General features: G+C 31.7%; 3 protein-coding genes across 8 annotated transcripts; 2 read left to right on the top strand and 1 right to left on the bottom strand.

The window, feature by feature from the left end:
* The first annotated feature begins 57321 nt into the window (after positions 1-57321).
* LOC143064167 (glycerol-3-phosphate dehydrogenase [NAD(+)], cytoplasmic-like) lies at positions 57322-76092 on the top strand. Of its 2 annotated transcripts, XM_076236801.1 has the most exons (9): positions 57329-57488; positions 59537-59717; positions 60898-61038; positions 62142-62280; positions 62685-62797; positions 67256-67376; positions 69243-69352; positions 70930-71036; positions 72334-76092. In XM_076236801.1, exons 1-9 carry the CDS (start codon positions 57448-57450, stop codon positions 72428-72430), a joined length of 1050 nt encoding a protein of 349 aa, XP_076092916.1. In that variant the 5' UTR covers positions 57329-57447; the 3' UTR covers positions 72431-76092. The 2 variants fall into 2 exon arrangements, with proteins under 2 accessions (XP_076092917.1, XP_076092916.1); XM_076236802.1 differs by lacking the exons at positions 67256-67376; positions 69243-69352; positions 70930-71036; positions 72334-76092 and adding an exon at positions 67012-67196 and having other exon boundaries at positions 57322-57488.
* Positions 76093-78104: 2012 nt separating this feature from the next.
* LOC143064166 (protein disulfide-isomerase A5-like) lies at positions 78105-109093 on the bottom strand. The gene is made up of 25 exons (XM_076236800.1): positions 108964-109093; positions 106135-106261; positions 101757-101844; positions 100776-100841; positions 100197-100242; positions 99649-99741; positions 98524-98581; positions 98145-98212; positions 97591-97682; positions 95053-95121; positions 94333-94469; positions 92290-92357; positions 91532-91613; positions 90937-90949; positions 90079-90144; positions 88880-89019; positions 87897-87967; positions 87034-87162; positions 86473-86665; positions 84850-84917; positions 84142-84223; positions 83331-83343; positions 82797-82865; positions 79935-80179; positions 78105-78288 (listed from the first exon to the last, which is right to left on the bottom strand). The coding sequence occupies exons 1-25, from the start codon at positions 108997-108999 to the stop codon at positions 78137-78139; spliced, it is 2271 nt and encodes a 756-aa protein (XP_076092915.1). The 5' UTR covers positions 109000-109093; the 3' UTR covers positions 78105-78136.
* A 151-nt stretch (positions 109094-109244) lies between these two features.
* On the top strand, positions 109245-140693 carry LOC143064165 (BBSome complex member BBS7-like). 5 transcript variants are annotated; one of them, XM_076236797.1, is made up of 20 exons: positions 109245-109390; positions 112231-112293; positions 112665-112727; positions 113889-114064; positions 115291-115477; positions 116286-116358; positions 117841-117855; positions 119113-119179; positions 120178-120227; positions 121366-121496; positions 122207-122291; positions 122579-122678; positions 127982-128174; positions 128838-128912; positions 134347-134549; positions 135110-135274; positions 136271-136380; positions 139073-139176; positions 139650-139773; positions 140187-140693. In XM_076236797.1, the coding sequence occupies exons 1-20, from the start codon at positions 109352-109354 to the stop codon at positions 140321-140323; spliced, it is 2160 nt and encodes a 719-aa protein (XP_076092912.1). In that variant the 5' UTR covers positions 109245-109351; the 3' UTR covers positions 140324-140693. The 5 variants fall into 5 exon arrangements, with proteins under 5 accessions (XP_076092912.1, XP_076092911.1, XP_076092910.1 ...); XM_076236796.1 differs by lacking the exons at positions 117841-117855; positions 122579-122678 and adding exons at positions 116784-116852; positions 124108-124207; XM_076236795.1 differs by lacking the exon at positions 117841-117855 and adding an exon at positions 116784-116852.
* The last annotated feature ends 3486 nt before the right edge of the window (positions 140694-144179 follow it).

Raw genomic sequence — 144179 nt, 5'->3', positions numbered from 1 at the left:
TTGTAATCAGACGGCTTGGGTGACCCTGATTAACCCGAACGACGTAGGAGTTCGGATTAAAGGGTCACACGAGCCGTGCAGATTAAATCCAATATACCGATTTGATTGGCCAACAACTGTTTTAACACATGACGCCATCAAAGAGGGACGAAAGATACCAAAGGGACAGTCAAACTCATAAATCTAAAACAAACTGACAACGCCATGGCTAAAAATGAAAAAGACAAACAGAAAAACAATAGTACACATGACACAACATAGAAAACTAAAGAATAAACAACACGAACCCCACCAAAAACTAGGGGTGATCTCAGGTGCTCCGGAAGGGTAAGCAGATCCTGCTCCACATGTGGCACCCGTCGTGTTGCTTATATGATTACAAATCCGGTAAATAGTCTAATTCGGTAGGTCACATTCATGAAAGGGAAGGGGATTGTAGTTACGACGTAAGGAACATATCCGATATCATTTGTGAAACGGTTATTCCATAACGGTCAACCAACTCGTGATGGCGTCCGTAAAATTTACGAAGGGATGATTTCAACTTCACCATTTGGAACTCTTGGTTTAATAGCTTCCTTGTGAGCAGTAACCCTCTATCAATTTTCATCAATTTACGTGAACGTTTTAGAAATATACAAACGATATTCCGCGATCCACGGTTCCTAGTAAAGTTTCTTGTAGAGTAAAGAAAGGTGAAAACACGCCTTGATGTAGTAAGAGGTTGGTAAGTTTTGAATATTTTTTTTTTATATTTAGGCTTCTTCCTAAATTGTTACATTATTTGCGATTTAATTGTAATTTTTTTCTATCGTTTCTGTTAAATATATTCATATTTTTTTTTGGCAATCAGTGACGATTAATACGAAGAGATATTGTACTTTCAAATCGGTGTTATTGAGTAAAGATAAATTGCTTTTCTTTCCTTAATAATATGCTTAGAGGAAGATGAACCGAGGAAGATGTTAGTACATAAATTTAAAATGTTAAATAAACAGACACAACGATTCTCTTTCCAATCTTTAACCCTGACCCCAAATTTAAATTCGATACCCAAATAGTCCCTTTATAGGAATAAATATGCCAAAAAATCGTAATGAATTTCATTGAGTCTAAAACTTATTCAAATCAGATTTCATTTATTTGAATATTCTTAAGTACATGATTTCTTTTTGGCAATTACAGAAAATCGTTATTATCTGTTCTGACTTTAAAACACTGATTTAAGAATTACATTGTGTACACAAAATAAAATAAAATATTTTATTACATTGGTTGCAATGAATTACATTGATTTCCCAGTTAAATAAAAACCGATAATTTCACATGTGAAATAAATAGAGATTAATACATGGCCTTTTCCATATCAGCCTGGGTATCACCCCGAGACCCCCATATCAGCCCGAGACGGAGTCGAGGTGCTGATATGGGTCGAGGGATGATACCCAGGCTGATATGGAAAAGGCCATGTATTAATCACTTTATCATATACTTCCGACAATAGATTTATGTAAGGCAAATAAGCAAATGCAATAACTAAAACAGTCAAAAACTTTATAAAGAAAATAAATTATGAATCAAATATACTATAATTGTCCAACAACAGCATCACTACCTCCTTATATATGTATGGTAACATTTCCTATAGAGGCATTTTGAAACATTGAAAATTTGGAAAGTTTTATGATCATTACTAATCCATGTTTGTTGTACTATAAAATGATTCATAATTGTCAATGGCATTTGTTAGCAAGTACTAAACTATCCCCATAAAAGTTCCCGTAAATTTTGACGTCGTCATAAAAAACATCTGACGTCACAATGGAAAAGTAAACAACCGATACCGGAAACACCGGAAGTAACTTGCACGACAGGCACTATTATGGGTTTTGTGCACGAGATACACATGAAATGGGTTATCAGCCCGGGTGGGAAATTATGGCTTGTGTACTTCCGCTCATTACACATATGCAAAAGCTATCATATCAATGCTAAGTATATGATAAACGTGGTTATTTCACTCTCTGACGTCATACAACAATAGGCGTTGTCAAGACGTCGATAACGTCGGATCAAAACAAATTGTCAATGCGTAGGAAAAAGATATAGTTCCTTACATTTTCTATATTAATTTCATAAAAAAAAGCCATTTGCCAATGTAATAAAAAGAATAACTAATCGCCGTATTTGAATATCAAAAATAAGACAACTTGTGACCGAACGACGCATGGATTAAACGAGTGCGCAGCACGAGTTTAACCCTCTTAGTGCGTAGCTAAATTTCAAAACATTGTCCAGAAACGGGTCAATTTCAGTAAAAAATACCAAAAACAGTAAATTGTTATTTAGTCTTGTATAACAGCATGTTAACTCAAATAATTGAAGAATTACCAAACATAAAGTATAGATGTTTATTTTTTTTCAAAAAATAACGTTATTTATATGACATGACGTAACGTCATAATGATGATCACGTCACGTCCTAAGGAAGTTTCGCGCTATTCAATTAGTCAAGCACTTTGCAGTGTTTTGAAGAAAACGTTCAGTTTTTGCAAAACAGCACTATACTTTACAAAATTTCAAGTCAGATTTACAGCTGTACTTATTTTCGGTTGGTCATCTTAGATCAAATAAAATATTTCATTGGATAAAGCACCTATAAAAAAAGATGGCATTGCGTATTCCAAGTGTACTTCAACAAACATGACATATATACAACATGACAAATAATGTAAATAAAACATAATGCAAAATAAGAGAAAATTCATTATATGCTGTATCTACAACTATACAAGTCTATTTTTTGTATAGTTCTTCCATTATTTATGGTAGACTAACTGACACTAAGCATTGTTTTGAACTTTAAATTGTGGTTTTCTCATTGTTAATGACCGTACGGTTGCCTGTAATTACAATGTACTTACATCCACTTCATTTGAACTTTGGTGGATAGTTGTCTTATTGCCAATCATACCACATCTGACATCTCCTTTTTTTATATTCAAATGCTTATCTCATATATTTACAAATTTGGTTGGCATCAGCAATTTTTTTTTTTTGATTAATTAAATATGATACTGATTTGATAACATTAACTTTAACTTTAACCAATTTTTGAAAACTTAAACGTAAATTCTCCCGAAGGTTTTTATATTGGGGACATTATAAAAGGAAATGCGCACAATATTCTACGTTATCTCCGCAAAATTTACAGAAACTTTCAGTTGCTAGTGCTTTATGTAAACTGTGTATCACCCCGTTTCAATAGCAAGTGATTGTGCACTTATTTTTGATTCGTAAGAAGTAAGCTCTCATACTTTGGTATAACAAAGCATAGGTAAGCTTTTTAAAGTCAAACGATTAGCAAGTTATACAAAAACAATCTGAGTTAAATAGTGATGTGTTATTATGTTAACTATGCTCAAGTTGATATAATGTTATAAAGGATGTATGTGCCCCAACATAAATATCGCCACACCTAAAAACAAAACCATTTTATTGGCTTAATATTTTGATATGAGCGTCACTAATGAGTCTTATGTAGACGAAACGCGCGTCTGGCAAACTAGCTAAATTATATTCCTGGTACCTTTGATAACTATACTATGACGCAATTAATTTTCAGCCTTAATTTTTCAAGAAAGACACATGATTAATGGTGTTTACACATGCACACTTTATATCCTTTTTTTTAATAGAAATGTTTAAAAATGCCAAAAATATGTCAATGCTGTGAAATGTTTTGCTATGTATACTGTAAAATGTATCTGTCTTCGTAAATATTCTCCATCAGTGATACACTGTAATCGTTTTGTTCCCTTTTCTGTGTAGATGATGGTTGCACCGACGCTAATGTCATCACTTGAAATATTTCTTGTGTTTACTACAGACTATTTTGTTAACTGTTATTCTTTTCTATGATATGCTGATGTTCAGTAGTTGTCGTGTGTTGGTGTGGTTCATAAGTGTTTCTCGTTTCTCGTTTTTTATATATATTATACCGTTGTTTTTTCCGGTTTTTTTTTTTTACATTAGAATTGTTTGGGGCCCTTTATAACTTCCTATTCGGTGTCAGCCTAGGCTCCGTGTTGAAGCATGTACTTTGATCTACCGTGCTTTACTTTTATATAAATTGTGACTCGGATGGAGAGTTGTCTCATTGGCACTCATACCACATTTCTCATATCTATTCATATCATATTTTATTTGTCATATTCTTTTTTATAACACATTGATGCTTAACGAATGACAAATCCAAATCAAACACACATTTTACCTGGTGCATGGTTACTAATTACCACCATAAAATTCCTTCTTAACTGTAATATATCTTTGCATACCTGTATTTTTCATTCAGGTGTTGTAATCTGTGGATGGTGTGCGCTATTAGCTATATTTTTACATGTTTGTTTTTTCTGTTTCTTATTTTTTTAGGTTCGGTTATAATATTTTCGTTAATAACTGCTTAATTTCTGTGATTACTATTGTTCAATGGTATATTTATACTATTTGTAAACATCAATATGTATATATTTATAGAATAAATAATTAGAGGGCCCTTCCGAATTTATATGCGTACTTCAATCTTATATTTACACATATTTAGAAAAGATATTTTATTACATCTTTCGACCACCCCTCCCCCAACTTATATAGCACGTGAAGCATACTAAGGAAAACATAGGTTTTTGTTTAAAGCCATGATAGATCATTAAATGAGTTTTAAAAATGTTTACTGGTCTCAAATTTAAACATCGTAAGGTGTTACTTCATTGAATAAATGTAAAGGAATTAAAACTTTGTCGTTAAAAATGTGAAACTCTGATCTTTTATTGGTATAAATACAGTTCCAATGTGGTGTAACTTCGAGTCATCACAAGCCACGCGTTATAAAAGTATATATATATATAATAAGAACACTTGTTCTGAAAGGTTGCAATTGAAAGGCAGGATACAAAAAACTATAACACAAAATAGATTAAGTTACACATAAGTTTTCAGCAGCAAATATTTCAAAAGGTAACAACACTCGTCAAACAAAAAATGACCGGAAAAATAAAGATAACACACTCTTTTGTTTACGTCCCAAGTCATGAGTCTGTAATTCAGTGGTTGTCGTTGGATCATGTCTGTCACATATGTTTTTAATAAATTAAATTGTTATAAATTATGCCGTTAGTTTTCATGTCAGTTTTACATTTTTTCATGTTGGGGCCTTCTTTAGCTGACTTTACGCTAAAGGCTTTTCTCATTATTTTGCTGATTCCTGCTCCTAACGGGTTTTCAATAACTCCATAGTATCTATACATTTTTGCACATAAACTAAAACTAAAGTTTATAATAGCTAATAGTGCATAAAAAAATACATTAAAATGCAGAATGCTATTTTATGCCAATTTTACAATTCGTGTCAGTAAATCAATTGTAGACTTATTTAACTATTAAATACCAACGTAGTGTTACGGCCAGAAATCGCCTTTAAATTGTAGCCAACAAAAGACACAAATCAATAATAAAATTGAACAATATTTATTATACAAAAGTTTACAAGAAGTATTACACAAATATTACTGTCAACTTAACTGTCAAAATATGAGTCCAATCTTTTATCTTTATCTGTATCCGGATATCTTTCGGAATCCAATCTGAATATTACGGTCACAATCCAGTATGATGTTGTTTGTAGAATAAAAGTGTCAATCCAAAGGCTATGAATATTAATGTCTATCGATGTCTAAGTCCAAATCCAAGAGTAAGTCCAAGAGTAAGTGTGAGGTTAACATCCTAGAAAGTTACAACAGAAGTTTCTAGTAAAATGTAGAAGTTTATATAATGCATCTTTTATTAGGATCATTCTGGAAAGTTCCAATCATTCTGTAATTGTTCCAGAGATTTCTAAACTGCACAATTCTAAAATTATTCTGTAAACAACTATCAGGCCACACAATACAAATCAGGCCAACATAAATAAATACAATAATTACAATATCATAACACCTCCCCCTTAAAAGAAGTTTTAGTGTAACAAAAACTTATCATGAATAAAATGAACAAAAATACATAGTATATACAAAGTGTTTTAATAAGCTCTAGATAAAGCATCTGCTATTACATTATCTTTACCCTTAATATGTTTTACAATTACATCATATTCCTGTAACAATAAACTCCACCTAGTCAACCTCTGATTCTTGTTTCTCATTTTATGTATGAAGGTGAGAGGATTATGATCAGTACAAACAAGAATAGGATATACAGTGGGATTCAAGTATACATCAAAATGTTGAAGTGCTGACAACATTGCAAAACACTCTTTTTCGATAGTTGAATAATTTTTCTGATGTTTATCTAATTTCTTAGAAAAATATGATATAGGTTTCTCAACATTATCATCTGTCTCTTGATATAAAACAGCTCCAATTCCTACATCGCTTGCATCAACGGCAAGTTTAAATTGTTTTTCAAAGTCTGGAGTAATCAGAACTGGACTATTAATTAAAAGTGATTTGCTATTTTCAAAAGCGTTTTGACAATTTTCACTCCAGATAAATTTAGAATCTTTTCGTAAAAGATGAGTCAGTGGTTGAACCACAGTAGCAAAATTTGAACAAAATTTTCTGTAAAATCCAATCATGCCTAAATATCTCATAAGTTGTTTTCTATTTGTAGGAGGAGGAAATTTGGAAATAGCTTCCACTTTAGCCATAATAGGTTTCACTTGACCTTGGCCAACTGTATGCCCTAAATAATCAACAGTGGCCTGACAAAATTCACTTTTACCAAGATTAACAGTCAAATTTGATTGTGACAATCTATCAAAAGTATCATACAAATGTGTTAAATGCTGTTCCCAGCTATCACTACATACAATTAGATCATCAATATAAGCATAACAACAGTTTAAATCTTTTATAACATTATTGATCATTCTTTGAAATGTAGCTGGTGCATTTTTCATGCCAAACGGCATTACAGTATATTGAAATAAGCCATCTGGTGTAACAAAAGCTGATATTTCACGAGCTTTCTGTGTCAGTGGAACTTGCCAATAACCTTTCAACAAATCAAATTTGCTCACAAATTTTGCTTAACCAATGTTGTCAATACAATCGTCTATCCTTGGAATCGGATAGGAATCAGATTTTGAGACTGAATTTACTTTTCTGAAATCAGTCACGAAACGAAAGGTTTTATCTGGTTTTGGCACAAGGAGACAAGGAGAGCTCCATTCACTGCTACTCGGCTCAATAATATCATTGTCAAGCATATATTTAATTTCTTTTCTCATAGCTTCAAGTTTGAGTGGATTAAGCCGATAAGGATGTTGCTTAATTGGAGAAGCATCTCCTACATCAACATCATGACAAACAGCAGTGGTTTTGTTTGGCACATCTGGAAAAAGATTTTTAAAAGAAAATACCAAAGTTTTTATTTCTTCTCTACGATCAAAAGACAGATGTGCAAGTTTTGAGTCTAAATTTGACAAAATTTCTGAATTTTTCAATCTAACTGTCTCTTCCAAAGTTTTAGAACTAAAAGGTGGTTCAATTACATCTGGTTTGTCATGATTGTTCTCAAATTTAACCATGCCTAAAGTGGCAACTGGTTTACTATCACATTCATTAGTACGCTCAAAATATGGTTTTAACATATTAATATGACACACTCTGTTTTGTTTACGCCGACCTGGAGTTTTTACAATATAATTCAAATCATTGATTTTATTCTCTATTGTATAAGGACCACAATATTTAGCCTGTAAAGGATGTCCAGGGACTGGCAAAAATACAAGTACCTTATCACCAGGCTCAAAAACTCTATCCCTGGCATCTTTATCATACCAAATTTTCATCTTGTTCTGTACATTTTTTAAGTTTTTCTGAGCAATTTGACAAGCAGTATACAATTTTTCTTTAAATCTAGATACATAGTCTAAAAGATTCAAGTCAGTATGTTCAGTAAGCCACTTTTCCTTAATCAATTTTAACGGTCCCCTTACAGTATGGCCAAATACCAACTCAAAGGGACTAAATCCAAGGGATTCTTGAACAGCCTCTCGGACTGCAAAAAGTAGCAAGTGAACTCCATCATCCCAGTCTCTGTCAAATTGAAGACAAAAAGTTCTAATCATGTTCTTCAATGTTTGATGAAAACGTTCTAAGGCACCTTGAGATTCTGGATGGTACGCACTTGATCTATACTGAGCAATCCCTAACTGGTACACGACTTGCTGAAATAAACCTGACATGAAATTTGATCCCTGGTCGGACTGTATAGACTTAGGAAGTCCTACTAATGTGAAAAATTTGATAAGTGCTTTGACAATAGTAGGTGTCTTGATATTTCTTAGCGGAATAGCCTCAGGAAAGCGAGTGGATGTACACATGATTGTCAGTAAATACGCATTTCCAGTTTTGGTCTTTGGTAAAGGTCCAACGCAGTCAATTAGAACTCTGCTGAAAGGTTCGTCAAAGGCTGGAATAGGCAGAAGTGGTGCTGGTGGTATTTTCTGGTTAGGCTTACCAACAACCTGGCATATATGGCATGATTTGCAGTATTCTGTGACATCATTTCGAAGTCTGGGCCAGTAGAAATGCTGCAAGATCTTAAGGCAAGTCTTCCTTATACCTAAGTGTCCAGCCAAGGGGGTGTCATGGGCAAGACCAATAATTTCTTGCCTATAAACTTTAGGCACCACCACTTGGTATACCACTCTCCATTCCTCCTCTGGGGTAGCATCAGGAGGCCTCCACTTCCTCATTAAAATGCCGTCCTGATGGTAATAGCATTCGGCCACTTTGTCCGCTTCCTCCTGTGGTTGAGCCCGCTGGTTGAGCTGAAGAACCTCAGGGTCTTTATGTTGTTCTTCGAATAAATTCTTTCGGTCTAATGAATGGCTGTTTACATTTGGCCATGGCATAATAACATTCTTGGTAACACTAGGTGGTCTTATTATGGCCTTTTCTGAGCTACAAGGACCTTCAATGTCAGCTAGGAAAGTGTCAGAAAGGTCCATGTAATCAAACTGGTCTTCTTGCAAATTCTCATCTTGTTGTTTTCTAGCCATCCCCCTAGTAACAACACAAGCTGGATACAATTCAGCATCATCTTCAGGTGATTTAACATCCACCACTGGTTCACTGGTAACAATTGGTTCAGCAACCACTTTGTTCCTAGCTAGATCATTTCCTAGCAATAATGTAACATCCTCTACAGGGAGATTAGGACGAACACCTACAATAACTGGTCCAGTTATCAAATCTGACTTCAGATAAATACGGTGGAGAGGAACATCTATACAACCCAACTCTACACCTTGTAACAAAACGGAGGCACCAACAGAAGTCTTCTCGGACAAAGGCAACACACCTTCTAACAATAAAGACTGAGAAGCTCCAGTGTCCCGTAAAATCTTAATAGGCTGAAGAGTGGTATCATCAACAATAGAAATAAACCCATCAGACATAAAGGGTTTATATTCCTCCATGTAATCACAAAAACTGGACTTAAAAGCCTGACTCGCAGGACATTCCAACGTACTGATAATATAAGGTGTCGTACAAGCACTGGACTTCGGCTTATTATCTCGTTCATTCTTCTTCTGGAGTCTAAAACAATAAGCCATCAGGTGACCATTTTTCTTACAATAAGCACAAATCAGTGACTTCTTCTCAAAAGTATCAAATTTTGGACTAGACATATTATAACTGGACTGACTCTTATTCTGTGCAACAGGCTTACTATCAGTACGCTCAGTGCTTTGATTTTTGTAATTTTCACTTGAAGTATTAACATTTTGACCCTTGAAACTTCTTTTATGTGAAAGAGTATAATTATCTGAAATTACAGCTGCATCATGTATTGTCCCAACAGTTTTGTCGTCTAAATGTGTTTTTAAGTCTAAATGAACACATTGTTTGAACTCTTCTAATAACATCAATTGTCTTAGGTTATCAAAATTGTTATCTGTTTTCTTTGAAGTAAGCCATTTATCAAATAGATCTTCTTTTTCCCGAGCAAATTCCACATAGGTTTGCGAATCAAACTTTTTATAAGATCTAAATTTTTGTCTATATGCTTCTGGTACTAGCTCATAAGCTTTCAAAACTTCCTGTTTCACCGTGTCATAATCGGAACTTTTTTCTGATGGAAGTGCGGAGTATATTTCAGCGGCCTTACCCTCTAAAACACTTTGTAGCATCGTAGTCCAATACGGCATTGGCCATTTCAAATTATTAGCAATTTTCTCAAACTGTGGAAAATATTTATCGACTGTTTTTTCACAAAATTTGGGAACCAAACGTATATTTTTTGCTGCATCAAAATATTCTGATTTCGACTGGACTTTAGTGTTGCTTTCTTCTTTAACCATTTCAGTTTTTATTTTCTCCATCTCTAGCCTTTCCCTCATTTCAAGTTCTGCCTGTTTTAATTTAAGTTCATCTTGTTTTTTCTCCATCTCCAACCTTTCCTTCATTTCCAGTTCTTTTAGTTTAAATTCATCTTCTTTTTCTTTTTTTTTTCATTTCTAATCTTTCCTTCATTTCCAGTTCTGCTTGTTTTAATTTAAATTCATCTTCTTTTCTTTTCTCCATCTCCTTCATTTCCAATTCATTTAATTTGAGTTCATGTTCTAATTCAAGCTGTTTTAATTTAAAGGCGTCAATATTTTCGACCTTAAGTTCAAGAGCCTCTTCACCTAAAATTTCTGCGTCAACTAATTTGTCTATAACCAAATTTTTTATAATTTGTTTTCTCATAGATACTTTAAAATCTAATTTCAGATGTTTAGCAAGCAACACTAATTCCTCTTTCTTTAAATTATCAAACCCCTCCAGGTCTGGCGTTTTCAAAAATTTACCGGCTTCAAATGCCATTTTGTAGAATTTTGTTGGCTAGTTATAATAAAAATATTGAATAAATTTTGAATAAGATATTTTCGTACTCCCGGACGAGCCCCCAATTTCTGTTACGGCCAGAAATCGCCTTTAAATTGTAGCCAACAAAAGACACAAATCAATAATAAAATTGAACAATATTTATTATACAAAAGTTTACAAGAAGTATTACACAAATATTACTGTCAACTTAACTGTCAAAATATGAGTCCAATCTTTTATCTTTATCTGTATCCGGATATCTTTCGGAATCCAATCTGAATATTACGGTCACAATCCAGTATGATGTTGTTTGTAGAATAAAAGTGTCAATCCAAAGGCTATGAATATTAATGTCTATCGATGTCTAAGTCCAAATCCAAGAGTAAGTCCAAGAGTAAGTGTGAGTTTAACTTTAGTGTCTGTATATATATATTTGTCATGGAAGATTCTAGAACAGTCTATAATGGAACATCCTAGAAAGTTACAACAGAAGTTTCTAGTAAAATGTAGAAGTTTATATAATGTATCTTTTATTAGGATCATTCTGGAAAGTTCCAATCATTCTGTAATTGTTCCAGAGATTTCTAAACTGCACAATTCTAAGATTATTCTGTAAACAACTATCAGGCCACACAATACAAATCAGGCCAACATAAATAAATACAATAATTACAATATCATAACAGCAGACTTTTTCGTTGTTTAATTAATTTGTTTTTAAAGAAGTAAGAAAACAAAGGCAAGCATCAAGTACAAGACTAAGAATATATGTGTTCCTCCAAATCTAAAAGAATTAAGGACATTTGTTTAAAATATTCATTTATTGTTGGGTTTTGTTTGTATTGCTTAATGATCATTTGTTGAGGTTGGGTTCTTTCTTCCTTCTGTTTCATACTATGATTCTTTTTAATTTTATCAATAACAGCATAAAAATTGATCATTCTAAAATTTGATAGCGCTATCATGCAGTCAAATCAATTACGACGTCGAATGACGTCAAATAATATATGACGTAATGATGACGTTTTATGAAACAGATAGAAAAAAAGAAAACAACAACAAAAATAATAATCACATGATGAATAAAATATATAAAATGTATTCAATAACTGAAGGAAAGGTGTTTTTTTTTTCAGAAATATTACGAAAGGGAAAAAAATAATCATTTTTTTTTACACAAAGGACATATATGTCCTTCCCGCAGTAAGCCAGGGGAGGACACATATGTCCTTCCCGCAGTAAGAGGGTTAAACACAAACAATCGATCCATCAATTTAATTTTTTTTCTTATTTTAAAACTACGATGTTTGTACAAGGTGTTTCATTAATCAACTTTTTTGTAACTTCGAGTCAGATGGCGGATTCGGGTTTTTTTTTTTTAAATTGGGGGGGGGGGGGGGGGGGGTGAGGGGGGCAATTAGATTGTTCATCCTTGAATTGTACAACTCAACATTTTTAATCTCGCCACAATCGTTGATATTTTTTTTATTTTATAGAATACATTTAACAACCCCTTCAGAATCCAGGAAACGCCCCTAAAGGTAAGAATAGATTTGAACTGTGCAGTTCTGAGGTAGTTAATGCACACCTTAGCTGTGCATTATTCAGATAATAGCACAGAAAGAACAAAGATATTTTACCCATGTCATGTAAATGGTGAAATAAAGACTGCAATACAAATAAAGGATTTGCAAATGATCATGACTTTTGTTTGAGGTAAAATGAGCAAACCCCACAATCCATCAATCAACCAACCAATTAATCAATCAATCAAACAATAAAATTGAGAATGGAAATAAAGAATGTGTCAAAGAGACAACAACCCAACCAAAAAGCAGAAAACAGAAAACAGTCGAAGGCCACCAATGGGTCTTCAAAATATCAAAAATATTTCCTCACTTGAAGATCTTTTTTTCGCGACTTCTGCAATATTGTATTTATCAATAATAATGTAATAGAAATTGTATGCATGTAAATAAAAACGATCAGGACAAACTTAGCAATCCTTTAAATAAACTTATTTTAAAAGATTAACTACCAATCGTCTCTGTTAAAATATCTTTGAATATTGTTCTCATTGGTATAAATGCTAATTTTGTTATCAGTGATTTTAAACCATACTAAATATTATTGATATACACATCAGGGGACTACAATCTGTTGATACCTATGGCATTGCACAAGGTCGTGTCTTTCTCTTACTGTAAATAACGTCTTTATACTAAATCCATTGGATGTTGGATGTGCACTGATTGATATTTTTGTCTTAGATCCATGATTTTTGTATTAGCTTTCATTGTCTATGAACTAGCTGTGAGTAACTGCAATTACTTTTTGTCCATTTTTACTGCGGATGACCGTGAAGTCATCTTATGCGTTAAGCCCTTTTCCACTGGTTTGTATAGTTTGTTCTTATGTTGTGCTGTAGCAAAACTGTCCTAGATTCAGGGGAGGATTGAGCGCTATCAAACATGTTAAACCCCGCCACCTATTGCATGTGCCTGCCCCAACTCAGGAGCATGTAGTTCAGTGGTTGTCGGTTGTTAATGTCTGTCATATTTTTTTTTCGTAATTTATGTTGTTAAAAATTAGGCAGTTATTTTCTCAATTGAACTGTTTTATATTTTTCATTTCCATGACTATTGTAGCCGACTATACCGTATGTTTTTTTCTCATTGTTGAAGGTAATATGGTTGCCTAAATATAATTGCTTACATCCACTACGTTTAAACTTTGGGGGATAGTTGACTCATTTGCAATCATACCACATCTCCATATTAAAAAGTTGAGAGGGGAGGGGACTTGTATTTCTTTGGAAAGTTTAAATGTTTTCCTCCCAGGTCACCCAGTTTGAATTGGATATATTGACATTTTGCTGTGCTCTTGGATTTGTGTTAAGAGCCCCCCAGAGCTCCTGGTCTGTAGGTGGGTAAGCTTTGGATGTCTTTTTGAATATTGCATACGGTGATTTGGTTATGTCTTCATACCATGCATTGTCCCATTACTTTATATAGACAGCTTATCAGTCATCCTGTTCAATCAAAATAGCTCTCCTGGCCTTTTGTAAAGTCAGACGAGAAACAAGATATGTATATTTAATATACTCATATAAATTCAAGTCAAATTAATATTTTAAAACAACATAAAAATAATAAGCTTTTTTGTTTTGTTCTGCGGCGACGTTAACGGAACACCAATTAAGTAATCGATCTTTATGACTATGGCTTTAATATTCAAAGATCATGTTCCTCTTGTCTTAGACTTAATAAGACTTCAAGTTGGAATAGATCTACGAAGACTAAAGAACGGTCATGTAAGGTTTGGTAATTGTACATGCCCACCGATGTCCAAATATTGTTCGAAACATGTTTTAAGAAGTTACGATGCTACCGGAGATAGAAAAAAATGTTCTTTTTTCATGGAAAATTAAACTGTTACAATGTATTACAGAACACAAAACTGGCTAACATTGCTGTAAATACAAGTTAAAAAGCTGACATTGGTTATGTTAAAGCTAGAAATCCCAATCCCCCGGCATCAAATAATTAAAAAAAAGTATATATATGACCTTTAACATTGGAAGGCTAAACTTGCATTGAGCCGTGGTTAGGTCCTAAATAGCAAATAAAGAGATGTGGAGTAAATGTACACGGGACAAAATCGCACACAATACATAGAAAAAATACAAATTATTAATGAACAGGGCTTTTATTCCTGTTCTTCATCTTGAAAGTAGCTGAAGGGTCTTCAACGAGGAACCAGACCATTCATACCCATTATACAATAGCCACATAGGCATAGTGCATCGGACTACAAAAACAAAGGTTCCTGGTTCGATCCCCGATTCGGGGAGAAAATTTCCAATCCACTATAAATAAATATGTTTAAGGGCATACGATACAGTTACAGGGAAGGTAATGACGTTGCTAACGTAAAATGTTATTTTCGCGACGTCAAACTATGACATATCGGGAAAAGATGCATTTTTCTACTGATTTTTATCATTCAAACTGATTTAATTTGAAAACGAGTACATGGACCCCTATTTTTTAAAACAGCAATTTGTTTCATTTTGCAAGGAGATTATGTGACCCAAATTTTATAAAACTGTAAATAGCGCATTTTTTTTATTTTGATAAACATGCAGCAAAAAATGACGTTTTTTCCTCTATTCATGAACATTTGATAAATATAGAGTTATTTCGGAATAAAAATTGCATAATTTTTAATGATGCTTATAAAATACAGAAATTACCGATTATTTAACAAAAAACAATTTGTGTTTATCTTTTAAAACAAAAAAGTTATGTCTTTCTTTTGAAAAAGAAAATACGGACACAAATCTGAATTTTAAGCAAATATACACAATTTCGACCTCATTTTACTCAAAAAGAAGCACATGAAGGTATATGTTTTATAACATATTTAATTTAATCAGGTAAAAAATAGCCTATATGCAAATTTTCATCAACTTGTAAATACAGGTTCAAAACTGTATCGTATGCCCTTAAAATAACAATAGCCACACACTTGACTATGTGGATTCCAATGTTTTTTTCTTTATCCTGCATATGTCTTTTGATATTGTTCCTACATGTAAATACTAAAAGTCTTACACTGTATCTATATATTTTGCTCCGAGACCAGAATATAATAAAATAAATAAAACAAAACTTGCGCTTTAGATTAAGAAAGGGTCCTAAAGAAACGTTCAGAATGCAAGATTTTGCGTCATTTTTTTCCAGTTCTGGGGTCCTTGAGCCCTACCCTCGCCGCATATAGTTTGCTTTATTTGTACTAGAGGCTAGTTACCAGGTTACGGTTCTATCTTATCATCTTAGATCAACCTCTTCAAACTTAAAAGATCACGCACCATTATTGTTTAGATTGATTAATACTTTTGCATCTGTCGATATTTTCTTTGATTAAAATAATATTGATCTGACAACCGCTGTGCATGTATACTTTAACGACCGGGCTAGTTTTCTTGTCAGTTTTAAAAGTAGTTGCCTCCCTTGTCTGTGTGATGTTGTCATCAATCTATTTATTTGTACCACCTTTATATAATATTATATACTGCAGCTGTGCTATTTGAGCAGTCAAATTGCATTGACCGTATATTCATATGTGATATACAGTCACTGACCGTATATCACCTTGTTTATGACGTTGACAATGTGTTTCCGTAGAGTTTTATTTATGACGTCAATAAAACATACAGGTTCGCGGAAATTTATCGTCGTCCGCTTCAAATTAAGAAATGATGTTTTTTACCCATAATACTTCATTTAGAACAGTTTTAAGAGTTGCAGTATATAAAGAATAACCATACATTGTCTCGAAATATCAATGCTATTTGTACTCGGCTCGAAACAGGTAGAAATGCTCGGCAGAGCCTCGCTTTCTACCTGTTTCTAAGCCTTGTACAAATAACATTGATATTTCGAGACAATGTATGGTTATTCTATATATATTGTACAATTTAAATTTGTGATTTGTTCAATATTTAAATACAATAATGTATTCTTTATCAAAGATATAAACAAGGTAATTTGAAAGTCTTTGATTACTTTATCACCGTAGTTCATGCGGTCTATTTTGTTTACATTATGTTGAAAGAACACTGGGGTGGTGACATTGGCAATATTTACTATCAATGACTGCAAAACATGAAAGGAAAACATTTTACATTATAAATCGATAAATAATTAAAATTTAATACCAAACTCTTTTTTTTAGTAAAATCAAAAACGAAAAACGAATACACTTTTGATTTTCATTTTGGTTTTAGAGAAATTAAAAACAAAAAATGAAAACACTTTCGTTTTCCGTTTTTGTTTTAGAGAAATCAAAAACAAAAAATGAAAACACTTTTGTTTTTCATTTTGGTTTTCGAGAAATCAAAACGAAAAATGAAAACACTCTCGTTTTTCATTTTGGTTTTCAAGAAATCAAAAACGAAAAATGAAAACACTCTCGTTTTTTGTTTTTTGTTTTTGATATTTCAAAATGAAAAACGAATGGACGCAAATATACACGGACCGACCTCCTTTGTTTTCTGCTTTCTTGCTTTTTTGGATGGATACCTTGCCCTTTTCTTTCCCCTTCTTGAGGCCTTGGAACGAGCACGTTTTGCTGCCTTTCCGGGGGAGGCGGATGCTGACCTGCTCCTGCTCCTGTACCTGGACTTGGATGAACGACGAGTTGGGCTTGGCATCCTTCTTGCTGGGTGATACAAGACTGATTCCATCATTTTCATAGCCTCTTTATCCTCTATAGACCAGCCATTCTTGTCTTCTCGTGCTCTATCATCAAAATCAGAGGTCCACATCCGTTCTAATTGTCGCTGCAACAAAACATCTCTTGCCTCCTCAAAATGTACATTTATAACATTTGACGCATGCGTATCTTCAATAGGACCACGAATAGCCCATCCGAGGCGTGAGCGAATTGCATATGGTTGGTTTTTGTTACCGGACCTTACTTCTAGCGGAATGTGAGCGTTAGGTGAATCTGTACCAATTAACAACATGACCTCGGTTAAATCAGTAGAGGGTATCTGTATATCGGCTAAATACGGCAATTTTCTTATATCTACATTTTCTGCGGCAGATCGAGCTGAAATTGGAAGCTTCTTTACTGACCAGACCTTTTCTAAAGACACGTTATCATTTCCGTCAATAGCCTCTACTTGTAAGTCAACTTCTTGACCGTGAATTGTACTACCAGAAGAGCTAACAGTAGACATCTCGAAAGTGACCGGCTTGCTGGCTATATTTAATTTCTGAAGTAATCGTTTATCACATAAAGTTTTATCTGCTCCGTCATCTAGCAAGGCAAATGTTTTGCAAGAGTGACCGTTCCGACCCTTAACGAGGACAGGAATAATCCCTAAACAGTTCTTAATCATAGAACCTTTAGTAGCTGCGCAATTAACAGAAGGCTGGGTAGCTGCATGATCAAAACCAAGCTTAGACCAACTATGCAATAAAATATTATGCTTAACATTACAGTCAGATACAGTGCATGCTTTTGGTTTTCTACAATTGTTAGCAAAATGCTTCCCTTTTAAACAATTATAACACAATTTTAACATGCGTACTAATTTATACCTATCATCTAAACTCATTGACTTAAATTTGCTACAAGATGTCAAATCTACACATGTACCTGTACAACAGTTACATTTGTGCTCATACCTTGCTGTGTTATTTAAACTTTGAGTACTTAACATAGTCACCTTACTCTTAACTGTATCATTATTATGATGTTTACTTGTAAAAACTCTATTATCAGTCTTGTTCTGATTGTTTTCTCTACAAAGATCGTAACCATACATAGAACTAGCAATGCGTGATTTTTCGTCTACAAATTTAGCTTAATCAGAAAAACGGGGTTCTCTACCAGACTCGCTAATTGAATGAGCAATATCGACCCATCTTGTTCTCATATGCATTGGAAGGCGTTTAACAATACACCTTAAATTTTCAGAATTATCAATATCTGAATTAAAGCCTAACTGAGACAATGTGATTTCACATTTTTGCATTTCTTATGCCAATTTAGATAAACCTTCAATATCTGACGCTTTAATCTGAGCGCCGTACACTAATTTTTCAATAAATGATCTAGCAATTACATGTGGCCTACCGTATCGGAAGTACAATATTGCCCTAGCACGTTTGTAACCCTCATCAGAATCTAATAATACCCAATCTTCTATACAACACTTTGCTTCACCTCTACAGTACTGAACTAAATAACTCAGTTTCAAACTATTATCACTTATTCTACCTTCAATGTTTGTCTCAAAGTTCCTTATAAACTTACTATAGTCTAACGGAGTTCCATTAAAAGTTAATAATTCTGGTTTTGGCAAATTAAACCCTTCGTGAAGTGTAGATGCTAGGCGTTGAAAAGCCGAATCTATGCTAGAAACACTTACATCCGAAACTCCAGATTGAGCACTGATTCTCTGTGTACTGTTATTAATGTTCATCGTTGGTTTATCAGTTGCTGCAGTTTGTCCACAAATAGAGTTCATATTAATACATTCCTTTTCACTTTCATGAATAGAGCTCTTTAATGTTTGCGAGACTGTTTGCGAAATGTTCCGAATGTTCATGATTCCACTGTTATTATCTGTGTCTTCTTCCACTGCTTCTTGCCACACTGATTCTTCGAGATTGGCCTCTTCCATCTCGGATCGTTGATTAAATATCTGTTGTCTGAATTTAATTTCTATTTGTGCACGCTCTAGTTCATGCTGTTCTGATAATTTCCTGAGTTTAAGTTCTGCGATGAGCCGCTTAGCTTTGGCACTGCGAAATCTAGATTGTGATGAAACTGAAGATCGTGAACTCAAACTGCTTTCAATTGAAACTGTATCACTTTCTTCGGGTATTTCCTCTTCATGCGATTTTTCACTCGCGATATACTGGGAAAATCTATCCCGGAATTCTACAAAGTTCTCATGACAACGTTCATAGTTCACTTCCAAATTTGCTATAACTTCTGATTGTGTACACAAATCTAAACACTGTAAGTGTGCTAACTTAAATTGTTCAAACCTTTCACATAACTTTAAATATAACTGTTTTGCATGTTCCACGTTCTCATATGAAATTAAATTCTTCTCCAATTCTTTGTACAATTTAGTAAGCTGCGCTAAATTCGTACTACGAGTCCGTTTTACATCACCGAAGTCCAGAAAGTCTTCATTCCGTCTATCGGTAGCCATTTTCCACCAAAATAGTCAAAAATTGGCACAATTGTAGAATTTCCTCCAGAACTTGATAATTGTCTCCAGAGTTGAGAATTGTACGAATCACATAAAGTTTAACTTAAGGGCGAAGAGATGAGTATGCGAGTTAATTTGCACCATGTATCTATCTTTTATTCATGAAATCATATGGTCGCTAACAATCGATTCTCTACAAATAAAGAATAATTTCACATAAGTAAAAATACATAAATTATAATAAGATACATGTTTAAGTGTTCACATTAAACTAAACAAACAATAAAAACCATTTCATTCATGTATCATATTATAATATGATAAGTTCTCTCATAAGTTGAATCACGTTTAAAATAATAATTAAAAGTTACGCATATTTCTAATAAATAGTATACAATGTTTTCTCTCTTTAAATAAGTTTTGATGTAATAAAAAGATAGTATCCATAAAAAGTTTCTTACCAACTATAATCTGTCTAATAAAAAACAATGTGCATCCGTATGTAATCAAATAAAGTCTAGACGACGAAGCGCACGTCAAAGGCGTAACGTCATAAAACAGAAACGGGAAAATGTGTTGTTCAAAAGAGCGCAACGTTACATTAGCGGTTTCATAAATAAATAGTAAAAACTGTGTTTCGTATTCTTGCAAGAATAAATGAATATGTTAGTTAAACATTTAATAAATAATAAACTTATATTTAAAATTTGAATATTTCAAATCTTACACTTGGTTTAATAGCTTACTTGTGAGCAGCAACCCTCTATCAAGAAAATCATGATAGGAAATGCAAGCACGGGAATATCGTATCAATTGGGAGATATATACCTCGTATGCAGATGCTGCTGGAATGTTTCTTCTTAGAAACGGAAAGTTGAAATCATCTCTTTTGTCGTAATGTTTTGTTATCAACCGACCCTCATTGTCAATTTCTAGATGTAAGTCAAGATATGAGGCAGACTTAATTGTATCTGTTGTATACTTTATCTCTAGTTCGATGGGATAGATGCGTTCAACATAGTCACCAAATTTTGAATTATTTAGTGAAAGAACGTCATCTATATAGCGGAAAGTAGAGTTAAAGGATATTGCTAACTTCTTATCTTTCTTCCTAAGAAGTTCCTGTAGGAAGTCAACCTCATAATAATAAAGAAACAAGTCGGCAAGAAGAGGGCACCATTAGTTCCCATTGGAATGCCGACAGTCTGTTGAAAAACACGTCCTCCGAACGTAACAAATATCTTGTCAATCAAAAATCAAGCATCTTGATAATGTCAGTTTCAGAGAATTTTTTGTTTGAAACAGAGTATACCTTTACAAAGTAGGATTTATCCCTCCCCAAGACAAGATACTTGTATCTACGTTGGCCATTCTTTTTATGAAACAAAGCAATACCAACTCTTTCAATTTGTCTTTTAATTTGGAATGTGGAATACTTGTGTAAAGTGTAGAAAAGTTAAAAGTTTAAATACTATTGCAAGATGAAAGAGAGTTAGATTGTATGTACTCTAAAATATCTTTGGAATTTTTAAGTATCCACATCTGATTCACGCCACCTCTAGAATAGGTAGTTTCACAATAACTTTGAAGCCCGTCTTTGATTGCTGATAAAATAGATGTTAATAATTTAGAAAGATGTTTTGTGGAGCACTTGGAAGACCCAGCAATATACCGTTGTTTGTAAGGACACTTATGTAGTTTAGGTATCCAATACAGTGATGGAAGATCCAGTTCTTCATCTTTGGTTGAAATTCCAAAGGAACATAGAACAGACCTATGATTATCCAGGATTTCCTCTTTGGTATGTGTCGTGAGGGTATATGTTCAGTTGAGTTTCCAAGTGAAGTGTCAATACCTAATTCGTTTATGAAGCAGTTAATGTAATGAGTTTTTCACACAAAAACGATGTTGTTTGGGGCTTTATCTGCGGGGACTACAACATATTTGTCATGGAGGTAGGATAAGTGTTCTGCAACCTTTGGGTCTTTAAAGATTGACGTAGCATGGGCATTGATAGACCCATTCAGTTTCTTAATTCCGATTTGTATCAGCGACCTCACCGCCTTAATCCATTCGAAAAGAGTGTCTACGTCTTCCTTCTCGCGCTTAGCCCATTGCCTGGCATAATCCTCGACTGAATCCATCAGCATTTTAAAGTTGTATTTCCAATTGATGGATTTTGGCTCACGATATTTCGGACCTTTCGATAACACATTTCGCAGGGAAGTGTTATTTACAACTGTTTCGCCTCTTACGTTTTCATTCAAAGATAATGATGTTATCCAATTTGCATTTTTGAGAGTAAGTTAGAGTTCAAAATCATTCTTCGATTTGAAGATTCTGACGGAAGTTTTAATTATCTACCTCCGCAATAAATGGTTAAGTACTAAGTGAATAGTTTGGACGATATATATATATATATATATATATATATATATATAGAGAGAGAGAGAGAGAGAGAGAGAGAGAGAGAGAGAGAGTGTGTGTGTGTACCTGTTGTTCCGTTGTTTTCCTGTTACTAGTAATATAGTTAATGTGTTTCCCTCGGTTGAAAAAATAAAAATAGGAAAATGTACGTTATAATATAAATATAATTATATTCATCCTAACCTGGGACTATTATATTTTAATTAATGTTACAAATAAGTTATTTTGTAGAAAATATCTTTATCTATTTTAATATAGTACATATAAATGTGCTAACCTTTGTTGCGTTCAATGATCTTAATTTTAACCTTTACAGTTTTGTCATCTCTAAATCTGTTAACGTTTAATGCCAAAGAACCAGCTGTGTCATTTAAAATTCTACTGGACCACGGAGGACCAAATTAAATTAGTACTTTCTTCTGAAAATAGTATATATATTCTTTTTATCATTTTTTTTTATACAGTGACACAGTTTCTTCATAGATTTAATACTGAAACTATTCAAATATATAGCAGCTGTCGTTATAGTAAGACCGTATAATTTATAACTGATAACATATCATAATAGTCTCAGTGTATTGCGTGTATTATTTCATTTTATCATATACTTAGCATTGATATGATAGCTTTTGCATATGTGTAATGAGCGGAAGTACACAAGCCATAATTTCCCACCCAGGCTGATAACCCATATCAGGTGCATCTCGTGCACAAAACCCATAATAGTGCCTCTCGTGCAAGTTACTTCCGGTGTTTCCGGTATCGGTTGTTTACTTTTCCATTGTGACGTCAGATATTTTTTATGACGACGTCAAAATTTACGGGAACTTTTGTGGGGAATGCCATTGACAATTATGAATCATTTTATAGTACAACAAACCTGGAGTAATAATGATCATAAAACTCTTCCAAATTTTCAATGTTTCAAAATGCCTCTATAGGAAATGTTACCATACATATATATGGAGGTAGTGATGCTGTTGTTGGACAATTATAGTATATTTGATTCATAATTTAACTTCTTTATAAAGTTTTTGACTGTTTTGGTTATTGCATTTGTTTATTTGCCTTACATAAAACTATTGTCGGAAGTATATATGATAAAGCGATTAATACATGGCCTTTTCCATATCAGCCTGGGTATCATCCCTCGACCCATATCAGCACCTCGACTCCGTCTCGGGCTGATATGGGGGTCTCGGGATGATACCCAGGCTGATATGGAAAAGGCCATGTATTAATCTCTATGTATTGTTCAGATGGTTCCAAACATTTGACTTATCAACCCTTTACATTTGTATTTTTTCATTATAAACTGAGAGTCTCATTATATCTTGTTCCGCGTGAAGGGATATCATAATGTTTAGCTTTTTCTGGCCGTCTGTCACATGAAATTCCACCGCAATTTTCTAATGGCTTCTAATGAACTACTTCTCTGATCTTCCTGGAACCTTATGTCACTCCTCATATTAACATGATTTACCTTGAGATGCGGTTTCAGATTCACCTGTCTTTAACTTCCTGCATCTTTACCGAATACTTAGGACGCTGTGGACGATATTTGTACGGTGTCTTCCTCGAATGCCAACATTTTATATGTGACCTTTTCCTTGAATGCTAACAAAATATTTTAATGGATGTTTATATAAAGATCTATAATAACAGTAGGTGTTTTTATAAGTATTTTTAAACTGTTCAAAATTGTTAGTGAACTTGATAAAATTGAAAAATAGCAAAATTTAAGGGTTAAAATTATTATGAATTTAAAGAAATAAAGAAAATGAAAACATTTTATTACTTCTTGGAAAAAAAGATATTTTGGGAATGGAAATGTTTATTAACATAAGACATATTAAAAATATTAATGACATTTAAGTGAAATACAATTATTTCCAACTAAAAAAAGGATATTAGAGATTTATCTAATTTCATATCATTTTAAATATTAAATAGTTACATGCAAATGTAAGTTTATACATTCGAGAACTATATGAAGATTTCAATTGAACAGTTAATTAAACTTTAAAACTCATCAGAAATAATTAGGTAAATTTGATAACTTCCAAGCTGACATTCTACAAAGTTTGAAGAAAATCCATGAAATAGGGTAACAAGAATTTAGTCTTGGAGGCATGATATCTTATTAGTATTCAGTGGCTTTGAACTAGCTGTCAGTAACTGCGAGTACTCTCAATTCTGTAATTGGTGTCTTTTTGTTGTTCTGCTAACAAGTACCCGGCCACTCTGTGTAGTATAATATCTGTATCCATCTGATGAGTTAAGCCTTTTTCAACTGATTTTTTATTGTTCGTTCTTTATATGTTGCACTGTCCCAGGATAAAGGTAGGGTTGGGATCCCGCTTACATGTTTAACCCCGCCACATTTTGTATGTATGCGCCTGTCCTAAGTCAGGAGCCTGTAATTCAGTGGTTGTCGTTTGTTTATATTTGTTACATATATGTATGTGTTACATTGTTTTTCGTTCATACATGTGTTACAAAACTTTTACATTGTTTTTTGTTCATATTTGTATGTGTAACATTGTTTTTCGTTAATTTTTATGCCCCACCTACGATAGTAGAGGGGCATTATGTTTTTTGGTCTGTGCATTCGTCCGTCCGTTCGTTCGGTCGTCTGTTCGTCCGTCCATCCGTTCGTCCCACTTCAGGTTAAAGTTTTTGATCAAGGTAGTTTGGGATGAAGTTGAAGTCCAATCAAATTGAAACTTATAGACGCAGTCATGGTCATCGTCATTATACATCACCTACTATGCATGATGTCTCTTTTAATGACTTGCTGCTATTTATACAAAAGCCGTTAGGTATTCATCACATTCGCACGAAACTTTATTCATTACCTTTTTCAAAACTTCATTCTCTGTTCAATTTATGTTTGAAAAACCAATGTTACAAACCCTCATTTCAAACCAGTCCGCATTGGAAAAGATGAAAAAGAGAAAAGATCTTTCCTTAATCTTTCCTTTGCCAACAAAGGTCTCGATGGCGTCAACTTAGGCAATAGCCTTCATCATAAAATAGTTCAATCGAAAATACCTCCTATTTCAAAGACCAGTCTGTACCAATCCTTTCTTATACTTCTACCAAACATATTGCAACTAAAATTTTCAATTGCAAACACGTTTTGCAGGATCTCAGTATTGACGACTTTAAATCTAAACCTCCTGATTGCAATTGTGCTAGTTCCCAATTCACATATAAACTGGCTGTCCACGTAATTACCGAAGACCTCAGTATTGTTAATAACACTTCCCTACGAAATGTATTATCGAAAGGTCCAAAATATCTTGAGCCGAAATCCATCAATTGGAAATATATCTTTAAAATTTTGATGGATTCAGTCGAGGATTATGCCAGGCAATGGGCTAAGCCTGAGAAGGAAGTCGTAGACACTCTTTCCGAATGGATTAAAGCAGTGAGGTCGTTGATACAAATCAGAATTAAGAAACTGAATGGGTCTATCAATGCCCATGCTACGTCAATCTTTAAAGACCCTAATGTTGCGAAACACTTATCCTACCTTCATGAAAAATATGTTGTTGTCCCCGCAGATAAAACCCCAAACAACATCGTTTTTGTGTGTAAAACTCATTACATTAACTGCTTGATAAACGAATAAGGTATTGAAAATTCACTTGGAAACCCAACATATACCCTCACGACACTTACCAAAGAGGAAATCCTGGATAATCATAGGTCTGTTCTATGTTCCTTTGGAATTTCAACCAAAGATGAAGAACTGGATCTTCCATGACTGTATTGGATACCTAAACTGCTTGATTTCTTGATTGACAACATATTTGATACGTTCGGAGGACGTGTTTTTCAACAGACTATCGGCATTCCAATGGGAACGAATTGTGCCCCTCTTCTTGCCGACTTGTTTTTTATTATTATGAGGCTGACTTCATACAGGAACTTCTTTAAAGTTGAAATATATTGTTTGTCTGTTTGTCCTTTTCATTTTTAGCCATGGCGTTGTCAATTTATTTTCGATTTATGAGTTTGACTGTCCCTCTGGTATCTTTCGTCCCTCTTTTAGTATATATGTTCCCTATGATATGATCTTTATAATTTTAATGCCAAATTAGAGTTTTTACCCCAATTTCATGGTCCACTAAACATAGAAAATTATAGTGCGAGTAGGGCATCAGTGTACTATGGACACATTCTTGTTTGTACATAAATTAGGCTGTTAGTTTTCTTGTTGTTGAAGGCCGTACAGTGACCTATTGTTGTTAATTTCTGTGTCATTTGGTCATTTGTTGACAGTTGTCTCATTGGCAATCATACATTTGTACTACAGCTTCTCTTTTATAAGAACTCCGATGAGTTGCGAACATAATTTACCCCTTACCAATATCATTTAATGAATCACCTATAGAATTTGTGTCAACTGGAATTTCCTGCCCATATGCACATGTTGAGTTTGTGATGCAACACTTTTCAAAGTTTCATTTTAAGAGAATCCATATTTGTTCAAGCATTGTGGCACCGTTAAAGTCCACAATTCCTCTAAAGTCCACAACACCGCTAAAGTCCACAACAATTTTCCGCTAAAGTCCACAACGCCGCTAAAGTCCACAAAATTTCCGCTAAAGTCCACAAAATGACCTCCGCTAAAGTCCACAAGAAAACACCGTTAAAGTCCACAACAACAAGTTCCGCTATAGTCCACAAAAAAGCACCGTTAAAGTCCAAACATTTTTTTTTCATTATCAAAAGAAAATTTTCTGTTTTTTACACCCGATATTATAGATCTAATTAAAAGCACGGACTTTTGTTCTTAGAAAGTATTTCTTGTCAGCATAAATTCTATTTTGATGAATGAAAAAATTATAGTATTTGCTTTATCGATTTTTATGCGATTTTCTATCAATCAAACAAACAACATTTCTGAAAAGTTATCTAACTATTATACTCTTTTTATTCTTTAGTAAATATTTGTTCATCCACAAGAAACTCCAACATAGCGTTCTCTTTATGTATATGCTGGAGACATAATTTGGAGCCTATATTTGATATTTAAATTTCCTTTGCAAATATCTATAAAACATAAGTAAGATTTCCATTCAGTGTCTGTTAGGTTCCACAGCAGTCAAAACGGTCCGTAAATCTCAAAAATAGACTTGGATCCATCATGTTCTTTTTTGAAATCAAAATAAAGATAAAGAATACCACACATTCATGCATTTTGTGGTGCTCAGCAGATTTCCATCACTCTTTGGTTTGCATATAAAAAAGAAGATATGGTATGATTGCCAATGAGACAACTGTCCACAAGAGACCAAAATGACACAGACATTATAAACAACTGTTTGTTTTGTTTTCAAAAACGAAAATGATAAAATTGAGAATGGAAATGGGGAATGTGTCAAAGAGACAACAACCCGACCAAATAAAAAACAACAGCAGAAGGTCACCAACAGGTCTTCAATGTAGCGAGAAATTCCCGCACCCGGAGGCGTCCTTCAGCTGGCCCCTAAACAAATATATACTAGTTCAGTGATAATGAACGCCATACTAATTTCCAAATTGTACACAAGAAACTAAAATTAAAATAATACAAGACTAACAAAGGCCAGAGGCTCCTGACTTGGGACAGGCGCAAAAATGCGGCGGGGTTAAACATGTTTGTGAGATCTCAACCCTCCCCCTATACCTCTAACCAATGTAGAAAAGTTAACGCATAACAATACGTACATTAAAATTCAGTTCAAGAGAAGTCCGAGTCTGATGTCAGAAGATGTAACCAAAGAAAATAAACAAAATGACAATAATACATAAATAACAACAGACTACTAGCAGTTAACTGACATGCCAGCTCCAGACTTCAATTAAACTGACTGAAAGATTATGATTTCATCATGAATTTGTTTCAGAATGAAAGATGAATTGAATAAATTATACGCGGATGTGGTTCTGTATTGTGTATTATCCATGATGAGTACAAGTATAAGGTTTTTTTTCTACAATGCTACATGTATATATATAAAAATCTGTTCCAGACAATATGAGTGTATCTGATTTGAACCCTTACGCGTACAATGTGGACCATATACGTATACCTAAACGTATACTCGTACCGTATGAGTATACTCGTATGGTTTAGTATGAGGTCGACCATACATGTGCATTTGTGAAATTTATCAAGAGTCAGAAAATGAAATAAAAACTTTAACCAAATAAACTAGTCTCTAAAGAGCCTGTGTCGCTCACCTGTATTTACTGATCCTTTGGAAATCATGTAAAATAAGGTTAAAATCATAATTTATAGTATAAGATATCATTTATATTTAGATACTATAATAATATCTAAGATAATAGCAAAGAACTCAGGGACAGCAACCCAACAACTGGTTGTCTGAAAATTTCAGGGCAGATATATCTAAATCTAATGAACATTTTTGCCACCGTCAGATTTGCTCTAAATGCTTCAGTTTCAGAGATATAAACCAAAAACTGATTTTACCCTATGTACTATTTTTAGCCATGTCTGCCATCTTCGTTCGCGGGCAGGGTCATCGGACACATTTTTTAAACTATATACTCTTATGATGATTGTGGATAAGTTTAGTTACACTTTGTTTAAGTAATTTCAGAGGAGAAGATTTTTGTAAAAGTTAACGACGACAACGACGACGCCGGACGACGCCGAACGCAAAGTGATGAGAAAAGCTCACTTGGCCCTTCGGGCCAGGTGAGCTAAAAAGTGACGCTACAATTTTTAGTATGAAATTAAGTTCAAATGCTCAAATTGCAATTGAAGTTATGAAAGTACATACATGTATATTTTGGAAGATAAGTTTTTAGAACATTTAGGAACGTTGTACTTCAAATACCGATAAGCCAGTAAAGTAAAATGGTCAGAAGTATTTGTCACCTATAATTAGTTGTTATATATATCATGAAATCTACGGATATTTTTCATAACAAATATTTAGAAACTATTTCATGTAAGATTTTAATCAAAAATTAGTACCAATAGAAGCAGACCTCTCATAGGTTTATTTGTTTATTTGATAATTTATCTATTTTGAAGCGTTTATTCTCAATTTCTGATGATATAACACAAAGTTTATATCTTATCCAAAAATTTGATAAAACAAAACTAACCGAAGAAAAGTATGACCAAATAAAAAAAAACTTCCCGACGTATTTGTGTGTTGAGAAATCCAGAACTAATAAAAAATAAGTGTCTATGAGCATTGGAGGGTGTGAATATAGGATAAAGACAGGATGTGGATATAGAATAAAGGCGATAGGAACGTTCATCTCGTATTGAGCTCGAACACCAACAATTGTTGAACTATCCTATAGTCATATTGATTGATAAAATGTACGTCACATCAAAGTTCACGGTATCGCTTTCAGAGTTAATTTCGTTTTTTTATTCTCTTTTAAAGATACTTTTTTTAGTATTTTGAAAAGGCTGAATGGAAGACTAGTTTGCAGTTTTAAGCTGAATCTTTTACGAATTATATAATATCAAAGAATGTTTCTGTTCTTTTCAATACAATTTTATTGGTTTGATACTGTAGAACAGATTTAGCGTTTTGTGAGTTTATAGAAATTAATCTTGTGAGTAATTTTACATGTGATTAAAACACTTTACCAAGATAAACAACTAGTGTATGTATATTTTCTTAAGCCCCATTTATGGGCATTGGTTTTTCCTTTTGAATGGTTTTACACTTGTAATTGTTGGGGACTTTGATAGCTGGCTGTTCCGTGTGAGCCAAGGTTCCGTGTTGAAGGCCGTACCTTGACCTATAATGGTCTTTTATAAATTTTAACTTGGATAGAGAGTTGTCTTATTGGCACTGTGACTCATATCACATCTTCCTATATCGATCAAATTAGGTTTTGTTGTGACATTTTGGTAGAAACCCATTCAACGCATCGATATCTGATACTAATCGATAAAAATATAACTTAAAGCATAGAATATTTTCTTTTTTATTTGGAATTTATCATACTGGCTTCATTTTTCCGTTCTGAAAAATCATAACAGAAATTAATAACGTTAAACGTTGGTTAAAAGTTTTGCGACAGGAGACCTTTGGGAATTCATAAACTTAGTATTTTTTTTTTGTTTAATGATATAATCAAGATTGTTGCATGCCGTTCAAATGTTATAGATTAGGAGGCACATTTGCTTTGTACATTAATTATGTCAAAAAGTGATTATATATGCAAAGAATAAGAGAAAACAATTACTTGTTGAATGCAGTAATAATAAATAACGAATTTACAAACTTTTTAGAAATGATGTCCAAATTGGCCATCAAGATCAAAATTGATAAATTGATAAAACAAAATCATATACCGATACTGTACTTTTTTCATGTATCAAACTGATAAAAAAAAATACTACCGAGAAGAAAGGCCAATGCTTTGTATTGTACTAACGGGATAAAAATAACGAATAATATGTTTTTAACAATAAAAAAATTGGTGTGGACTTTAACGGTGCTTTTTTGTGGACTTTAGCGGAACTTGTTATTGTGGACTTTAACGGCGTTTTCTTGTGGACTTTAGCGGAGGTAATTTTGTGGACTTTAGCGGAAAGTTTGTGGACTTTAGCGGCGTTGTGGACTTTAGCGGAAATTTGTTGTGGACTTTAGCGGTGTTGTGGACTTTAGAGAAATTGTGGACTTTAACGGTGCCACAAAGCATTTACAGCAAATAATGATTTTCAATAATTTGACAAACATGTATTATATTTTACCTATCTGTATTTGACAAACATGTATTAGATTTTACCTATCTGTTTAATTAGTATGATTGTTTTGAGTAAGCACTTTTGTTGTGATAACTACTTGGCAGCAGTCCTTTTGCGCCAATTACTGTTTTCAGGGGTATCATTTGCGCCAAATATTATTTTCCAAATGTATCATTTGCGCCAATAATCGGAACTTATTTGCGCCAATTTACCTGTACACATATCTATCATAAATATTAATATTTATTCTTATAATATGTTTGGCTTAAAAAGTATTATACGATCGGAGATATTTCACCATGAAGATGAGCATCTGGAGAAAAATGACTTGAAATGCAGTAGACAGTCCATTTACAGAGAGAAAAGAAAAAATATTGCTTTGCTGAATGTTTAATACAAGATATGCCAAAAGAGAAGAAAATATAAGCTTTTGTTGATTATGTTTTAGCCACAAACGTTGATGACACAGTGCTTTGTTCCCACCATCCGTATGGGCTGAAATTCTATCTACCGCAAGACGTACTAGTAATGGAGCAGAAGCATTCCACGGGGAATTATAATGAACTGTTTTATGTATTTCATCCTTCAATGTTTGTCTTTTTGGACAATAAAGTGAAGTTACAATCTACTACATACATTAAATTAGGAAGTACCCATGCAGCAGCAGTAAGAAGAAAGTATGTTTCAGAAAAGGAAACATTTGCCGTGTAAACTGCCGGTTCCAGGTCCGAATAAAGGTTTAGGGAAGTCATTTTTCTTCTAATTGGCGCAATCGTATGTTTTATTTTTGGCGCAAATGATACCATGTAATTTTAAAACAGGTGGCGCAAACGTAGCATTGGAGAAAAAAGTTGTGGCGCAAAAAGACGCATTTTTGGCGCAAACGGATCTCTCCCAACTACTTGCACCTATTCCTCGAACGCCAACATTATTTTATAGGTAAATTGTCGGTAGATCAAAGGATGTTGGCATTCAAGGAATAAACCGTTTGTACAAATTCAATTTTGCTAATCTATATTTATAATATTTAGTATTACATATGAAGTAATCATCATTTAGAGCAATGCGTAGACTGATCAGCATGAAAAAGTAATCGCGATTTTTGGTTAATTGCGTATAATAGTACCATTAGAAATAAAGACAAATAAGAATTTGAAATACAATGCAAAATTGACAAAATATTGATCTGCTATAGTTTTTGACATGTTGAAATAAAATCAACATCCCTGAACTTTGACAGGAGACTGGTTTGTTTGAAGACGGTCTGAAAAATGTCCAAGTATATGCAAAGTGAGGGTTACACTAAAGACCTGAAAGTGGACATGAAAAGACCTGAAAAGACCTGAAAATATACGACTAAAATTATTCAAATTGCAAGAACTTTTTTTATTATTGGATGGAATTTCTTCAAGTTGGAATTTTACTAATTGTAAATTTCCATCTTTCTTTAAAATTTAAATGTTTTAAATTAAAAACAAATTTTTGATGCCAAAAGTTGGACCTGAAGGGAGAAATGAAAAGACCTGAAGGGACCTGAAAATCTATGGTCAGACTAATTCTAACTTCAATAACTTTTTTAATATTCGATGGTTATCTTTCAACTTTAGATTTTGTGAAACTAAAAGTTCAGTATAATGATAAAATTTGAAAAAATGATATGAAAAATATCGTTGGGTGTGAAAACTCGGACCTGAACGGAAAATTAAATAACATTTTGCTTGAAAAGACTGCGGTCAGATTTTTTCAAGATCTTTAACTGTTTTCAATCAATCTCCTTGAAATATGAATTTTGTTATAAAAGTAGGAAAGGTATAACATATCATAGAAATAATAAAGAATTTTATCGAAATATAATGGTTGAGCTACAAAATTCAGACCTTGTCTGGGAAAATAAAAGACATGAATGGGTCATACTAGGGGTAGATGTATTTAAACTCGCACAACATTGTTTTTCTATTTGTTTTTATTTTAGACAAAAAGTCTATTGAAGAGAACGAATGAATTTATGCCGGTAATTCACACCTTGTGTTGATATTAGGTGATTATTGGATCATTTGTCTAAATAAACATTTCACTTTAATCTTTTAATTGGGTTATCGTTAAAATTATATATTTTTATCACAAGTTGCTTTTGACTCTCCTTGAATGAAAATGCAAATGTTTTATAAGCTATGTTGCATTAACTATATATATATCCAGGTTCATTCAGGACTTCATTTTTCATTTAGCAGGTCCGACGTTTGTCACAAAGTGCAGGTTCCAGACTTGGGACACGCACACAAAGATTGTGACGGGGTTATCATAGTTTAAAGGCACTAAACCTTTTTCTGAATTATTTATTTCTATGGTATATCATGTCTCTTTGATTTATAAGTTTTGACATGCGAGTTCTGGTTATTCTTTGGTATCTCTCGTCTTTTTTACTTGTATCAGTTTTGCGTATCATATTAGTATCTTCCGTCAATAAAAATAAGAAAAAGATGTGGTGTGATCCCAATGAGACAGATCTCCACGAGAGACCAAATGACATCGAACATGAAAAGTTAAAAACCATATTTTTCGTCTATGTTTATTATTTTCGTTTATAAAAAAAAAATAGCGGAATTTTAGGCTCATTCAGATTTTTAATTTTCCGTTCAGGCCCGAGTTTTGACACCCCAACGATATTTTTCATATATATTTTTTTATATTATCATTATATTGAACCTTTTGTTTCACAACATCAAAAGTTGAAAGATATCCACCGAATATTAAAAAAGTTATTGAAGTTAGAATTAGTCCGACCATATAGATTTTCAGGTCCCTTCAGGTCTTTTCATTTCTCCCTTCAGGTCCAAATTTGGCATCAAAAATTTGTTTTTAATTTAAAACATTTAAATTTTAATGAAATATGGATATATACAATTAATAAAATTCCAACTTGAAGAAATTCCATCCAATAATAAAAAAGTTCATGCAATTTGAATAATTTTAGTCGTATATTTTCAGGTCCACTTTCAGGTCTTTAGTGTAACCCGCAAAGTGAGCATAATATACCAGGTGTTTTCGTTTATTTTCATTGGTACCAATTTTCGTGAATAAAGGAAAACTTGTATGTTCGTGGATATTTAACTTCTTGTTTTTCGAGGTCTGCATACAAGCCTAGCTATAGACAATTTGTCATTTGTTGAACATTTCGTTGTTAACCTGTGTCCACGAAATCAACGAAGAAAGCAATATAATTAAACTATTATTGATCTCTGATTACGTTATACTCATATGTAGTATAACGTAATCAGAGATCAATATTTTAATTAGATTGCGAAGATAGGTATCTGAGAGGAATAATATTTATAGTATAATATATCAAATTAAAATAAGAATCTAAATGGAGAATGTGTCAAAGAGAAAACAACCCGACAAAAGAGCATAAAACAGACAAAGGCCATGCACCTATGAGTCTTCGCAACCGAAAGCGGGCTTCAGCTGGCCCCTTAACAAAACTACATGTACTCGTTAAGTGAGAATGGACGTCACACTGAATTCCGAAACATATACATGAACTAGAATTAAAAGTAAAACATCCAAGAGCAAAGGCCAACAGGCGCAAACATGTGGCGGCGATAAACATTTTTTATGAGATCTCAACCCTCTCCCTCTATCTCTAGCCAATGAAGAATGAACAAACACACAGCATTACGCACAATGAAACTTTACTAAAAAGAAGGCCAAGTCAGATGTCAGAATATGTTGAACAGAAGAACCTAAGAAAAATGACGTGCCAGCTCATATGAAAATCAAACACAATCCCTGTAATTTAAGTATTTAGTATACGTACCATCATGAAATATATGAGAAGAAGATAACCCGTTTTCTGAAATTGTGGTCAAGATAAATACAAAAATATTCAGAAAAATATAGGCGTTTTCTTAATATAATAAAAATACAAAAATATTCTGAAAGTATTAGCGTTTTCTTACAGAAAGAAAAATAATCTCATGACTGACTTATCGCCGGTCTGAGGCCACTTGTCCTGTGGCCTTCTGTCCCACATTCATAAGATGTATAACTTTTAAAACAATTGTTTATTAATCAATACTGTCAGCTTGCAATTTTATATTACATTTGAAAATATTCATTTGAAAAAGATGATATTAAAGGTATAAACATATCGGTTGTCAATCATAACATCCAACCAATGAAATAAGACTTGATATGGACATTGAAATTATAAAATTTTGAGTAAAATTGTAATCCATGAAGATCATTACATATGTTTACTATGTTAATCGTCAGGATATACCAAACGTTACAAGGTGCAAGTATCACACGTTAACGCTATGAGGATGAAAACAAAACAAACTATTATTCTTGCAATTGTGTGTGCATTATCATTACTGACATTTAAGTTATATTGCAATACCAACTTTGTTTTTATGGAGGACACACAACATCGCTACATGAAGGGCCTAAGTTTTCATAATTCAGAAGACGAAGAAACACCAGAACCCGAAAGAATTGTACATAAGACAATAACAAAAGCTACAGGTATAAATAATAAAACCGTATTTAAAGAAATGAATATTTCTACAGAGTTTGAATACTTTTATCTTAACGTATCACAAGAAAGACTAAACGATGCGTTGCTCCACAAACATCAGTACAGAACATTATTGAACAACGATCTGAAATGTATTGGAAAAAATGTATTTCTTCTGGTATTTGTTCATGTTGCATCGCACAAGTTTTTGAGACGACATCTGATTCGGTCAACTTACGGATCAATTTCAGAATTTGAAGATCACCATATAGAATATATTTTTGTACTCGGACAAACATCCAACATAACTGTTCAAAGAGAAATAAATGACGAAAGTAGGAACTATAAGGATATTGTACAAGGTAAATAAACTCGTATTTAGTATGTTTTGGGTTAACAGTTATTGTAGCAGAGCCAAATATGTAGTTAAAGTCGACGATGATCTCATTATCAACATTCCATTTGTAATGAGACATCTTCAACAAAAAGCTAAAATCAATGTGTTTACAAATGTTCTTGAATGTATTACACATTTGGCATCTGCACCCAAAAGAAAAGGATATAAGCAGAATATATCTATATTGGAGTATCCTTTTCAAACATTTCCACCATACTGTGCTGGAGCCTCATCCATAATGTCAATGGATGTCATTAGAAAAATGTATGATGCAACTAAACAAGTACCTTTCATTTGGTTGGAAGATGTTTATGGAGGTGGATTTCTTCCTTGGGTTACTAATATTGAAATGCAATGGCCTAGGTGTTTTCTGGAATTCGTGGGTGACCAGTACAATGATATATCGTGTTCACTTGTTTATTTAACAGACAGCATGAGAATTCAAAGAATTGTGTGGGAAATAATATCAAAACGGACCAAATTCCAATGCAAGTGTTGAAATTAACAATGAGTAAACAAAAATAAGGATATTTTGTCTGTTTGGCTTTTTCTTTTTTAGCCATGGCGTTGTCAGTTTATTTTCGATTCATGAGTATCTCTCGCCCTTCTTTTTAAGATGAAATATAGTATGGATAAAAACACAAGTGGAAACAATCTTAAACCTTAAGCATATGGTACTTACAATAAATAATTCAATACCCCAACAACAAACATGTCAAAGAAGAAAAATAAAAAAGGTCCATAAACTCATTATAGATACCAGGATTTATTTTTTTTCTCGCCAGACGCGTATGTTGTCTACAAAAGACTCATCAGTGACGCTCGAATAAAACAAAACGTTGAAAAAGTTAAACAGCATTGAGGACCAAAAGTACATGTGCTTGTGGTCAAAATTATAAGAGCTGAGATTGGAAGTTAACACCAACAATCAAACATTAAAAAAAAAAAATGGTTTATTTATATGTTTCGAATTTTAGTGTGCCGTCCATTTTGCTGAACTAGTATACTTTTTAGTTAAGAGGCCAGCTGAAGTCCGCCTCCGGTTGCAAGATTTTCTCGCTACTGATGTTGAAAACCCATTGGTGACCTGATATTTGGGTCGGGTTGTTGTCTCTGACATATTCCCCATTTCTATTTTTCATTTTAGCTCATCTGGCGCAAAAGTCCAAGTGAACTTTAATCAATACTTGGCGTCCGTCGTCGTCCGTTAACTTTTACGAATATCTTCTCCTCAGAAACTACTAGGCCAAATATAAATAAACTCGACCTAAATCATCCTTAGGGTATCTAGTTGAAAAGTGTATCCGATGATCCCACCCTGTTCATCAATCAAGATGGCCAAGATGGCTAAAATTATAACAAGTGGTAAAATGCAGATTTTGGCTTATATCTCTAGCTAAAGCATTAAGAGAAATTTGACATAGAATATAATGTTCATCAGGTCAAAATCTATCTGTCCATAAATTTCCGACGCATCATGCAACCCGTTGTTGTGTTGCAACCCCTGAATTGGTAATTTTAAAGAAATTTTGCACAATTTTGGGGGTATTATTTGAATATTATAATAGATAGAGATAAACTGTAAACAACAAAGTAGGCTCTACAAATTAATGATTGATCAAAATTGTCAATTCACCCCTTCAAGAGTTATTGTAAATTTTTAACAATTTTTGTACATTTTTGTAATCTTTTACAAAAATCTTCTCAACTTAATCTATCGGACCAAATAGATTTAAACTAAGCCACACGTTTCAATAGTATATCTTCATTAAAACAGATGTTACCGATGACCCTATCATCAATGCACGAATTCTATTTTACAATGCGTATATTCCTCCCCGTTTAGATTACTGTTGTTCAGTATGGGGAAACTGTAACAAGTTTTCAGTTGACAGTTTACTAAAATTGCAAAAAAGGGCAACTAGAAATATTTTACGAACACGATATTCGTAAACCATCTATTAAACTATTTAAGCAATCTGGAATTATTCCTGTTACTAAGAGAATACTTTACTAGACTCAAGCTGGCAGCCACTTTTAGAAGCCAATCAAGATAGCAGCCACTTTTTTCCAGCAGCCAATTTTGATGAAATGTATAAAAACCAAAAACCTCTATAAGACTCAAACGTTCCAAAAATCTCAATTTCTTAGTTAAACATAATTTAACAGATGAATTCAACAAATTCACGGCTTATTATGATTCTCTAAGGATTTCAGTACGTGTTAGATACCAATAATGATAGCAGCCACTTTTTTCGGAGGAAAATGTTTTCTGAATAAAAAATTGTAAAATTTTCGTTTTTATTTCTCGTTTCTTATTCCTTATGACGAGGAGGTACAGAAACAATGTAGGAACAGAAAATAAAAACAAAATTGAAAGTACAACTTCAGTGGCGGATCCAGAATTTTTCGTAAGTGGGGGCCCACTGACTGACATAAGAGGGGGCCCGCTCCAGTCACGCTTCAGTGATTCCCTATATAAGCAACCAAATTTTTTCCCAAAAAGGGGGGCCCGGGCCCCCTGGGCCCTCCTAAATCCGCCACTGAACTTTCACTGTATATAATTGATTTAAGTAAGTTGTGTGGAATCGTGTGATGTATATATATATAACTGTGTATAATTTCAATCAATTTGGACTGAATAAAAACTTGAAGATGCAATGCACAATAGAAAAATTTCATACACGTCATGTTTTCCATATACTCGGCATCCTCAAATATTACGTATTCTAGCTGATACCATATTTAATATCTATTTCTGTATGTATCAAATGAAAATATTTCGATAGACATATAATACTTATCTATTTTTTTTTTTAAAGTGAATAAGTATATTCACGAAGATCCTAAGTGGACTATTTTGTACCCCATGCATCATTACCAATTTTAAACTGAAATCTTCCATGTCAAATGTGCCAATACAAATAATTCAAAGTACTACTAAAACTGTGGTGGCTAGACGGGCCCGGATCCCAGAAAAATATTTAAGTGGCGAATAGCCTGGGTCAATACCTCTGAAATGAGCTAGGTCCAGTTTGGAACTTTGCCGTAGAGATATGCCGAGGAGTACCGAATGTGTGGTTCATATGCAAAATACATAAATGGGCAACTTTGAACCCCTGTGGTGGCTAGACGGGCATGGATCCCAGAAAAATATTTACAGCCCGTAACAGAGTAGTGATCGAATTCGCGTTTCTTTACCGTCAGAATAAGTAACGTTATCGACAAACTTATTTCAGAAGTGACATAATTTAATTTTCTTCATCGACAAAATATTTCATGTCCAACGTGTAAGTTTTCATTGTTTAAGTCGAAGTTTTTTAAACACAGTAAAACATTTTTTATAATCAACCTCTGTCATTTGCATTTTCATTTTAACGGTAAAGGATCAAATACGGGATCTCCGAAATTTCTATCATTTGTTACGAGGAAATCATTATTCAATCGAACATATGTCTTTGTTCATGACACATATTATGAAATACAAAGAATTTTATGCCAGTTTATTCGCCTGATCTCAGCGCTGCAGACTGCCAGTTTTCATGAAGTCGAAAATAGTTTTGAAACAAGAACGATTTCAAACTATCATTAAGGAAAATCTGAAATTTGCTGTTTCTCTAAGTTTTGGGGAAGTAACCACATCAGACGCGAGAGAGTTCTTCAATGGGACAGGAATGTTCAATGTTTGATTTATTGGTAATTGTCACAGTGACTAAAAAGAAAATAAAAGCGTTCATATATTCTTTATATCGTCTATAATCTCTGTACTTTCGTTTCCATGAAAAGGCAAATATAGCTTACGTTTACATACAACAAGAACGAATTGCACTGTACATGCTGTAGTTTATACATTGTTTCTTTGAAAGTTGTTATAAAGAATTATTTGCATCACTGTATCCAGGTTCATTTAATTTTAGAAATCACCGATTATTGCCAGTGCGAATCGATTTTATGTTTACTACCACAAAAACAATGACTGCGACTCAGATAAATTCATTATGAATAGCATAGATAAATACTCAGTGATTGAATGACATTGACCATGACTTTATCGGGGTAGCATCCATCGTTTCTACAATAAACATGACCTCATCGATTTGCTCAATGTAGATATTATATACTGCTTGCATTGTGATTATTTATAGGATTCAACACTGTAATAGTTTTTCTTTCGTCTGATACAGAATACCCCATATCTTTTCTTTTTCATACCTATCTGTTTATCATGTCCCCGGGATTATGTCAATCATACATTGTTGCAATACCGACATGCTTGTACTTTGTCACAGAAAAAACTGAAATAAATGTCCTTCAAATCGAAGTAAAAAATACAAATGTACCCTTTAACATTTGAAATGTTGAAGACAAAATTGCTCTATATCTTAAGTTATTGACGAATATTTGAAATTTAAACCTCTATAAGATGTGATGTACGGCATTTCATTTTATCATTGGTAATGATCCATATCTGACAGAGAGGAAATATTCATAATTCTCAGAAAGTTTTCGTAAATATTGTTAGATACCACTAATCGTTCCAACAATCAAGACAACAGAGACAAACAGGGGAAAAAATATGAAAATGAAAAGATATGACTTAAGTATTAGCATGTTCAGGGAGACGGCACTCAATTTACAAAAAAATAATTGATGTTTTAAGGAACTGTAGAGGTCTCCATAGGTTTTCAACAAGGGTAGAATTCAAAACCTTGAATATGAAAGCCTCGAAATTCATGATACTTTTTCTGTGCGGTAGTTATATCTACAAAATCCAATCATGTACACGACATATAATACATGTATATTCATACATGTATAATATTTATATATTGGGAGTTTATTTTTGTTTCCAAACAGAATTATAAGGTTATGTATAAGTGCATCCGTTCACTGCACAATTGTAAATTGTCTTCCTAAAGACCAGCAAAAATAAATGGCACAAGTTCACGTAGTCATAAAAAAAGTCATATAATTTACGTTATCGAACAAAAAATCAGAAATACGGAATATTATATGTGAATGGCTAGGAAATAGTAATTGAGAACCTATGTTGTTTATGGGTAATAGGTGAAATGTCGCATGATCCCTCAAAATGACAGCAAGCGCAGTTTTCCGGACGATTTTCATTTGTACACTGCTAAAAACTGTCCGGTCCTGGCCATGGTCTATTTTGGAGAATTTTTTTTTACTGATTTTTACTTTAAAAAAATATTCTCTGTGTGTGCCATTGCAAGAAATAGTTTTGCTCGTTATTTTGTCATATTAAAAAAAATTCTCAACAAAATTTTCCCGTTTAAACTGTACTAGAAAAAAGTTTGGCATGTGAAACGGACGAAGACATATTCTAACAGAAGTACAAATACCAGTCCTCCCTTTTGTGTATACATATGAGAAAACATTTCAAAGTCAGTATTGATTGAATTCAAATCCATCACACATACGGTACACATTAATGTAGTCCGAAAAAATAAAGGACTTCATTCCTATCAAACACCTTTTTAATTGTTTACCAGTATATTTCTTTTAGTTTTTGGTAAAATTGTAAAGGAAATAATACTATCAAGACGTCCTTCCATAAATCTTTTTTTTCTGTTCTGACTTTGAAGAAATGACTACTTTTCGCCCAATCGAAATGGTGCATGGACATATTTTGTTTCATATTATTAGAATTATTTTCAATATTAATATCGGTATTAAACTTGATTATCGACACATGAAAGTTTGTCAGCATTGTCAATCTAACGTAGCTAATTTTGACGGTAAAGAAACATCAATTCGATCACTTCTCTGTTACGGGCTGTAAGTGGGGAGTAGCCTGGGTCAATACCTTTGAAATGAGTTAGGTCCAGTCCGGAACTTTGCCGTAGGTATATGCCGAAAAGTACATATTTTGCATATGAACCACACATTCGGTACTCCTCGGCATATCTCTACGGCAAAGTTCCAAACTGGACCTAGCTCATTTCAGAGGTATTGACCCAGGCTATTCGCCACTTAAATATTTTTCTGGGATCCGGGCCCGTCTGGCCACCACAGAGGTTTAAAGTCGCCCATTTACGTATTTTCCATACCAACCACACATTCGGTACTTTTCGGCATATCCCCACGGCAAAGTTCCGAACCGGACCTAGCTCATTTCAATGGTAACGACCCAGGCTATTCCCCACTTAAATATTTTTTTGGGATCCGGGCCCGTCTAGCCACCACAGAGGTTCAAAGTCGCCAGTGGGTGACCCGTCAAACCGTCATTTAAGCAGTCTCCGGTAGGTTTTCACTATACAATTCTGTTTTTCTTTTTTCTGGCTTTCCATAAATATTTTTCGATTTATATTTTTGAATGTTTCTGGAGTGATGGTTTTTGTTTTTGTCTTATATATTACTAGTATATATTGAATTACATCTTTTTGAATCTTTCGTGCCGTTTTATTGATAAAAATCTTTATTACATGAAGACAAATATGCACGTTATATATTAAGGGTTTATATTCGAAGGGTAACGAAAGTTTACGACAGCTTGAAAGGGTTATAAAACGATTTCCGGTCGACGTATCTTTCCCCTAATGCTTTTTAATGATTTTCAACTAAATTTGAATATTGAATCGACTGCTTACAGCCTGTTGGATATTGAATATCAATTATCGAATATCAAATAACGAACAGACCTCTAGCTTCACATACATATTTAAAACGGAATGAAATGCTTTTAAAATAAGTACAAGCAGAGAAATTGTCGATTTCCGCTGATAAATTGCATTTAACTAAGATTGGACGATTTTCGGAACGTTTGGGTCTTTGGTTTTTAGACATATCATATTGAGTCTGGTGAATACTTTACCACAAATCGTTATCAATGTATAAATCAAAACACCAACTGGCACCAAAATATTTATCCAATCTTATTTGTGCCTACAAGTAGCAAACAATCGTACAATATTCGACTTTCATCATCGGATAATTTTATTGTCCATAAATCAAATACAGAATTATACAAATCGAGTTTTTCTTTTAGTGGTCCAAAAGTGTGGAATGCATTGTCCAGTGAAATTAAAAAATCAAAAAGTATATCTGCATTCAAAGACTCCTACAAGTCATTATATTTTTAAAAATGTAGAAAAGTAAACGCATAACAATACGCACATTAAAATTCAGTTCAAGAGAAATCCGAGTCTGATGTCAGAAGATGTAACCAAAGAAAATAAACAAAATGACAACAATAAATGAATAACAACAGCTAGCTAGACTACTAGCAGTTAACTGACATGCAAGCTCATGACTTCAATTAAACCGTCTGATTGAAAGATTATATGTCTCCATCATACGAATATCAGGCACAATCCCCCCCCCGGTTAGTACGGGGCGCCGAATGGGACTCTTGTGATTTTGTACTCGAAATTCAATTTTGTACGGACAAAAGTGAGTTTTGTTCAACAAAACTGAGTTCAGTTTAATAAAATTTGTAGCATACTACAAATTTAAAATTTTGTCATACAAAATTATCTTTCAGTGGACAAAAGTTACTTTTGTCATGACAAAATTCATTTTTGTAACACAGACTTTACTTTTGTTACCTAATTTAAAAATTGGGCGACAAAAGTCAATTTTGTAGGCAAATTTCTTTAGTTTGGATTCTGTGAACTAATTTGCATACAAAATCGACTTTTGTGACACAAAATTGACTTTTGTGACACAAAATTGACTTTTGTGAGACAAAATTGACTTTTGTGAGACAAAATTGACTTTGCTCACAAAATTGAGTTTTGTCTCACAAATGTCAATTTTGTCTTCACAAAATTGAATTTTGTCGTCACAAAGTTGACTTTTGTGAGACAAAATTGACTTTTTGTGAGACAAAATAATTTTGTCTCACAAAAGTCAATTTTGTCTCACACAATTGACTTTTGTGTTTTAATTTCCATATCAGGTAACAAAAGTCAATTTTGTATGCAAATAAGTTTATATTTGCATACCTTTTTGACAAAATTGACTTTTGTCATGACAAAAACGAATTTTTTCTACAAAAATGAATTTTGTAATCACAAAATTGAAGTTCTCATAAAACAAGTCTGTATCTCATAGTTTTGTAAGACAAAAATGATTTTGTTATGACAGAATTGAATTTTGTACAAAACCACAAGAGTCCCATTCGGCGCCCCGTAGTTAGGGGTTTAGTATTATAACATAACCCGTGTCATGCCAACAACTGGTTTTTAAATAAATATGTTTAGTTCCGATGCAAAGACCCTATAAGTGAATCAATATTAACGCCAAAAAATGCAATACCTGACAACAGTATCATAACTATATATCTCTTCTTAATAAGTCTATTTAAAGGTTTTGTTAGCTTCTGAGATGAATACTGACATGTTTGTGCTTTATAAAGAATATTTCCATAAAAAATTGGATGTGAAATACCTGAACATATAAGAAGTCTGCATATTGAGCTATATTTACGAATGATGTCCTTATACCGATGATAAAATTTAGTAAATGTTTTGACTAGTTTGTGATATCGAAAACCCTGGTGTAATAATTTTTCAGTAATACATAAATTTCTCTCGTTAAAATCTAAAACATTGTTACATACACGAGCGAATCGTACAAGTTGAGATATATAAACACCGTAAGATGGTGACAAGGGGACGTCACCATCTAAAAATGGTTAATTAACGATAGGAAATGAAAAATCATCTCTTTTATCATAAATTGTAGTATAAAAGCTTTCCGTTAATGATATAGATATCAAAGATCGAGGAAAGGTCAGTGGTAATTGTTAGTATTAGCTTTTAATAACTCAAACAAATGTTTTATCTATGACATTTTTCGGAATGATCATTAACGAAGCTACAGCCCGTAACAGAGTAGTGATCGAATTCGCGTTTCTTTACCGTCAGAATAAGTAACGTTATCGACAAACTTATTTCAGAAGTGACATAATTTAATTTTCTTCATCGACAAAATATTTCATGTCCAACGTGTAAGTTTTCATTGTTTAAGTCGAAGTTTTTTAAACACAGTAAAACATTTTTTATAATCAACCTCTGTCATTTGCATTTTCATTTTAACGGTAAAGGATCAAATACGGGATCTCCGAAATTTCTATCATTTGTTACGAGGAAATCATTATTCAATCGAACATATGTCTTTGTTCATGACACATATTATGAAATACAAAGAATTTTATGCCAGTTTATTCGCCTGATCTCAGCGCTGCAGACTGCCAGTTTTCATGAAGTCGAAAATAGTTTTGAAACAAGAACGATTTCAAACTATCATTAAGGAAAATCTGAAATTTGCTGTTTCTCTAAGTTTTGGGGAAGTAACCACATCAGACGCGAGAGAGTTCTTCAATGGGACAGGAATGTTCAATGTTTGATTTATTGGTAATTGTCACAGTGACTAAAAAGAAAATAAAAGCGTTCATATATTCTTTATATCGTCTATAATCTCTGTACTTTCGTTTCCATGAAAAGGCAAATATAGCTTACGTTTACATACAACAAGAACGAATTGCACTGTACATGCTGTAGTTTATACATTGTTTCTTTGAAAGTTGTTATAAAGAATTATTTGCATCACTGTATCCAGGTTCATTTAATTTTAGAAATCACCGATTATTGCCAGTGCGAATCGATTTTATGTTTACTACCACAAAAACAATGACTGCGACTCAGATAAATTCATTATGAATAGCATAGATAAATACTCAGTGATTGAATGACATTGACCATGACTTTATCGGGGTAGCATCCATCGTTTCTACAATAAACATGACCTCATCGATTTGCTCAATGTAGATATTATATACTGCTTGCATTGTGATTATTTATAGGATTCAACACTGTAATAGTTTTTCTTTCGTCTGATACAGAATACCCCATATCTTTTCTTTTTCATACCTATCTGTTTATCATGTCCCCGGGATTATGTCAATCATACATTGTTGCAATACCGACATGCTTGTACTTTGTCACAGAAAAAACTGAAATAAATGTCCTTCAAATCGAAGTAAAAAATACAAATGTACCCTTTAACATTTGAAATGTTGAAGACAAAATTGCTCTATATCTTAAGTTATTGACGAATATTTGAAATTTAAACCTCTATAAGATGTGATGTACGGCATTTCATTTTATCATTGGTAATGATCCATATCTGACAGAGAGGAAATATTCATAATTCTCAGAAAGTTTTCGTAAATATTGTTAGATACCACTAATCGTTCCAACAATCAAGACAACAGAGACAAACAGGGGAAAAAATATGAAAATGAAAAGATATGACTTAAGTATTAGCATGTTCAGGGAGACGGCACTCAATTTACAAAAAAATAATTGATGTTTTAAGGAACTGTAGAGGTCTCCATAGGTTTTCAACAAGGGTAGAATTCAAAACCTTGAATATGAAAGCCTCGAAATTCATGATACTTTTTCTGTGCGGTAGTTATATCTACAAAATCCAATCATGTACACGACATATAATACATGTATATTCATACATGTATAATATTTATATATTGGGAGTTTATTTTTGTTTCCAAACAGAATTATAAGGTTATGTATAAGTGCATCCGTTCACTGCACAATTGTAAATTGTCTTCCTAAAGACCAGCAAAAATAAATGGCACAAGTTCACGTAGTCATAAAAAAAGTCATATAATTTACGTTATCGAACAAAAAATCAGAAATACGGAATATTATATGTGAATGGCTAGGAAATAGTAATTGAGAACCTATGTTGTTTATGGGTAATAGGTGAAATGTCGCATGATCCCTCAAAATGACAGCAAGCGCAGTTTTCCGGACGATTTTCATTTGTACACTGCTAAAAACTGTCCGGTCCTGGCCATGGTCTATTTTGGAGAATTTTTTTTTACTGATTTTTACTTTAAAAAAATATTCTCTGTGTGTGCCATTGCAAGAAATAGTTTTGCTCGTTATTTTGTCATATTAAAAAAAATTCTCAACAAAATTTTCCCGTTTAAACTGTACTAGAAAAAAGTTTGGCATGTGAAACGGACGAAGACATATTCTAACAGAAGTACAAATACCAGTCCTCCCTTTTGTGTATACATATGAGAAAACATTTCAAAGTCAGTATTGATTGAATTCAAATCCATCACACATACGGTACACATTAATGTAGTCCGAAAAAATAAAGGACTTCATTCCTATCAAACACCTTTTTAATTGTTTACCAGTATATTTCTTTTAGTTTTTGGTAAAATTGTAAAGGAAATAATACTATCAAGACGTCCTTCCATAAATCTTTTTTTTCTGTTCTGACTTTGAAGAAATGACTACTTTTCGCCCAATCGAAATGGTGCATGGACATATTTTGTTTCATATTATTAGAATTATTTTCAATATTAATATCGGTATTAAACTTGATTATCGACACATGAAAGTTTGTCAGCATTGTCAATCTAACGTAGCTAATTTTGACGGTAAAGAAACATCAATTCGATCACTTCTCTGTTACGGGCTGTATGACCATCCGCTGAGACTAATGAAGAACTGCCTTTATCAATATTTTGTTCAATGGCTTCTTTGTGGTCACCACCTGTTTCATTTGGAAATGTCAACTTCGCGTAACTTGACTTTCATTTCTAGCTTGGAAAACGATTTGAGGTTTCAGATTCGAAACCTCAGCGCGGTTCGAAGACTGCGGTGCAAATAATAGTTGTATAACGGCATCGCAAAAGAGTTATATTTAAAGATCCGTCTAACAGAGATTTAACTGATGAATTTAAAACATTAACCGTTTCTTGTTGATATATTTGCTTTAAATAACCACGAATTTTCTAATTTCATTGCGGAAAATTACTCATATCAGAGGAGGCCGGAATTTCAATAATTGTTCTTTAGTAGATTTGGATATTGCAGTTTCAAAATCTATCCCCCCCCCCCAAAAAAAAAATAAGACAAAAGAACCGATTTTTTTTAGATGAGACATACATTTTACATAACAAAAGAAAACACGTAAGTGTATTTGTAAATGTACATATCATATCCACTTTTCAACAAGAAATCTATATGAGAGTTGCAGAGCTATTCAATAACATTTTTAATCCAAATCATATTATACAGGATTATCATATGAAAGGATTTGCTATGTGCATTATTTAAAATATCAAACCAGTATCAATTCTTTTAATTCAATTTTCACATAGGGCTCTTTATAGACTACTTAAATATACATGACTTTTGTATTAACATAGATATAGGAAGATGTGGTATGAGTGCCAATGAGACAACTCTCCATCCAAGAAACAATTTATAAAAGTAAACCATTATAGATCATACGGCCTACAACACAGAGCCTTGGCTCACACCTAACATGCACATTTTTTAAAATTACATTTAACTTAGGTCATTAGTGTGTTAAAACTTTTTGTCATGACGAAATAAGCGAGGCTGGTAAATGTCACTAATTTCAGCCTTTATTGCAACGACATGCAAAGTGGGCGTAATCACTGAAGAACTTACTTGTCACCTAATACACCAAAAAGTAAAAGAAATTGGATAACTCAAAGACAGAAGAGTAAAACTTATAGATTATTACATGGCATTTTCCATATTGGCCCAGGTATCGGCCCAAGACTCCCATATCAAGCCAAAGGTCTTAAAATAAGAAATGTATACTAGATTGATTTGAGAATATTTTTAAAGTAAAAAAACATAAACAACTTGTGTAAAATTGTCCATCAAGGGCAATAACTCCTTAAGGGGTCAATTGACAATTTTGGACGTTAAACTTTTTTTTGTAGATGTTACTTTGCTGAACACTTTTGCTGTTTACAATTACAGTTTATCTTTATCTTCAAAAATAATTCAGATAATAACCAAAAACAGCAAAATTTCCTGAAAATAACCAATTAAGTGGCAGCAACCCAACACTGGGTTGTTCGGTTTGTCTGAATTTTTCAGGGCTGATAGATTTTGACCTTTATAACATTTTTATCCCATTTCAGATTTGCTCTAAATGCTAAAATTAGTTTCTGAGATACAAGCCAAAATCTGCGTTTAACCCCTATGTTCTATGTTTAGACATGGCGATCGTGTTTGTTGATGGATAATAAAATTCGGATACAATTCATAAACTAATTTCCTAAAGGAACATTCACTTACAGTTAAGAAGTATTAGGAACAATAGTAACAGAGGAGAACATTTTTAAATGTTAGCAAACTTGCTGAACAAATTGTGTGAAATTGTCTTTTAAGGACAATAACTCCTTAATTGACAATTTTAAGATTTTACTTTGTTGAACATTATTTCTGTTTACAGTTTATATCTATCTATGATAATATTCAAGACAATAACAAAAAAAACTGCAAAATTTCCTTAAAACTGCCAATTTAGTGGTAGCAACCCAACAATGGGATGTTCGATTCGTCTGAAAATATCAGGGCTGTTAAATCCTGACCACTTGAACAAATTTACCCCGAGTCAGATTTGCTCTAAAAGCTTTAGTTTTCGAGATATACTAGAAAGCCAAAAACTGCATTTGACCCCTATATTCTATTTTTAGCCATGGCGGCCATGTTTCTCGATGGATCAAAACTTCGATTACAATTTATAAACTAAATACCTTAAGGAACATTTAGATAAAGTTTGAAGATATTTGGCCAACTAGTTTCAGAGAAATTTTTTTGAAATAGTTTACGACAGACGACGACGGTCGACAGACGAATACGGACACCAATTGATGACATAAGCTCACATGGGACCATATAGGGCCCCGGTGAGCTAAAAAGAAAGACCAAAAGATAAAGAACAGTATACAAAACACAACAGTTGACAACTATAAAGAATCAATCTCTCTAAAAAAATGGTGTGATCTGAGTTGCTCCAGAAGGGTAAGCAGATCCTGCTCCACATACCGTACACGACTCGTGTTGCTTATGTAAGTACAAACCAGTCAATGAGTATACTAGTATATAGTTAGGTATGTCATATTCAGGAAAAGGCAGATGGGATTGTGGTTACGACATTATTTGAAGAGATATTCAATAATGGTAAACAAACTCGTGATGGCGGCCGTTTATTAAAGTATCCTTCAGTCTTCAGTCTCAGTGTCCTCTGTCTTGTTATATAACCACTTAATTGGGTCGTCAATAGCCACAAACCAGTACGTGGTTCATGAAACGTTTTATATATATGTGTCTTGATGTAAACTGTATACTCTTCTTTTCTTATAAATTTCAGTGTTCACTTGAGTCACTTGTTACAAAACTATTAATTTTTCGAAAAACTAAGGATTTTCTCATCCCAGGAATAGATTACCTTAGCCGTATTTGGCACAACTTTTTGGAATTTTGGGTCCTCAATGCTCTTCAACTTTGTACTTGTTTGGCTTTATAACTGTTTTGAATTGAGCGTCACTGATGAGTTTTATGTAGACGAAACGCTCGTCTGGCGTACTAAATTATAATCCTGGTACCTTTGATAACTATTAAAATTATTAAAACAGAAGGTCAACTATATTTGGTGAATGGCAGGCGCGTAGCAAACCGTACGCAAAAACGCAGTTGCGTACACATCGAAAATCTCACAAAAATAAAAATATGGTAAATCTAGTAAGAATTAAACTAAAGTAATGAAGTTAATAAAAAAAATATGTTAATGATCACTTTGTAGCTATATTCCGTTCCGATAACTAGTCTTCCCTTTTCATTTACGAAATCAGCATCGTGATTCTGCTGCTGATACAAACAATTTAAAATGGCTTAGTCCTCCGGGTGTCAAAACACAATTGTCACGTCTTCTATGCCTCCTTACCCTGACATCTTTTCTGAAGATTCCAAAATAACTAATGAAATAAAATATGACATTCTTAAGAGACCATGGACATCAATTCATTCTTATGAAACTGAACATGTATCTACCTTTCGTCGATCATTTGAAAGCAGAGTTGAATACAAGACTTCTGACAGCAAAGCCACGTTATGTCGCACAAAAGTTAATCCCAAAAAACATTGACCAACTTACTTTAGCTGTTGGGGACATAATCTTTAATGAAATGCAGATGATGCCCATGTTACAAAAGACGAATTTCAAGATCGAAATTCGGAGATGGTTAACAAAATGGACTGGATATTTTGATAACATTCTAACAAGCTGCAGGAAACATTAAATGTTATAAACCAAAGATACCCGGGAATTTTTCAGATACTTAATGTATTTGCATGTATGCCGGTCTCGACGGCAACGCGGGCAGAACGGTTCTTTAGTACCATGAGAAGAGTGAAGACCTAGTTGAGAAAATCAAATGCAATGAAAACGAATCGTTTATCTGGACTCAGTCTATTGAACATATACTAAGAAAAAAAAATTAAAACAGACACGGTTTTGGAAATCTTTAGTAGAAAAAAGAAAGGAAATGAGCACTGATTTTTCAGAATTAACTTTGAGAGAAAAAAGAAGAAGCTGAAAAACACTGCTTGTTCACTCATAAAATAAAACATAAAGATATGTGTCTGATTCGAATTTTTATTTATGTAATATCTCAATAAGAAAAATACCATTTAAGTTGCACAGTGTTGGGTTAGAAATTAGTTTGTTTTCTAATGTAAAGTGGGTTCAGCATGATTAGATAACAAATAAAATATACCTAACAAACTAATAAGAAAAATACCATTTCAGTTGCACAGTGTTGGGTTAGAAATTAGTTTGTTTTCTAACACTGTGCAACTTAAATGGTATTTTTCTTATTGAGATAATACATAAATAAAAATTCGAAGTCCATTTTGTTAACCATCTCCGAATTTCGATCTTGAACGGTGGCGGATCCAGAACTTTTCCTAAGGGGGGGCACTCCAGTCATGCATCAGTGATTCCCTATATAATCAACCAAATTTTTCCCACGAAAGGGGGGGGGCCGGGCCCCCAGGGCCCCCCTGGATCCGCCTATGTTGAAATTCGTCTTTTGTAACATGGGCATCATCTGCATTTCATTAAAGATTATGTCCCCAACAGCTAAAGTAAGTTGGTCAATGTTTTTTGGGATTAATTTTTGTGCGACATAACGTGGCTCTGCTGTCAGAAGTCTTGTATTCAACTCTGCTATCAAATGATCGACGAAAGGTAGATACATGTTCAGTTTCATAAGAATGAATTGATGTCCATGGTCTCTTAAGAATGTCATATTTTATTTAACAAACATTTGGGTAAACTTTCCACAAATGCAAAGATTCCCATCACCAACATACATTCTTAAACCTCAAGACTGTCAACAATACTTACAAAAATCTTAGACAAATTTCAATTTAAAAATAGCATTAGTATGACTTGTCAATATCGTGACGATGGTTTCATGATTACAGAGTGCAACAAATCACAAATTGATGAGTTCTTTGCAATTGCAAACAACATTGACCCTCTACTTAAGTTTACGTATAATTTCTCCAATACAGAAGTGACGTACTTAGATACTGAGGTGTACAAAGGGGAGCGTTTTAAATCGAGTGGTGTCCTTGACATCAGGTTACATGTCAAACCAACTGAAACGTATCAGTACCTCCCAATTACAAGTGCACATCCTAAACATACTTTTAGAAGTATTATTACAGGTGAAACAATTCGTCACATAAGTAATAATAGCAACGAAACTGATCTCAACAAACATCTTCTGACTTTGGAGAATAAACTTATAGATAGAGGCTATGATAAGTTGGAAACTGCAAAAAACATTAAAGATGTGAAATACAAGATTAAACGATGCAGTACTCTGTCAGATAATTTTAGACAAAGGGAAATTCCACTTACACTAGTAACTAGATATAACCCTACAGTTATAAATCTTAACAGAGCTATTAAGAAGCATTGGCAAATTTTGCAAAGAGATGAACATTGTAAAACAATATTTAAACAGATGCCTATCATTGCATATAAACGCAGTAAAAATTTAAAAGAGCACCTAGCAAAAACAAGACTTTTAAATAGGGAGACTTTTGAGAAGGGACCCTTGCTAAAATAAAACTTAGCTAAAAAATCCCGAAACACCGTTAATTAATTATATATTTCTAGTAAAAAAAAGGCAATAAGTCATTACGACTCTATAAAAACGGTGTCAAGTCTTGAGGTTTAAGAATGTATGTTGGTGATGGGAATCTTTGCATTTGTGGAAAGTTTACCCAAATGTTTGTTAACCAAACAGTCTTACCAATTTACTATTACTGTTAGGATGGTTTGCAGAAGATTTAAGAGTTCCTGTAGATATAGGAACAAAAGAAAACGGGAAAAACTTAAAACCCGTAAACAAAATAACAAGTACAAATCAAGAAAGATTCGAGAAGAATCTTGCAAAAAGTTTGTGTTGAACTTGTCAAGTAGACTACTGACAAATGAGGAATATCTCCTCTTGGGAAAGGGATGAAGTTTATTCCTACCCCTAAAGTTTCAAGTACTTACATACGTAAACAAATCATGAAGGATTTTCTTGAACTAGCTAGAAAATTGAGATGTAGATTTCACTACTCTACAAACACAATTAAAGAAATCCATCCTTTATACTTACAAACAGGGCATATTCCTCCTAACGGAAATAATGCCCTTGAAGGTTACATAACTGATACAAAACTTGAAATTTCTAGATTAAAGGTTAAACAGTTCAAACACAACCTTACACTAGCAGAGCGCACAGCTTTCAATTATCTCATAAAAGATGACAGCATCTATATATCTATTAAAGGCAGATAAAAACAACACAACTGTGGTCGTAAACACACTTGATTATATTAATGCAGGAACTAATCACTTAAACAGTGAAGTGATCATTACAAGAAAATAAATCATACAAACACAGAGCTTATCGCTAGATCTATTTCAAAGATTGTAAATAAACTATTTACAAACAAAGAAATTGATGAGCACACTTATAACTTCTTACGTGACTGCAAAAATCCTAAACATGGATACATGTACCTTCTTCCAAAGATACATAAAATTCGGCAAGACTCATTAGAAACTATCAAAATAGATGGGTATAAAATTGGAGAATTAGATGTGCCTTTTAGGCCTATAATCAATAAATGCAACTCTCCAACAAGAAGAATTGAAAAGTTTTTGGTTTTAATATTAAAACCTTTATTGATGAAACTAGAGTTTTACATTCAAGACACAAAAGATTTTATCAATAGGATAGAGTCAAAGACCTGTGTACGTAGCTGTACACTAATTGCCTATGATGTAACTTCAATGTACACAAACATGAACATCGACAATTTACTAGATACAACCAAGAATTTCTTAGATCAAATTGATCGAACAAAGTATAAGTTTAAAGTACCAAACAAATCAGATCTAATATCTTTTGCAAAAATTATATTGGAAAATAATGAGTTCATATTTAATGGGACTTTATATAAACAAGTTATAGGGGCACCACAAGGTGGAATATTATCACCCACTGCCACCGATCTGCATCTGTCAACAATACTTACAAAAATCTTAGACAAATTTTTAAAAATAGCATTAGTATGATTTGTCAATATCGTGACGATGGTTTCATGATTACAGAGTGCAACAAATCACAAATTGATGAGTTCTTTGCAATTGCAAACAACATTGACCCTCTACTTAAGTTTACGTATAATTTCTCCAATACAGAAGTGACGTACTTAGATACTGAGGTGTACAAAGGGGAGCGTTTTAAATCGAGTGGTGTCCTTGACATCAGGTTACATGTCAAACCAACTGAAACGTATCAGTAAATAGGGAGACTTTTGAGAAGGGACCCTTGCTAAAATAAAACTTAGCTAAAAAATCCCGAAACACCGTTAATTAATTATATATTTCTAGTAAAAAAAAGGCAATAAGTCATTACGACTCTATAAAAACGGTGTCAAGTCTTGAGGTTTAAGAATGTATGTTGGTGATGGGAATCTTTGCATTTGTGGAAAGTTTACCCAAATGTTTGTTAATAAGACGTGACAATTGTGTTTTGACACCCGGAGGACTAAGCCATTTTAAATTGTTTGTATCAGCAACAGAATCACGATGCTGATTTCGTAAATGAAAAGGGAAGACAAGTTATCGGAACGGAATATAGCTACAAAGTGATCATTAACATATTTTTTTTATTAACTTCATTAATTACTTTAGTTTAATTCTTACTAGATTTACCATATTTTTATTTTTGTGAGATTTTCGATGTGTACGCAACTGCGTTTTTGCGTACGGGTTGCTACGCGCCTGTTTTTTTTTTAAAGAGTTCTAATTGTTATACGACCGCAAAATTTGAAAAAATTTTCGTCGTATATTGAGCTATCACGTTGGCGTCGTCGTCGTCGTCGTCGTCGTCCGAATACTTTTAGTTTTCGCACTCTAACTTTAGTAAAAGTGAATAGAAATCTATGAAATTTTAACATAAGGTTTATGACCACAAAAGGAAGGTTGGGATTGATTTTGGGAGTTTTGGTCCCAACATTTTAGGAATAAGGGGCCAAAAAGGGCCCAAATAAGCATTTTCTTGGTTTTCGCACTATAACTTTAGTTTAAGTTAATAGAAATCTATGAAATTTTGACACAAGGTTTATGACCACAAAAGAAAGGTTGGGATTGATTTTGTGAGTTTTGGTTCCAACAGTTAAGGAATTAGGGGCAAAAAAGGGCCCAAATAAGCATTATTCTTGGTTTTTGCACAATAACTTTAGTTTAAGTAAATAGAAATCTATGAAATTTAAACACAAGGTTTATGACCATAAAAGGAAGGTTGGTATTGATTTTGGGAGTTTTGGTCCCAACAGTTTAGGAATAAAGGGCCCAAAGGGTCCAAATTAAACTTTGTTTGATTTCATCAAAAAATGAATAATTGGGGTTCTTTGGTATGCCGAATCTAACTGTGTATGCAGATTCTTAATTTTTGGTCCCGTTTTCAAATTGGTCTACATTAAGGTCCAAAGGGTCCAAAATTAAACTTAGTTTGATTTTAACAAAAATTGAATCCTGGGGGTTGTTTGATGTGCTGAATTTAGAAATGTACTTAGATTTTTAATTATTGGCCTAGTTTTCAAGTTGGTCCAAATGGGGGTCCAAAATAAAACTTTGTTCATCAAAAATTGAATAAATGGGTTCTTTGATATGCCAAATCTAACTGTGTATGTAGATTCTTAATTTTTGGTCCAGTTTTCAAATGGTTTACATTAAGGTCCAAAGGGTCCAAAATTAAACTAAGTTTGATTTTAACAAAAATTAAATTCTTGGGCTTATTTGATATGCTTTATCTAAATATGTACTTTGATTTTTGATTATGGGCCCAGTTTTCAAGTTGGTCCAAATCAGGATTCCATATCAAGTATTGTGCAATAGCAAGAAATTTTCAATTGCACAGTATTGCACAATAGCAAGAAATATCTAATTGCACAATATTGTGCAATAGCAATTAATTTTCAATTGGAGTTATCTTTCTTTGTATAGAATAGAAGTTGATAATATATGTTGGAAATTTGCCAGACATGACTATGATGTCATTTTCTATTTTTATTTGCCAATAACTTTATCTAAATAACTTCATTGGAAATTTGCCAATATAAAATGTTGCTGATGAAGCTTTTTTTCCTTATCTTATCTAAAATGTTTTTAGATAATGTATGTTGGACATTTGCCAGACATGACTATGATGTCATTTTCTATTTTTATTTGCCAATAACTTTATGTAAATAACTTCATTGGAAATTTGCCAATATAAAATGTTGCTGATGAAGTTTTTTTTATTGTTTTATACAATAAACAATGTATATTCACTTTTACTACCAACCAATCTTTACCATTCAGTGATAACAAGCACTTTATTTTACATTTTAATATTTTATGATGTATTTAAAAGAGTAGTTATTGTTGCAAACTCCATTAGAAATTTGAATTGATATCAGTTTTGGAAAAAGGGAAACGGGGATGTGAAAAAAAAGGGGGGGTTTAAATTTTTCTCATTTCAGATTTCATAAATAAAAAGAAAATTTCTTCAAACATTTTTTTGAGAGGATTAATATTCAACAGCATAGTGAATTTCTCAAAGGCAAAAAAAATATTTTAAGTTCATTAGACCACATTCATTCTGTGTCAGAAACCTATGCTGTGTCAACTATTTAATTTTAGATTTACAAAGTTTGAAGAAGAAATCTTTAATTGATTTGTAAAATCTTGACATTTGTTTTGTGTAAAAAAAAACCATGTAATGTCAAAAATTTGATCACAATCCAAATTCAGAGCTGTATCACGCTTGAATGTTTTGTCCATACTTGCCCCAACTGTTCAGGGTTCGACCTCTGCGGTCGTATAAAGCTGCGCCCTGCGGAGCACCTGGTTCTAAAAATGAAATAGTAATAAATTGATAATAATAATAATAATATTAATAAAGATATGATAGTATTAAATGGATAGTGAAACGACAAGCCTACCAATTATATGTACTCTTTAGGATTTTTTAAGCAGTATTTAATATTAAAATCCGGATTGACTTAATTCACGCTTCACAAGATGAAGTTTTTCATACCTGAACAGTTTTGAATAACTTTTCTTAACCAATATATTTCCATAACTAATCAATGAAAATCAATGGTTTAAAGTTACCTTTCATTTACAAGTATGTAAAGTAATTTATGACATGTTAAATATAAGATGCATTTGTTCTTGGCTTCGAAATTGAGATGCATACATTTATTTTCACATCAAGTACGAGTACATCGGCTTCTCCGTAACCGATTCGACTTTTTCTATCGTGTACTTTTTCCGGTCCGGCTAACGATGTCCAAAAAATCTGTCTGCATCGTTGGCTCTGGTAACTGGTGAGTATTAATGTTTATGTAGATATACTTTAATGATTTGAGTTATTTCTCAATAAAATACTTGATTGTTTGTTCTAAAAAAGATGTCCTTGATCGTTTGTCCTCCATACATCCTGCAATGTCAATGTGACAACCTCGTCTAAAACATTTTGGCACACACGGTAACATAGTCCGAGATTAATCTAACGTCCAAAGGCTGTTTTGCCAGATAAGCTAGGGCCATCTCAGAAAAGTGTCAAAGCAAAAAAGTACAGTAGCCTTTCAAGACGTCATTATTATTTGGACTAGGCCCTGGACTTTAATAAGAAACCGATATGCCTGTGGTTTCTCCATCTGTACTTATGCACAGAAATCAGCCAGCTACTAAGTCCCAAAGTGTAATGTTGAAAATCACAAAAAATGATAAAGAGAGAGATTGATATGGATGACAATATTTCTTTATCCTTGTCGTAATTTGAATCAAACTTCCTTGTAGCTGGGAACAGTATATCTATATGTTCCTGCTTGTAGTATGTGTCTTCTGAATCCATGACAAATCGGCCCACACCTAATCATGATTTTTTTTTCACACTACTTTTTTACCAACTCCCCCCCCCCCCCCCCCCACATTTCTAAAAGTCGTCCCACTCTTGTATATCAACTCACCCCACTTATGAAAAAGGGTAAAATCCTATTGAAAATAGGTTGGATAACTTGCCCCACTTATCATGCTTATGAAAAGGTTTAAAATTTCGCTAGAATAAGGTCTGACAAAGCGCCCCAATCATGAAAAATAGATAAACCAAGATGAATTTAGTAATGCCAACTCCCCCCACTTATGAAAAAAGATGCAATCCTGTTGTACATGTATATCTATGGGCAAATATACTGTTTACACATGTACATGTACCTTGATTTTATTTGAAATGTTGTGCGTCTTAGGGAAGTTTCTTAATGAGGTCCTAGAAGGCTGGCTTTTCATCAATGGATTGTCTGGGACTGGCATTAGTGTCCCACACAGCACTAAAAAGCATGACAATAGTTATCAAAGATACCAGGCTTGTAATTTGATAAGCCAGAAACGTGTTTCGCCTACATTAAATCATCAGTGACACTCACATCAAAATAGTAAGAAAGCCAAACAAGTATGAAATTTAAGAGCATTTAATTTGACATGATTGATGATCCAGAATCCCAAAAAATGTGCCAAATACTTTAAAATTATATATTCATCTAGCATGTCTAGATTTTACTTTTTTTCATAAAGTTAGTGGGGTGGATTGGTAGGGGTAAATTAAAGGGATATTACAAGTGGGGAGATACATGTAAGCCAGTGTGGTGATTTATCCTGCTTCCTGTATTCGTACATGTATGTGTGTGAACCAGATTGCTGTCAGTCTCTCTGATAGAGTAATGCCACAGTTACCAGTTGATGTCATTTCAAAGTAATTGTTCGTAAGACAATACATGATTGGCCAATCAACAAGTTTTTTTGTTTAACTTGACTACAATTGCTTATTTTAGCATATCATGTCAAAATGTAAACACTATCATGACATAACCCAATGAGCACAAAAAGCACAGAAGCAAGGTGTCTTAGGTGACTAATATGTACAATAAAAATTTATCTTATAAAATTTACTTAGACAGTCCTATCTTGGTTTGTATTAATTTAAATACAGAAAATTTCAAAAGCTTTGTTAGCAAAATTTAGAATTATTATAGGATTCCAAAAGGCAGTAATTAATGAACAATAGAAACAAGCTTGGTTTATGGTAATTCTTACTGAATACCAGTCTGTAAAATCTGGTAGAGTCTGATGTCTTAAAATTGGTTGATAATATTTGTGTTAATAACTAAATTATTGTTTATAATTTGTACCATTATTGATATTAAACTTGAAACATGTAAAAAATCAATCATGACAGTAAAAGTGGTTTTGACATAAATGTATAAATGCAAGATAAATGCATCAACTGGTTAAATATCATTTAATCATGGAAACATTATCAAGTGCTGATGTATAAATCTTTTGTACCATGAATTTATTTATAAATTGCCTTTTAAAGGGGCTCAGCCATAGCTAAGATACTGGGAAAAAATGCCAAAGAACGCAGTGATCAATTTGAAACCTGTGTTAAAATGTGGATGTATGAGGAAATGGTGGATGGTAGAAAATTAACAGACATAGTAAATACAGAACATGAAAACGTAAAGTACCTACCAGGTGTTAAAATACCTGAAAATGTGGTGAGTGAAATCATAAACAATATTTAATCAAACATTTACACATGTATATATAAATATAAAACTGTGTGATTTTTTTTTTATCAATATTACATTTTCCAGATGACATGAAAACAAACCCAAAAAAAGCATTTTTTTTAAGGGAAAGAAAGAATATGGACATCTGTCACATCCCATCAAAATGTCTTTTACCTAATTTAGCCAAATGGTTTGATATTAGTTATTGCCACAACTTTGTATTTTAACCTTTATTAAAGATCCTCTCTGAGGCCTTAGGCTAATTTGAAAATTACTACCTCTTTTAGTTTGACAACCAGATAAATCAAACCTCAATTAGGATACTAAGACAGTCTCAGAACTATGTATTGTTGATTTAATATAACCTCAAATACTGCATATACATATGAAAATAAGAAGATGTGGTTTGATTGCAAATGAGACAACTCACCACAAGAGACCTGTCACCAATTGATAAAACTATAGGACACTGTACGGCCTTCAACAATGACAATGTTCTCCCCATAATTTTCAAATAGCACCATGGAAATTAACATAGCACTGGTTTTCCAAAAAATATAATACCATGGACCCTTTACATTCTATTATAAAATCATCTAAGCAAGAGAACACCGAATGATTAATTAAGTCTTATAGGATTTGTAAGTATGCTTCATTTAATCACTTGAACATTGGTTTCTTGATTGTGGTTATCTACAGCAGTTGCTTCAAATTTCTGTCCATGTGAAAAGTTTGAATTGATTAAACAAATTGCATTTGGGCCAGAATTAAACATGAACTGCAAAAAATAGAGATAACACTAACCTGACTTAATGTACAATCAATAAGAGGAGAAGAATAATTCTTGTTAAAATTGTGAAATTTTGACATAAAGAGCAACTGGTAGACATGGTGCATATCATTCATTTTTTTGTAAGACAAATATGTATAATTTTTTTACTGAAAGTGAGTGAATAAGACAAATGTTAGCTGAGATAGTTGGAGCTGTTGAAAATCTGTAAAAATTGAATACTAATTAACCACCACCCAATTCCATACCATATTTTCATTTCTGTAATGAGATGTATTCAAGCAAATATATATAACTGTGCCAGTACTATATATTCTTATGGTATTTCTGTAGGTGGCTATACCAGTACTATATATTCTTATGATATTTCTGTAGGTGGCTATACCAGATTTGATAAAGGCTTCAGAAGATGCAGATATACTCATATTTGTCTTACCTCATCAGTTTGTAGGCAAAACTTGTGAGCAGATGAAAGGAAAAATAAAATCATCAGCTATTGCAGTATCTCTTATCAAGGTAATTTTCAGTTTCCATTCTATCATAGTTTTCACAAAGAGTGAGAATGGAATATTATACATTTTTTTTCCCGTTCCTGAGGGAGACATATATATGAAGATTTGTTCACCCAAGAATATTCATATTTCATGAGGGCTTTGCCCGAGGGAAATGTGATTTTTCGAGGGTGAACAAATCTTCAAATCTCTCGAAGCTAAGGGAAATGAATGTTTTATTCCACTGCCTATGATGTGTCTTACTGAATATACTATATTAATTTGTATACATTTGTTTTCTTATCTGCTTGTTTAAATAGCTAAACATGGCATAAACTTTGATAAACAGTACGAATCAAAAGTAAATTAATAGTCTTTTTATTTTAACGCTTGAATAAATTTAAACACGGTAATGACTTATCTAACGCTATTTTTATTTTGATAAAACCACCTTCAAAACGGTATGCACATTAACCGCGCGTAACGTCATACTAAGAGGTCCCAATCTACAGAGGGGAATATGATGTTCAGAGAGGAATATGATACTCAGAGGGGAATATGAAGTTTTGTTCGACGTCATGTGTGATAGTTTAAACCAATCAAATGTTGATTTCACCATCAAAATCAACATGCAGTGGAATAATATTAGTTACATTGAGTTACTTAGTGGGCTAGTGACCTAAAACATTATATGTAGGGTCAGTAAATTCCTTATTGGGTGAGAGCAAATTTATAGTGAATATAATGTCATAATATTGTAATGATTATCGTCTAATGAAGCTTGTTAGGTATTAATTTACAATTGTAGATGACAAAGATCTGTTAAATTTGATCTTTTAAAATGATATGTTAAAAATTGAAAACAACATGTTTAATAATTTCATGTGTCCGAAGTGCTTTTCTGGATTTACCTTCATCAGGAACGCTCAAAACCAAACATTTGAAATCTGAGGATGTATAAGTACTGAAACCGTTGAGGAGCTATATGTCAAAAATACCTAAAATAAATAGCCAAAGTCATCTAAAGTCAACTTTGCCTGAGGGAGTTGAAACCTTAGTTTCTTAATAATTTCAAAATTTATAAACAGACAATTTTAGAAAGGTTAATTCACATGATTATATATTTAGGGTGTGTCCATTGATGATTCTGGGATGAGAATGATATCTAATGTGATTAAAGAAGTTCTAGGTATTGAATGTTGTGCATTGATGGGAGCTAATCTGGCTGGAGAAGTAGCCCAGGAACAGTTCTGTGAAACAACAATAGGTAAACTAGTACTATACTGGCAAATTTCATTCAAGAGGTTTAAAACATGAGAATTCTCTATACAAGTATTTCTCGTTTAAAATAAAAACAGATTTGAAAAATAAGTTAATTGTTTTTAACTAAGAAATTTATAAACGGTAAAACCTATATATAGAAAAGAAAATGTGGTATCCAAATGATACAGAAATTAACAGCTACCACTAGAGAAATCATTGAATTTGGATTTGCCTTGTACTAAAAGAAAAACACTTTTTCTAACAATTATAATAGTTACTGTTTTACCCATTGATGTTGTGAAAGGACAAAGCATCTAGCACAGTAAAACTGTATTGGATAGGAATTTGAAAAATTGTCCGTTTAAAAAAATCTTTGATTCTTTTAAGATTGAGTACCTTGTTTTTAAGGATGTGCAGTAAATGGCACAGGAGAACTATTGAAGTCCCTGTTTGAGACTCCATATTTTAGATGTTCAGTAGTAACAGATCAAGCAACAGTGGAACTATGTGGTGCTCTTAAGGTATATATGTACTTTTGTTTTTATTAAGCTAGACTTCATATTCTGAATCTAAAAAAAATGTATTAAAAATGATCTGTAGAGGGGCCATGTCTATCTGTTATAAAATACTAAGAATTACTAGAAGGAACAATATGGATTTGATATCTTAGCCACACTTTGTAATTATGAAATTCATCCATGAGTAGAAATTCAGCCTATTTAGCCTTAATCATTTTTATGCCCCACCTACGATAGTTCAAGGTTTTTGTTATGTGGATAGAAATATAAATGAAACTTGTAGGATGCAGTTTTGTTGTGGCCATGGTATAAAAATAAACGGTGCTTTAATCCGTTAATTAACATCAACACAAATTAAAGAACCTTAGTGAGCGCGCTCACATACCCCACGCCCCCACATTGTCACTGGACAAATAAAATAACTCTAAGAAAAAAAATTGAATCATAATTTCCTGTCGAAAAGCACATCAACATAGTATGTCCTTATTATCTACAAAGTTTCATGAAATTCTGTTGTGATGTTTCAGAGGAGTTTTGATGACAAACTGTTGCATTAGTATATTGAGGCAAATAAGTTCAAAGGAGAATAACTCCTAGAAAAAAATTGAAATCATAATTCCCTGTCGATATGCACATCTACATAGTATGTCCTTATTATCTACAAAGTTTCATGAAATTCTGTTGTGAGATTTCAGAGGAGTTGAGATGACAAACTGTTGCAGTAGTATATTGGTGCAAATAAGTTCAAAGGGGCATAAATCCTAGAAAAAAATTGAATCATAATTTCCTGTCAATATGCACATCTACATAGTATGTCCTTATTATCTAAAAACTTCTCTGAAACCATACAAAGTCAGAAATATTTGTGATATGACGTATAAATGTAATGTTTTGTACTTCCTAAATTTGTTTTTGAAACAACAGAAAATGCCAATTTTTGAGAAAATATCCAAATTCGGAGACCGTTATCGATTCGTGTCTTATATGCTTTCGCATGCTCAGTCGAAGTACTGCCCGCAGAATTTAACTTTATATATAAATAATCTAGGACAATGGTGTAGATTAAAAATTACACCATTTCAGGCCCTTTTGTTTTCCACATAATTAATATTACCAATAATTAAAAAGTTGTGGGTCGAATCCGATACCGATTCCAATAGTATATTTCACAAAATTACCTGATCCCTGTTACATAATCTGTACATTCCGCCTCTGTCAGGTGCACAACCAAACGGTGTATTGAGGATTTGCTATAAACACGGGTAATAATCACACCTGAACTTCGTCATTATACAGGGAATAACTGTGCACCTTATAATCAGTGTGACTTTACCAAATGACAATTCGAATTCTAAAAATCCAGGCTAAAACTAAGGGGTAGGTTCTTTAATTCAGTCAAGGACCCGCGATGTCGCGTGTATGGTCAAGATTGCATTATGCGTTTCGTCCATATGTATGAATGAATAACCAGTTGCACTCAGGACTCTTCAGTAGATAGTGCAAATGGATAAAAAGGTGACAAAACCACCTAGCATCATATTCCAGGTAGCAATGTTTGGTATATTTCAATGTACTTTTTTTTATTTGGCTATCTGGATGCAAAGTATTTGTTTCAAATGTATTTAAAATAATTTAATCTATCTTAAACAAATCATGCTCAGTGGATGCTGCTTCAATAATTCCTGGTGAAGACAATTTCAACGATCTTACCTTAGTTGTTTATATCACTGAGCTTAATGCAAAGCACTTTAATAATACACTTAGACAGAGAGCTCAATCCAGTGATATACTTCTTGAACACCAAAAACAAACATGCCTAAGTGCACGGATCGGAGGTCCTGAAAATAGACATGTAAATTAATTATATAATCACGATAATATGTAAATAAAATGTCTATGTACATGTATATAAAACTCAAATACAAATATATAAAAATACAAATTTCTGATAAAAATAGTTAGTAAAAAGCAAGTAGATGTCACTACATGCACAAATAAATACATCCTGAGTGTCTTTTTCTTGAAATAAGAACAAACTTCCACCTTATCTTGGTAAACAGGTGAAGAAAAAAACATTCAAAACTAAAAAGTTTTCAGTGTCTATTACCATCACCACTGAATCAATACATTTGTATTAGTACATGTACATGTATTTGCATCAGTGTAAAAATGTGCTAAAAAGTAGTAAATTTTTTACTAAAATAAATGTATAATTTACGCTTGTGTATGGCTGTATTTAATTGTTTTGCGCCTACATCAATATTCATTATTATTAAAAAAATAAAATAGCCTTTCAACATGGTCAAGACGTCATAATTATTTGGCTTAGATGACCATTTGATAATTTGGGGGGGGGGCCAGAAGTAATATTTTCCAAATTGAATATTCATTTTCATCTGTTATACTTATTTTATTCAGTGGACATGTGGATATGATATTCATTTTCAAAATCCTTCTCCCCAAAAAATCAAAGAATAATCCCCTTTCCTTTCAACTTTATACCTATATGTACCTCTGTACTCAGATCTAATCCTCTTGCACACTGTTTTTGTTACTCTCAAGAACATATATAACTATATTAAGTTTAGCTTCTACAGACCCCTTATCTGGGATCTGGGAAATGTCCTACTATAGTGAGAATTTCTTCTTACAATCGATAGGGATTTTTGTTTGGGGGTCAAAGTTTTGAAGCTATGTGTTAAGGGGAGGGGGGTCATTATGTGGTGAAAAATTTGAACATACCCTTCAGCTGATAAACAATGACCGTTCCCTAAGTTTAGCTTCTAGATACCCCTCTACTTCTTAAAGTGAGAATTTCTCCTCGCGTAACCTTCCAGTTCTCATTATTAAATCCGACTGAAAACATATGAAAAAGCATTCCGACCTTGGAGTCCTTGCCTTCACCTGTTAAATCTGACAGTCAAGAGACAGGTTATTCCACTGGTCCACTAAAAGCTAATTTCACTGACGGCAATCGATAGGGATTTTTGTTTGGGGGTCAAAGTTTTGAAGCTATGTTGGTAAGGGGAGGGGGGTCATTATGTGATTCATAATGTATTTTTTTTTTTTTTGGGGGGGGGGTTCAATAAATTTGAACATACCCCTCAGCTGATAAACAATGACCGTTCCCTAAGTTTAGCTTCTACAGACCCCTCTACTATAGTGAGAATTTCTCCTCGCGTAAGGTTCCAGTTCTCATTAATTAAATCCAGCTGAAAACATATGAAAAAGCATTCCGACCTGGGAGTCCTTGCCTTCACTTGTAACTGAGACTACTATAACTATAGCTTTTTTTTATAGTAACAGGTTTTAAAGGGAAATTGAGAGTGACCAATCTCTGTGTTATAGTAGTCTCAGCCTGTGATAAATCTTAGTGTCAAGAGACAGACTATTCCACTGGTCCACTGAGAACAAATTTCACTGACAGCTAGAAATGTTTGCATATATACTAATGCTTACCTTTTCTTAGATGCAAAATATCCAAAAGAAATGATAAATGTCCAGCTGGCGATAAACGATGACCTAATTTTGGAAGAAAACATAAAATAGAGAACTCTACCAAAATTTCACGGAGCTGAATTTCCGGATTATATAAATCGAACGTTTTGGAAAATCTCTCAGGTTTTCCACACAAAACGAAGGTGTCAAGTTAAGAATTTTGAAACAAAAAGATCATTTCAGCGATACTGGCCTAATTTATATGTATATTTATGTGTTTCCTGTCAACCCCATAACAAATTAAAAGTTTTCAAATAATACACTTCCGCCCGCCATGATCCAGTAAATATATATTTTGTTATAAGTGTAGTTAAGAACTGTTTCACTTTTATTGAAAATTGTATTTCCATTTCATGGTCCTACAGTAATGAAGTCAGAGTAAACTAGCAAAATTGACAAATTATTAGAAATCTCAACCTTTGATACACAGATGCTGTAAAAAAAGACATCAAGTTGTGTAATTTTCAACTATCTGCTGACTGATTTTTGTGTGCGTGTAAAACGTCTCGTAAAAACCTATTTTTATCATACAGTAACATCAAACATCAGCTAATTTCTTTATTTGTTAAGCTTGTATTTTAAACTAAACATAGGTAAGGAAATAACACCAATAACATTGTCTTTTAGTAGATTTACAGGAATTTACAAATACCTATATTTTTATTGGAATGATTAAACTTGATTTTCTACAAATAATTTAAAATTTCGTATAATTACAGAATATTGTAGGTATTGGTGCTGGTATAGCTGATGGTCTGGGGCATGGAGATACCATGGAGATTATTTGGCCCCGCCCCCTCAGTCATGGTCTATTGACTTTGAAATTTTTAATTATTTTTCATGTATTAGTTTGTGATTAGGTCACTTTATAAGGAACCACTAGTGGTAGGTCAATAATAATCAAGACATATCTCTATGATAACAGTTTATCTAGTAATAATCAATAACTTCTTACAATTACAGAATATTGTAGGTATTGGTGCTGGTATAGCTGATGGTCTGGGGCATGGAGATAACACAAAGGCAGCAGTAATCAGGCTGGGACTGATGGAGATGATCAAATTCTCAGAAATATTTATTCCAGGTTTGTCATCCTAGTGACACACAAGTCAGGTCACACATTTATCTCTTACACAGCATTGCTAGATTAATAGTTTGAATTACTGTTGTTGTTGGTCAATAGAAGTGAAATAAGTATATTACTAGAAACTAACTATCATATATATAGTGAGAACATTTATAGAAATCATTCATTTGGCTCAAACAAGATTTATAGATTGAATTGATGTTGTGGGTCAATATAAGAAGAAATAAGTGATTCATTAGTAAATAAACATAATCGATATAAATCATATAAAGTAGTGTTGTCAAATCGTACACTTTTTCCTAACCGGTTACTCGGATAATCGTTCGACCGATTAACCGGTTAACCGGTAGTTTAAGTTTGTGTTTGAAAGTTTATCAATAGTACCCTACACATAGATAAGATGAGGTATGAGTGTCAATTTGACAACCTTTCATCCTAGTCATAAATTTACGCTTATGGAATTAAAGTTTGTCCTTTGTTATTATAAGGCTTGTCTGGGAGGATTCATGGCGAAGTTTGACTTCTAATAATCGAATACACTGTATCAACTATATAGCGATTGTACCAACTTCAGATTGATCTAGTAGAATTGAATATGTCTGAAACCGATTATTCTTTCCTTTTCTCTTGTTGTCTCCGAAAATAATGTGGAGTGTCTCAATTAGAAATGATTAATCATTAAAAAAAGAAGATGTGGTATGATTGCCAATGAGACAAATTTCCACAAGAGACCAAAATGACACAGAAATGAACAACTATAGGTCACCATACGACATGTTTCTTTACTTTGTTTGCTTGTTTCTTTAAGTATGTTACTCGTACTATCACGTATACATTGAGTACATTCACATTGGTTTGCATTTCACAATTGTTGAGTTATCATTTCGTTTAAAATAAGACTAAGCCTAGCACTACGAAGGTTGCACATTAGATGTAGGTTTACACAATATTAGATCAAAAACGAAATAATGAAGTAATTAGTAAAATTTATTCGCATCACTGATTTAAAGTTACTGTTAAAAAACATGTATACTAATTATCTTTCTTTAAGATCCTGCCCGAGCTCTAATAAAGTTTATGTTTTTAGGATTAACAATAGCAATCAATATACTGGACAATTGATCTGTCAAATTAATTACCACGACGACATTTTTTTAAAAATAAAACATAACTATTTATTGATTTCAATACAAATTTATATCAAATCTATCAAAATTGAAAAAAAGTCCGGTTAACCGGTTAGCGTTTTTGGTATTCGGTATTCGGTCGTTCGACCGGTTAACCGGTTAATCGTTGACAACACTAATATAAAGTGAGAAATTAATATAAATCATTCCATTGACTCCAATCAGATTCAATATAGGCCTTTTAAAACATCTGTCACTTATGCTTCAAAATATATCTAATCACAATGAATAGTCCAGTTCTTGATGTTTTATTTTATATAATGTTGCACATATAATATAATATGATGTCCTATTTCAGTAATGTTAAAGTGAATTTGATATTTATACCAGAAATTATGTTTTTCTCATTGAAAAAATAATACATACAATTACTGTAATTCAGAAATCTTAGCGTTCCTTGATTATTGCAATTGTTAACACTGGACAAAAATGTGAGTTTATTTAATGCAGTTTCCAGAAAGGTTGCATACAAATGCTTTTAAAATGTAAAATGAGGAAAATGTTAGTTGTGTAAAAAGAATTTTTCACATATTTTACAAAAACATAGCGAATATTTCTGGAAAGAGATTAAACTGTGGATGTTTGTAACTTTTTAACCTTAAAAAAGTTTTGTTAATATATGTTTGATATGAACCGACACAGATATTCTATGAACAATCAGCATATTTTTTTTTAGGTTCACAAAGATCTACATTTTTTGAAAGCTGTGGCATATCTGATTTGGTGGCAACCTGTCATGGTGGCAGGAATAGAATGTTAGGTGAACATATTGTTAAATCTGATAAGGTAAGATGTCACATGGGTGTCATGTGATTTATTTTCTTTAATCTGACAAAAAAAAAATAAGAGGTTCTGATGTCAGATACATACATGGTAAAGTAATATTTTATATTGATCCAATCCATTGTTCAGCAAAATTTAAATTTTAGGTAAAAATTATGTAACATACAACTTCAATTATTGATTTTGGCAAAAAAGCCCTACATATATCGTTGCTAACATGATAAAAACAAATAAAATTGAATAGATTTAAAAGAAATAAGATCTTTTTTAACATTGTTATTTGTAGGAAGGAAAAGTAAGTGCATTTTTATTTCTAATGAGTTATTTGTTTTCTTTTAAATTATTGTTTCTTTTGAATTTACAGTTTTCATTAAAAAAAAGATATTTTGCTTAGTAAACTTGATTCAGTACAAACAATACATTGCTTTTAGTTTGAGATTCCCGTTGGCATTGCTTGAGTAGTATTTCCTGTGAAGAAGTGTATTTTCAAAATGAAGATAATTCTGAGTATTACTGTTTAGATGGATTTCAAGATAAATATGAAAAATTAAATGTCCTCACATTATCTAATAACGGACACATGGCTGTTTATAATCTCTTAATTTCCCCCCTAAGTTGAAATATAGATGTTGTGATATTTTAATCTGAAACAACTATATTGAACTAAATTTTGCCTAAAAAATCAATTAAGCTTTTAAAATTGAATCATAATGATGTTGACTAACTATCATGGGTGCCATAAGTAAGTAAAATAGATATAAAAACAGAGAAAATTAATCATGTTTATGAGCAGCAGTAATAAAGGAAAACTCTTTTCAAGAACATTTTAGTAAAGTTTATGACTATTCCATTGAGCAGCTTCACATATTCATTTATTTTTAGGTGTGTAGATATTCACTTACAATCTTTTTGGTTTGTTACAAATTTTCTTTAGCTTGAAAAATTCCATGGCTAGTAATAAAAATTGTTCATTGTAATCACCAACTTGTTAAGATATCAAATATGCTTCCTAAGACTTTTATCAGTATTTATTCCTATCTGAAACATTTCAGCTCAATATTACAATTTAATTGATGACAGAGCACATTGTCATTATCAATTAATTACTGGTAATTAGTTTTTGACATCATAGCTTCCTATTCATTTTAGATTAAGTTAATATAATTTAATTTGAGATGTAACATGTCTTCTGATTGGCTTAAGTTTTTGAGTTTATCAGCTAATAGACATAATTTTGTGGTGTGACTGTGACATCATCAATGTTTTTTCATGATTTACTCCTTAAAAATGGAATTTGGAATAAAATTATAAGGAATGACTTATATTTATTCTATAAAGGAAGAAAGGTCATCAAAAATGTGATGCACACTGAATAACCCATGTGTTTCATGAATTTTGATGTATCTATTAAAGGGCAGATTAAAGTAATACAAATTTGCATTATTGACTTGTGAAAGTCAATAATTTTGTTGTAAAGCTAAAATTTAAAATAATTAAACCATTTGAAAATTTAAACAAAGTCTGTTTTTGTTGCTCTGAATTCTTAAAAACAGTTGACAAAATTTATGTTTTTTTTTCAGACAGTTAAACAATTAGAAAAAGAGTTACTGAAAGGTCAAAGCTTCCAAGGACCCTTAGCTGCTAGAGAAATTTTCAAAATGTTAAAAGATAAAAATCTAATTGAAAGGTAAGTTAACAGTTACTTCTTTTATTTTAATTATTTACATGAGTATCTCTATTTCTTTAATGAGAGCTCTATTATAATTGTCTGACATCTGTTCACAGTTTTACCTTGTGTAGTAAGGCTTGTTATTCCTCTTTCTCAATTTTTTTTTTCAATGTTTAACAATTCAAAATATTCTAGAATCTCACACGAAAGGGATTAAAATATCGAGGATTGGAAGTTATGTGAAAGATTACATTTTTGACATGCCTGCAAAAATATCAATAAATTTGAATCATCCATTAAAGCATTCGTGGCATATAATATATTTGATCATATCAATTCCATAACCAGAAAAAACAATTTTACTATACACTGATTTTGACTTTATTTAAAAGTTTTATGGGCAAACTGGATCCCTGCATCTTCTGACATCAGACTCAGACTTCTCTTGAACTGAATTTTAATGTGCGTATTGTTATGCGTTACTTTTCTACATTAGCTAGAGGTATAGGGGGAGGGTCGAGATCTCACAAACATGTTTAACCCTGCAGCATTTTTGCGCCTGTCCCAAGTCAGGAGTCTCTGGCCTTTGTTAGTCATGTATTATTTTAATTTTAGTTTCTTGTGTACAATTTGGAAATTAGTATGGCGTTCATTATCACTGAACTAGTATATATTTGTTTAGGGGCCAGTTGAAGGACGCCTCCGGGTGCAGGAATTTCTCGCTACATTGAAGACCTGTTGGTGACCTTCTGCTGTTGTTTTTTTCTATGGTCGGGTTGTTGTCTCTTTGGCACATTCCCCATTTCCATTCTCAATTTTATCTTTGACAGGATCATGTTTTTTGGCAAAGTTTTATGGAAGTTTCTATACAAATAATCACATTTGGATGTGATCAGGAAAAAAAACCAAATAGAGATCTTCATTCTAATTGGAGACTTCTAATTTCTCCTGAAACTGTATGGTATGATTTTTCAAAAGTTGAATGACACTAATGATTGGAATATTCTTTACTGATACAGTATCTATGGTTTTGAAGAAGAAAAGGATTCTTTTGCTACAATTTCATTGAAAGGTGTTCTCCTCAGTGCATTTAAGCCACATACAATAACAATGCATAGAACCATTAACATGCAAACAAAAGCCCACAGATGTTGCAGAAAGTATGATTACAGTTGGGATGTTGTGGAAACAGTATATTTTGTAGAATTCCCTTTCTGCACTATTTGATTACTCTTATTTAATTTATCAATTTCAGATAAAATCTTATACTTAAGAGACTAGATTTAGTTTATTCACACTTATTGTTATTTTTCAGGTTTCCTTTATTTGTATCAGTGCATTATATCTGTTTACGAGAATCTCAACCAGAAGAGTTCATCAATTGTTTACGTAACCATCCAGAGCATATATGAATATATTTAGACATTATTGACAAATTTTTAACTGCTTCTCTACACATTGCCCAAATGTACTATTATGTTTTTTTTATTAGCAGTACAGAATTTTAAAGTGTTGTCTTAGGCCAATTAAAATTAATTGATAGATTTTCATCCCTGCCCGCCCCGATTTTTTTTTTTTTGCAAAATTTACGATTTCCGGATTTTGTTCATTTCCGTTACCGGTAACCGTCAATAATTTCGTTTCATTCGAACTTCCTGTTTATAAAATTTCGGTTTTCATATTTCTTGTTTCGAGTACTTTAAAACGATTATGTTGACAAAATCTGCTGCTCAATGATGACAGTATCATCTACGGAGAATATAGAAAGATTACCAGAAGGGCATGAAATATTCGGGTTACGAGTATTAAATACGCTGTGTCCAAGGCAAATCGCGGTATGTCACAAATTGGAAATTTCTTTCATCAGAAAATTGTGGATTTATTTAATAATACATTGACTTTGTGTAAGCAAATTTGGGCTGTGAATGATTTCCAAAGTGCAAGAATCGTGGAACAAATTGGTAGAAAAAAAAAGAGTTAAAAAAGTCGGCAAACATACACATTGTGTACTAGAAAACCCTTAGATTTACCTATGGCTATTGTTTTTGTTTAAAAACACAAAATACCATTTATAATGTAATTATATATGCGTCACTTCTTGCATAACTTGAGAATCTTAAAAGCGCCAACTTTACTATTCCTGGCAACACTTGTTTGAGTGTTCATTTCATTCATAATACTTGTGCTGCATACCATTGCATTTGCATAAGTTTATGGGGACTACAAACCATCGCTTAGAGAGCAGAAAAAATTTGGAGTTGGTAGTCAAATGAATAGAGAATTTCTCCATGGTTTTACTGTTTGCTGAAAATATGTTTCTAAAGTAGCAATTGCATGTAGAACAGTCCGCGTTGCAAATCAGAGATGTTTATTCAAGAATTATGTACGATTCTTTATACATGTTTAAACATTTACATGGTATAAGCTAAATTTTGTAATTATAACACTTGCATATATATGAAGTTCACGCCACAAGAAGGTTTCAAATTGAATAAAATTTTAAAAATAAAATCCTCCCACCCGCCCCATTTTTTTCAAAACTTTGGATGAAAATCTACTAATTAATTTTAGTTGGCCTTATATACATTATAAAACAGTATGTATTGGTTCGTAGTTTGTTGACAGTGCAAATTTTGAAATATTTTTAAAATATTTATTTCTTAATAAGTTTGTATTACTCTGTGTATCCTCTTCAAATAATTATTATTTTACCAAGTTCTATGGAAAACTCTGGTATTAGATTGTGGCACATGGCAGTTATGCTACTACAAATTGTTTCTGTGCAATAATTATAAGATAAGTTATTGTTGTCACCAAAAAATCTTATGACTAAAATTGTTCTTAAGTTATACTGATTTGTTGATGACTTAGGAGTAATTTTTCATATAAGGGACGTCATCAAAAGTTCAATGTAGGATAAAAAATTTAATTCACATAGTTTTTTCACTGACCCCTCCCTCTTAACTTAATTTGGGAAAAATTGATTTACCTTTATGGATATATGTTAAATCGATTTTGGAAAACTTGCAGTAATGTTGAACCCCCCCTCTAACTATTTGATTTAAGTTTTTTTATCCTACATCGATCTTTTGATGTCGGCCCTAAGATTTGTTGAAATTGACCACTGTTGAAAAGATATTTTTAAACATGCATTTTCTGATTCAGAAAATTAGTTCTTAAGTCCTTTTGTGTCATGCTCCTTGGTTCTGTATTATAACTTTACAATAAGCTTTAATGTATTCTTACTATAGACGAAATGCAGGTCATGTTACTTTGACTGTTTTCATTGTTTAGTAGTTTATGAAGTTGTTGATCGATTTTCAACTTTACTTATCAAATAAGTGTTTGACATTTTTTTTTTTTATGTATAGAAAAATTTGAATTGTAACAACAACCTCGAACAACTTCTTTCGTGTTTATGAAATATTAGAATGTGTTTCCATTTTTCTTGTGAGTCAGCTTAGTTGATGAAAACTGGTAAAAAAGACTAAATAAATAAAATCATTTGTCCTACCGTCAATATTTTGATATGTTTCTACTTCCTATGAAAAGCAGCCACAATTCTTGTCCTCAACATTCAACTATGGAATGGTATTTTACAAAACTTAAAAATATATAGGCTTTTATTAAATGTTATTTAGAATAATCTGTTTGTAACTGGTAATGATACCAGCACTGATTCATTAATGTTCTAGGAGAATTGTTAATAACAAAAAACAGTGTGTTCTACATATTTCAGTTAGATTGTTATTTAAATGGTGCTTTTCTGTGAAAATCACAAAAAATCTTAAGTTTGAGGTATTTCTTTATATTCAATATTTTACATTTACTGAACTCTGCTAAATAGTTAGTATGGAAAGATTGCTTATTAATTAAGGAAATCAACATGTTATTAATTTTGCCATTTATTATCATATATCATATATAGTCTAAAAGAGTAATGAATTTTTAAAAGTGCATAATATTTTCTAACAGTTTGTTTACCAAATAAAATGCAATTATCTTTTTTCTTCATCAAAACCTTTTTTCAGTTCAGAAAGAGAAATAACTTGAATTATCTGTTGTACTTTTTATATTTTGTTTTATTAAAATGGTGCTAGACAATATTAGCTAGGCACGGGCAATATATCTTTTGAATTTCCAATACTATTAATGGTTATTCACAGCTTCCTTTTCCAAAAACATACACATTAGATTATAAATATTAGAAACTTTTAAGATGACTGTTTATGAGGTGTGGGAAAGCTATAAAGAAAGATACCTAGGAAACCTATCCCATATTAATTATAATGCAAGACCCTGATCTCAATAAAACCCATTGGCGGATCCAGGGGGGGGGGGGGGGTTCTGGGGGTTGGACACCCCCCCTTTCTTTTGGACGATCAATGCATTTGAATGGGAGCATATAGTTGGAACCCCCCTTTGCTCTGGGTTGGGAACTTCCCCTTTTTAAAATGGCTGGATCTGCCCCTGAAACCACATCATTATTTCATTCCTAGACTTCTGAAAATAGGAAAGCAGTTCTTTATGTTTAGTTGTGAATTTCTTTTTCCTTCAGAAATCTTTCCTGTTTGTTTATTTTTTTTTTTTTGTAGTTATTTTCTATGTGCCAACAAGGGTAGAAACAAGACTATAGTGTTAACAAGCAAAATTTAAAAGTCTACTAGCCTTCCAAAAATAGGCAAGTTCAGATATCAGAATTTTTGTATTACAAACACAGTCATTTATACTAGAAATTATTGAAACCATTTTGTGGGATACTATAAAGGGTATTTTTTTACTACCTTATTTCTTTTACATTAAAAGTAATGTTCTACCCAGTCCCAAAGTGTTAATTTATAGTGTTGCATAAAAAGCCTGTTAACATTATTTATAATACATGTATTATAACGAATAATGAATATTTATTATTCTTTTTCCTTAACAGTAGTTATTCCTTAATATATTTTTCATATTTTTATATTATAACTAAGCATAAGCTTATGGATTGTTTAAGTATTTGTTATTGATATTCTATTTGTTAATGTATAGTTAACCTTGTTAGTACTTGATAATAAAATTATCGACTTTAAAAGAGAGTTACTTTTTATGCATAATTGAACAGGTAAATGCTAAAATCTCCAGTGACAGAATTCATGATTACAAAACAATATTGCCATCATTTGGTGTCTATTGTCAGTGTTCTTGTGGTCCAGCATTGCAAATTAAACTTTTTCAAAGATCGTCTCCTCTTAAACTTTTGAACAAGTTACTGTGGATTCAATTATTTTTTTGGGTATTTGATTTCGTGGTTTTGCAAAACTCTGCATACAAAGCCTACAGAAATTTTGTAATTCATTGAACATTTGAATTTGTTGTTTACCTGTACCTACGAAACGGTTACCCACAAAAATTGGTATCCAACCAATAATAATGAATCTACAGTACAACCAAACTAATGATTCTCATGGCTAAACAAACCCCTTATGGGTTGAACTTTTGGATTTTTGAAATGTTGCTGTATCAAATGAAGACAACAATTCATTCATCATCTTAGAAAAGTGTTTTGAATTGTTTGATGTTACTATGCAGATCCTTGATAGTGCCTGTTGAATTTATTTTCAACTCATTAGATTCAGGAAGTCAGAGTTTGACATATTGTTTTGACACGTGTCTATTGCTAATGAATATATCTTAACACATGATATTTCTTGTTTATTTATGTTAAAAGGTTGTGGTCTCTTTGATGTTAACTCTACATTTCCTCAATTCATTTTAACCAACTATATGACTTGTATTTAACTTTGTAGTGATCTGTCATTGAGGACTGCCCTTTTGGCTTTGATGCCAATTTATTGTATTGTATTTTCTTCTAGTATTTTATCTGTATTACAAGCTAAAAGTAAACTTGTGCGGTATGAGCTTTGCACATTGTTGAATGCTGTATGGTGACCTATAGCTGTTATTTTCTGTGTCATTTGGTCTCTTGTGGAGAGTTGTCTCATTGGCAATTATGCCACATCTTTTTTTTCTATTTTCTTCTTTATATTTAAAGTCATATGAAACGAGTGACTGGTGAAAAATGATGTTTATCCAATTCTTGAACCAATGCAATTATATATCATAAACTTAGTCTTCTGTGCACAATTTTAAAAAAAATTTTACACAAAAATATTGTATTATCGTCATTTTTTTCTCTGTCTGTCTGTTATGAATTGAAAGTAAGGCCGCTCATTGATTGTCGTGTTTTGAAGCCATAGTTTACCAATTGTCACCTTATAGTAAACAATCAACAAATAAGCATGGATATTGAGAATATGTAAAACTTGTACAATCAGAGAATAGTTTATTTAAATGACAGATCCATGCGTATTGCAATCACCAGATTTTTACGAGAAGGGTCACACTAAGGTCACTTTGAATACGGAAAATATGTTGGTGAATTGCTTCCTGGAAGCAAGCAATTAAAAAAAAAAGTAAATTTCTTCCAAATGTGGACAAATTAAAAGAAAAATCTTCAGAAAAAAAGTATGTACATAAGTTTAATAATGACAACTAACCATTTTGTTATAAAAAACATATGCATATTTTTTTTTTTTTAATTTGACGTTTCATATGACTTTAAACTGTTTATTATTTGTTTAAACTGAAAATTGTAAAGTCTGTTAGAATACAGCTTGACAGATATTTTGACAACAGGATGTAGGACCATAACTGTAACTTAGCAGATAGCAATACATGTTTATATGTGGTTTACTTTTACAAATTGTGACGTGGATGAAGAGTTATCTTATTGGCAATCATACCACATCTTCTTATATCTTTTAACAATTGAAAATTACACCAATGTACAGATGATGCCCTATTCAAACATCTTTCTTCAATTATAAAATTGATATCCTTTTAAGAAAAAAATAATTGTTTACCATGGATTTAATTCACAAGCTCTATAAACAACAGAACTATAAAAATAAGGATGTCATAACATGTTTGGAATAAGACTTCAACAGTATGATAAATGTAATAGTACAACCCCATATTACTTTTCCAATTTTTTTTTGGCCAAAAGCAACATTTTTTTTAGGGACAAAATAAGGCACTCTTAAAATGGATTTCAATTTTAATAAATATAAAAATAGCTATAATTCTGTTTTTGCTGCCTCTGGAGAATTTTTTATAAAATTTAAAAAGTCTTTTTCTGATCTGCCTCCTTCATATTCTGATAAGAAATTATTACCAATGTAAAGTTTGAATGTAGGAAATCCTTCTATTTTCTCTTCATTGCAAGTTTCTGAAACACAAAACATATTATTTTTTAAGACTTTAAAAAAATGCAATTGAAAATTAAAAAGAATATGAACATGGACATGGTTTTTTTGTTTGTTCTGAATTTTAATTGGAAGTTGATTTTCACATTTGTCAATTGTAGAATACACTTCTATTTTGTTCATGGAAATAAAAGAAGAATGTGTTTATAGGACACAGATGCCCCCACTGTAAATAGGCAAAGTCCATGTACTAATTAATACCTACTGATATTTTTTTCTTTCTTTGAAACTTAATGTGCAGCTTAATGAATATCAATTATGTGGTGTTTTTATAAATTTCCTGTTTACAAAACTTTGAATTTTTCGAAAAAATAAGGATTTTCTTATCCCAGGCATAGATTACCTTAGCTGTATTTGGCACAACTTTTTGGAATTTTGTATTTTCAATGCTCTTCAAATTTGTACTTGTTTGGTTTTATAACTATTTTGATATGAGTGTCACTGATAAGTTTTATGTAGACAAAATGCGCGTTGCAGGGCCATAAAAATAATTCTAAAACAGAAATGAAATATACCAAAGGGATTTTCATTTCTGTTTTAGAATTATTAAGTTCTAAGACCACATTCAGTCTGTGTTAGAAACCTATGTTGTGTCAACTATTTAATCACAATCCAAATTTATTAGTCAATCAGATGCAGGGCGCAGCTTTATGCGACCGCATAGGTTGAACCCTGAACAGTTGGGGCAAGTATGGACACAACATTCAAGCTTGATACAGCTCTGAATTAGGATTGTGATTAATAGTTGACACAACATAGGTTTCTAACACAGACTGAATGTGGTCTTTGAACTTAAACTTAAAAACTTTTAAATTGGACGTTTACCTATTATGGTCCAATATCCAAAATAGAAATACATGGTTAGATTCAGCATATCAAAGAACCCAAATAATTCAATTTTTGAAGAAATCTTATTAAGTTCAATTTTGAACCCTTTAGACCTCAATGCTGACCAACTTGATAACTGGGCCCAAATATCAAAAATCTAAATACTTATGATAAGATTCAGCATATCAAAGAACACTCAGACTTTTTCTCCAGTGCAAGGAATTAAAGTCGCAAAAAATATTCTTTTGCAGATGATGGGCTACTCTAAAGTGCTGGAAACTATCACATCAATGACATATGACAGCCGTGAGAGTAACAAATGTTACGTAAAAAAAGGATCCTCATAGGAATACCTTAGGTTCAGCTTAGTGAAAAACATCATCACTAATGATTGCTAGCGATAGTTTTAAAATATTTGATAAACAAGAATGTGTCCATAAAACATGAATGCCTCATTTGCACTATCATTTTCTATGTTCAGTGGACTATGGAATTGAGGTGAAAACTCTTATTTGACATTAAAATTAGAAAGATCATATTATAGGGAACATATGTACTAAGTCTCAAGTTGATTGGACTTCATCTTCATCAAAAACTATCTTGACCAAAAGCTTTAGCCTTAAGCAGGTCAGATGGAGAACTAAACAAAATGGCACACAGACAGAAAAAACATAATGCCTCTCTTCTATCGTAGGTGGGGCATAAAAAACAGAAGCCTATTTTACTTTCAGTCACTATAGATGAACAGCCAGAATGTATGACAACATTATTTAAAACATACCTCTACTTTTAGTACAATCAACTGCTACAAAAGCTTTATTTTTATCCTTTAATGAATCAGCAGCACTCTGGAAGATTGGTTTTGAACTTTTACAATGGCCACACCAAGGTGCATAAAACATCACTAATGATGCTTTATATTTTGAAAGTTGACTTTTAAAATCTGAATCAGATAAATGTTTCACTGCACTTTTAACTGAGCTCCATTCTGGTTCTGGAGGTGGTGTTGGTGCTGCAGGCTGTGGACTGAAAATTCAAACATAAAATTATCTATAAATGTCATCAATTTACTGCTATAAACATTCAAATTTTTTGAAGCTTCAATTTTACTTTGAAAAAGTGATCATGCAATTCTTTTTTTTGTTTGTTAAATAAACTGGGCAAAATAAGCCCAAAAATTCACTTTCTCTTTCTTTGGAAAGGAACAATTGTGCTAAGGACTCTATTTAGCCTAAAAATTGAAGTAATATAGAAAAGGGTGATTTCTCTTTAAATAATTGAAATCTACGAGCAAAGATTTAACCTAGAAAGGACTTTTAAACATTATAAATATTTAGAGATCTTGCTGTTTTCTCCCAATAATTACATATTTTGATGCATATCTGTCATTCAGGAGATATTGAGAACATGCAAGTATCAAGAAATTAATAACATGCGTGTTTTTGTTCATATCAACAAAACATTGTGGTAAATTATTTAGTTGTTACATGCCTGTGCTTTATATTTAGGTTAAAAAACTAATTGAAAATTTCCATGAAGTCACAACTAAATTTATCATAGCGTCATGAATCTTTAACTTCTTGTTTGATAATGTTATCAATTATATTTTAAAAAGGACATAAAGACCGTAACTTGACCTATAACGTTTTATTTTTATAAATTGTAACTTGGATGGAAAGTTGTCTCATTGGTACTCGTACCATATCTTCCTATATCTATATAAAGAAAAATCTTTAACATATTCATCTCTAACATATTCATATTTCAGTGAAATATTTAACAGAATAAGAATAAGGTAAAAAATTTGTAACCCAGTGTCTCACCTACTTTTGCTGTTAATCACAGACTCAACAAAAATGAGGAAAAAAATTGATAAAAATATTTCTTTTGATACTATCTTTTGATTGAAAGAAGTTTCTGTCCAAATTTGGTAAAAATCCAGGATAGTTTATGAATGTAACATATGTGTAAATCTTTAACTGCAGACTGTATGTAATGTTTACTGGAAGAAAAACTAAGTCCACTTGTAAGTAAAATACAGAAAAACAGGATTTGTTTTTTTACATTATTTACTTCTGGAAACTATCTTATGATCATAAACAAGCTTCTGTCCTAGTTTGGTAGAAATACAGGATAGCAGGGATCTCCATGGATGAAAATTGAACGATGGAGGAACTTTCACCATCATAAACCGTATCTACGCCGTACAGTGTAGCGCGATCGAAAGTATTTCATCCCTCCACATAAGGATAGGTGAACATGCTAATTCATTGCTTATTTAAATTATATTTATTTGAATTTTCATTATAAATACTATATAAAAGTATATATATATTTTCAATAATTGCCGTTTGTAACCCTTCACAGGCCAAGCCCTCATGACCCCTCTCTTTCCCTTAGTCGAGAATGACCAATAGCTATCACGAAGGTCCCAATGTAGTTTTCTTGCTATTTTTGGTAATTGTAATGGGGGGTTAAAATTCATGTGCAGCTTATTTTTGACGGACATTGTCAAATTCAGAAGTCAAATTCAGAATTCATTAACCCATTACTGGTATGGCTGGTTTGCAGCAACGACAGAACGAGTCGTACAGGTTATGTACGGGTTATGTAAAAGGTTAAAAGATTTGTAAAGCGAACGTTGTCAAATGAAAAGGTTTTTAATGACTTTATCTAGCAAATCAATGCTATATGCAACATGCATATTTCGAGTCTGAATAGAAACCGGAAACGCGGATGTATCAATTTGATTGTAAACTACAAAATGAAGTCGGAATTACGATACGATATTTATTTACAGGAAATATTAAAAGTTTTTACTTTTTAACTTAAAGTTATTCTATATTATCATTACAATACAGCTGTACTCGAGTTATTTGCGATGAAATAATAATTACTGTTTTACGTCTTATTTTGTACTTCTTAAAAAGGGGGATGCTGATTGCGTAAGTCAAAATAAAAGCAAGTGTTCTACTTGTTAAACTTTGTAACTGGAATATTAATTTATTTTTTAAATCTGAATTATCATACGCATTTGCGGAAACTTAATTAAATAATTCGACAAATGAATCGTCTATCTTCAGATAATATTCTCCTGTCTGCTTTGTTGATCTACCTGTACAAGCTCAGGTACAAGTGATTAGCGATCTTAATCCGGATATCCCTCAGGCGTTAGAACTGGATTATACTATAAAGAAAGCCTGAAGGTTATGCAATTCATGATTATATGCATTTGATTATAATTGCTAAAAAAATGGCGTCAGGCTATAAAAACGATCACAGTTTTGAACGATGGCGCAAGACATTTGAACGATGGCGGGGCCCATCATTAAACAGGCCATGGAGATCCCTGGGATAGTTTAAGAAAGTTATTAAAATTTCAAAATCTTTAACCACAAAGTGAATATTTGTGGACTCTGGCGCCCACGCCTCTTGAATGTAGTCTCACTTTTTTGGCAAAAATCATTTGTTGATACATCATCCTTGAATTTCCTTAAATTTGTCTTTATATATGCATGTAAGGAAAACGTTACGGTCAGAAAAAATGAAAAAAACAATGATCAAAGTCTTTCCTTTTGTCTAGAAACATGAAGTATGGTTTTAATACTGTTCTTCTTACATGTATCTGATTAAAATTACTTACTTTTTCATGAAACTAACCAAATCTGTCACTTTTCTGCCTCCTGAATATTCAAATGATTCTACACCATTTCTGTAAATCAAAATAAATGTATATAAAGATATTTATCTTAAAACAAATTAATAAATTTATCTACTTCAAGAAATACCTATATTTTGATCACTAAATTTGCCTACACATGTACATGCATGTAAAATTTTTCACCATTGTGCCCATAGAGAATACTATAGAAATAATTATTCACAATGTATGTAGCAATGAATATTAAACAATCTTATTCACAATGTAGCAATTAATATTTGAAACTTTTCCATTAAATTTTTTGCATGACATGTAGAATGGTGCAAATGTAGTTTTATTTTTTTGGTGCAAATGAAATGTAATCTTGTGGAGCAAAAGAAAGATTAGATTTTTTAAAAATTGGTGCAAATGCAATGCACCCCATTTATCTATGTCATATGCTAATCTTGAGTGATTAAAAATTAAAATCAATATGTAATTTTGAATCCTGAAGGAAAATGTATGAATAATACTTACTTAAAATATTTTACTGAAAAGGAAGCAAAAGAAAATATAAATGCAAATACAAGTAAACATAAACATGACGAGCAGAAAATCTTCAAATTTACATATGTTGTTAATAAAACCTGGTCAGATGTATTTCATGAAAAAATATTAGAAAATTGACTGTAACTTTATTGGTAATAATCATTTACCAATGATATTCAAGTCAAATTCATCATTAGTGTTACTTAAATTTCTGTGTTTTGTTGGTTTTAATTCACTAATTTTTCTTATCATAACTTAATTCTTTTAAAAGGTGGTACCCAACACTTTCACTAAAATTAATTTGGCTCGTTTAATTTTCATAAAATTTTGTGAAAGTATTTACTTTGATCCTTTAACAAAAATATAAAAAAATCAAAAATTTTGAACCAACCGTTTTGTCAGAAAAATTACACTGGTTATATAGCAGTTTGACAAACACTAGTTTTGATCATTGAGAAGCTCAATATTCCCATAACAACATAACGTAATTAAAACGTTTAGCTGTTTTTACAGAGTTATCTCCCTGTAGTGTTAGGAACCACCTTAATCTTAATATTATTTAAAGAAAGTAAATATACTGACAATAACCAAAGGAGAGAGAAAAGACAACATATTGTTCAAAGAAAACTTCAGGAAATATTTTTTTTGAACATCTATACAATCATGGTTTCAAAATTCATGATGCCCAAAAAATTTATTATACTTTGAATAACAATGAATTAAAAGTACATCTAAAACATAATGGATCACAATGCCCTAACTGAAGAAATGAGTTTTATCTATGTAGCTTCCAACTTACTTGTAGGATAACCTTGAACTTTATATTGGCCAGCAATCTGACTGTCTATCGTAGCATCAACAGCAGCTAAAACTCCATCTACCTAAAATCAAAGTTAAAAGTAATACTAAATTATTTTCTAAAACTTCTTTTACTGCAAATTAAAGTGTCGTTGAACCACTTATGAGACTGAGATGGTAAATACCCTAATTAACTTAGACTTCATATGACCAAGATAGCCAGCAAAATTGACATCACGTATTACATAACTACTGGAAAAACTGCTTCACAAACAAATGGTTGTTTCAAATTGTTTTTGACATGAGAAGTTCAACAACTATATCATATATAGATTAAGGGGCTAACATGTCTTCATCCTCAGTGGTTGTGTGAGGTGAATATCTTACAAAAGAATTTCAATCTTTCGTAAAACAAGAATGTGTCAATGGTACACGATGCTTCACTTGCACTATCATTTTATATGTTCAGTAGACTGTGAAATTAGGGTCAAAACTCTAATTTGGAATTAAAATTAGAAACATCATATCATAGGAAACATGTGTACTAAGTTTCAAGTTGATTTAACTTCAAGTTCATCAAAACCTACCTCAACCAAAAACTTTAACCTGCTACGGGACAGAGAGACAAATGAACAAACGGACGCACAGACCAAAAAACATAATGCCCCTAAGTGTGGAATAAAATGTTAGTTTAATCTTAATAACTTACATTTTGGTCTTTAAGTAAAGAAGCTGCTTCAGCATAAGCTGGTTTCATAGCTTTACAATGTCCACACCCTAAATAAAATATAATACATGAGTGCACACACTGAAATGTCTCACATCTCTCCTAATCATTGATATTATGTTGATACTCCTAAATATAAAGCTTTATTACGACTGTCACATAAACTCAACATTAACCAAGACAAGAGTGCACACGCTGAAATGTCTCGCCTTCTTTACTAATTATTGATATTATGTTGATAGTCCTAAGTATAAAACTTTATTAAAAACTGTCACATAAACTTAGCATTAACCAAGATAACTAAACAAAGACCAATGAACCATGAAAATGAGGTCAAGGTCAGATGAACCATGCCAGGCAGACATGTACAGCTAACAATGCTTCCATACAACAAATATAGTTGACCTATTACTTATAGTTTAAGAAAAATAGACCAAAACACAAAAACTTAACACTGAGCAATGAACCGTGAAAATGAGGTCGAGGTCAAATAAAACCTGCGGGACTGACATATAGATCATATAATATTTCCATACACCAAATATAGTTGACCTATGGCATATAGTATTAGATAAAAAGACCAAAACTCAAAAACTTAACTTTGACCACTCAACCATGAAAATGAGCTCAAGGTCAGATGACATCTGCCCGCTAGACATGTACATCTTACAATCATTCCATACAACAAATATAGTAGATCTATTGCATAAAGTATGAGAAAAACAGACCAAAACACAAAAACTTAACTATAACCACTGAACCATGAAAATGAGGTCAAGGTCAGATGACACCTGCCAGTTGGACATGTACACCTTACAGTCCTTCCATACACCGAATGTACTAGACCTATTGCTTATAGTATCTGAGATATGGACTTGACCACCAAAACTTAACCTTGTTCACTGATCCATGAAATGAGGTCGAGGTCAAGTGAAAACTATCTGACGGGCATGAGGACCTTGCAAGGTACGCATATACCAAATATAATTATCCTATTACTTATGATAAGAGAGAATTCAACATTACAAAAAATCTGAACTTTTTTTTCAAGTGGTCACTGAACCATGAAAATGAGGTCAAGGACATTTGACATGTGACTGACGGAAACTTCGTAACATGAGGCATCTATATACAAAGTATGAAGCATCTAGGTCTTCCACCTTCTAAAATATATAGCTTTTAAGAAGTGAGCTAACACCGCTGCCGCCGCTGTAGCCGCCGCCGGATCACTATCCCTATGTCGAGCTTTCTGCAACAAAAGTTGCAGGCTCGACAATAAATTACAACTATCACTTCCATGTTAAGGAATGTAATTGATATGATGTGTTAATTCAAGACAAATCATTAATGCACTTGACAATGGAACAGAATAGCATCCTTTTATCTGTTCTATAACTTGGAATTGATTACTTCAGATTAGTTGCCATTTAAATGCATTTGTACAGTATGCTTTTTTTTATAGTGAAAACTGCCATATTTTAAGGTCGGTAGGCAAGAAATACAAAATTATTTAAAAGCACACTCAAAGAAAGTGCATAAATCTTTCTTTTCCCTCTATCAAATACTATACCTGTATGCAGAATTATATCTTATTTGAATACTTACATGGTGCATAAAACATAACTAGGACTGAGTTATGCTCTTTTAAAAATGAATCAAATGAACTGGTTGTTGGAAAATGTATGTTTCTGTAACCTGTAATTTCCTTCCACTGCTCCTCTGGGGCCTCAGGAGGGGGTTGGGATGGAGCTGCACCAGGATTTTGTGGGTCATTCATAAAGTTGACAAAATCTGCCTCCTGTTAAACAAAGTATAAGTGAAAGATAATCTTTATCATACTGCTGTACAAATAAAAACATGTCTTTAATCTTTGAAGTATGGTTCATTTTCATATTTCAGACAAAGGACACACTTGTTGCTTTTAGAGCATACAAAGTATGCGATTATTCTTCCTCAGTTTAATCCAATTAGAAATTTAGAAATAATATTATGGTCCTCGTTAAAATCATCTGTCATACTCATGATAATTTTTAGCTTGTTACCTTATTTTGTTGTCTGTTTTTATATGTTATATCCAGGAAATTATAACTTCATATATAATCATCAATCTGTAGTACACTTTTTAATGTATGTAAGGGAGATAACTCCATAAAATAGTTTACATACCTCTCTACCTCCCATATAGTTCTGTGGATTTTTACCATAGTTAAAGTATTTCAAGGTAGGATATCCTGTTACTTCATTTGTAGTACAGATAGTTGTATGTACTGTACAATCTACTGCTGAAAAAGCTACCTGAAATAATGAACAGACATGACAGACGTTTCTCGTTTTTGATATAGATTAGACTGTTAGTTTTCCCTTTTGAATGGTTTTACGCTAGTTATATTTAGGGCCCTTCAAAGTTTGCTGTTCAGTGTTTGACAAGGCTCCGTGTTGAAGACCGTACTTTGACCTATAATGATTCACTTTTATAAATTGTGACTTGGATGGAAAGTTGTCTTATTGGCACTCATACCACATCTTCTTATATCTATGTACAGACATTGATGTATAATGTACAATTCAATACTGAAAAATGGTACCTAAAATGTTGAACAGACAGTGTACAATCCACTGCTACAACTAGAAATATTACCAGACACAGTACAGATAATGATGTATGTACTGTAAAAACACTGTGGAGACATTTATGTAAACAAAACAATCCACTGCTAAAAATGCTATTTACTTTATTTCATATAACATCATAGATGAGTTGTTTATAGTATGTTCTACAAGATACATTAACTTATGAAAATTCAGATATCTTTACAATAATGTTTGTGAAATTTGGTCAATTATATACCAGTGTTGAATAGACAGCTATCTATTGTTAAAGATATGATGATTAACTCCTATAGTCAACTGGTATCTTGTGTAGTATTGTGGCTGTTGTATTGATGTTCCTCTACATCCCCTTTTATTCATATGTAAAAATAACTGATTCTAGTTAAAGGAAGATTGCAAACCTTGCCAATAAGCCCTACCTTTCCATCATCTTTAAATCTAGCTGCGGCTGCCATAAATTCTGGTTTAGCTTTCTTACAATGACCACACCCTGAAGATATATTATATACTGATACACGTATAGTTAAAATAGTGACTGCTGGCATCTGCCACTTTTTAAGGTGATGAGCAGATATGACTACAATCCACAATCTGAATTATACTTATATACAAAGAAATGATAGTATAAAAATTGCAATTGGGAATGTGCCAATGGGACACTGATGATGCACCTGCTTGTATAACATATAAAGTTATAAAGGGACATAACTGAAGAACAGTAAAAGTGACTCTTACCTTAATATGTACTTGATCTGAATTTTGTGGTACTAAGTATTGTGTTTAAACTTCATAACATTTGGTTGAAGTAAACTTAAGTAAGAGAACAGAAACAAAACATTCAGCAATTTCTCCATTTGTTTATGGGCATATCTCTAGAACAGTAAAAGTGACAACACCAAAATTCAAATATGATGTGGTAATAAGCATTATGTATAATTTTCATAACATTTGGTCACAATAATTTAATTTAGTAATTTTTCAATTTATAAAGATGCATAACTCTAGATAAAATAATATTCCCGGGAATGACTATTAAAGAATTTAGAGTTGATCTTCATTCTTATGGTTCTGCTTGAAATCATCATTCATGAATCTAGACTCATGGTAGTTTTTGGCTTGTTAACTTGTTTGGCATAACTCTAGAACCGTTAAAGTGACTCCAACAAAATTCAAACTAGATTTATGTTTTGGGGTTATAAGAATTGTGTATAAGTTTTATAACACTATGTAGAGGCAAACTAAAGTTAGAGAAAGGAAACCAATTTCGGATGTACATTTGGACAGACAGAAGGACAGACAAACCGACAAGGGTTAAACTTAATGTCCCCTCTGCTATGGCGGGGGGAATAAAAATAGTGTTAATTTCAGAACAGAGTTAATTTTCAAAGTAAAATTTTCTTACATGGAGCATAAAACATAACTAAAGCATGTTTTTTCTTCTTGAGAACAGATTTATAAGTGTCATCACTAAGATGTAAGACATCACTTTCCACTTCTTCCCATTTAGCCTCTGGTGGTGGTGGTGGTGGGGGTTCCTTTGGACTGAAATATAAAACATAAAATATACTTAAGATAGTTTTGATTCAAACATTAGGTTGTTGAACAACCCTATTGAAGTATTCAAAGTTCTTTTAGACTAAAGAAGAGATTTTCTGTCAATTAAAAATGTTTAATTCTCTTTCAAATTGATTGGAAAAAAAGTGGTATGTTACATTTCTGCTGTCCAGCATTCAGTCTTTCCTTTTCCTAGAGGACAATCAGTCCCTGAAGATACATCTACCAAGTATAGTGATTTAGGACCAATGACTTGTTTCGTACAATTCAAAACATTTTTATATTATAAAATTTGTGTTCAATACTAATTCCCACAAGCAAACAAATTATCTGGTGTTCTTTATGGTCTTGGGTTTTAATGGACATCAACATTTTCACTTTTATTTTATTCAATCATTTTTACAATCATGAAAATAAGGGCATTATATGCAACAAAAAAGTGTTTGGTATTGTTTCACTAATTGGTAAATTTAAAAAGTCTGTATCGAAACCAAAACATATAAGGAACAGAAAGTATGGAAACGGCAGTAACGATTTTGTTTGTCAGTTCTAATTGTTCAATAACAAAGGTTTTAACAAGAATGTGTCCAAAGTACACGGATGCCCCACTCGCACTATCCTTTTCCATGTTCTATGAACCGTGAAATTGGGAAATGATCTAATTTGGCATTAAAATTGGAAAGATCATATCATAAGCAACAAGTGTACTAAGTTTCAAGTTGATTGGACTTCAGCTTCATCAAAAACTACCTTGACCAAAAACTTTAACCTGAAACTCCCACTTTCATTTTCTATGTTCAGTGGACCGTGAAATTGGGGTCAAAGGTCTAATTTGGCTTAAAAATTAGAAAGATCATCTCATAAGCAACAAGTGTACTTAGTTTCAAGTTGATTGGACTTCAGCTTCATCAAAAACTATCTTGACCAAAAACTTTAACCTGGACGGACGAACGGAACCAGACGGACGGATGGACAGACGAATGGAGCCACAGACCAGAAAACATAATGCCCCTCTACTATCGTAGGTGGGGCATAAAAATTACTTACTCTTTCATAAATGCAAGAATTTTTTCTCCTGTCCTTTCATTAAAATCAAAGGCAAATTCACCATCCCTATAAAAATAAAATCATAATACAGTACATGTATTAGGGATGTATACAGATGGAATAACAGGCCTCTGGCCTTTGTTGGACTTGTATGATTTTTAATTTTAGTTTCTTGTGTATAATTTGGAGTTTTGTATGAAGTCCATTATCACTGTACTAGTATACATATTTTTTAAGGGGCCAGCTGAAGGACGCCTACAGGTGCTGGAGTTTCTTGCTACATTGAAGACCAATTGGTGGCCTTCGGCTCTTGTCTGCTCTATGGTCGGGTTGTTGTCACTTTGACACATTCCCCATTCCCTTTCTCAATTTTATGCATATGCATATAAAATGTAGCATTAAAATGGGAAATTTTTCATTAGAAACATTTAAAATACAATGTACTAGAATATCTTTTTTATGAAATATAGTATTAAAGTATTTTTCAAAGAAAAATATCCTTTTAGTCATAAACATGTACAAATCGAAACCAAAGTATATATACCAAAATAATTCTAATGAAATATAGGAAGTATTTTTTTTTAAATTAAATAAAGCAAGTATTTTCAAAGAAAATACATTCTTTTACTTATAAACATGCACAAAAGGAAATCAAACTACAATGTATATATACCAAAAATATTTCATAAAAATGTGAAAGAAACTTCAATAAAAAACAGGAAGGTTATGATGATGAACCTTTTTATTCTAGATTTATATCTCATTATATTAATTCAATAGCATAATTATATAAGTCATATAATTATATATAAAAAAAAAAAAAACATCAAAGAAAGAAAATTAAGAATGAATACTTACTTGAAATATTTAACTGAAAAGATGAAATAACAATGGTTCAGTAAATTAGTACAGTTAGAAGTAAATAATCTATTTTACATGATTAGCAAGTAAATGAAGATTTGATTTAACACCACTTTTAAACACCACTTTTAGGCTATTTCGTGGCCGCCAGTTTTAAAACATGAATGAAGCCAGAGTGGCCAGGGAAAACCACCAGCCTTAGTTAAGAAAACTGACCATAGTAGTCAATTGAGATTGATGTCAAGTGCACCCTCACGAGCATGGTAAAGTAAAATGAATTAGAACTATATTAGAAACATACTGTAAATACAATTGTTTTTGTCAAAAATGCTTTTTAAATTTATAATCTTCAAATTTTATATTTATAAAAACATTGCAAAAAAATTCTAGAGTTATAAGTGCTAAAACATTTGTATGAGTTCAAATTATAAAAGTAAAAAAATTTGATTTCAGTCAATGACTTATAAATCTATCGGCTTTGGTATTTTTCCTGAACAAATTAACAACACAAAGGAAAATATATTATGCCTAATTTGTGTTTTCAAGAACTATACATGATATTAGAATAACATTATAATGAAATATAAAGTACCTGTGGGGAATCCCTGAATCTTATATCTATCTGAAACAGTTTTATGTTGTGTAGCATCTACAGCAGCTAAAGTTCCTTCAATCTGTATTAATAATTACATGCATTATAAAAACATTGTACATACACAATTTTGAATATGTAAATGTTTTAGTGTGTAAGTGTGTTAGGTACTGTAAACCACTTTATTTTTGTGAATACTTTATTTGTGTTTGGCTTGTAAAAGTCTTCTTTGCACCAAGTTATTTTATCAGTTTTATAACATAGGTAATGTATTTAAGCATGGAAATATCAAAGTATCAAATTTCCAAATTTTCCCAAATAAGTGAAAGTTTGAATGTAAAATGCACCAAACTTATTATCTTTTTATATAATTTACATAATATTCAAAAGTAGTTTTTGGTTTTACTTATAATACTCAAAATAACTTAGATAGTTATTTACTGAAGTTTGCTGTATTCAAAGTAATTGTAAATATATATTTAATATGTTTGTATTAAAATGAGCATGTGTAGTGCAGGATCTGCTTACCCTTCAAGAGTACCTGAGATCACCCCCAGTTTCTAGTGGAGTTTGTGTTGCTTAGTCTTTATTTTCCTATGTTGTGTTTTATGTACTAATGTTTGTCTGTTTGTCTTTTTCTTTTTTAGTCATGATGTTGTCAGTTTATTTGTAATTTATGAGTTTTAGTGTCCCTCTGGTATCTTTTACCTCTCTATTATAATATAATTTAAAAAAAAAATGAAGTTGTTTTTACTTACACCTTGTTCTTTCATGTTACTAGCTGTTTCTGTATATTCTGGCTTCATCTGCTTACAATGACCACACCCTATAATGAACAGATTATTTAAACAATTATAAAGAACACTCATTCTTGTTGACTTTACTGTTAACCAATTTATTTTCATGGATACTTTTTGTAATTTCCTGCTCAACCCTTCGTAACCACATCACAGTGCATTATTTTCATGATTTTAATATCCTTGATATCAAGGGAGGATCTAAGTTTTGCCAATTTACTGCCATTTATATTCTTTTTGCAAAAACTGTGAAAAATTAAAAGCTTAGATGGTTTCAAAAATACTAAATGTTACTGATGGTTGAGGCATGTTATCTAATGTTATCTAAATCCCAAATTGCAATACATTTCTTGTGTTACAGTAATACTATATTCAATGTGATATTAGCAAGTGATAACACACATACTGTAATTTGTAAACCCATCCTAAAATGTGACATTAAATTGTGGCATTCCCATACACCAAGGAAAAGGACAATTTGCATTAGTCTTCATTTCCATCTAAGTACATTTATTAACTAATTAAGTCACACAAAGAGCATGCTTACCATAACAGAACTGGTCATAAATAATTGATATAGAATTTGTTAGGGAATTATATGTAACCTCCTATTGTTTTCGAAAAAAAAATTTGGAACATCCCCTCTTAAAAGATACAAATAATTTAAAGGTTAATTAATTTTGAATAACCTATAACCTTCCAATAATCCTACTTAAAAGGAGCATAAAACATGACTAAGACATTTAAGGCTTGCCATAATTTTACTTACAAGGAGCATAAAACATGACTAAGACATTTAAGGCTTCCTATAATTACTTACATGGAGCATAAACCATGACTAAGCCATTTAAGGCTTCCTTTAATTACTCACATAGAGCATAAAACATGACTAAGACATTTAAGGATTCCTATAACCCTACTTACATAGAGCATAATACATGACTAAGACATTTAAGGCTTCCTTTAATTACTCACATAGAGCATAAAACATGACTAAGACATTTAAGGCTTCCTATAATTACTTACATGGAGCATAAAACATGACTAAGACATTGACGGCTTGCCATAATTTTACTTACATAGAGCATAAAACATGACTAAGACATTTAAGGCTTCCTATAATTACTTACATGGAGCAGAAAACATGACTAAGACATTTAAGGCTTCCTATAATTACTTACATGGAGCAGAAAACATGACTAAGACATTTAAGGCTTCCTATAATTACTTACATGGAGCGTAAAACATGACTAAGACATTTAAGGCTTCCTATAATTACTTACATGGAGCATAAAACATGACAGACATTTAAGACTTCCTATAATTACTTACATAGAGCATAAAACATGACTAAGACATTTAAGGCTTCCTATAATTACTTACATGGAGCATAAAACATGACTAAGACATTTAAGGCTTCCTATAATTACTTACATGGAGCATAAAACATGACTAAGACATTTAAGGCTTCCTATAATTTTACTTACAAGGAGCATAAAACATGACTAAGACATTTAAGGCTTCCTATAATTACTTACATAGAGCATAAAACATGACTAAGACATTGAAGGCTTCCTATAATTACTTACATGGAGCATAAAACATGACTAAGACATTTAAGACTTCCTATAATTACTTACATGGAGCATAAAACATGACTAAGACATTTAAGGCTTCCTATAATTACTTACATGGAGCATAAAACATGACTCAGACATTTAAGGCTTCCTATAATCACTTACATGGAGCATAAAACATGACTAAGACATTTAAGGCTTCCTATAATTACTTACATGGAGCATAAAACATGACTAAGAAATTTAAGGCTAACCATAATTTTACTTACATGGAGTATAAAACATGACTAAGACATTTAAGGCTTGCCATAATTTTACTTACATGGAGCATAAAACATGATAAATACATATATGGCTAGCCATAATCCTACTTACATGGAGCATAAAACATGACTAAGACATTTAAAGCTTCCTATATTTTACTTACAAGGAGCATAAAACATGACTAAGACTGATGGATTGTTTTTTAAGTAATCATCGTAGGTACTGTCTGTTAAATGTACAACATCTGATTCCTCATCAGCCCATTCGGCTTCTTTTTTCTTCTCTGCTGGGGGTTTAGGACTGCAAAACAAAAATATGTGATTATTTCTATAATGAATTCTTGTAGATAAAAAGAGAATAAAAATTGAAGATAGAAAGATCTGGATTTATTTATTATTACTGGTGTATTATCATAAATCATATATGTCCTTTCTCATTTTTGTTTTGATAGGATCCTGTAAATGGAGTGTCCCCAATAAAGTATTTCTATCAAGAGAACTTTCGTTTCTTTTGTTTCATGTTTTATATGTGCATTTCAATTGTTTTGCATATATTTTTTTATATTGAGTTAAACACTCATCAGAGCTTATGTTTATTTGTTTTATACTATTCTGTATGTAGATAATCAATGTTTATGTCTATGTATCAATGTCTATGTTTCAGATCCCCTTTTCAATTATTTTAGATCCAGATTGGCAGAATTTCTGATGAAGTCAAATCCTTTTTCTTATTTTTTTTTCACCTCTATTTTTTATTTTTTTGACATTTTGGAATAGGATTTGTTGAAATTTCATCTACTAATTAAGAGAACCTAATATATCTAAAACAATAGTGCTTTCCTAAAGCTCTGTGAAATAAGCTAACACAATTGTACTTTACTTACTCTAAACACCATTCTATGATTGAATCTTTGGTATTTTCACCTCCATATAAAAATTTCTTCTTGCCATTTCTGTAAATAAAACAAAACTTATTCATTAATTTCAAAGTATAAAGTCAATATCCAATGAGAACTCAATATGCTGTACATTTTCAATCATTAATATTACAAAAGGAAAACTCCTTATATTTAAAAAGAATACTCATTGATTAACTTTTTTTTCACATGTTTATCTTCTACATTAATTTACTAGTGCCTTTACTTTTGACAAAAAAAGGAGCAACACAACATATGTTCTGTAACAGGTAGGTCACAAATTGGATCTACTTATTGACAACATATCATTCTCTTCATTAAATTAAATATATACATAAAGGCAACAAACAGCCAGTCAGCCGACAATGATACATGACAAAGTCAGGGTAATATCAAACTGTTTCCATATACAGAACAAAAGAAAAGATAACTTAAGTGTGTGTGGCTACCCTGGTGAGAATGCATATTAACTCCAATGTGAAGTGAAAGAATATTAAATTTTTAAATAAAAGGAAATTAACCCCACCATTTAAATATGAAAATGGTTTAGCAAACCAAGCTATTTGTAAAATAAAAACAAATATTTGTCAAATTCGGTTATTGTCTCTTTCAACAAGGAATATAACTCTGGAATGAATTATACAAAACTTATAGTGGTTTCTGAAAATTTGTTCATACATACTAGGAAAGCACAAATCTGTTTCAAAGCTAAATAAGAAAAACTATTTGAAGTGACCAAACATAATGCTGATGTAATGTAAGTATTTATTTCATTATAAGATTTTAAAGACAGAAAAATCAATGGCTCATTATGAAGCAAGTTGAAAGAACGTTTATCCTTATTATAAACTGATTCATTTCTAGAGATAACAAATTCGTAGAGCGAGAATTAATTTAACATTTTTCAATGTTGATACACAATTTCTGAGATTACTTCCAAATTGCAGAATTCTTGAAATAGAAATGTCTACAAATATTCCATCTGATTTAAAAAGTTATCATTCATATGAAAAAATTATAAGAGTCACCGATCTGATAAGAGTCACCGATCTGTTAACTAATTTAAATTAGAAAAAAATGTAGCTTATTTAGTGTATTCATCTAGGTAAAACATGGTTGTGGATGGTACACTGTTCATGTAACTGTAATTTCTGTAACTGCTTAATACTATTATAGACTCAAAACATATGAAACAATATCAAATATTTGGTAAATGAGGAGAATAACTATTACAGATATCAAAGCAAACAAACAATATGACTTGTCATATGCATGTTTAACCGCCTTTTTATGTGTTTAAGAAATCAAACATGTAATATATTTAAGGATATATAATTTAATCATTTTTTCTTCAATATAAATGAATTCTTTAATCTAAATTATTAAAACATAGCAAGTGTTGTTTATAACATTAAAATTTAGTGCAAAACCTTCAAGAAACATGACCCAATAACTAAATAAAAATATACCAATTTTGAAAACAAAAATATCATCTGTGCAGCATGCTGACAACAGAAATCTGTTTCCATCAAAATATTTAAAATATAACAACAACTAAAATGCAAATAAATGATTCTTACTTGATAAGCTGCATAATGAACAAATGCTTGAAACAAAGTTATGTCAAAACAAATGTAAAATTCTACATCATAAAACAACAATGAAAATTCTAATTTTCCTAACTTGTCAATTTTGTTCCTTTAAAAAATCAGGAAACTTTTAGAACATAGCTATAACTGAAGGAACAAAATAGTAACTCACATCTACAAATCAAGATACAGTACAAATGCATACCAAATATTGTTGACTTAATATTAGTGGTTCATCTTAAACTGAACTTAACACAAATTTTCATGTGTTAACTATGCAAATGTTGGAAAGTAAGCAATTCTTGGAAATGTGAGGTGCAAATGATTTATCATTAGTGGTTCATTCTAACGTATAATTGACACAGTGACGACAGATGTCCCTGCCAGAAAACAGCATGCCTTAGTCTATCTTTTTGGACTTCATTGAGGTGAGACAATAATGTACCATTAAGCAATACTATATATAGCCTTTATATCAAAGCAAAATAATTTATGAAAAGATGTCATATTGTTTCCTATTTCCATACAACATTAACATGATTAAGGAAAATTAAGTTACATAAAGCCAAAGTGAAGATCGCCTACTGTAAACCAACTCATTTTAGCCAACAGTTTATTTTGGTGAATATCACAAGTAGACAAATAATCTGAAATTAAGTTGTCCAGAATATGTGAAACTTGAATCTTTCCTTGTCTAAATAGATCAAGAATATAATAATATTGCGAAAAAAATAATTAGCGCTAAGTTGACTAGAGAGATTTTTACATTAAATATAGTATGCATGAAATTAATTTGGTTTACAGTAGTTTTATACTACTGCTACTTTTAGTAAGAAATATATATATTTAGTGACAAGCTTGTGAATAAGATACTATATAAAAGTGATATTCTTAAGCTGTGTGCAAAAGTACATACTCAAAATAGTAGATAGTTGGAAAACCTGTTATGTTATATTCAGCACGTAGGGGCATCTGATGGGGCTTATCTACATCAATACCAGCAAGTGCCTGTAAACAAACAACATAGAAATACATAAGAATACACTAAAAAGTCATTACAATATCAAAAACCATAGGATAAAATTCAAATATAATGGCCCATGCCATATGAAAATTTCGAACAAGTCAATGACTTGAACGAATTATTTCTTAAATGCATGTATATCAATACATTTTACTACCAGAAAATTATTTTTTTTCAGTTGAGCTTAAATTGTTGTTGATGGCATATTTTTGATTGTTTAATTTATTCTTAGAATTTTTTAGAATGGAGAAGATATAGTGCTCAACATATTGTATAGACAACTTTTTATATATTTTTGAAAATCTGTATGCTGGCATCTAGATTTCTTTTGGTTATTTGTGTTGCTGGTTTGCTGTATCATTGACATAAACCCCATACATGCCATACATTGTTCTAATCATAAAACAATAAAACAAAATCTATCTACTTTTTTCAATATTACCCACCACTTTTCCTTTAAGTTCTGTGGCTGCAGCAGAAAAATCTGGTTTCATTCTCTTACAGAATCCACACCCTGCAATATGGTGAATTAATTAAGTAAACTTTATAATAATAGTACTATTGATGTATTGACAAAGGAGTATTTTTCTATTTGGAAAATTTTTACTATAAATAAACAAATAATAATTTTCAACTATAATCATGACAATGAGCTCTAATTAGAACTGTTTAAAAAAAATTAGCAACAGGTGACAGGTTAAAAGATAAATGTTTCTTAATATGCAGTGGGATTCTTCGTGTAATTTAGTGAAATTGTCTTTGTTGGGGCAAGGTTTTTGTTTTTTGTATAAAATTTTATAAACCAATTTTTCTATATCTACTTACATGGAGCATAAAACATAGCTAGTATTTTCTTCTTTTGCTTCAATAGTTTACCAAATTGCTGAAAAATACAACAATATTTATTATGTCAAATGGTCAATTTGTACTGGATCCTATTCAATTTGTTTATAAATAACAGGAGGTATAAATAGCTTAATTTGTGTACATGGTTTTCATAAATTGGCTTGCTGCCAGGAAAACTGTAGAAGAAATATATCCCTTGAAAATATTTTTAGCTAACCACAGTGTGAATTACTGTTTCTTTAACTTTTGTGCTATTTTCACATTTCTTGAGCGGTGTGAGAAAATGTTTCTCCTCACTAGTGACACAAATGATTAGAGGAAATTTGATTATGACGTAAAAATTTCTTGGTTTCTTCTAAATTTTCCCATTGTGACGTCATGAAAAAAGGCGACAATGCCTGATGATGTCGCATATAAAGAGCACAACTTTCTGAAAATCTTTGAAAAAGAAGTGAAAAAATCATTAGAGAAACAGATTCAGACACTATAACTCATTATTACGATATTTCTCCACTCCTTGCGCTTTAAATAATAAAATTTAACTGTCTCGAGTGGAGATATATAGTAACACACTTGTTGCAGTGTAGGAATCTATATTTATAACATTGTATTTAACATATTCAGGCAATTGTTTGCACCTGTCCTAAGTCAGGAATCTGATGTTCAGTAGATACCGCTTGTTGATGTGGTTTATAAGTATTTCTCCTTTTTTATAAAGATTAGACCGTTGGTTTTCCTGTTTGAATGTTTTTTTCACTAGTCATTTTTTGGGGCCGTTTTATAGCTTGCTGTTCGGCGTGAGCCAAGGCTGTGTGTTGAAGACCGTACTTTGACTAATAATGGTTTACTTTTTTTAATTGTGACTTGGATGGAGAGTTATCTCCATGGCACTCATACCTCCTCTTTTTATATCTATGCCATGCAATACTTGTTTTATAAATCTAATCAGACTATATTTGAATTCTTTTTTTCATTATTGTAACCTGAATTATCGTTTACTTAACTGCACCCTTATTTTATAAGAGCCAATATTCTTTGATAACACTTCAAATTAACTTGTTGGTTTACAGAGACTATATTTATGTCATATATCACAAGACATACCTCTGGAGTTTCTACATGTACCACATCTCCAGCTGTTGGTTCTTCCTCCCACGGTATATCTCCTGTTGGATCCATCAGAAAGTTCACCAAAGACTTCAAAATTATAACAGAGATTAGTATGTCAAATTGCATAGAAATATTTACATAAGTACTTGCTCACAATGTAATAGTCTGCAGGAAAACATGTCACACTGACATAAGCCAACCAGTCTTTGCCCTAACCCCTACATGCCACATGCTTAAGTGAGAAGCATAAATATAAATTATAATAAAAATTATGTTCATAATTATCTTATAAATATAATGTTGTTGATTTACTGTCATTCATAAAGTAACACTTCATTTTTATTTCATGATGATACGTGTCCCATGGTTAAAGTGTTCAACCAAATAAATGTTTCCTTTAGTGATTTTGCCGCAGTAATTGAAAAACACAATCATGATGAATTTAGGAATCAACAAAAATATAATCTTTCCTGAATTAAAAAATGGTACCTATTCATAAAAATATATCTACACGTATAATATAATAATATGAGTACTGTTACCTTAGAAACCAGTTTTCTATCATAATCTTTATTGAAAGATCCATCCCTAAAAACATACAAAATCTCTTTTAAATGAGATCAAAAGTAGTGTTATTGTAATGTTTATGGTATTGCAACTGGGCTATTTAGGCAGTCAAAACATGAATTGACAGTATACATTTTGACTTTGATAGGGTCACTGACCATATTTAGTTTCTTTTGTGATGTTGATGATGTATTTCTATAGAGTCTTTTTATATGATGTCACAGAAGAATGAGAATGTAGATTTCTAACAATTTAATTTTTAACAATTCTTACGAGTTGCAGTATAAAGAATATGCATGTATGAAGATCTGCCTAGTATTTCCATCAAGTTTAGAGCCAACTTCACAGCCAAGAACAATTATTTATTTTTGGACACTTCTTTTTATACCACAATTAACAAAACTTTTTTTCAAATGAAATCTTCTGGGTCAAAACAACAATAATGAATCTGTTAACAATTAACATAAAAATTCTGTAAAATCTGTTTTATTTCACTCCATACATAAAACTTCTTAAAGTCAAAGGGCATAAAATGATGATTATTTAATACTTACTTGTAATGTTTTACTTCTATAGTACTTGGAGACACTTTCTGATTCTTACATAACTTCTTAGCATCACTACAATGGAAATCAATAAATCAACAATTGACATATATTCATATTAACCTTTTGAATCTATTGCTTTGTAGGAAATTTTGTTAGCCTTCCACAGATGTTTTTGGTTTCGTTTAAAGTTTCATCCATATGTCAAGTATTTTTTTTAGTACAGTTAAATTAAATAAAATTGAGAAAGAAAATGGGGAATGTGTCAAAGCGACAACAACCCGACCATAGAGCAGACAACAGGGGAAGGCCACCAATGGATCTTCAATGTAGCGAGAAACTCCCGCACACGTAGGCGTCCTTCAGCTGGCCCCTTAAAAATGTGTATACTAGTTCAGTGATAATGGACGTCATACTAAACTCCAAATTATACACAAGAAACTAAAATTAAAAATCATACAAGACTAACAAAGGCCAGAGGCTCCTGACTTTGGGACAGGCACAAAATTGTGGCAGGGTTAAACATGTTTATGAGATCTCAACCCTCCCCCTATACCCCTAGCCAATGTATAAAAGTAAACGCATGACAATACGCACATTAAAATTCAGTTCAAGAGAAAGTCTTTATTTGACAGTGGGAGGATGGCAAAAGATTCTGATCAACAGTTCTTATTTTCAGTAAGGTTTGATGCAATTAATTAACCACATGTATGCTCTTTCAAAATGTAAAATTAAGTTTTCAAAACAAAACAGATTTAGCTCAAAGTTGAGATGAGAATGACCTATTTCAATGGGGGATGTTTGCAAATCATAATCCATGAAAAATACACCTGACATAATTCAACAAATTCTTGTTCTATTTCTTAAAACATTTATAAAGGTAAAGCATTGTAGCATTTAATCAAGATATTAGCTCAATGTCTTGTAAGTATACATGTGTGATTTTAGATCTTTTTTTATATAAGGTAACTAATCACAAATATATTTTACCTGCAGTCAACCAGACCCAGGGTGGCTTTACCCTTCATCTGTTCAGCTACATCTTCAAACATGTTTTTTAGCTTCCCATACTCTTTGCCTGTAACAAAAATCATTAACTAACATGTGCTGATACACTTAAAAGACAAACAGGAATTTTCTTTTACCATAAAGATCAATATTCTGATAAAAGCAGTTCAAGCAAAGACTCAATGCACTATTAATATTTTACAGCTGATTTCATTCAGTGTGTAGGGAAAGGTAGAATCCTTGGTTTGCTTGCATATTAGCTGAATTGTGAAGTCATTATTAGGTAAGGTATATGACCCTTCTTTCAAAGTAGTCTTGTCTTACAGACAGGTTATCTGTCTGACTAGACTACTCTTAAAGGAGGGTAGTTAACCTAACATAATAATGACTTTACGGTTCAGCTAACAAGCAAGCTAACCAAGGATTCTACCTTGCTCTACACACTCAATGAAATCAGCTGAAACAGTAATTACATATAAAATATCAAGGCAGTCTCAGCAGGCAAAGAAAAACTGCAGTGGCGGATCCAGAGGGGGGGTTCCGGGGGTCCGCACCCCCCCTTTATTTTGGCCGATCAATGCATTTGAATCGGGACATATGTTTGCACCCCCCCTGCACCCCCCCCCCCCCTTTGCCCTGGGCTAGCACCCCTCCTTTCGAAAATTCCTGCATCCGCCACTGAACTGGGAAGACAATTTTATCATAGCAAGCATATACATATTGTACAAGAGTAGACCAACAGAAATTATCAAGCTACATTGTAGATCTATGCTCTTTGTTTGCTTGCTTACCTTTTTTACTGTTTAAAAATCCTTTTTATCTATTAAGTTTAAAGAAAATAACAAAAAAATGCAATAAATGCGTACAAATCATTGTTGAAGGGCAATATTAACTACGAAAGAGTACAAAAAATATGAATATTATGATAATATTAAAGAATATGTAGAACTTGACATGTTGAGCTGCTTGAACATTGTTGACATAATCAGATTTTCTCTGCTATGATTTTCAAGATACAATGTATAAGACAAAATAACATGTATTTTACCCTCATATTCTATTTTAACCATACTTGATATCTTGAAAAGCTGTAAGCCAAGTTTGGTTGAAATTCTTCAAATAGGAGAAGATTTTTGAAAAAATTGGGACGCTAATGGGTACCAATAGCTCACCTGGTTAGGTAAACTAATACAATGTAGTATTACTACCACTGTTTTATTTCTTAGTATTAGTATTTTGCTAAAATAACATTTTTTCAAAATATTGTGCAGAATTTTGTTTCAAATAAATAAAAGAATAATAAAAATAATAAGAACTGACCAAAAACAATAAGTCTCCAAACTTTGTTTGGGAGACTTAACTAGAGGCTCCAAAGAGCCTGTGTCGCTCACCTTGGTCTATGTGAATATTAAACAAAGGACACAGATGGATTCATGACAAAATTGTGTTTAGGGTGCAATCAACAGTTTTTTTCTATGACGTCATGTTTTGAGGGACCATGCATATGTGACCCTTATTGGTGGACTGATTAATAAAGATACTTGTATAAAACTAGATATCACTGGAATCAGAATGTTCTCTAGTTTATAATGAAATAAAAATAATGTGTACTTTTAATATATTATAAAAATTTCATCCAATGAACATGGGGGGAAAAAAGGTAGAATTTTAACATAAAAAACTTGAAATCAGGTCAAGTGCACACCCATGAAGACATGATCCATGCACATTTTTCATAATCAAAACTGTATGAATTTTGTAGGTTTTTACCTGGCCTTTCAAAAAAATCTTGTTTCAGGGTACGGTTTCCTGCTCCGAAAAGAGCTACAGTGGCTGCAAATAAGTTTTCAATTTTCACTGCTAAAAAAACAGACTGTTTACAGTGTTGTCTCCCCTCGAAATATGTTTATTTAATATAATTTTTAAAATTATTTCAATCATTCAACCTGTTTTAATTGAAAGCTAATTAACTAATTTTTACAATCAAATACAAAAAACATGATACTTTTTCACCAAGTAAGTAAATAAACAGGGGTTTTCCTCCATGGTTATTTTTAGACGGGGAATAACCCCTAGTTTTTAGTACGAAACTGTTTATAGCACCCTTAAGTGATGATGATGTGTTTGTACTGAACATTCTTGCTGCTTACAATTATCTCTATCTATAATGAACTTGGCCCAGTAGTTTCAGTGGAAAATGTTAGTAAATATTTACAAATTTTAAGAAAAATTGTTAAAAATTGACTATAAAGGACAATAACTCCTTAGGGGATCAATTGACCATTTTGGTCTTGTTGACTTATTTTTAGGGCTTACTTTGCTGTACATTATTGCTGTTTACAGTTTATCTCTATCTATAATAATATTCAAGATAATAACAAAAAAACAGCAAAATTTCCTTAAAATTACCAATTCAGGGCAGCAACCTAACAACGGGTTGTTCGATTCATCTGAAAATTTCAGGGCAGATAGATCTTGACCTGATAAACAATTTAACCATGTCAGTTTGCTCTAAATGCTTTCTTTTTTGAGTTATAAGCCAAAAACAGCCTTTTACCCCTATGTTCTATTTTTAGCTGTGGCGGCCATCTTGGATGGAGGGCCGGGTTACCGGACACATTTTTTAAACTAGATAACCCAGTTATGATTGTTGTCATGGTTAAATTTGATCCAGTAGTTTCAGAGAAGAAGATTTTTGTAAAAGTTAACAGACGAGGACGACAACGACGGAAGACGGATGCAAAGTGATGAGAAAAGCTCACCTGGCCCGACGGGCCAGGTGAGCTAAAAATGGCATGAGTAAAGTTTTATCCTGTCTAGTACTACAGTAAAATTTAAATTACATTTAAGAAAATGAAATTCAAGGTTAATTCCTACAACTGCAAAATTCAAGGGAATATTTTTTTTCAAACGATTTTCATGTGAAATCAGATGTGACATACTATGTTTTGTTGGTACATGTATTACACCTAATTAGAAATAAGCCATCGATATAAGAGATAACCTTATACATGTATGATGATGTAACACTTTTTAAAATACATATATAACCAAACAAAACATATTACTTGTAATATTCATAGTGGAAACAAACATGACAAATAGCACTGTAAAGAAGAAAACATATTTAATTACAAATATTTGACATTTAATGCATTACTAAACTATTAAATTAATTAAACAAAAACGACATGAAATGTCTTACTAAAATATTAAATTAATTAAAAAAATTTGACATTGATAGTTAAGTGTTAGTATCTTAAAATTATTTTTGATGAGAATTACTGGTTCAGAGTATTTAACCTAATAACAAAGTGATTCTTTACATTATGTATCTAACAGTGTCCCTTCAATTTCAAAGGGGGTTTATTGATATCTGATTGGAAAGCAACTGATTTTCACATAACAGATACCTGCATTGAAATTAACAATGGGAATCAAACAGCTGTGTAACATACAACATGTAGGACATGATTGTTAACTGAAAATGATTAATTAAAAATTGCAAGCTGTTGACAATAATTTTACTGTACATGCTATAGGCACTTTACAGAATAAATCCATGGATGATTCAGTACAGCATTTGGGGTTTATATTTTTACTTGAGCATTGTTGAGAGAGACAGCATTTGGGGCTTATATTTTTACTTGAGCATTGTTGAGAGAGACAGCATTTGGGGCTTATATTTTTACTAGAGCATTGTTGAGAGAGACAGCATTTGGGGTTTATATTTTTACTTGAGCATTGTTGAGAGAGACAGCATTTGGGGCTTATATTTTTACTTGAGCATTGTTGAGAGAGACAGCATTTGGGGCTTATATTTTTACTAGAGCATTGTTGAGAGAGACAGCATTTGGGGCTTATATTTTTACTAGAGCATTGTTGAGAGAGACAGCATTTGGGATTTATATTTTTACTTGAGCACTGTTGAGAGAGACAGCATTTGGGGCTTATATTTTTACTAGAGCATTGTTGAGAGAGACAGCATTTGGGGCTTAAATTTTTACTAGAGCATTGTTGAGAGAGACAGAATTTGGGGTTTATATTTTTACTTGAGCATTGTTGAGAGAGACAGCATTTGGGGCTTATATTTTTACTTGAGCATTGTTGAGAGAGACAGCATTTGGGGCTTATATTTTTACTAGAGCATTGTTGAGAGAGACAGCATTTGGGGCTTATATTTTTACTAGAGCATTGTTGAGAGAGACAACATTTGGGGTTTATATTTTTACTTGAGCATTGCTGAGAGAGACAACATTTGGGGTTTATATTTTTACTTGAGCATTGTTGAGAGAGACAGCATTTTGGGTTTATATTAATCATTTCCACTTGAGAGAGAAAAATGGTAAAATTTTATCACCTGATTTGGCATAGATGATTAGCAGATTTGTTTTTGTCCTGAGTGTCTTCTTAAACTCTTTTGGATCATCGATACCTTGTATAAGGGAAACTTTCTGTCTGGCACCCAACTTAACAGAAACATTTACCTACAAAATGAATAACATATATATTTACATGTAAACATCATTGGTAAAAGCCTAATAAACCATTCATTAACAAAATAGTATGTATAATATACTTGTGAAATCAATAAACATTTAAAAAAATATAAATGACTAAGAGATAAATTATAAGAACCAAAACTTTATTTAGACATGTTATGACTTTTACATTTGACCTAGTGACCTCTTACGTGGTCTTCTTTATCTCAGAAGGCATTGTTCATAATGTTTGGGAAATATAAAGTTTTTCATTTAAAAGATTAGAATTTTGTACAGTTTTGTTTCAATATACATGTATATTTCAGATTTCCTACTTACATGACTCAAGAAAATTAAGGTCTACATATTAATTCCTTTTCATCTATCTCAATATTTTTATACCTTTGAAACATGGAGAGACCTTTAATTTTTGTTGAGATTTACTGCCAATTACAGAAGCAATAAAAAGTTAAGGGTAAGCAATTTGGGGCATAACCATGGTAACAAAAGGATAGGTAGGGAAACCTTGATACATCATGTACAAGTATTGTGTTTTCTTTTTTGGCCAGAAATCAACTTATAATATTACAGTCAGCACATGGTCAGGGGTACTACTTATACAAGTAATTCTTATTTGCTTGAGGAAGTAAAAATAAATATACACTTATAAGTTAATTTGTAGGATACTTGTACAAGTGAATTTTATTTATTTGTACATGTTGTGTAGGTAACAAAAAAATTGGCTTAGTTATGTCCCATAGACATTCAGACTTTTTTACTTGTATAAGTAAAAAAGTCATCCTATCTTCTTTTCTTGAATTCTTAGGATTTCTTTGCTCTAATAGAATTTTAAATTGTCTGCCCTTTGCAGATGTCTTTACTTATCATTTCAGTGTAATTTCATGGGCAATGAAAATCCTGTTTGTCTGTTATCTTCAGAACACTGGTCATTTACAAGCCCCAAGGAGCAAATTTTGAAGGCCTTGCACAAATACTTAAGATCTGTGCACAATCAGTTTCTTTGTTGAAATAATGAGATGAAACATTGAACTCTTATAAAAAATTATGAGCTAACCTGGGGAAAATCATTAAAGGCATGATTTTACATCTCTAAACTTGAGAATTTTTGTGAGATTGTAAGAAATACATTACAAGTGATTTTTTGAGAAAATTAAGGGGAGATTATTCAAACATTATATGTTATAACTAACTTATATGTGTATATTTTAAAATAATACTTGTACAAGTACTACCCATGAGTGTATTAGAACTGGCTTGTTGTTTAGACTGCTTCAATATTTATTAGTACATTTTTGAATTGTAATCCTATTTTAATTAAGCTGTAGATCTCATCTAACATGCTCAAAGACCATGAAGACCAACACATGTACACACACACATGGATGTATGCTCTCCTTCAATTTTAAAATGTAAAAGTATAATACTATCATATAATCATAATCGTGTGTATCAGTGACAAAGTATAACGTACAAAGGGAGATAACTTATATTTAACTTCAATTTCATTTGTCTAGCACAAGTTTTGTTATTAAAAATTTGCTCTCTATAAATGCTATCTAATAACACGACTGACAAAATGTGTGAACAACCATATTCTTAAATCACTAATAACCTGAAAGCATCTAATCTCAGCTTTACTTTCAAGAAATTGTCTTAGTTTGATCAAAATACATTAAATTAAACCACTTTCTTTTAACAAACATATTTAAGTTTAAACATGTTAAAAGTAATTTCACTACTCAACTTTTCAAATCCAAGTGTTCTGGTTCATAAATTTTATTTACTTACATTGACTTAGGAACTTCATTAATGTATAATATGCTAATGTAGATGTATTCGTTGAAAATTAAGTCACATTTCAACTTTTATTGTAATTCTAAGGACACATTAAATATGAACAGTTTGTGGTAGGGGTTTAAAATTGTGATTTGTACTTTCTGTGTCTCATTTAAACATCTATAATTTTATTAAATTGCTTTGTTTCAGATTTCAGCTTCATGTCTACTTGATGACATACAAAACAGTCATGTGACAGTCAGCCTTGGGCTCTGAAGTTGTGATACATGTACAGATAATTTTGTATTTAAAAAAAACAATAATATCAACTAAAGTTTATCTTAAATAAATCAAAATACAATGTTCTGATTTCATATTATTTGAATTTTGAAATTCCTAAACTGACAGCAGTTTTACAAACCAATTAGTACAAAAAGACTTGTTTGGACTTTCTGTTTTAATTATGAATCAAATGTCCTGGTCATGCTGTTGACCTAAGGTAACTTTTGGGTCAAAACACGCCTTGTATTGTTATAAGCTGTCAGAACATTGTTTTTTTTATGTAGATTTTTCTGTGAAAATACCCTTATTTGAAAATATGTATTGTATAGAACTTCTTTCAGAGAGTACATGTATGTGTATCAGATGACTCAGTATCTGATCATTGATGGTTGATATAGAAAAACAATGCCAACATTCTTTTACATTCATTTTGTTGACATGCTTGACTATATACAAGTATATCATAACTAAGAACATGTGTACATCTATGACTGTAATGATGTATAGAGCATGACAGCAACAGTCAGTGGATATATTTTTGTTCAATCAACAATGCATTTTGAATTTATAATGGTGCAAAAGTTTTTCGGGTACCTGAAAATTAATGTAAAGTATCAAAAAATCATTACCATTAAGATTAAAAGCAATAAATATATCCTTGCCATCCTTATAATGCCACGTATTGGTATGTAGCCGGTAGCCTTATCATTTGGGTAGAGCTCTTCACAGTTAAGGTAAAAATCTCCTTTTTCCCGAACTTTTTATACATTCCATACCTTCCTGTCTTTACTTGACATTACTGAGATTCCAAATACAAATATTATGTTGTCTTAATGAATTATGGTTAAATATAAAATATCTTCCACGAATCAAATTAATGTTTAAAAACACCGACAATGAATTATTCAAAAGAGAGAGAAAAAATAGTTAAACTATATACGTGATGCTTAACTTAGCAATACCGGAAGTTCTATACTTGGCAACATTCAACATTCCAAAATACAAAATACGTTCAAGATGATGGAATTAAACTTATCACGAGTTGATTACCTCCAGGTTGAATTTCATTTATCTACATAATAACATATCAATAAGTTCAAATTAGAATTAATGCATACTTAAAGGCTGCACTCAAACTCAAAGATGCAGATTGTTTTTCCTGCTTGACCAACAATGACCAACAGACCAAGCTTTAACTGTTTAAGATAGGCTAAAGTTTACTCTTTATATTCCACCAACTATATCAGATATACAACTTTTTTTAAAAGCGTAGCTTCCCTAACTTTAATATGAGGGAGGTGTGACATGTACCTGTGAAAGAGAATGAAGTCGGAAAAACTTTAGGAATACTTTAATAATTTACTGTGCCTGTCTGTTGGTCTCATTGGGGTGTTATAAGTGTAATGCGGGATAGGCAGATGTTTTTAAATCCTGACATGTGAAAGTCAAAACAATTAAGTGTGAAAACAGGAAACAAAGTACGACGGGACACGGGAAATTACATGCTACCATACATGTGAACCTCCCGACGGGAGTACAATAATCCCGTTTTCAGGGGTCTCCTCCCGTCCTCCCGTTTAGGAGAAAAAACTCCCGTGTATGAAATATTTCATGAATGAAAATTTTCAGCCGCCATATTTGATAATTTCTTACTACTGTACAGGTGTAAATGACACCTGTGTTAAATTTTACCTGTAAATCATAGAAGAAGTGTAATTATATGGCTTCACTTGACAGCTTGGGTGTCAAACATACTGGTAATCAACGATGTTTACCTCTGGCTAACTGCTGTTGTGTTATAAAAAACTTTGTGTATTTGGTTACTTCCCTTTGATTTATCCTGTTTTAAGTTATTTTGCTTTTAAAAATGTAAATTGTAAAAAGACTATAAATGAATGATATTTTAATCAAATTATCAGAAAAGGATGGTTATTAAATAAATTTAAATGTTTTGGGACAAATAAAAAAATATAAATTTATAAATTATTTTAGCAATCTAGACTTCTTTTCAAGGATTAAATTGAAGTTTATATAGTAAGTCTCTCTACTAAATTGAGAAAAGAATTTACAATATGTACATTTTGTATTTAACACTGAATAAAAAGCCTAGATAGCAAAACCTTGAGATAGGGAATTGTTTACTTTAGTATATAAGACTAAATTGATTTAGCTAAAGATAGCAAAACGTTTTACACTGTTTGAGACTTTTAAGTTTTATAGAAATATGACTCTCATAATGCTTAAAAACCATGCAATACTAATGTTAGTGTTTGTTATTTTTCTTATTAATTTATCATGTTGCATATATATACATGTAAGTACCTTTCTATACAAATCTATACAGATAAGATAAATAAATATAATGATTTATTTGCAAGCATTGAATACTCAATTATCAAAAACAAAACAAAACAAGAAAAAGATTCTTCTTAATATTTTATTTTCATTCAAATAGAAAGGCAATATAAAGGGTACTATAAACATATTACAATTTGATGGAAATTTGAAGAAAAACACCATTTCTACATCATACGGTTACATTTACGACAAAATTTATGTCGATAAAAAACCTCCTGATCTGAGTCCTAATCTCCTGACCAAAATTTCCAAATCTCCTGATCTGAGTTTCACAGTCCATCACATGTATGTGCTACAAATGTATATTATGGCAACGAAAAGCGGGATACAGGATTCTCGATCACTAAACAATAAGAGGGATCTGACCCCCAATGAGACCCCCTTTATTATATCCCGTTATGTTAACAGCAGATCTATAATATATATATATAAACATTTATTGCAATATATCTGGTGAGAAAATAAGTCTAAATAATTAGGAGGTCTTCTTTTTTGCTTTAAGGCTGTTTAAGCAGGCAGGTGTTACCAGTGAAAAATAATTCTTTTCAGACTTAATATTCTAACAAAATTAAAACTAGACTAACAGACTAAGGTTTGAATTAAATTTTTCCCCCATTTTACATTTTTTTAATCACTATCATGACTTTAATTGGTTATTTACCTTTAATCATCGGTGATTTGTGGCATGAACAGAAACCATATATATCAATTGATGAAGGTTTTTCATGGCCATATGGGCATATTATGTAGTTGCAATTGAAATCATCTACCTTTTATGCTACCTTCAGTGGCAAATTTCCTAGGTTGAGCTATATTTACATTTGTATTATCTCTATTGACATTTTTCAAACTAGCTCTGAGTATCTTCATCATTACATGATTACTTGGAAGTGCTGTCCAATATTGTAATTGCATAGTTGAATATTTCTGTGCAACAGATATATCTTATGAAGCTATTGCTGTCAGAGTGCAATTTAAAAAAAAAGACACTTAATCATCATATGATCATGATCATTTAAATATCATAAACTAAATTTGACAAAAGGTGTGTGTTTCATTCATGTCTGTTAAGTCAAATATATATATGAATTAAACAAAAATGAAATATAGGAGGTGTTCCGTTAAAAATGTACTCTAATGGCATTATAGATGTGGTGTTACAATATAATATTATTATAATAATAATATAATTAAAAATCATGGAAACTGTAATAGATATAAAAAAAAAAACATTTATGATAAAATAGCAAGACCTCATATAAGTTCTAATTGCCAAAAATATTCAGTCTACTTGTTATTTGAGATATTTTTGCATGTTACAAATCAAATATAAGAATTTAAGTCCAATATGAGATCATGAACCCTGACAGCCAATGGGGCAGGGATATAAAGTTTTATCTGTGAATTTTCATGAGCCTGTTGGGTTAGCTATCAGTTTATTTGGCCATCATATATCATGCAGATTGTCCAGTCAAATAAGAATCTATATTTTGTTAATTGACAGTTTCACAAATCTGATATGTCTCATATCATTATAGGTTGGAGTGACATCACAAAAAACAACAAAGTTATTTCCTGGAGCTGTAGGCAAAACACAAAGGGTGAGTTTATTATTTACCTAAAGCTACGTACAGAGTTCCTACTCAGGATTTTTGTTAAAGATAATTAGATTGAGACACTATTGACTGTATGGGAAAGTTAAACAAAATAATGAATATCAGATTTTCTGTTGATATGAAATACAGGTATGTGGTACATGTATGGATGCCAACAATAAGGCAACTATCCACTAAATACTGAAAGATTGGAACAGATTTAGAACTTTATCAGATCTTAATCTTTCTGCTTTTATCATGTTGATATGAATACCAACGAAAGAAAAGAGCAAACTTAAAAAATAGGACCTGAGTTCTTACTTCTAATAGTACATGTTGATTAATCACAGAATGTTTTTTTCTTTATTTTGCTGTAGATTGTAGTTGGTGATCAAGATGGATTGTTACAATGTCTTCAGATGAAAAAAGGAGATGCTCAGGTTTGTAACAAATATTTACAGAAATTATTGAGTTTTAGTATAATGTAATTCCATTTGTTTGATATAGACTTATAGAACTGTCATAAGAAATGTTTCTATTATTAGTATTTGATATAGATGGGAAAATGGATTTAATGGATTGATTGTAATTTCTGTCTTACTTTCCATCAGCATGATCTTTTTAGAATGTTGGTTCCTTATAAATTATAAGGAAAATGTTTTTTACACCCAGTAAACATGGTAAATGTATCAAAATTGGAAAAATAAAAATGATATTACCTCAAATGTAGTTTATATCATGCATTTAAAAATATCATTTAAAGTATGGATTACAGGCCAAAACTATTGGTCAAATGACTTGTTTTCTTGTAAAAAAAAAACTAAACAAAATAGTACAGTCTTTTATAAAACTTACATTTTCTGAGTTAGTTCCCCTTATATGTCAAAGTTGAAAAACAAAAGATATTTTTTATTTCTAAGAAACAATCGTAGAATATGATTTATCATGATTTTCTTAAATAAGAAGAAAAGTCTTTCAAATTAGTTGCATTCATCCTTCAAAATTTGCACATTTCAATAAATCTCTAGAGCAAGTGTTTTCTACCATTTTTCATTTTTTTCAAGTTGGTAGAAGACACACAATCAACTTCAAAAGAGAAAATCGTTACTTCTATATTATTCTATGCAGTTTTGAGAAATCCATAGAAAATTCAAAATAAATGGTACATGTATACAATTTCATTTGCAAAAAAAAATTTTTTTTTATAAATGTTTGGAACATTTCTATGACTGAGGTTTAGGCGAAATCTGGAAGAAATGAAATGTTAACAATATGCAGACATGGTGATCTTAATGTGTTTATTTTACTATTAAAAAACCCAACAACCAAAGTCTATTATATAGTTATTAATCTATGATGTATCTAGTAAGTATATTCTTTTTAATTATTTGACACAATCTTTATTGGACCAAGGGGTGAAACTGAAAAATAGTTAACCTGACATTCTGTAACAAAACTAAACACTTCTTTTCAATATTACTTGATTGGTACAGGAAATTCTTTGTCATATATTTGAACAAGTTTCAGCTTTTTATGAAATATTTATTTTAAATATTTTACTTAACATTTACAATATTCAATAAATTACTATTTTTTTGCAGGTTATTTTTAAAGCCGTATCACCAAAGGGCATAACTAGAGTAGAACTAGGAGGACCAGTAGGGGGTGCTAGAGAAAGAGTATTTTTATCAACCGGGTCAGAGATCAAAGGGTTCACAAAGAAAGGCAAAAATTTTCTTTCGTTTGATACAAATTTATCAGAACCAATACAATCAATGTAAGTTAATGGTAGACAACTCTTCACATTGATAATTACATTGGAAAATTATATATGCATGCTAGAATAAATACCGATTTGTTAAACAATAAAAATATGTTTCTTTCGAAATGTTTAAAATGATGATGTACATGTTAATTTAGAAATAAATAGACATACAAATTACTTTCAGGGCACTGAAAGTTATATGATTTTTTCATGAATTTGAAGATATACCTGAAAACAAGATTGACGGAACCTATTATATAAAAATAAGTAGGCAAGGAATGATTAGCAATGAGACAACAATCCACTAGAGACCAAAAGACAAGAATGTGAATAACTACAGGTCACTGTACTGCCTTCAACAATGAAGGACACCCGAACCATATTTTAAAGGATAAAAGGCCTGATAATGAGTGATAATGAGTGATTCATACTAAAACAATAAATAAAATACCACAACTTCAAGAAGCTACCAACTACAAAGTTACAAACACTAGATTACAGGGGCTGTTGATAAGCAAATTAAGAATGTGGCAGGGCTAAGCATGACTCATCTGTCCTACTTACCTGGGACAGTGCTGTTATAGAACTTCATAAGAAGAAACTGTAAAATCAGTTGGAAAGGGCTTCAGTCAGCAGATCTGTACAGTTAACAAAACAACATAGCTACAAAGTACTGGTCTAAGAGTTTTGACGTTACCCAAAACTAGTTTAATGCCCAATTTTAGCCAATAAATTAATCATGTTTTCCTAGACTAGAATATCTGTCAGTTTAACTTCAATTGATTTACTGTAATGACATCTTTCTTCTTCCTGTGATATATAAAATATACTATATACTCTGAGAACATTTGCTTATGGATATTCCATTTATTCTGTGATGTTCAAACTAAATAAAAAAAAACACAGCTTGACAAAATTTATATGCATTATTGATGTCAACAATTGTGCACAATTATTTTGCCTGCTGAATGCATATAAAAACATATCAAAGGTGTATTAAATCAAGGATAAGACATTATACTACAGTCTATGTAAAAGTCCACGAGATTCCAATCCTTCTTACTACACAAATCCTTGATTAAATTATGAATTATTCCTGTCAAAAATACTATTGACAGAGTAGTTTATCTCTTTTTTAGTAGTTTCTTTACAAATAAATCCATGAATAGACCAGACGGTGATATAAGAAGCATTCATGTTATTAATATACAAAAAGACGATTTCTTTTAATGTTATAGGTTTGTAGAAGGAGCTGATTTATTTACATGTGGAAACTATGTATATAACCATTATAAAGATTGTAAAGATACCAATTACTTCTTGTCTGCTGATAAAATTAGTGATGTTCTTTGTTTACCAATGGAGAAGAATGATGATATTACCCCTGTTCTAGCCTGTCAAGACAGAGTGCTTAGAGTTTTACAGGTATCTTTAGTATTTCTTGTTATAATAGTGTTTGAGTTTCATCTGAGACGAAAGTGATTAAAACTTAAACTGGAAATGTCTTTTCTATGCGGCCAGCATGTAGAAAACCAATTATTCTGTTTTATGGTTTGGTCAGCTTTTAGTACACATGGTTTCTTATTTTCCGCTTTCCTGATCATCTGATACAAATGAAAACTGACTGTTTTAGTGTGAGATAATGGTTTACTTTTATTACAAAGTGGTTTTGATGAAGAGTGGTCTTATTGACACTCATACCACATCTCATATCTAATGAAAACATGAACTACTTAGACCAATTGGCCATTGAGGTCCTTGTCATACAGATCCTTCATTTACATGGTATGGTTGATAAGTATCTAGACACAACTGAATTATGTATAAATTATATCACTGAATTTAATTACCAAATTATTAAATTTAAAAAAAAAAACAATGAAGTTAATGCAAGGATCCTTACCCTCTCCTAACCAAATCAATTATGTAGAAAATTGTAATTAATTTCAAAATTTGTTTACATGTACTAACATAAGAGGGATTAAACTAGAAAATTGTACTTTATCATTTGTTGTGGCCACTTAGCTAATTTTTGTTCTTGTTGATCTGCTTATAGAGCTTTACATATTAAAATAAAAACCAAAAAAGTGCATATTAAAAAAATATACCAAAAGAAGAATAGAAAGTGTACACATTAAAAACAATTGTGTTCACCTTTAAATCTCACAGTTTATATGTTTAAGTATCAAACTGTAGATATGATGAGTCACAGTATATTTTTCTTCCATTATAGGATGCTGAGTTGTTATATGAGGTAGAGGTGCCTGGTCCTCCTGTAGTATTACAGTTGTATGGTAAAGAAGCAGGTAATATCAATACTGTATATTTACAATATTTTATAAAATGGAGAAACAAAATATGCTACTCTTATTGTTCCAAGCTTAATGGTAAATTCATTAAAAGTATGTTCCACTTATACTAAGGACATGATTTGGACAATAGTTGCTACTTTTTTTTAATGAATCAGTTGAAACTATTGGAATTTTTTTTCCTTTTAAACTCTGGGTTTTTTAGTTGTATTTCAGTACATGGGTTTCACACTTTGGGATGTTCACTGAAAACATCCCAAAGGCTAACTTGAACACTTCTGTTCATTAAATTTATGTTTTAAAATAACACAAAATACATTTAAAAGTTTTTTAATGAAATCATATAGTCTTTTTTTGTTGTGGTCTTGAAAAACTTGTTTATCATTGTTCCTCAGCCAAAATAATATGTTACATTATTATAGACCATGGTTATGGAGGAATTTGCTACAACGAGGAAAACAGATTAAAAGTTCCATTTCCCATATGTTATGGTAGGAGGATCATGGTTTCACAAAAAATACACATGCTAGGGGTTTATACACAATTCTAGACAAATGTTCTCAAAATTATGTGTATGTCAGCACTTATTTTGTTCTTGGTTAAGGAACATGTTTGCAGTCATTTCCTGGTTTTAGGTGAACCTTATTTTGATGGATAAAATTACAGCACTGTAAAGTTAGCTAATACAATACATTTTTGATTTATATTCAAAATGGGTTGCAGTTTTATCACTGTTTCACACTTTGATAGCACATTTGGTGACTCAGTGGCTGAGTTGTCTATGGTGTTGGTCATCATTTTCTTATACAGATGTCTTAATCCTATCACAGTTACAGTAGAAGATATTTACTTTTTTCAAGGCTACACTGGATGCTTCATTTTATAATGAGGTTTAATAGCTCATTTCTGATTGTCTGTGGTGTTGCTATGTCATTCAAGTTTTTTCATACGTAAAACTGGTTACCTTAAAATTATTCTATAAAGAAGTATCAAAACTGAGCAGGAAAAAAAATATCACAATGTATTTAGGAAGGAAAAACAAATACTGTAAATTCAGAAATTATTGCGAGGTTTTTATTATTGCGAAAAATGCCACAGAGTTGTAAACACAATAATTTAAACTCGCATTTTGAAATATTTTATATGAATTAAACAGGATTTTTCTCAAAATCATAAAAATTAAAATCGCATTTAAGTCTAAATTGACAAAATCGCAAAAATAAATGCACGCAATAATTTCTGAATTTACAGTATAAAATTTTGTCAATTCAGACTGTACCATATGGAAAGTTTCATTCAGCATTATTCTGCACAGATACAGAGATTAATATATATCTATCAAGTTACATACATATATATGCACATAATTTTTTACTCCTTTGAATTTATGTTGAAATATATATAATACACCAAGTTTTACTTATCTCTGTTCGGATATAAAGAAATGATTATCTTGTTTCATAATTTCATTTATTATAGATATATCTGATGGAGGTATATATATTGTGAATAACCATAACTTAAAGTAACAGAATTGTAAACCATGCACTAATCAGCTTGTTTCTTTGTACACATAAAAAAAAAAAAATCACCTGTTTTTCCTATATTTACATTTGAATGACCATCTTAGATATCCTATGAGTGATATTTTCACGATAAGTGTATGTGCTTTTCCATTTCTCTATAATTGCCTAGTAAACAGAAATCTTGTTCCATACTTTTGAAACAGTAGAGCATGATTCTGACTAAAAAATTTCATCATCTATTATGAGAATCAAACAGATGACCTCTGTGTACAAAATATCAGAAATCGTAACCGACCTAGCTTAATAAGTACTTTCCAAGCTCAGCTTATTACAGCCAGCTTAGTATCTATTACTTAAGGGAAGGAAGGAATCATGTTAAACTACCACCATCTCAAGAGTCAGCAAACCATTATGACTCCACAACACAAACCCTGACTAGATATCACCTTAAACCAACATAGTTTTTCTTTAGTTGGTTTCTAAATATAACACTATAGCATGAATATCACTAGTAAATCACATTGACCTCTCCTGGAATAGAAACCAATGTCCTCCATGTTTGAAGTCAGCCATCTAGCCAACAGAGCTAATTAAGTTCTTTCCAATCTCAACTGATTAATGCTGGCTAGGTGTCCTGTTACACTTGTTTAAACATCTTGTAATTTTTAAGTGCAGAGTTTTGTAATACATGTACTGATGTATTAATTAAATCTACTTTAATATAACACACTATTTTCTGTAACTAGTTTTTAGTGTATGAGAATAAGACATTCTTTAAGTTTCTTTTTTTATTATAAAAATTTGAAAGGTATTTTATTGAAATTATAACATGGGTTTGTTTATAAAGTAAAGAAACATTATATAATTTAAAATCTAAAATGTAATGCTGTTTACAAAAAGTGTTTCCACTGAGCATGCTGAGTGATTTTTTAAAGTTGCTAGCTTTTATGTATACACATATTGGTTTTTTTTCTAGATCCTTGTAACATTAAACAAGGAATATGAAATGATATATGGTACTGATTTTATTTTAGATTTCAGTATACTTTTATTTGTAGATTCCTTTTCTTGACAGAATACTCTAAATAATGCTAATCAATGAATGATTTACATTTTGTTTGATAATGAAAGAAAAATAATAAATTTAAAAATCCTTTCAAATAAAGCAAACACAAAAACTTAAAAAACACTGCAAGTTGTGTAATTATTTCATTTTGTTTTGAAGGAGAGGAAGGAAATGAGATACTTTATGGTACATCTGATGGGAGAGTAGGACTTGTACAGATTGGCAGGTAAAACTTTTTATTAACTATTTGAAATAAAAGTACCACATAAGGAAGGCTATCAACCATTTTTAATAAGAGTACCACATAAGGAAGGCTATCAACCATTTTTAATAAGAGTACCACATAAGGAAGGCTATCAACCATTTTTAATAAGAGTACCACATAAGGAAGGCTATCAACCATTTTTAATAAGAGTACCACATAAGGAAGGCTATCAACCATTTTTAATAAGAGTACCACATAAGGAAGGCTATCAACCATTTTTAATAAGAGTACCACATAAGGAAGGCTATCAACCATTTTTAATAAGAGTACCACATAAGGAAGGCTATCAACCATTTTTAATAAGAGTACCACAAAAGGAAGGCTACTTAATTTATAACGTGTTATTTTCAGTTTATTATCACAAGTTTGTATGTGTCTACAAATTATGCAATATAAGTACCAATCTGCACTGTCTAATATAAATTGTTTGAAACACATTAGAGATGACTATAAAGGGGAGATAACCATGTAATTTGCTTACATTTTAACCAAGAGGTTATCTAGAGAATTCTCCAATTACCAATTACCAATGGTTTTTTTTCAACATTGTTCTAAATTGTCTAATTCTTACAAAGAGTGGCACATACATTCCTGTTTATAAAGATGACATACATTTCAAAAAAAGGTAGTAACTTCATTGTTTCTACAAAAAAACTTTGATATCGTTACCTACAATCTTTTAACACTGTTATCCTAATGCTAGCAAGTTAAAGGTTTGGTTGACCTACTTGCTCTGTTTGTATAAATGTTTGCTTAAGCATTGCAATTAAGATTTGACATCTGCTATCAACAGATAGGCGGGGCTTCAGCTTGTATATATTATACGTATAAATGTTATTGGAAGTAAAATAAGCAATTTATACAAGTTGAAGCCCCTGTCTAACTATAACAGCTTTAAACATATTTTGACAAGTGTCTTTACAAGTACCGTCTAATACTCTACAAAACCTTATTTTCAGATTTGCTCCTTCACATAGATGGGAATTACCTAATGAGAAAAGAAATGGAGGTATGATATGTTGTCAGTTATAGTTACTCGCCACAATCTATTTTATAAGTTATAAAACAAAATGTTGGATATATGTCAATATCAGTAGATTTAGATTATGTCATGTTAACCAAAATGAGAAGATTTTTAAATAGCTGGCTACATTCTGTGAATTCATTAATTTTTGTGGGTACTTACTTTGTGGTTTGAGGAAATCTTGCATCTTCATGGATATTCTGCCATGGGAAATATGACTTTTCGAGGGTTAACAAATGTTCATTTCTCTCTGAGCCAAGGAAAATGGATGTTTTATTCCACTACCTATACTTTGTTTATTATCTGACTATAGGATATTAATCCACATACTTTTGTTTTCTTATCCACTTATTTAAATAACAAAACATGACATTAACATTTATAAACAGTAGGGATTAAAGGTAATTAATGGTGTTTATATATTAACGCTGTAATAAATTGAAACATGGTAATGACTATACTTAAGGTGGTACCCAACACTTTCACTAAAATTAATTTGGCTCGTTTAATTTTTATAAAATTTTGACAAAGTATTTACTTTGACCCTTTAACAAAAATATAAAAAAATCAAAAAATTTGAACCAACTGTTTTATCAGAAAAATTACACTGGTTATATAGCAGTTTGGCAAACACTAATTTTGATCATTGAGAAGCTTTGTATTGCCTTCACAACGCAACGTAATTAAAACGTTTAGCTGATATTACAGAGTTATCTCCCTGTAGTGTTAGGTACCACCTTAAGCTATTTAAGAAAAAAACACCTTAAAAACGGAATGTATGTTAACTACAAGTAATGTCATACAACGAGGTGGTGAATATGAAGTTTTGTTTAATCACATGTGGGATAGTATCAACCAATCAAATATTGAATTAGCTATCAATATATATGTACACACAGTGGAAAGACATGTTTTGCTGGCCATATTATACCTTTATTTTGATATGACAATTATTACTGGAGTTATTGGACTTACCATATTATCACTATCATACCTGAATGACAAGCAAAGATGTACATACACATGTTACATTTGAAATATAAAGTTGTTTGTAGAAATTTGTTTTGCTTGATGAAATTGCAAATGCTACAACTTTGATTTCACATTGGATTTACTATTTCAGGAGTTCTTTCCCTTGATAACTTTGACATAACAGCAGATGGGGTTTTAGATCTGATTGTTGGCAGGGATAATGGACTGGTTGAAATATACAGTTATGATGAAGCAGAGGAACCAGTACAAAGATTTAATCATGTAAGTATCAATGCATGCTATTTATTGTTTTAATTTTATTTTACACCACTATCATATGATGTTTACATCTTTATTGTGGTATTTACAACTAGGCAAAATGTTATGGTAGTCTTGACCAATAGTGAGGGTTATTAGATTTTAAGGGGGAACTTATTAATCATTTTATTTTGAGATAGAATGCTGGTATAAAGTTGTATTTAACCAAGTACAAAATTGATTACAAAAGGAAAAGTTTTGCTTGTGCTCAACTTAAGCTAACAGCAGAAATATAAATAACAGGAGATGTGGGATAAATACAAATGAGACAGTAACCAATTTGACAAAGAAAAAGGTTTAATTACTTCAATGGTAAAAACCATACAAGTGCACAATATTTACATATTGCATACTATTGGAAAATTGTCTGTTAACCATGGTTTCAAAATTAGAACTTGGCATACTTTAAATTTTGAATGAACTGTTGTAAATGAATTCTACTTAAGATGGAAACAAAATACTTTATTTCCAAAGCAATACAGCTTATAGACAAAAACAAATCATTCACATTTTTAAAGCATCAACAGATAACAATTTGTTTAATCTAAACAAAATTTTGTACTGATAATAGATGTTTAAGATTTATAAGACTGAAAGATTGCCTACATCACCTAAATATGACACTAGGTAAGATTGTTTGCTATTAACTATTTAAAAATATTATTTATTTGTAGACATTATCCGAGAGTGTTACATCTGTACAAGGTGGATGTGTGGCCACACCAGGGTATGATGAAATTGTCTGTACTACTTATGCAGGTATATCTCATATATAGTTGTATTGCTGAACAAAATTATGACTTATGTTTTCTAAATTCTGTCTAAACAAAATCATGGATTAAAAAACTTCCCATTTTCATGCAAAACGAAGGGGAAAAAAACAAAAAAATTATCATCAAGGTATTATAATATAACTACAAAACTACACTAAATAGAATTTTGGGAAACAAAATAAATTTGTTAAATTCATTAAAACATTGATAAGAAAGTTGAGTATACCAATCAGCTATGTTATTGTATTGATCTGATTTAATTGTTATCTTCAGGATGGGTGTCAACTTTGACCTCAGAACCTCTTATTAAAGAAAGAGGTCCTGACACTTTCTCCCTTACAGCTGAAGGCAAGGACAAAATTGTAGGCCTTAGGTAAAACTCACTGGCCAAGCACAGGGACACTGGCTTATCAGGCTTTATATTATAACTGTCATGGAATAAACATTTTTGGTTGAGGTCTCATCTGTTCAAAATAATATTACAGTATCATTTGTTTACTGTTATCAGTTATTAGTTACATGCACTAGTAATTAGATAATTAACAATTCGCCAAAAGACGAATATATAGCTTTCTTTTACAGTCTTTAGAAAATGACAATTTAATGTGTAAAAAATAAAAAATATCAACCTTTTCAAAGATATTTATTCCATGACAGTTTATGCAAGTGGTTTTTGCAAGTATATATAGCAGACAGAATGTTTGATATCACAGTTCTTAGCACATTTGATGGTGGTTTTGAGTTTTTATTCCACTTTGTCTCCTTTCTAAACCTATATTCTCCCCCAACCATGTGTGATCCATTAATAAAGAGAGCTTCCTCCCCCTTTTTACAGCTCTTTTGTTAACAAAGAAACCCATGACTTTGTGAGCTGTTGTCATTACTAAGCTCCTGTTTATTTCTTTTGGTGAAACTTTTGAAATAAAAATTGATATGAAATCTCTGTACCTGCCTTGACCAAACTTTTTCTAAATCATCTTAGAATGACTAATATACCTAAGAACTAAAACAATCTAAGTATTTTTTCGAAACTTTTAGAAAAGGATGTACAAATGTATTAAGATCCTATTCAGAAAGAATACTTGATAAACTGCCACCAAAATATGACAGACCACTGTTTATCAATTTGGGAAAAAAAGATAACATTTTCATGTAATTATGGAAGGGTAATTGACATTTTAATTACCTTTATCATGATGATCTTCTAAACTCCTAATAACTTGACCATTTTGTCACAGCTAATGTTAATGTTGAGTTGTGTCTACCCATGTGTAACCCCTGTATCATTTAAAAGGAGTTTTTTTTTCTTAGGCAGTGATGGCTATTTAATTATCTTAGATTTTTATTTGGAGATTTGAAATATATGGTAGTGCAAAAACTGTTTGTTTTTATTTTCTAGCATTGTTTAAATGCATGTGTTCAGTTGTCACGTGACATTGATTGGTGTCACATTCTCATTGTTCTGTACCATTCAGAGTGGCTTGCTTTATAAATGTAAATGCTTACTTCTATTCTTTTAACAAACTTTTCTTTAATGTATATCCCAACTGTATACTTTAAAATGTTTCGAGTTTTGACTCAAAATTGGTAAGTCAAAAGGTGCCAGAATTTCAACATTTCAATAGTTCAAGTTGCATTGGAAAGTACAGAACTTTGAGATTATTATAAAAACTGTTATATTAACAATATATGAGGTATTTCATTATACAGAGTTTTATACTCATATAGTCACATGCAGGAATGGTTTGGTATCTGAAGCATGTTTATTTTAAGTAGGTAGATTTAGCAAAGGATTTTTTCAGGCTGGGTATTGGGATTAACATCTGAACAACAGACAAAAGGTATGGGACCTTCTGAAGTGGTCATCACAGCAGCAGCGAGCTCTAAAATTGATAGTCTCAAGTAGGTTACTGTGCTGGTTTTATGTATATTATTGAGAACTTAGATACATAGACAAAATTAACATCAATTTTTATATATTTACTAAATAGCTGAATAATTCTGAAATATGCAAGCAGTATATAATGAATAGAAAACTGAACGCTGAAAATTACTAATAGTATATGGAAAACTTTTCAAATTTGAGATACATGATGTAAATAAAGTATATTTGATTATGCATTTGCCCTTGTTGATGTTTTGAATAGGAAAGAAATAACATTTTAAATTAATATTTAAAACCACCTGCTGTCTGTTGTCTATATTGTACATGATATGGTAGAAGTTGTTATTAGGATTGAAGGACGATAACTAAATCTTTATGGAGAAAAACAAGTTATATTATGAATAATCAACAAGTTTATTTGATGCTACATATTTTTGTAGAAGATCCAAGAATATGAAAAGGGTTGTGTCCTTTTTAATGATGGCTTTAGCTAGATTGCTAGATATGCAAATGTTTTTTTTTTCTTTTTACCAATGGTTTATAAATTATAAAACATGGTATTAATACTTATATATCATGTATATGTATATATATTTCTGTTTTAATGATATGTTTCAATCTTTATCGCAATTGTATAATTTTTCTGTTCTTTAAAGTTATATACAGAAATGTTTCCTTTTTTGTTCAAACGAAGTTCATATAGTTCTATTTTCAAAAATATGATAAATATTATTAAAAGATTATAGGTGACCATGCTTGTTTTCAAATTACAGGCGTAGAAAAATCAACACATCTTAGGCTAATGTGAATTTAGACTGGAATTAAAAAAAAGAGCAAAGTGATAGAATCTCAAGAAAAAATATGCAAAGATAGCTCTGATGAAAACAGTATAAACATTTGTTATACTAAGACGAAACTACATTATTTTCTTCAATAAATCAATAGTCTTTCAAATATATCACATTTGATTATTTCATTTAAAATGTTAACTGAATGTTATCTGCAATCTTACAATCCCTGACAGGTGATTATGTATCAACCTTAAAGAAGAATTTTTTTTTATCAGTTAAAACTAAGCAAGATGATAATACATATTTATACATTGTACATAGATGAATTTAGCATATCAATAAATTTTAGAACATATATTTATTTGCATGACTTTCTGATAACATATCAGTATTTATTTCCAATCTAACCAGGAACAGCATATAACCACCTGACCTATTAACAATACTGTCAGTTTAAGTTGAAATTGAAGTGATTCTTATTAGGCTTTAACTTGTATGGAGTCTAAAAGTCTAAATGTATCTTTACCAGCTATACTTAGGTTTACTTTCTTTGAGATATAAAATACTATTCAACTTTTCCAATGTTAAACAAAGATATAATTTTATGTATAATTCATTTTATATAAATACAAAACATTTAGTTATCCAACTTTCATAAGAATTATTTTGACCTTTTTACTGTTTTTGTTCGGGCATTACTGAAGAGTTTTTAGTAGATGGCCCGAGACCACAATTAATTCCTCTATCATTTCTTTATAACGTTTTGTCGCATTAAAAAAAATTTGCCTATTCTTTTTGTCTAATTTTTTGTGTGTGTAATGTACAGTACAAGTCCAAAAATATGTCCAAGTTTCAGAAAAATTGCACGTATAAAACTTACAAATTTAGCCAATACACATCCATACCCCTATGGACAAGTCAAGAGATGTTCCGAAAACTGTAAATATCACCTTTTTGCACCTGACCTAATCACTCTTTCCATATCAAAATCAGTTAAAATTAAACATCTAAAAATTTATTTCACCTCTCTTCTTTCATTTCCACCTTATAAAAGCTAAGAAATGTTTGAGAAAAGGAAAGAAAAAAATTTAAGAAGAAATACACTATAATTAAAGGGAACTATATTCGTGAACAACGAAAAGCGGGGTCATTAATTGTGGTCTTGGGCCTATTAGGGGCCAAAAACTTGACCAATTCCAATAAAACTTGGCATGATTTAAGCTTAGTGTATTATGAGTCAGTTTACAAAGTTTCAAAGCCATATGATATATATTATAGAAAATGTGGCATTTTTTATATCTCAACTTTGGTTGCTGAATTGTGACGTTGAAATAGAACAATTTCAACTTTCAAATTTTGGCTTCAAAAATCCCAAAAAAACACCAAATTGCACTTTTTAATGTCTCAATGGATAAGATATTATCTATTCAAAGTACATGATAGCATACTTAATGTATGAGACTTATAAAAATTTGACAAAAGTTAATTTTATATGTGCCTATGCCTAAAAATAGAGGTTTTCAAATGAAGTGAGGCCTTATATGAAATGTAATATTTTCCACTTACAACAATTTTCTGAAGTTGTTAAATTAAAACAAAACATTTTACATATCATAAATGTTCTTTTGATGTAAATATAAGTTTCAAATAGCATAACACATGAGTTTTACATGGTCTTAAGCAATGTCAAGCTTAAAATAACAAGTTTTCAATTTGGGCTGTTCCCTATATTTCCATATTAAATTGCATATAAATGATATTGGAGATGGAAATATGCTTCTTTTTGCTCAAATCCTTGCTGAGATATGATCAAATATGAAGCCTGGATGTTACAAGACTGTTGCTTTTAACTATGTATGTAGACAGTATGGTCTGATGCAAAGTTTTTTCAATTTACTGTTTAAAACCTGCATGAAATTTCAATCTTAAAATGCCAATATTTTAACCACCAGCCATCCAACAGAAGAAAATAAAGGTATTCTGTGAAACAGACAAGTTTAAACAACCAGTAATAAGTGCTTTTGATATAGATTCAGTGCAATCTGTTTAAAGAAATACAATTTTTAAGTGCATAGAACTTCATATTTCACTTGCTTCGTACGGACCGTTAGACCTAGACTATTAAAACAGCACATTTTGCACTCTTTTAATGCTTTTATCCACTTTTCTTTGTGTTCAGAGTTCACAAATGAGTAAAACACATGAAATAAATACCACAAACACAAATAGATATCAGAAACAAAATGTCAGAGAAAAATTAAGGATGCTGCTTTTGCAAAAATATTGAAAAAAGTGAAAAAGCTACTTTTTGGGCATATCAGCTGAAAAGTGACTTTTTTTACAAATTTCTATGAAATAAAAGTGGAAATCATTTCTTCTCATATAGTTTGACAAATCAATACCAATAGATCATTCAGAGAAGTTGTCAAAGTATAAATTCAAAATTTGCTGAAATGCACCTCTTAGGCCCGAGACCACAATTAATTCCTCTATCATTTCTTTATAACGTTTTGTCGCATTAAAAAAAATTTGCCTATTCTTTTTGTCTAATTTTTTGTGTGTGTAATGTACAGTACAAGTCCAAAAATATGTCCAAGTTTCAGAAAAATTGCACGTATAAAACTTACAAATTTAGCCAATACACATCCATACCCCTATGGACAAGTCAAGAGATGTTCCGAAAACTGTAAATATCACCTTTTTGCACCTGACCTAATCACTCTTTCCATATCAAAATCAGTTAAAATTAAACATCTAAAAATTTATTTCACCTCTCTTCTTTCATTTCCACCTTATAAAAGCTAAGAAATGTTTGAGAAAAGGAAAGAAAAAAATTTAAGAAGAAATACACTATAATTAAAGGGAACTATATTCGTGAACAACGAAAAGCGGGGTCATTAATTGTGGTCTTGGGCCAGATGAAATGTATCTCTGGCTTACAAAATTTAAGCCTCGTATCTAAGATGAGTTGATTGATAACTGTCAAAATTATACTATTAGACAGGAACTAGATAATTTACAAGTGAAAGTTTCTTCAGAACGAGAGAAATACCAGCAATCAGCAGGCAGCAAGACAGCCATATCGGCAGTATCTGGCTTTAATATCAATGACAAGTTTGTCTTAAACAGAGAGGATGCTAGTTATACACTAAGTCTAGAATTACAATTACCCATAGATAATGTCTTACTACAGGTGAGTCTAGAATTACAATTACCTATAGATAATGTCTTACTACAGGTGAGTCTAGAATTACAATTACCCATAGATAATGTCTTACTACAGGTGAGTCTAGAATTACAATTACCACTAGATAATGTCTTGCTACAGGTGAGTCTAGAATTACAATTACCCATAGATAATGTCTTACTACAGGTGAGTCTAGAATTACAATTACCTATAGATAATGTCTTACTACAGGTTAGTCTAGAATTACAATTACCCATAGATAATGTCTTGCTACAGGTGAGTCTAGAATTACAATTACCCATAGATAATGTCTTACTACAGGTAAGTCTAGAATTACAATTACCCATAGATAAGGTCTTACTACAGGTGAGTCTAGAATTACAATTACCCATAGATAATGTCTTACTACAGGTAAGATCTAAATAATGTATGTTCTATATTCTAGAAATTAGTGGTTCAATTTCCTACCTATCAGTTAAAGTATCAAAAGCTTCTGATGTTCCTATATGGAAACAGAAAATTTGATGATTTTAAGACAATTCATCAATTTTACTTGCTTTTTACACACATCTACATCTATGTTGAAAGAACTCATTTAAAGAACACATTGTCAAGTATTTGATTACAAATTTAAGTTAAAATGTTTTAAGTATTTCATTGATGTTATAGAGTGATGTTCCTATAGATCTCTTGGATGTAGAGAAGAATTCTGCAGTGGTCAGTTATAGTGCCTGTAACCCTGAGGTATGTTGTAAACGTCTAAATTTATTAATTTTGAAGTTGTATTCTATATTGTACAACATCCCAGTTTTAGAGATAGTTAGATTCAATGCATACATTGTATGATGGATTAAGATAATAATTGTTTAGCTTTATTCCTATAGTCATGATTTTATGTCAATAGATTTACTAACAAATAGAAGAATTTGTCTGTTTCATCATAAAACTTAATCCTTGAAATATTGGGAAAGATTTATTGATACAGAAATTTCACAAAAGTGTTTTTTTTAATCAACTTCAATGTGTTTTTTATACAGACATGAAAATATGATGTCAAAGCCTGGACTTCCAGTCATTTTGATGTTTACGTTAAAGGGAAATTCCGCGATTTTTTACTTATCATGTAATTATGTTCATCTTAACAAAAAAAAAAAAACACATTTGTAAAGTTTAGAATTTATATTCCTTCTAATAATGGAGAAAATCAAGTATTTGTAACCTTTTTGGTTGACCTTCTTGAGTGGGTTGTGACATTTTAGCCCGATGTGTTGAATTCTGGGAAAAAATAAAATCTGTTAAACTCTTATAAGTTATCACCAATTAACGTAGTTAAAAGCGCACAGATGATGGATGGTCGTAGTTATTAACCAATTATAAGAATGAACGAAAATAAATATGCGTGTACCGTTTTGTATTGATTGAATAAAACTTCATATGTGAAATTATCTAAATGTAAATATTTTCGAATTGATTTCATAAATTTTTGTTGAGATTTCTTCATAAAATATCTTGGAACATTTTTACTGATATTAAACTGAAAATATTTGTTTTATTTACCGTTTTATTTTGATAACAATTTCAATGCAAATTATGTGTGAGCAGAGTGTGTTTATTATTTTGTTAAGTCGTATATTTCTTGGTTTGAGGTCAATTCGTTTACCTTGGAGCAATTTAGCCACAGGTGTGAATTCAAGCATACACATGTATGAATGTTGTTATTTGGAAAGGATGAATAAAAAGGGTACGCTGTTTTAATATACTAAGATTTAATACACGATGAGAATAAAGATACAATGATTAAATTAAGTAAATTAATCCAAAATAAAAGTCAGATTCGTAATTCAGAAAGTGTATAAAATTAAAATGACACAATTTTTGATTACTTTCTTTGTGGCAATTGGCGTAAAGATTCAAATATGCGTACTTTAATCTTTAATCTAAAATAAATGTTATATTTCCCTATTTGATAGGGAGATACCATTGTACATCTGTTTAATATACTTTACCGGAATTCCTTAACTTGTATTTAAATCTGGCGATGTTTAAATGCTAACAATTATAATTTTAAAGTTTTTGATTGACAAAAAAAATCAACATACAACAAGCATGATTTTTTTAAGTTTCTTTTTAACATTTCATTCTTACATAATTGAATTCATTTGACAATCATTTACACAAATTATTTCTGAAAAGAATACCAATTATTGTTTATTTCATTAAAGGATATACATACAATATAAATCTAAGCTAATACATTATTTTGTTTGCGGATTTAAAAAAAAAAGTATGATAATATTTGTGCAATGGTAAACAGGATAGCCGTCATTCATCCAAATTAGTAATACAGTAGTTGTAATAAAAGGCATATCTTAGGTATAACTTCTATTGACGATTTTAGAATAGTTTGTCTCTACATCGATTGTTCTTGCCTGAAACAATATTTACTAGTATACATGTAAGTTTCCTGACGTATAAACGCCATTGAGGATGAGCTCCAGAGAAAGTAGACTAGTAGCATTTTGTTAGTTTGTTTGTTGGGAAAGAAGAGAACGTGTAATTACTTGTACAAATAAACAGCAGAATCACCATACAAGCTTTTATAGTCAACACTATCAGAAAGAGTTCCCATCGTTGGACGGAAAATATGAAAGCTTCCAAGAATGAACAAGTGACATGTCTGCCTCTGAACAGTTAGTAAACGGACTTAACAATGATCATAGACATCGACTGCTTGTTCTTGATATTTGAAACTGCATGCATATGTATATGTTTATGAGAGTGATAATTTCTTGTGTCTGACGAAAATTAAATGACTGCATGGTTATATCTTGCCATAAGTTTATATTGGTTTGGTAGGTGATCACTCAAAATCGTTATTCAAAAATTCTGTTTGTGAGATGTAGATTCACTTCAATACCGAATTTCGCGTGGAGAAGCTCCGAACGTACATTACTCCCATTTTGTTTGGGTGTGCACCATCAATGTTTACAGCAATATTAAAGAATAAGATGATGATGCTAGAAAGAACTATGAGCATCATGTGGCAAACATTACATGCATATTGGACCATGAGTTGTCAATCTATAAGAAAATATTTAAAATACAACCATATTGAGGAGGAATGTTTACATGCTATACTCTAGCTCGTACTAGTATTACAGGGTTCTTGTGTTGTTTAACTCGGACATACATATTTTTACCAATGATGTTTAAAAAAAAAGACAGAACCAATTTAAAGTCATCTTTCCCTATTGTTGAATGATACTATAAGTCTGTTAATTTCAACTGGCAAGAATACCCCTAAAGGGGACAAGCAGTTTATTCTTTCTGTTATTGAATACCAAGAAAGAAAATAAATCCTGAAATTAATTTGAAACTTTGATACTCAATAGTATTCCTGGAAAATATTCACATCCCTTGGGGATAATTAGTGTACGCCCATATATATTACATGCATGTCGGAAAAGGAAATTTGGCATAAAGTACTTTCAGAACCATGTTCGCATTATTATATACATTATACCCCACAATTGTGATGGTGACGAATTTCTTCCTTTGTTCGAGAACAATCTTATTGAAATATAAATCTCTGATTTTACTATGTCCATAACTTTGATAAACCAAAACAAGTTAGATATCGACCTGTATTTAATTCAAATTGGTTCTCTTCTTCTTCTTCTTTTGGTATACAATAGTCCATCGACATCCGATGATAACATACTGTTGGCATACTTATAGCAGTGTTCTCCCCAGGATTTTTGGATAGCACCAGGGTAACGCGTGACGAAATGAATTTTACAATATTTTGTGTCACGTTGCGTCGCTTATTTTTTTCTTGTAAGTTTTTGTCATTACCTTTTTGCCTTTGTTTTGTTTACTGTGGTACTGTGTTGTATGGACTTTGGGTCAGAAAATTATTGGTAGAAAAAGTAAATCAATAAACAGTTTGTATACTTTAATATCTTTGAAAAATAAATAATAGAAAGCACAATTAGTCCTTAAACTAAAGTCACTTCTTATATTTTGATCAAGCCATTTTGTCCTGATACTTGTAGTTACACTACACATTCCCCATGTTAGATTTCACAATAACAATGAAATTTGAACAGAACCTTCAGTAAATTAAAAACTATTTTCCATAGTTTAAGACCTGATTGTTTTAAACAACAACAAAATTATTTTTGTAGTTAATACTTTGTTACAGACATATGGAGCTGAATGGAGCACTTTCTTTATATTTATCTATACACTAGTCCATATCTAGCTAGAGTCCTGAATGAGGTTATGTTACATTTCAAATGATAATTGGCAGTCATATTAGGCTTTTCAGCCCTGACATTGTCTAATTAATTAGTGAAGAAAAAACTCCCCATTTAATATAATATGTCTGTGCATCAATAAAAGTATGATTCTCCAAAATAATATGCAAAACATTTTTGTTGGTATGTTCTAATAAAGTTTTTATCCTTAATGTAATATTCTAATATAATTTTGCATTCAATTTGTACTTTATTTTTATTTTCAATGAGAAATTATATTTGAGGAGCATTTATTTGTAATAAGCAAAATCAGGGGAAGTAACTCCACCAGGCAAATTATTTTGACTAAAGACTGGCGTAATAGAGTTCATTAACAGATGTCTGCTTGTCCCTCACAAGTCTGTTATTAAAATTGTGATCTCTTAATTAATTAAAACACAAAAGAATTATGTACATCGATTAAAGATCATTAAATCCAATCATCAAGGTTAACCTCAAAAGGTAAATCGATCACGTGGTGTAAACAATCTACCTGTCAGAACTGGATTAAACTAGTTAGAACTGGTCAATTTTCATCTAAAATTTAAAACCTCACGGAAAGTTGAACTTTACCAATTTACAATCGATTTTTTTACCGAAAACTTTAGCACCACGGAGAAAAATTATACATCGCGGCAAGAACGATACCACCGCGGTAGAACATTATACATCGCGGGCCCGTGGTCCTTTAAGGGCCTGGGGAGAACACTGCTTATAGACTAGTCTATTTACAAAACTTTTACCCCAAATTAAAGAAAATGTATGTTTCTTTCATAAGTTCAATGTATACATGTATATATTCTAAATTGCGAATATCTATAGTTCCGTAACTTTCTATTCAGGCGTATAAACGAGTGGTCACTTTTTATCCAGACCTATAAATGAGTTTTCGACAAGTGCGTACATTTTTGTTATATCAATATTTCTTGTATGTTTCAAACTGTCCTTCACTATTGAGAACAGGTTTAATCATACTTACATTCCCCCAAATTTACCCTTGGAAAAAATGTGTAAATAGATCTTTATTTTTTCCAATTTGAAATCATTTTGGGAATTACTTAGATTTTTATAAATGATATCTTTACACCAGACAAGCGTATGAGTTTTGTATAATGAGTAGTAAATCACTATCGGACACGCAAGACAGAGATGTATATTATACACTTGATAGTTGATATACACGGATCAATACCCTCAGGAGTGAAATGATGCATGACCTTGCAGGACAGTCCGACAGGAAATTGCTTGAATACCTGGAGGTGTCACCTCACAATACCTTTGGGAGTAATACCTTTAGCCATGCTGATGATCAAATAAGGGAAGGTCCGAATTTATTTGAATAAGTTTATCACATAAATTAAAAGAATTATAAACAAATTAGATTTTCAAAAATAATTTTCACGAAACACTTTTTTATGATCATTTATGACTTTGACCTTTGACTTTTTAACTAATTCCCATATAAACAGTTTAAAACCGACAGACCATGGTTATTTAAAAAAACAAAACATTTTCCATATCAAGTTAGTTAGTTGGATAAAACAACGGTACAATTAACAAGATATCAACACGCAATTATAACTACATTAGGTTACTGTAGTTTTGGTCCTTTGTGGTTCATAGACGTATTGTGGTTTCTTAATCGGAGAAGATGGCAAAATAGCGGCACGCATTAAATTGATACTATAAGTTTAAAATCGATTGTTATCTCTTATCTAGCAAAATAAAACTTTAATATCTATGAATTTGAGCATTTTTATACAGATTGGACATAATATCAATTTTTGATTTTTTTGCAGAGTTTCCCTTTAATAAATAATATATATGTCAATTTTTGTTTGTTTGTTGAATCTAATTGATATGTTGTCATTGTTTTGTAGGAAGGGAATTATTTACTAGCTACATACAGATGTCAGGCCAATACAACTAGACTTGAGCTAAAGATTAGATCTATTGAAGGCCAGTATGGTACACTACAGGCTTATGTTACTCCTAGAGTACAACCAAAAACCTGCCAAGTCAAACAATATAACATAAAACCACTGTCACTCCATCAAAGAACACATGTGTTTGATGATAACAGGTAGGCTTCGTTAAAATAAAAATAAGATGATCTTCTTAACTGTCCACAAAACCCTTAAAAGGAAAAAAAAGAAATAAACAAACACCTACAAGTCAAAATATGGCTGTATGGTGACCTATAGTTGTTAATTTCTGTGTCATTTTGGTCTCTTTGTGGAGAGTTGTCTCATTGGCAATCATACCCCATCTTCTTTTTTTATATTTAACAATGTGTGATGTCCCAAACCACAAAGTAAAAGATAAGTCAATACCATCCAAAAACAACAAATAAATATAAGACAAAACAAACTTTTGCCCTGGATTCTGTCTATTGATAATAAAAAGCTTTGACCAAGATTTCAGTAAATTCCATGAACATTTTAAAATTTCACAAGTAATACATTGTTTTTGAATCAGTCTATTTTACCTACAATTTCCAGGACTATGAGAGATAACAATTTTAAGCTTGATGCAATGCAGCATTTAAACTTAGTTTCACTAGAAAAAAAAATCTCTTTCCGGTTAGTACATGTATTCACAAGCACATTTATTAGATATTACAGCATGCATCTATTTTCACAGACCACTTAACACAGTGAAGTTAACAGGACAGTTCAGCTTAGCAGAAATGCATTCATGGGTCAGTTTTTGTTTACCTGAGTTACCTGAGAGGACACCTCCAGGGGAAACTATTACATTCCATTTCATGTCAACATTCCTGGACACTTTGTTAGAATGTGTCTACTCGTAAGTTATGTAACACTTTGCATTTTTTTTTGGAAATAAGTAATAAAATAGAAATTGTGTTTTAGACTTAAGTAAAGCAAGAGACCAACAATAACAACTTAGGTCTTAATGACATACAAAAGGATTGCTGTCCACAAACACAGCCTATAACAGATTTACTTTATCTTTTGTCTACAAAAATTGAATCAAACAAGCCAGCTTTGTACATGATACCATAGATCTGTCTAAACAGTCCAAAACTGTTAGGGGCCTCTTTGGTCTAGTGCTCTTAGTGGTAAATCTACTTTGTCCTATTTTACCAAATTTTCCTTTGATCTTACTGACTGATAATTTCTTTTCTCAGCACAGTAGAGTGATATGAAAAATTATTGCTAGAAACTAAGGGTGCACAAGCCCGTTGTCAATGAAATTGACAATGTCACCATAGGTAAAATAACGATAAACAGATTATCATTGGTCATTTCAACTCCATTGCTTTTGTCACTGGCTGAAGTGAGAAAATAATCTCGTTGAGATGACCAACAATAATATATAAGTATCACTAGTTTGTCAATACTGAGATGGTGAGTTTAGACCCTGCACTAGGATTGCCTGCAGAAGGTCTGTCATTCTCTCTGATATTCTCCACCAATTAAAAACTGACCTCCACGATGCTGCCAATAGCTCTGAAAGTGGCATTAAACAACAATAACCTATCAATCAATTAATCCAAAAATGTTGTCTTTAACAGCTGTACTAATAGGTTTATTTAGAAATACTTTATGTACAATTGACATGTCTAGCTTTCATTAAATTCAATATTTCTCTGGAGCCAGATAAAAAAAAATAGATTACCTTAACTTTACCCTAGGATGTAAATATATTTCAATAGTTCTTATATTACTGCATTCTCCTTATATACAATGTTCATCAACATTTGTAAGTCACTGTGTTGAGTGTGTATTATCTCGAATAATTAAATCCATTTAAGTTGCTAATATTTTTCCATGTTTTTAGGAAAGGAGAAGCTGTCTTCAGATCAGATAATATTTCTACAATATCCATTCTCAAAGACGTATTAACAAAGGAAGCCACCAAGAAAAAAATAAGACTTGATATAAGTTATGGTAGGTTTTGCCCCTCATATGTGGCAATTTTTGTTGTTGTACATTCAACCCCTTTTTATACGACTGCAAATAATTGCGTTCGTATAATGGTATGATGTCGTCGTCTGCGTCTTTGTCTGCGTCTGCGTCTGCGTCCGAAGACACATTTGTTGTCTGGACAATAACTTTAGTTTAAGTGAAGCGATCTCTATGAAATTTTATAAGAAGATTCAATACAACAAATGTTGGGATTGATTTAAGGGATGATGGTCCCAACCTTTTGGGAATTAGGGGCCTAAAGGGGCCCAAAACAAGCATTTTTCTAATTTCAGGATATCATCTTGTGTATAAGTATTTTAATTGCCCTGAAATTGTACCACAATGTTTTATATCACAGGTAGAATGTTTGGATTGATTTTGGGGGTTATGGTCCCAACAGTTAAGGAATTTGGGGCCAAAAAAGGGGCCCAAATAAGCATTTTTATAGTTTCCAGTCAATTAACTTGTACAGACTATAGATTTTGATTAAGTAAATTGATCTCAATGAAATTCAATAAGAAGGTTCAATATCACAAAAGAAAGGTTGGGATCGATTTTGGGGATGATGGTCTGAACCATTTTGGAATTTGGGGCCCAAAAGGGCACAGAACAAGCATTTTTCTAATTTCAGGATATCAACTTGTGTATAAGTATTTCAATTGCTCTGAAATTGTACCACAATGTTTTATACCACAGGTAGAAGGTGTGGATTGATTTTGGGGTTTATGGTCCCAATGGTGCAGAAATTTGGAGCTAAAAAAGGGGCCCAAGTAAGCATTTTTGTAGTTTCCAGTCAATTACTTGTGTTTAAGTGTATAAACTTCTCTGAATTATTCCACAAGTTTCCACACTACAAAGGGATGGTTAGGGGAGGGGGAGGTTATGGCTCAAATCAGTTAGCAATTAGGGGAAAAACAAGGGGTTTTCTGGTTCAAGGACAATTTAGACAATTTAAAAGCAGTATAAGGGAGGTAAGCCAATTCCATTTAAAGATTTAATTACCTCCCTCACACTGCTTGAATATTATGTATTAAGAAATGATGATTGTCTTGAGATGATTAGCTGTAAATTTATATTAATACATGTAGAAGTTACTATAAAGTCATATCAATTTTAACCATGATTGTATGTCATTTTATATTTTGATACTTTATGATGCATTAAAATGAGTAGGTATTTTTTGCAAACTTCTTTTAAAGGGATCAATATTCAACAGCATAGTGTATTGCTCAAAAGCGAAAAAAAATAAGGATCATTAGACCGCATTCATTCTGTGTCAGAAACTTATGCTGTGTCAACTATTTAATCACAATCCAAATTCAGAGCTGTATCAACCTTGAATGTTGTGTCCATACTTGCCCCAACTGTTCAGGGTTCGACCTCTGCAGTCGTATAAAGCTGTGCACTGCGCAGCATCTGGTTATAATCTGTGAAGAGATAGGTCTTTTAGTTATCATTCAATTGAAAGTTGAAATTTCTGTCGCTAAAAAGCATAACAAGTGGCAGTCAAAATCTTTTCAACCTTTAAATTTGTACTTTAAGTTTATTTAAACAACATTTTAATTTATTTTGGAAGAAGTGACCCAATAACATATGTCCAAAGATGGTTCAAAAGTGCAGTTATAACACAGTTTACAAAATTTGAGTATTTTTTCAAAAACATGTATGAACCTCATTGACCCAAAACAAAGTATCCTTTTATTGTCCTTTATGCATTAAAGCAACAAATTAATACTTTTTGGTGAGAGAAGTTGAAGGATACAAAATTTAATTATTTTTTTTTTAAATGTGTTATTGTTTTCAACATTAATATGTAGCTTGGAATAGTTGTGGGTTAATTTGTGTGAGAAATTATTTAGATTCTGATAGTTTCTAATACCAGTTTGTTTCAAATCTGACAGGAGCACAAATGTTCAGAATGTTGAGATCTGCCAATTGTCCAAATACGTCAAAACTGTCAGATGACTTCTTAAATGAGTTATTGCTCTTTCCAAAATGACAAATTTTACCTTTTTTCACTTTTGTCTATAATCCTAAAAATATAATAAATAGAAACTTTAAATAGCAAAAATAGATCAGCAAAACCAGTTCTACAAATAAGTCTGCATTGTAGAAATTGTCAGTCAACTCCTTTTTGGAGTACTTGCCTTTTACTGATGATTTTTGATTTTTTTGGGGGGCATTTTACCTTATATGATAGAAATAATAATAGATAAATAGACACTTTCAATCACAAAAATTATCAGCAAGTCAAATTTTCTCATATAGTTAGTAGATGCACTTTTTTACCCTCTTTTGTGTTTGAATAAAAATTAAAAAGATAGCAAAAATTACACTAATTAATTGATCAGCAATGCAAGATCAACAAAACAGATATTTGTCATGATTTCTATCCTTTTCTACAATATTTGAGAGTGTCATTTGTTGAATATACACATTCCACATTTCCATTCTCAATTTTACATTATACATGTACCATTTATTTCTTTTTATAAGTCAGTTCCTTAATTGGAGGCACATCAGGGATTTTTACCCATTTACAGTAAAATAAGGTCTTTTACCTTATATTTGAGGAAAATAGGACAGAATTTTGGCTTTCATTGATAATTGCCTTTATAAAATCAATGTTGATGATTGTTTTGTAGTTCTGTACAGATTGTTTTGTATTTTACAGATATAAATGATGAATCTATAGCATATACTCTAAACCTTATACACCCCAGACTAGAGTACCAGTTACTCTTGGCAAAGAAAGTTCAATTAATAGATGCTTTAAAGGTAAGAAAATGATGCTAATCAAAAGATCCAGACATTTTTTCATGCATTTATTAAAAATTTTCTGAAGAAGCAAGGGTGAGTTTTTTAAACTCAGATTTATACCAAAAGAGACAACAAACATATCTGTATCGCTGGTAGAAAAGAAAAACATTCTTCAAGGTCTCACACTTGCCTATCAAAATGGTTAAATGGGGGTAAATTGGTAATTTCTTATCACATTCCATGAAATGGCACAAGAGGAATAAGCTTGAGATTTAGAAAACTTTTTCATTCAGAATTAATCATGTTTATGATTAAGCATTATAATAAGTCTTGACTGAAAAAAAATATTTAATATTTTTGTGAAGAAAAAATAAATTGACCAACAAAAACATTCAATCCATTTTGAACATTTGTTTCATTTATCTGTAAAACCTTTATATTTTTGCTTATGGATTGTATAAATTTGTAGACAACTCTGATATTTTTTTCAGGAGTTACAGGTTCATGAGGAAGATCTGACTTTTATGTCTCCTGAATACAGACAGATCCTAGAGGAAGCTGATGCATTACAGGCTGAGTTCAAAAGACAACCTTGCCATCTTGAAAGATTATATGGTATGGTATTGATATGATGTGATTTTAGTGATTGTGTTATTCTTCATTAGTCCTTTTCTCCATGCATTACATTTTACACTATTTACATATATTATTACAGTCCTATGACCAATGAATGATCTCTTTCCTTTCACAATATTCATATTTTGTTTTTTTTATGAATTAAATTAAAGGGTTACATGTAACTGTCAAATAAGGGGTCATAGCTAGTGATCATTTATTCCTGCTACATCTGTTTGTTCTAGTTGTTTTTGAAAATGAAAAATTGAATTTCAACAATTTAACAAATATTGCTCTGACACTAATTCAAAAGAACATTGGCAACGTGAAATATATCTGATGGGCACATTTTTTATGTTTTAATCTTACTATTAGGTATGTATGCTATATATGATTATTTTTGTATATTTCAGGTATGATAACAGATTTGTATATTGACAAATTTAAGTTCAAAGGAGTGAATGTAAAGGGAAAAGTTCCAGCTCTGTTAGAAGTTCTGGACAATTATGATCTTCAAACACTTGTTGAATTCTTCAACACATCAGCATAATAATACATTTATGAATCCTTATGAAATCCAGTCACAAGACTTACAGTGACTCCCTATAAATTGATCTGCAATATTGAAAAAGCAACATTTGTTGTAAGGAATTATAAATAAAAAGAGATAAGATAACTCCGTTATAATATGATTATAAGATTACAAGGTATAAATTCAAATTTTGTAGTTGAATTATATAAGATTTCAGGTTTGTCAAAGAACTATGTCTTTATTGAATGAAAATATTTATACATGACAGAAACTTTTGTATTTTTAGAAATATGATTTTTAGCTGTGGTCCGTCCATTATACATTGTTGTGTTTTTTATTTGCTTGTTGAATTTTGTACATTTCATGTGATTAAATTATACATATAAAATCTGTGTTATCCTCTTTATTTTTCATTGTACAATAGTATCATAAACCTTCATCTTTGATGACATTTCATATACTGTAAATTAAGAAATTATTGCATGCATATAAAATGAAGATTTTGTCATTTTAGACTAAAGATTTGGCAATAATGAAAAAAAAAATCCTGGTTAATTGATATAGAAAAATATCGGGTATAAATTATTGCGATTATAACAATGTCACATTTTTGGCAATGATAAAAACATCGCCTGTGCACAGAATATAACTTACCTGATGGTCCAGATGACTGACAAGTTCTTGGTAAGTCATTGGCTCCTGTCTGAACAAGTAAAATCCCTCCATCAGTCGCAATTGCTCATTAGTCATCAATCAGGACAGTGGCTACCATTAACAGAACATATCTCTTGTAATCTATGACATTTTTCATGATTCATTGGTCAATGTTAAGTTATTGTGATTTTGTCTGTTTTCATAAATACTCTTAAGTAATTGGTCAGCTATATTTGGTGAATGAAATGATTTTAAGATGCACATGTCTGTCTGGCATGTATAATCTGACCTTGACCTCATTTTCATTGTGAATGATACAGTTTCATAATTTTGTCAGTGTATCAGATACCAAAAGCAACATGTCAATTATATTTGTTGTATTGAATAATTGTAAGGTGTACATGCCTGTCTAGTCTGGTTTATCTTACCATGACCTCATAATCAGTTTTTTCATTTTGTTAATTTTATGTGATACTTGTGGTGAAAACTCCATGTTACAGATTTTCAACATAAATTTAATAATAAGTAAAACAGGAGACGCATTTCAGCATGTGCACTCTTGTTAGATCTCTATGTAGTGCTGTAGACTGATGTTTTGAACAGAGGGAATCATATAAGAGACATATGAAATCACCATGAGGCTGTTAGGTTTTAGATAATTTTTAAAGACATAAAGATATTCTGACTTCAAGTTCACTCTAAATTTATCAAAATATCAATACAGCATGAGGAAATGTCAGAAAACAGCTACAAAAGCCTTACATGTGGTCATATACATGAACTTGTTTGGCAGGATTTAACTAGTTTTTGATAACATCTCCTTTTTAACACAATAGACCTTCAAGAAAATGTGAGATTTTGCACATCCTTGGTATCCTTGTCATTAACTATTTAATGGTCTAAAGGATGAGCATTTCTCATCACTTTGTGTTTGTGTAAGTTAATATTCTCTGAAACTACCGCGTCAAATTTATCCTAACTTGGCCACAATCATCATTGGGTTAATTGGATTAAAAAAAAAAGTCGGATACCTCCACAGATAAGTAGGAAACTAATTTAACAAAATATTGTTTGTGTCGGGAAGACACAACAGACCTATTAAAATCGACAGATGATACATATAAAATGTTGGGCACAAATATCCCTCTTTTTCATGAAGTCCCTCTAGATATTCGACGATTAAACGACGGAGAGAGAATTGAAAGCATAATCAGCAGACCTGGAAACCCTATACTAAGAAAGATTGAAACAACCAGGCTCTTCTTAAAAAAGGACCATATGTCGTATTTGCTTGTGACTATAATGGCACCATATAACAAATGATTCGCTGCCTTTAAACTACTAAGAAGACAACATTTTCTGGATTCTTCGTCTCCGAACAATACGATGACAGCACCGCACCTCCTTTGTTACAGTTTGTGTGTAACATGATAGAGAATATACCTGATATTAAATCGCAGTTCTACATATTAGTCCGGCTTTTAAAAGCCCAACTATTTTAATTACCATTCAACCATCCAGAAGGTTCCCGTTAAACACTAGACATACGGCTGATAGTAAGACACCATTTTGTGTGTATCTTGGAATATTACTCTTTACAAAATCCAGGAAGAGACAGCTTATAGATTCATTATTACAACATGGGTTATGCATCTCTGAAGACCGGGTACTGCAAATATAAACTGAACTAGATGAAGCTGTAATTGAACGTTATTCAAATGATGAAGTAGTTTGTCCACCTTTTTTACAAGGCAAAGTGTTCACCTCAGCTGTTGTTGAAAACATACACCATGCATAATCTCAACTAAAAAACATCAACGTCATCTGCTATTGGGAACGGAATCTATTTTTCAACATCCAATAAAGGAAATTAGGACATTAGAAAGATTAGATGATATAACATACAAGTAAACCGAAGTCTTAAAAAGTACATACACTCCCTGATTCTTACATGAATATGAAACCTGCATGTCTACAAAACCAGTACTCCTTATTCTACCCGAGGATATAACTGTCTTTCTTAACCACTACTATCTATTCTTGAGTTTACAGAGTTAAATACGGTAAGGTTGACAGTTAATGCAGATATTACATCAAAAAATATTTCATGGTCATCCTTTCATTCTTGGAGAAGCGTAGACTAACTGTAGAAGTGAGTCTTACCTGCTAAATGCCAATATTTAAGGTAAGAGATTTGTCAATTTTTAATCCTGTACAAACTCCGGTGATGATAGCAGACCAACCGCTATATGTTTTTTTTAAAGAAAATTCAGTGTAAATGGCAAATTTGTTGTGGCTTAGATTTTGAAATGGCATGTTTCAAAGTTCTGGGTGAGCCATTGCGAAATAGCTGTTGTATCGAGGGTTTCGGTATGTCAGAAGGAAATGCACTAAAACTAGGCTAGCTCATAAAAGTAACCACATGTGTTTTGTTTGATTAACTGATTATAGATCTTAGAAGATGTAGTATGAGTGCAAATGAGAAAACTCTCCATCCAAGCCACAATTTGTAAAGGTAAAAAGTCCCTAAACAATTGGCAAAATCAAAACCTAAAATACATCAAACTAATGGATAACAACTGTCATATTTCTTCTTATATTTTCTTATGTAGAACATAGTGGAGTGAACCTGGTTATATAGCTAGCTTAACCTCTCACTTAAAACAAGTATGGCAGTCGCATCAAATGCCATTTATTGACAATAATGCGTGAACAAAACAAATGTGAGTAAAAATGTCAAAAAGGAGTAAACCAGTCAGCATTGTGTTATTATCTTAATCGCTATAAAAAAACAAACAAATGCATAACAAAGAAGCACAAAAAGGCATATAGACAAAGCACATTAGCAAAAATGAAAGACTAGAATACAAAAAGTATCATAGAACAATAACACAATGACGGGACGTATTTTTTCTGATATTTTCTTATGTAGAAAATAGTGGAGTGAACCTGGTTATATAGCTAGCTTAACCTCTCATTTAAAACAAGTATGACAGTAGCATCAAATGCCATTTATTGACAATAATGTGTGAACAAAACAAACATACATATTTAGTTAAAAATGTCAAAAAGGAGTAAAGTAGTCAACATTGTGTTATTATCTTAATCGCTATAAAAACAAACAAATACATAACAAAGAAGCACAAAAGGCATATAGACAAAGCACATTAGCAAAAATGAAAAAAAAAAAAAAAAAAAAAGTATCATAGAACAATATCAC

The sequence above is a fragment of the Mytilus galloprovincialis genome, chromosome 2 (genome assembly GCF_965363235.1).
Source record: "Mytilus galloprovincialis chromosome 2, xbMytGall1.hap1.1, whole genome shotgun sequence".
NCBI classification, from domain to species: Eukaryota; Metazoa; Mollusca; class Bivalvia; order Mytilida; family Mytilidae; genus Mytilus; species Mytilus galloprovincialis.
Note: the sequence above shows the minus strand (reverse complement) of the source record. Positions and strands in the feature narration are given on the sequence as shown.

Coding starts and splice junctions, on each gene's coding strand:
- LOC143064167 (XM_076236801.1), top strand. CDS start 57,448: ATGTCCAAAAAATCTGTCTGCATCGTTGGCTCTGGTAACTG. Junction 61,039..62,141: donor TTGCAGTATCTCTTATCAAG/GTAATTTTCAGT, acceptor TTATATATTTAG/GGTGTGTCCATTGATGATTC. Junction 62,798..67,255: donor AACTATGTGGTGCTCTTAAG/GTATATATGTAC, acceptor TTACAATTACAG/AATATTGTAGGTATTGGTGC.
- LOC143064166 (XM_076236800.1), bottom strand. CDS start 108,999: ATGGCAAGGATATATTTATTGCTTTTAATCTTAATG. Junction 89,020..90,078: donor ATTCTTGCATTTATGAAAGA/GTAAGTAATTTT, acceptor TTTATATTTCAG/TCCAAAGGAACCCCCACCAC. Junction 87,163..87,896: donor GATTTAAAGATGATGGAAAG/GTAGGGCTTATT, acceptor TCATTATTTCAG/GTAGCTTTTTCAGCAGTAGA.
- LOC143064165 (XM_076236796.1), top strand. CDS start 109,352: ATGATGGAATTAAACTTATCACGAGTTGATTACCTCCAG. Junction 119,180..120,177: donor GGACTTGTACAGATTGGCAG/GTAAAACTTTTT, acceptor CCTTATTTTCAG/ATTTGCTCCTTCACATAGAT. Junction 139,177..139,649: donor AATTAATAGATGCTTTAAAG/GTAAGAAAATGA, acceptor TATTTTTTTCAG/GAGTTACAGGTTCATGAGGA.